Genomic DNA, 144,179 nt, shown 5'->3' with positions numbered 1-144,179 from the left:
AGGGATGGAGCCCAGATCACTCGGCAGCATAGGTTCCGAGCTAGGACCTAAACAAACACCAAGAGTTACTCAAGAATTATGGTCATATAGAGTATGACCTCTGTGTGCCCATGTGGAATGAAAGTAGAAACAAGTAACAGCAAGATCTGAAGAAATCTCAGGTCACTTGAAATTAAAACTATATGAGCTCTAAATATCTTATACATCACAGAGGAAATAACAAGGAAGACTGATGCTGCAAGCATAACATATTAAAGTTGTTGGTTGCAGTAAAAGCATTGCTTGAAACGGATTTATTTAGCTACATGTTTGTATTAGAAAAGCAGAAAATGTGAAATAAATTTTCTTAAAATGGTAGAAAACGGGACAGGTGTCGTGGCACACACTTTTAATCCAAGCACTCAGGAAGCAAAGGCAGGGAGGTGTTCTATGTGAATTTAAGATCAGCCTGGTCTACATAGTGTGCTCCAAGCCAGCCAGGGATGCACAGAAAGACCTTATGTTAAATATATATGAAAATATATGTAGAGAGAAAGGAAATATATATATATGTATATATGAAGGAAAAACAAATTGAATATAAAGTAGATAGGATAATTAATTAAGATACTGAAAATAAGAATGAAAACTCGGGGCTGGAGAGATGGCTCAGTGGTTAAGAGCACTGGCTGCTCTTCCAGAGGACCCAGGTTCGATTATCAACACCCACATGGCAGCTCATAACTGTCTGTAACTTCAGTTCCAGGAGATCTGACAACATGCTAATGAGCATAAAATAGAGTTAAATGAATTTTTAAAAAAAAAAGAATGAAAACTCAGAACAACTTAGAAAATTATGAAATTCAAGTGTTGATTCTTTGAAGAGTAATAAAATCAACAGACACAGAGAGATTTCTCAGTGGTTAGTGGCACTCATTGCTCTCCCAGAGGACCCAAGTGTAGTTCCCAGCACCCTCATGGTAACTCACAGCCACCTGTAACTCCAGTTCCTGGGGACCCGATGCTCTTCTGGCCTCCATGGGAACTTGTACATGCATGGCATATACCCACACAGACACACACACATAAAAAAAATCAACTTAAAAAGTCAACGTTACTAACTTGGATACAAGGTCTAGCAAAACTTCAGCCTCTTTGGAAGCAGGAAGTATTTTCTGCTGGGCTAGAAGAGGACATAAGATCCCAGGAAGGTGGAGCTATAGGCTATTGTGCTAGATCTTGGAAACAACCTAGATGTCCCTCAACTGAAGAATGGATAAAGAAAAGGTGGTATATTTACACAATGGATTACTACTCAGCGGTAAAAATCAATGACATCCTAAAATTTGTAGGCAAATGGACAAAAAACAATCCTGAGCAAGGTAATCCAGACCCATAAAGACAAATATAGCATGTACTGACTCATAAGTGGATACCAGACATAAAGCGAAGATACCCAACCTACAGTCCACAACCCCAGAGAAGCTAGAACCCTCTTCCAGAAACAGATGGAAACAGATGCAGAAATCCACACCTAGCCAATGGGCCAAGCTCCTGGAGTACAATTGAAGTGAGGGAGGAGAGATAATATGAACAAAGGAGTCAAGACCATGATGGGGAAACCCACAGAACCAGTTAATTCAAGCTAGTGAGAGATCACTGATTCCAGTCTGACAAATGGGGAACCTGCATAAGACTGAACTAGATTTCCTTAATAGAGGTGACAGCGGTGTGGCTGGGATAATATATGAGGCCACTGGCAGTGGGTACAAGATCTAACTCTAGAGCACAAACTGACTTAATGGAGCCCATTCTATATGGAGAGATGCCTTGCCCAGCCTAGACACAGGGGTGTGGGGGTAGAGAGGTGCCTTGGTCCTGCCTCAACTAGATGATGGTGGGACAGACTTAGTAGACTTCCTAAAGGGCCTTACCCTCTCCAAGGAGCTGATGGGAGGAGGGAGTGGGAAAAACAAGAGGAGAGGAGGGAGGGAGGGGGAACTGGGATTGGAATGTAAAAAAATAAATTAATAAAGGAAAAAAATTACTTTTAGATCTCAAGCCAGGTGACTGCACATGGTTCTAATCACAAGACTCAGTAGGCTGAGGTTGGGGGAAGGGTTACTGAAAGTCCGAAGCAACCTGGTTTCCATAGTGAGTTCCAGGCCAACCCAAGCTACTTAGCAAAATCTTGTCTCAAAAAAATATAAATAAATAATAAACCTTATCTCTCAGACTTAGTTTGGAATAGCTTAGTGGTCAGGTACTTACTTGGCACACGTGAGGCCCTGTATTTAATCCCCACCATGGCCACAACAAAAATATTATCTCTTGGTGCTTTGGAGAGTTGTAAGTAAGCTAACACTGATAGGACATAAGAAACAGATTGGGGCTTAGTCAAAGATTCTGGGTTTTGTTGTTGTTGTTGTTTTAAGACTCTAATAAGAGAATCTGCTTGTGTGTGTGCATACGTAGTGAGACTAAATCAAGGCCTACCTACCTCCTCTAAGATACTGAACCCTTCCAGAGACAGAGCTTTGTGGTTTCTGCAGAAGGACTAAGGGATGTGACAGGTCTAAGTGAAGCTTGGAAATCCATGAGCATGGCAGTCAGTGATTCGGCAAACCAGAGTTCTTCCAGAACCTTCTTGCTGCTTATGTTTCTGATCACATTGCTGAGGGTGGCAAAGGTGGGAGGAAGTCTGTGTCTGTCTCTCTTCCCTGAACAGCGATCTTCCAGCCACGTGGACGTCCCCGCCATGATGGGCCGTGCTCCTGAGCAGTGAGCCGGAGAAATTTTTCTCTCTTGATTTGCTTTGGTTGGGGTATTTTGTCATAGCAATATAAAATAAAGTAACCCACACACACACACACACACACACACTTATTTCCAGGAAAATGGATGGAGACCATCATATTAGATGAAATAAACCAGACTCATACAGACAAATACTGCATATTTTTTCTTATGTGGAATGTGGTTTTTTATTTACTTATTTACTTTATGTACTCATATATTATTAATTGATTCACTATCTCCTCCTCGTTTTTGTTAGGGCTTGACCAGTGACTCCATTTCGATTGCGGCAAGCCTGACAGTTTTGCAGGAGAGCACTGCTGCATGTGCCAGCAGACTGTGGTTCAGGCTTCCCAGGGAGGTCTATCACAGCAGGCAAGGGAAATGCAGCAGGACGCAGCTAAAGGAAGCACACCTTTGCGCTTGGCAGTCCCCCTCAGATCTTGGGGACTCGGCTGCTACGAATGAGAATTGGCGCTGGGCAAGCCCTGGAGAGCTGAGATGTCCATGAGGCACACACCCAGCATAGACGGATTTCCGCCCTCACCACTTGAGAGGGGAAGCAGAAAAGGGACACATTGCAGCAGCCACTACACTTCCTTCATGCCTCACTCTTGGGACATGGCGACCAACAGAAAGCAGCGTGAATGGTGGAAGGGGCGCCTTAGCCGAGGGATACCTGCCTCAGTCCAGACATGCCACAGAGGTAACCCCGGTGCTTGCCCTCCTACCCACGCCAGGGGCTAGTAAGGCTCCTTGATGGGCACTCCCGGGAGTGCTGTGTCCCTTCTCTTGCTCCCCGCCCCCAAGTTTTTCCTAAGTTGTAGACAGTTCTTAGGCCTTCAAGATTAGTGTTTTTTGTCGGGTGGTGGTGGCGCCCGCCTTTAATGCCAGCACTGGGGAGGCGGAGGCAGGCGGATCTCTGTGAGTTCGAGACCCTGGTCTACTGAGAGAGTTCCAGGACAGGCTCCAAAGCCACAGAGAAACCCTGTCTCGAAAAAAAAATAGGATTTCCTAAAAAACCATGTGGGGTGCTCTAGAGGCCTTTGAGATCTGACTCAATTTTGCAGTGGTTGTCAATCGAAAAGGCCAGTGTGCTGGTTGGTCCTGGAAAGAGATCCAAAAAGTTAGCACTTGGCGACCTGGCTTCTCTGCTGAGTCTGGTTTTAAAGGCAGAGGCCACTGACTGTGTTGAACTTTTCTGCGAGCAGGGTCTGCCTGCAGCTGCCTCTCAGCTCGGCTCTAACTGCTGAGGAGGGACAGCCAAGTTGCAGTCCTTCAGCAGCGCCAGAGATAAGGCAGTAGCTGGTGACTCACATTTCCTCACTTCCTGAATCTTTCAAAAGTCTAGCCTGGGTCTGAAACCCTTCCCCGAAATGACTTGTTTCATTCTGGGGTAGACGGTCAGTGTGTCTGCATGGATTTGCATTTCTTCAGAAAAAAAGAATAGCTGATGTGCAGGCCCCCAGCCTTTCTGCAGTTGGATTGACCAGAAGCCACCATGGGCTCTGTGAGCTCCAGAGGTCACAAGGCAGAGGCCCAGGTGGTGATCATGGGCCTGGACTCTGCTGGCAAGACCACGATCCTGTACAAGCTCAAAGGGAATCCGCTAGTGGAGACCTTGCCCACGGTTGGTTTCAATGTAGAGCCTCTTGAAGTTCCTGGACATGTGTCGCTGATTCTCTGGGACATTGGGGGACAGACTCGGCTCAGGGCTACCTGGAAGGACTACCTGGAAGGCACAAACATCCTTGTGTATGTGCTAGACAGCACAGATGAAGCCCGCTTGCCTGAGGCAGTGGCTGAGCTCAACGAAGTCCTGGAAGACCCCAACATGGCCGGCGTCCCTTTCTTGGTACTGGCCAACAAGCAGGAGGCACCCGATGCTCTTCCATTGCTTGAAATCAGAAACAGGCTGGGCCTGGAGAGGTTCCAAGACAATTGCTGGGAGCTCCGGGCCTGCAGTGCCCTCACAGGCCAGGGGCTACAGGAAGCCCTGCAGAGCCTGCTGCACCTGCTGGGATCCTGCTGACACTGACAGGCAGCACCCTGGGACTCCAGGATAGAGCCGGACCAGCATCAGGGCCAGCGGGACCCCTGATCAGGCACAACAGCTTATCCTTGCTCCTATGAACAGGAAGGGTCAGCTGATCCTTCAGGAACTACAGCCCAGTTCACCACACAAGAAATCCTTCTACTCTTGGACAGGATGTTTTCTTCTCAGGACTTCCTCTTGGTGGCACTTATGCTGAAAATCAACTTAAAAAAAAAGTAATAACAGCCAGAGGGAATATATATGCCTCATGTTACAGGTCAGTACCAAGTGTGGATGCAACAGAGTTAGTAACAGTACCTGAGAACCACGTCCGCAAATGAAAGGAAGCTTCAAAACTGTATCTGAGTGTCAGCTGGACACTGAGATCACTGTCATCAGGAGAGATGCTTCCTGCTGGCCTCTGGGTACAAGCATTGTTACTCTCCCTACAGTTGTACAACAGGCTGGGCTGGCAGCCAAGAGGGGCCTTCAGCTCCCACAATGCTGCAGATGTCACAGGGTCCTGGAGCCTTCCAGAATTCACCCTGCTCGCCATCTCTGAATAACTCTGCTCTGCGCTACATCCTATGCTGTAAAAATAATATAAAATAAACTCCACTAGTACTCCCTTTTCTTCTTTTGTAGCACTGAGAAGATGGGGGTGGGGTGGGGGCTGGAAGGTGGCTTAGCACTTGCTGCTGAACCTGGGTTTGATCCCCAGAACCCACAGGAAGGAAACAGAAAACTGATTCCTACAAATTGCCCTTTGACATCCACAAATGTGCTGTGGTACATGCCTACACACACACACACACAACACACACACACACAATGACAGACATGTGTCTCCCACCCTCCAAATAAGTAAAATTTTTTAAAAACTGTCTTCAATCGGATCAAGCTTGGGTTGTAGCTTAGGGCCTTGAATGCATGCACAGAATTTAGGGCTGAATCTCTAGCTCTGGATTTAGGGAGCAGGAAGTGTAAAGATCAATGGTGATTGCCTGTCATCCGGTGTTTGGGAGTCAGAGATGTGAGGAGGACCTTGAGTTGAAGTCCAGCAGGGGCTGCAAAGAAAAACAGCAATAAGAATAGTAAAACAGTGCCAGGCAGTGGTGGCACACGCCTTTAATCCCAGCACTCGGGAGGCAGAGGCAGGCGGATCTCTGTGAGTTCAAGGCCGGGCTGGACCAACAGCCTCCAGAACAATACAGAGAAACCCTGTCTCGTAAAAATCAAAAAAAAGAAAAAGAAAAAGAAAAAGTAAAACAGATCAGATGAGTTGGTTTTTAATGCAGAGAGTGAGAGCGATTCATTTGTGGCAAAAACAGAAACAAATGATCCCCTGGTGTGGTGGCCCCGCAGCACTGGGAAGGGGACAGTCTACATAGTGAGACCCTGAGAAAAGGGGGGGGGGAATAACTCAAGAAGGAAGGAAGAAGCGAAGGAAGGAAGGAAAAGAGAGAAGGGGGGAAAAGAAGGAAGGCTGAGGAAGGGCAGAAAAGCAAGCAAAGCCAAGCGGCAAACCGCTGCCGTCTGCGGGCCCGAGCTGCGGTCTCGGCAAACCGCTGCCGTCTGTGGGCCCGAGCTGCGATCTCAAGCGGCAAACCGCTGCCGTCTGCGGGCCAGGAGCTGCGGTCTCGGCAAACCGCTGCCGTCTGCGGGCCAGGAGCTGCGGTCTCGGCAAACCGCTGCCGTCTGTGGGCCAGGAGCTGCGGTCTCCTCAAACCGCTGCCGTCTGCGGGCCAGGAGCTGCGGTCTCGGCAAACCGCTGCCGTCTGCGGGCCTGAGCTGCGGTCTCCTCAAACCGCTGCCGTCTGCGGGCCCGAGCTGCGGTCTCCTCAAACCGCTGCCGTCTGCGGGCCCGAGCTGCGGTCTCCTCAAACCGCTGCCGTCTGCGGGCCAGGAGCTGCGGTCTCGGCAAACCGCTGCCGTCTGCGGGCCAGGAGCTGCGGTCTCGGCAAACCGCTGCCGTCTGTGGGCCCGAGCTGCGATCTCGGCAAACCGCTGCCGTCTGCGGGCCCGAGCTGCGATCTCAAGCGGCAAACCGCTGCCGTCTGCGGGCCCGAGCTGCGATCTCGGCAAACCACTGCCGTCTGCGGGCCAGGAGCTGCGGTCTCGGCAAACCGCTGCCGTCTGCGGGCCCGAGCTGCGATCTCGGCAAACCGCTGCCGTCTGCGGGCCAGGAGCTGCGGTCTCCTCAAACCGCTGCCGTCTGTGGACCAGGAGCTGCGACAATTCTCTCCAGTTCTCTCACTACAAGGTAGGGACAGGGAGGACAGATGTGCTGCTGTGTTGTGTATTATAAAGACACATCTGTACCCCATATTGTGAAAAGGAATCTGCATGTGTGTTATTAACAGCCGGACAGCCACACCTTAGAAAAGGTTTCTTGTTCTGAGTCGACCCCTCCCAGCCCACATGCTCCTGGAGGAGTGTGAGGTAGATACATGCAGAAAATAACTACACTCCACATTTTAGGAAGTCCCGGGGCCTAGGCATCTACAGAACGAGGGGAGATGTGGAAAGTCTCTGAAATGTGGCTAACCACCAGACCAGAGAGGCAAGACAGAGCTCTGGAGTGATTGATAGCCTTCCTTTATACCCACCTCTGTCCCCACCACCATTTGTGTCCTTCTACAGCCTCACAATTTATGGAGTAAGTCCATAACTGCATCTGTTTCACGCGCTATCGTTTGCCAAGTAGTTCTGATTGCCTTTAGCAGCTGGCTATTGGCAAACACAGATTCTGCTATCCCATCTTAATGATTGACACGAATTCTCCAGCTACACATTATACACAGAGAGAGAGACAGAGACAGAGACAGACAGACAGACAGACAGAGAGGGGGAGAGAAACAAGATGAACATGCCATGCTGAAAAAAGATACCTCCATGTAGTAGAATGTAGAATAGAAATATGGGTTAATTTAAGTTGTAAGAACTAGTTAGTAACAAGCTTAAGCTGTCAGTCGAGCATTTAGAACTAAAGCAAGTCTCTTCATGGTTATTTGGGAGTTGGCTGATGGGACAAAAACTTCTGTCTACGTCACTCCCCTCATTATCCTTGTTTTTCGTATAACATTTATAGGAGGAGGCTTGTCACTTTAGTTCTCTTTTGGTCTCTTTGAATGAATCTTTTTTAAAAGCTATCTAGGTAAGCTTGTGGAGCTTTGGGCTGTAGAGATATAATCAAGGGAGACTAGGACCTGCCTGTTTCCATGGAGGAGAGGGAACCTGACTTAGGTTTCATCGGCAAACCATTCCTGTCCTGAAGAGAGAAGTGTGTTTTCCTTTGAGTATAGCCCATTAGCTCACAGAGGTGATGACCTCATTTTCTAGGTGAGTCTAGGATGAACTCAGAGTGACAAAGGGTTTTCACCAGGCTCTTTTGCTTGGGGACTGACATCATTGCCTTGAGGACAGGAAAGGCTGCGTCTTCCTGTCCATCCTTGCTAACTCTGGGGTGACTGCCTGCAGGGTGCCGGGGCCTAGCTGAATGCTTGCTCAAACTAACGTCTTACTCAGTAGGAGTCTTACTCTCATTACATTCCCCCCCCCCAGGGAATTATGCCAGGACCTGTGAGCTTTTCCTTTAACTCACTGAGAAATAAGGGGCAAGACCACCGTGTCCCAGGGAGCAAAGGGAGGGCTTGAAGGACTCTGAATTCGGAAGACAGAGCATGTGGTGTGACCAGCAAGACTGCATGAACCCTGAATTCGTGACTGCCCATGAGCTCAGCCAAGGAAGGCTCTCTCAGGTTGTGAAGGCTGGCCCTGGAGTCTTTCTATAAGCCTCAGAAATGCAGAAGCACAGAGAAAATCACAACTTTAGGGGGTGGAGAGTGTATTATTTTCATCAAATTGTCTTGATTTTCACTCTTCTAATACGTTAACCATCAAGGAACTTGGGCTCTGCAGCAACAGTGTGTGGTTTAAAATTCTCCCTGAAGGCTGGTGTAGTGACCAGTCCCCCATTTTAGCCGCCATTACAGGCTAACATGTACTTGTATGACCTTGCCGCTCCTGTCCTAGTCACTATGGTCAGATGCCTCCTCTTGGCAAGGAACCAATCAGAAGTTAGCTGGCGGGGCTGTGCTTTATGGCTCTGGGTGTGCTGTAGGGACAGTGTACAACAGTGACGTGCAGAACATAGCAACTGCCCTGGGAGGGCCTATGGGCCATAACAACCAGTTGACCAATCAATACAGGGCAGGTCACCCAAACCTGGAAGCGCACCAATCCTGAAACTGTTTCACACCCCTAGAGACTCCCCTTACGCTGCCCTTTAAGGTCCCTGCCTCGAGGTTGCTCAGGGTCTTTCTCCAGCCATTCGCCATGGTGTCGGGGTGAAGAGCCCGAGCTAATGGGGTTAGCTCGTTAAATATCTACAATAAAAGACTCTTGTTTTTGCATCGAAATGGGCCTCTTGGTGATTTTGGGGTTCAGAATTTGGGCACAACACTGGGAGATGTTCAGCAGTGAAGATGCTCGCTGCTCTTGAAGAGGACCCAAGGTCGCTGCTCTGTATCCTCATTGGCAGGCTCCCAATCACCTGTAACTCCATGTCCATGTGGCACTGTCTTCTGGAGTCTTTGGGAACTAGGCACACATATGATACATACACATACATGCAGATACATACTCATATACATCTAAAAATGCATCTTTCAAAACCCAGAACAAAACAAAAACCTCTTTTAGAGGCTTCATCCAGCAACTGGTAGGAGCAGATGCAGAGACCCACAGTCAAACTTTGACAGAGCTCATGGAATCCTGCCGAAGAGGGTAAGGAAGGACTGTATGAGCCAGAGGGATCAAGGACACCACAAGAAAACAGCTCACAGAATCAATTAACCTGGGCTGATAGGGACTCCCAGAGACATACAATATCATGGAGCCTGTAGTGGTCTGACCTAGGTCCTCTGCATATATGTCACAGTTGTGTAGCTTGGTGACTCCTAACAGTGGGAGTGGGGGTGTCTCTGAGTCTTTTGGCTGCTTTTAGAACCATTTCCTCCTACTGGGTGCTTCACCCAGCCTTCAGACAAGGGAATGTGCCCCATCTTATTGCAACTTGATATGCCATGTTTTGTCGATATCCCTGGGACACCCACTCTTTTCTTAAGGGAAAGGAGAAGGAGTGAACCTGGGGGGACAGGGACGGTGGGGGGAGGGACTGGGAGGAGAGGAGGGAGGAGAAACTGTGGTCAGAATGTACATGAGAGAAGAATGAAAAAATAAAAACCTCTTAAATTCTGCCTCGGATTTCAAGCTAAGTGTAGCGAGCCACCAGTGTGTTTGCGGCTACGGAGCTACCATACTTTACAGCGAGCCAAGGCTAAGGGCTAAGGATGTAAAATGAGGACAAAGACAGTGGCTCATTCTTACAAAGAGAATGGCGTTTATTATTACAAAGATGGAGCCTTAAATACCAAAGGCAGGCATGGTGGAAAATCTCCAAGGTAGAAGCCTACATTCCCAGGGCCCTCCAGCAAAAGGTGGGCCCAAAACAGGAATTAGCATTTAGACAAAGGATGGAAAACAGGAACTTGCAAGCAGGCATTACTGGGAGGAGGAGATGAGAAGTGTTTAGCTAAAAGCTCCTAGTACAAGCTGACAGACCCCCATGGGGGAAGGGTGCAACTGAGAGATGCCAACTCAACATTTTTAGACCCCTAGCAACTAGCCCATCACAGAGTAACTTGTCCTTCTGCCCTCTTCTGAGAAGAGTGACCTCAAGATAAACTTAAAAGATAACACTCCCTGATCCAGGAACTAGCTCACCACATTCCTGCTCAGTGTTTAACTGTACAATGCCCAAAGAATGCTTGCTTGAGATAACCTATAACCTTCCTGTTACAACATGAGCTATCATTTAACTTCCTCATCCTTTATGTTTATGATGTTTACCTAACTCCCCCATCCTTTATGTTTGCCATTCTTTATGGTTCTTCCCTTTTAAAAACCCCCGACTGCAGCTACTCAGGGTCGAACTCCTCTGCCCCTGTGAGGGTTACGAGCTCAGCCCCAGTGCACTGGTTCCCCGAATAAACCTGAATTATTGGGGCATCGGCTTATCCCGAGACTTGAGTGAGGGTATCCCCACTCTGGGGGTCTTTCACAACAGCTAAGTCCTGCTAATGAGCACTCTCCTCTCCCAGTCTGACATTTTTGCAGGCTATTCCAGGCATGAAACCCAGACAGACCAGGTCTCATAGAAGCATTTTCCATTGTTCAAATAAGAAGCGGCTTTGTGGTTATAAATGGTTTCTTGTTTATTAACTTGACACCACGCTTGCTTCAAAAGTTTTACCCATCTTTTCTTGGGATGCCGCAAACTTCAGTTCCAGGTGCTGGGATGTTGACTTAATTGAGAGCAGGAGTGAATAACGTAAAGAAATAAAGCAGCAATGTTTCTGATCCATGAGAAGTCTATGAGAGAATCGCCACCCAAAGGAAGCTACAACCCATTTTCTAGCCACATGATAGCTGTGTAAATGCCGGTAACTATGCTGCTCTGGGCTTGAAGTCCATCAGAACTGACCAACTCCAGCTCCACTCCTACCAGCTAGGTACCTCAGGCAGGTTACTCGACCCTTTTCTCAGTAACTGCCTCATGGGAAAGCTAAGAGAAGGCAACAGAGAGGGTTCTTGTGAGAACTGATACAACACGTCCATCTCACCATCGTGTATTCTTTTTTGGGCATGGGCATATGCTGATGATGGCGCTGGTGATTAATTAATACCTTAATCAAAAGACAGCATGGAGTGCCAATGGCCCAACATTTTTCTTGTGCATCACCTCCCCCTCAGCCTTGGAACTCTCTAGAACCCAACTCGTTTTAGAAGAAAGAGGATGGGCTGGTGAGCAGCAGGTGAGGAGGGAAAGTAGAGTCCAGGACCGTTCTTATGTGGGCTGGAATGTGCAGGACGCTGGCCTCCAGATCCCCCACAGTCAACGCCTCTGGGCCAGTTCTTCTCTCCCTAATCCTAGACCAAAACGCTGACCTGGGAGCCCAGCACCTGCTTCTTCTCTCTGAGCTCTGAATGCACCTCCTATTGTGAAGCCAGTAGGTTGGAAAGAGAGGATTCCAGGAGAGGGGAACTGATCCCCAGCCCCCCTCTGAAATTACACAACTATAGATTATCCTTCACATTTCAAGTTTTGTTTTGTTTTTTAAAGAAAAAACATCCCTAAGGAAGGTGGTGTGGGTGGGCAGCTATATATGCTTCCTCTTTTTTTTATGTTTTTGAAATAGGATCTCATGATACAGCCCAGGGAATCCTCCAAACTGTGTTCCTTGAGTCCCAATCTCCTGATTTCTGGGAGTAGGGCCCTGGGACGCCATGTTTGGAAAGTCATGTATACTTTAATGTCAATGATTTTTGTGGGGAGAGACTGTAGACAGCAAAGATGTAAGCTGAGGAGAAACAATGGAGGCATGAATGCAAAGTACCAGAGGGGGGAGGGGAGCCTCACCAGGTGATAATGCATCTGAGCTATCACCCCAATAACCAGCACCCATGGGGGAGGGGGCTGTCACCTCCCCAGGCATGTAGATGGGCCAGGAACCAGCTGAAGAAACCACACAGAGCTAACGGCCCTGGGTACCCCTTCAGCCTGGCCCCTCTCCAACTCACAGCTCTGTGAGTCTCTCCATCAGTGACTGGCCTCCTGGGATACAAAGCCAGGAAGACAGCTTTGGGGTGGGACTAGTCAACACAAATGTGAAGTTAAGAGGGGTGTGCTGGTGCCCCAGTCAGAAGGAGCTGTGGCCTTCAGCAGGGAAGCCACATTTCCCTGACTACACTTCTAGAGTAGCTCCTCTCAGGGACAAGACCTTTGCCAGCAACAGAGACAGCTCAACACTGCCCCCCAAGCCCAAGGTGTTCTCTTCCCTGATGGAAGACTATACCACAGAAGACTTTCAGGGTGAGACAAAGGAAAGTTTGTTAAGTGAGTTTTTAAGCTCAAAGAGAGACTTCAGTGTGTAGGGAGGGGATGGGAGGGGGAGAGGGAAGGGAAGAGGAGGGGGAGGGGAAGAGGAGAGTAGTGAGATTATAGTACCCATCAAAGCTATGGTTGTGGGCTTCTTGACAAAGACACACATTACAATCACTGTATATGTGACCCTCTGACTAAGTTACATTCTTCAAATGATAGAATACACATCAAATTTTAAAAATTAAGCAAGCCTTAAAATGTAAACAAAGCATCATGAGCACACTATGCCAGCAACATAGAAATGTTTATGTCTTTCTTCAGGGTCTGAATTTATTGACTAACAATAAATGTGAATGAAAATGAAGACATGACCACTCCTAGGTATGGCTGGGGGGCAGGTTTTTATTATGGATAGGAGAGGGAGAACAGCCAGAGGCATCTGGAAATGCCCAGACTGAACATGACCAGCAGAATACACCAAGTCATGAGAGGAGAGGGGAGTGGGAGGGAGAGGAGGAGAGTAAGACGAGAACAGAGAGAGAGAGAAGAGTAGAGAGGGCATCAGTCCTCAGGAGATCAGAAAGACTCAAGAGTGGAACCAAGACAGCCTGTAGCCAAAATGGCTGTTATATAGAAAAGAGACGGTGGGGGGAAGATGTGGGGAGGAAGGGAACTTCAGGGACTAGAGAGGTTTATGGCAGGGCATGGGGTGGTGTAGAAGAAGTGCTGAGAAGAGACAGAACTCTGTAGCAGGTACTTGAGATGTTGGGAGAACCTGGTAGCCAGGGTCCACTCTGATATGTTAAATAGGCACCTCAGATAGCCATTTGTCCTAACAGAATTCACAAGCTACACTGATTTCCTCCGCTACAATTTGCCCCTGTAGTCCAGACTTCCTTCTTAGCTGACTGTTGACAAACAGAGACTTTTCTCTTCTAGTCTTATGGTGTTTGTTTATTTGTTTGGAGTTGGGGAGTGAACCCAGGACTTGCTAGGCTCTACTCCTAAGGTAAACCCCAGGCCTCTTTTATTACGGTTTCCCTCTCAGCTCCCACATCACACACGAATTATGCTCTATATGTTTACAGGATGTAGAGCGGCTGCAAAGGGAGTCAGGGTTTCAAGGAGGCCTACCTGGAGACAGAGGCAGATGAGAGGAACCGAGATGGAGAGTCCCTGAAAGTGCACTGTGGGGCTGCAGGGTCACAGGGTCACAGGATTGAGTGGAGCTGTAGATGTAGGGTGCAGGGCTTTGGGTCCGAGGAGGGAGGTGTGGGTCTGGGTGAACAGGCAGATAGATGGACAGACAGTAAGCAGTGGAGACAAGCTGAGCTGAAGCCCCAGAGACAGTGAGGAATTCTCTGAGCATCAGTCCCTTGATGCACACAGCAAGTGGTCACACCACAGTCCCAAGGAACCGTCACCATCACACCGTAGCATACCCTCTTGGTGGGATGCTACACCCTTGCTGGGTCCCATGTATTCGGTAAGTCCCTGGTTCCGGTATTTCTGATATGTCCACATGCTCCTATGGTCCTAACAGACGTTGGTAAATTACGGTGGTTCTTTTCTTTTAATTCCCAGGAAGAAGTTACTTCTCAGCCTGTGTCTCACAGGTGGTTCCTGTGCACACAGTGTGATACTGAGTCACCCTTCATCCACATCCCACTCTACACAGAGCTGCAAAATAGTCACTCAGGGCAAAGCACAACCTGAAAGCCACTGATCCACACAAAACGCAGTCACTTAATATAGGATGCAGCCTGGTCTTCATATAAGGCTTTTTAAAATTCAGTAAAATAAATAAGCTACTTTGCTTATTCTTCACTTGTTAATGAGTGCTGGTGTGAAAAATTACAGATCTCACTCAAAAAGGATACGAGATGGTTTATTCTGAAGCCCAGGAACACAGATTTAGGACACCCCAAAGTACGTTTCCAGTGTGGTAACAGTTTGGTGAAGTTTTCATAGCAACAGAAAAAAAGAAAGTCATAGATCAAGCACTTTTCAAATATATTGGTTGCAACATCAGGAAGGCAGATCGCAGCAAAGCAGGGAGAACTCGGATGTGGACTTCACATCCTGACAGCATTCCTAGCTCTTTGGCTTAGGGAAACAAAGGGGTCTCTCCTGGTTAGCTTTCTGTTCAGCTGGAATCAACTGAGAAGAGAAACCTCAAATGAGAGGACGTCTCCATCAGATTGCCTGTAGGCGAGCTGTGGGGGCATTTTCTTCATTAATGACTGATGTTCGAGGACCCAGTCCACTGAGGGCAGTTCTACCTGGGAAGGTGACCCTGAGTTGTATAAGAGAGCAAACTGCAGGAAGCAGGCCAGGAAGTGGCCTTCCTTCATGGTCTCTGCTTCAGTTCCGGCCTCAGATTCTTGCCTTGGCTCAAAGGACTTGTGACCCATAATATGTAAGCCGAATAAACTTTCTCCTCCCCAAGCTGCTTTTGGTCATGGTTTTATCACAGTAACAGCAAACTAAGGCAAGGTTTGTTTGTACATTCCAAAGGATTTATCACAGCAGATATTTGATCATATGCAGAAGAGGGCAATAAATAGTTCTTTAGGGGGCTAAAGACACCCCAAGAGCATTAGGCTCTAGAATTGCAACATTCCAAGGTCTCTGCAGTTCTACTCAGCTCAGCCAATTAGTCTTTGTAGACACAGCTTCTTTCAGAGATTCTTGTTGACAGTTGCCCCTGTTGGCATGGCACTATGACCTGATGAGGCCCATGGAAAGATCTGGGGAGGAGAGAGCAGTGCTAGTTCCATAAAACTCACAGTTACAAATACTTTAGCCCTGTGTAAGCAGAGGGTAGTTTGTTTTGTTTTGTTTTAAACAGAATCTCATGTAGCTCAAGCTGGCCTCAAACTTGATGTTCAGCCAGCATTTATCATTTTAAGCATCTTTGTTTGGGATGTCATTAGGGAATGACACATTGTCTCTGAAGGCAATTTTTGCTCTATCAGTTGAGTCCAAGTTTCTAGACTCTGAGTCAGCCTGAAAGGCAAACCAGATCTTTGCCTTCTCAGACCATCTTAATTCCCTATTCTGTCTTCCTCCCCTGACCCAGGAGGCAAAAGAATGGGCACACCACAAACCCTTCCTATTAGGCAAGATGGGGTCAAATTCCTCAGGGCAGTCAGATGATGATCATTGGAGAGAGTCTGTGGGTTGTCTGTTCAGTCACAGCTAGGTCACAAGGCTCTTACACAAGTGTGTGGCCTCAACTTGGGCCTGGTTTCCTTTAAGCCAGGGATGATTAAGCAGCTTTGGGAGGACCTCAGGTTCACTCTCCTGCAGGTCCATCTCTGGCCCTTTGCAATGAGCATGTAGACAACACCAGATCTGATTCTGTGGCTGCCATGCCCCTGCTAAGACCATGGTTATTAACGCCTAACCTACTTTGGGTTAGGGGTGGGGTGTCTTCAGAGAAACCAAAGAGGGAATGTTACTGTGTTATTATCCTAAGTAGTGACATGCACACACACATTTGTCTGTATGATCTCACCAAACCTCATACAGCAGGCAATAAGGGAATTAAAAGAAGGAAAAGAAAAGAAGAATGGAAGAAAAGGAAAAGAAACAAAATTTCATGAAAAGCCAAAAAGCAGAAGAGAGAATCACAGGTTTGAGATGAACCATGACACATGGAAACTGTTCACAGGATAAAACAGATGTCCCAGGTGTGGGCGCTGTGTATATGCAGCTCAGCAGGCTTCCTCTATGCCACTCACCAGTCTAAGGGGAGGCAGCATTAACCCCTCTAATGTGAGAAGTTTCTACCCTGGTTTAGAGCCAGGGCACAGGCATGTTCAGCAACTTGAGTCTCACACATCATTTGAGCTTCACAGGCATGTCTACAGAGACCACACTCTCACATGACATAGAGCTTAGGTTCCAAAATCAGGATGTCTCAGGACTTGTCACAGGAAGGCTGCCTACCTTTCTCAAAAGGCTGCCAGGACCCTTCTCACTTAGCTCTAGCATGTGGCAGAAAGTCCATGTGCCCCACACCAGGACTGGGACGCTGACCAGCAGAAGTCAACTCTGGTGTTTGAAGGTCTCCAGATGATAAGCTCTGGCTATATCTACAGAGTTCACACAGTACTTTCTCCTTTTCCATCTTTCATTTTTCATACAGAAACAAAATATATAAACATAAAAATGACATCAAACTTCTCCATAACAGTAACTCTGAACTCCAGTGTTTTAAGAAGTGATATAAGAAGGTCTTCAAAATTCTAGGGACAATGTAAACAGCAAGCCTGTGTTACAATCCGTAAAATAAAATACAGGTAGACCCTGAGGTCAATGCTGGTATGTAAACTACTGAATGGCTAAGTCCATGAAGGGGAAGGCTCAGATTTACCTTGCAAGGGAATGCCAACTCATACCTGTAAAAGGAAGGGGGAGACAGAAAGTCACCCTAGAATATTCTGGTGATAACTGCTGCAGGAAGCTTTGTCAATAGATGCTTAAGTTATATGATGAATGCTTGCAGATAAACTGGATATTTGTACAGTCTCGAAGTCTGTTTAACAATACCTACTGTTTGCAGAAATCATTTAAGTCAAGTATGGTGGTACACTACTACAGTCTCACCATTTGGGAGGAGGAGGTGTGAGGAAGAGGAGTTTCAAGGCCACCCTGGGCTACATAACAAGTTCAAGGCTAGCTTGGGCTACTTGAGGCCTGTCTCAGAAGCAATTAAACAAACAAAACAAAACAAAAAATGTTATGGGGAACCCACCAGAGATGACTACTCAGACACAGTTTATAACCAATTAAAAGTCTTTATTCCAGCTGACTGGAACTAGACTCAGATATTCAGGACCTAAGTGAAGTGCCAAGTGTTTTGGGTTAAGAGTCTTTAAAGGCAAAAACCATAACCTGGTATCTAGCTCTGCAGCTTCAGGGGAAGGTTTTGCTCAAGCAAGCAGTTTAACAGAAGCTAAGGTAAGCAGTTAGCTAGAAGGAGAAGTCTGGACAAACAACAGTTTAACAAAAGCTAAGGAAAGGTAGCTGGGACATCTTGACCTCAGGTTCCTAGAATAGAGTTGGGTAGTTTTCTATGAACTTCTCCATCAATGAGATAAAACTCTAGAACTTAAAGAGCAAGAATGCAAAATGAAGGAATCTCTGCACTGTCTTGCCCTGTCACAGTGTTTTAGTGACAAAATGCAAAAACCACTTTAAAGGTCAGCATCACAGCTCAGATAAAAAAGCCAGCTCTTGCTTCAAAGGAATGAAAGACATGGTTTATTCTGAAGCCAAATATGAGTGACCCTGGTCCAAAAATACAGATTTCCATCTCCCAAAATACCATACTCAGGCCGGGCGTTGATGGCACACACCTTTAATCCCAGCACTCAGGAGGCAGAGGCAGGCAGATCTCTGTGAGTTCGAGTCCAGCCTGGCCTACAGAGAGAGAGTGCCAGGATAGGCTCCAAAGCTATACAGAGAAACCCTGTCTCGAAAAACAAACAACAACAACAAAAAATACCACGCTCCAGGAAGATAGCAATTTCATGAGCTTTTTATGATAACAGAACAAAGCCATAATCAGGACAGTTTTCAAATGCATTGATGAGTACATCAAGTAGGTGGGGTATGGCAGTCTGGGGAAACTATCATAGCCTTGGATTCTGTGTGACAACACTCTTAGGCCTTCAACTTGTGGGAAACTAAGGTTTTGTTAATATGTTCGAAAGGTCTTTCTTTATCTGTTTGTCAGGTATTAGGTCTGGCTTTATCTGTTAGTCATGGGATGCCAAATCTGATACAGAGCAAGGTAAGGAATGGCTATTTAGTCAGTTACAGATGGCCCAAGAAAAATTGTAGTTAGGTTCCAGACCTGCCACATGCCACCCTCTCTACATCACGGAAGTTTTAATCAGTCACCAGACCGTTGTAGACACAGCTTCTGTCCAGGAATTCTCATTCACTCCAGTAACAAGTCCAATGGGTTCATGGTACCTGATTTGCTGCACAGAAAAAGGCACACTGCTTTGGCAATGTCATTGCCTCAACTCAAACTCACTGTAACCCTGAGGAAAGCCTCAGACAAATCCAACTCAACGACATTCTTTAGAATGTGAGAAACAAAGAAAGATTGAGGACCTGGCCTAGATTAGAGGACTCAACAAGGACATGCAACATAGAATCCTGGAGGAATAGGATGACATTTTTGAAGGTATTGGTGGGACCTAGCTTGTAGATTAGAAAAGCACCTTGCATAAAAGCTAACAACCTATTTTGGCACCTGTACTGCGGCTGTGTGAGATGGCAGCATGAAGGGGAGGGTGGTAGGTAAAGCCATAGGGTAGAACTCTACACTGCTTGGCTGCTTCTCTGTGAGTCTAAAATCACTTTAAAATAAGAACACACACACAGCTTATGGAGAATTATTTTCAACTTACAGTTTTATACCCAATCAAACTATGAATCCACTGTGATGACAAAACAATGACAGTTTTCAGACATGAAAGGTCACATGCTAGCTTACTCCCTCAAAAGAATAAACCAAGGAGAAGACAGTGATTCAGGCAACACTGAAGTCAACACTAGAGAAAGTCAATGTGTTTCCAGAACAAGGCTATGCAAAGGCCCTAGAGCAACCAGTGCAGATGGTACTTCCTAGGAGGCTTCTAACCTACCAAACAACTACCTATTTAATTATATCACTGGATTTTTCAGTTTGATTTTTTAAACTTTATGCAAAAAATGTGTGTTTGCTTACGTGTAAGGATGTCTACAACATGGTTTGTGCCCACAGAGACTAGAAGAGGGCTTCATGACACCAGAACTGGAGTTACATATGGTTGTGAGCTGCCATACAGCTGCTGGGAACCAAACCTGGGTACTGAGCAAGACGAGTAGTCAGTGATCTTAACCACTGAGTCATCGTTCTAGCTCTACTTTGATTTTTGACACAGGGTCTCATTCTATAGACCATCCTGACTCAGTTTCTGAAGATCTGGGATTATATATGTACTTATAAACCTACCAATTTAGGTAACTTTTTTTGCCTATCCTGGGAAAGAACCCAGAACCCTCATCGCTCAGCACAAGTGTTCAGTTTTGATAGAGTTTGGAGCTGAATTATGGATACACATGTAGAAAACTAACACGCGCGCGCGTGCACACACACACACACATACACACACACAGAGAGAGAGAGAGAGATAGACAAAGACAGAGAGACAGAGAGAGACAGAGAGAACGAGAATTACAACCTGAGAGGAGGGAATTGCACTAAACAGAAATATAACCCCACTACCCTAAATAACTCGGCTGTAAACAACATTTGTGTAGTCATAAGAAGGCAAACACTGAGTGCTCATTTAACCAAGTGCCTACTTTGAGAGAAGGGAAGAAAGAACGTTTGCTTTAGAGGACGAATGGGAGTTAATGCTCGTCTTTCCAGGTAAGGGCCCAGGAGTCACTGTCCTTGGGGATCTCAGCTGGAAGATGAGCAGGACTTCAGTGTGTTCTGTTTTCTGTGGAATGACAGTGAGGATGACGGTAAATGTGAACACAATAGCAAACTAGTGGGGGCCGAATGGCAGCCAGTGTGGGGTGGGCACAGGCTGGGTAGATGGGCCAGACTGGGCTGGCTCAGGAGGAGATGGGCTCAAGTTCCATGTCAGCAGGGGTCAGACCAAGTCCATGTCATCTGGGGCAGAGTCCATGTCAAAGCAGCTGACACCGTCATGAGGCACCAGTGGCCTGGTTCCAGAAACCTGTGAGGCAGGAGTGCTGACTGACATGAAGTTACTTGGAAAGTGGGTTCCAGGCTCCAGGAAGCTTGGGATATGCTGGGTTGGCCAACATAAAACAGCTTTTTCCAGGGTGGGACATGTCAGAGTTTTTGATATGAGGATGGTCATAGCCACTGTAAGACAGGGGAAATGATGCAGTGTTGATCAAGACCATGAGACTCCCTAGGGAACAGAACACTGGCCCAGAGAACAGACAACACTTTCTAGACGAAGGATGTGGCACAATGGGCTGGCATTGGTAGGAAAAGGATCTGGATTTTGCTTTGCTCTGTTGCATCGCTAAGCAAGCATTTTCCCAGCCATTGAGCTGCATCCCCACATCTGGCTCTTGTATTTTGATGTCTTCACCACCAATCACCAACGCTCCATCCAACTGGTTGGGTCTAATTCAGGTTTCCAGGTCAACAGATGAATGATCTGAGGTTTGACACAAGATGAGGGAAAGAATAAGGAACTACCAACAGTGGCACTAGTAAAATCTGTAGCCCTCGAGCAGGAAGGTGGGATCCAGGGGCCCACAGGTCTGCACAAAACCAAGATCACAGTCACACTAGCCTTTTGCCAGCCTGGTAATGATGGGGACAGCTGAGAAAGGAACTTGTGAAATGCAGGGGTGAGTGCCTGCCTCACCGTCACTCTCCTCAGGGGCTTCCACTTCAGTTTCCAGATTCTATGGCCTCTAGTGGAGTTTCCTGGACTGGACACTTCTCCACTCAGCTGAGGAAGTCCCACTTGCCTGAATCAAGGACAGACTCCTTAAGTCACTAACACATGAAGCTGGTGAGACGGCTCAGTGGGTAGAACGCCTGTCCCAGAGCACGAGGTTCTAAGCGTGGATCCCCGGCATGCACACAGAAGAGCGCCCATGCTCACCGGAAGCTGCACCTGCTCTTAGCAGCCAAGCATCTCTCCATCCCCGACTCACAGACTTTCCCGTTCACATTTCTGCTCTCTATCGTGCCCTTCTCTGAAGCGCTGGCTCTCCACCAGTGATTCCAGCAACTTCTATCCTAGCCCTGCAAACCCAGCACGCTTTCATTCCATGTTCCAGAAATGCATTGTCCTGCTGACTTTATCCCACGGTAGACATCTGATCCTCGTCCCCTGTGTTTCCCCTCAGTCTCAGCTTCCTAGACCTGCACAAGAGCCCAAGAGCCCTGCATATTGGCCATCTGGGAGTACACCCACTGGATAGAAATGTAGAAGCCACCGCACCAGGTACCTTGTGGAGAACACAAAGTAGGTAAGGGAGTCACCGAAACCTTTCAGGGCCTTCAACACTTGTTCACGGACCAGCTCTGCCTCCCTATTACCTGAAAGGAAAAGGAAACTGTTCCAGCATGAGGCTCCCGTGTTTTGGAAGCACTACCTATACTCTGTGGCATATTGGCAACAGCATGCAGTCAGCCAGGATAAGCTGACTGTCACCCAGAACTCCTTTGAGAGGTACCCCCACCTTCCGTGAGGGCCCCATCTTCTGAGAGAGGGGGTGTCATGTGAGTGTCTGAATCCTTCCAGGTCTTCAGGGGCCTCTCTAGATCATCTTTCCGTGTTGGGGTTCAATTCTTGATAGAGGAACCTAATTTGACAAATCTCTCCAGCCCATCTGTGTTGTACTCTGGGTTCTGAGCTGTCAGCTTTGAGTACCTGGGAGGACACCAGAAACTCAACAGTCTTGCTGCTGTCTGTCTGTACTTCAGGGCTGCACAACAGGATGGGAGCCGCCTGCCTGGCACAGCTTCTGCCTCTTGGTGGCCACGGAAGTGATGATGAAGGTGACTCCCTTGGACCAGAGCACTGTAGTCTCTGGGAGATGGGTCCCCCTCTTGGTCCCATCATTGCCAGCTTTCATGACCAGTGTGGCCTGTGAATCGGAGAAGCGAGGACCAGGGAAAGAGGCTCTCCCACTTAGGGATCCTCTCCTATAGACTTAGCGCTGTGTCCTTTCCTCTGCTGGCTGGGTCAGAGAGCCACTGACGCCTCTCCCTTTACAGCTGTTCTGAGTTTGGCCCCGTCACATGAAGGCAGTGATGATGGGCTACAGGACCTGCTCCTTGGGCTGACTGAAGACCACATAACTGCATGAGCACAAAGGGGAAAGCGCAATGGGTGAGGGTTATGATGAGCCCATCTTCACAGGAGGACAGGCTAAGCACTGTACCCACCATTCTAGAGAAGGCAGAGAGCCAGGGAAGCACACTTCTGCCAGATCTCGCTAGTAGAGCAATTCCAACCCGGAACACTGCACAGATAAAGGTCTGACTCAGTGACGGTGGCTTTTCAGATCCCACCTCTCATGCCTGTGGCATCAGGTGAGCCTCTCAGTTTTCATTTCAAAGGTCTTTGGCAAACAGAATAGAATAATTGTCTTTGGGGTTCATGGGATTAGTGAGGGCTGGACAATACACTGAACACAAGAACTTTGAAGAGGAAAAGATCTGTGCCTGGACATTAACAACAGTCAGGCTTTCCTTGGATGCCTGCCAGCTTGGCATCCCAAAGCCATCACTTTCCCTACCCCTTATTAACTGCCTAAGACATGGCAAATAGAAAGATGAGCGTGCGGCTTTTACAGTGGGCACCCTACACCCAGAACCCAGGAGTCCACAGGGTGTTGAGGAAAGACCCAGTGTCTGGAGATTTCTGAGCTCAGACCTGGGAAGAACCAATGTCCTCAGATCTCACTGTCCTTCTACCCTTCCCTGCCTTGTCCTAAAGACTCTAGATGCTAAAAATACCCTGGCCACCTGCTGCCCAGGGACACAGTAAATCACCGGCCTTCTAAATGGAGAATCCCAGCCAGACCTGGTTCAGTGTGGCCAAGGGCACAAACTCCCCAGGTTAAGTTCACTGCTTCCCAGCCAGGCTGCTACCAGCAGCTTTCCCTAAGCCTAGGAGGAGGCTAGAGGCAGGGAGAGCAGTGCCCAGAGCCAGAGGAACCAGCTTGAACTTTCTGGAGCCAAGGTGCCAACTGGGTGTGGGGCAATCTGGAGAGAGCTACCAGGGAAGAATTATCAGGGGAAGGCACCAGGTGAGGCCACCAGAAGCAACTGCTTCACTGCACCACCACAAACTGCCACTCCGTGCTGTCTTGTTAACCGGCGGCCACCAGATGTCACTATTAACAAGGAACACAGTATCTGTGGCAAGATCCCTGGACAGGAAGTGGATTGATGGAGACAGCACTTGGTGGCCTGGGCACTCAGGGGCACATGGGAGAAAACTGCTAACTGCTTCCATTCTAACTAAATCCGACTCACACATCCCTAAACCAAAACACAACCAACAAATGTCAAAGGTCAATACACTTTCATTCTTAACACAGGATCACAGACAAGAAATGAGACAAAAAGAAAAAAAAAGTCTCTGTGTGTGGGGGGGGAGGGTATCTGTGGTTTTGGAGGCTATCCTGGAACTAGCTCTTGTAGACCAGGATGATCTCAAACTCACAGAGATCTGCCTGCCTCTGCCTCCTGAGTGCTGGAATTAAAGGTATGCGCCGCAACCCACAATTGCCCGGCCAAGAAGAAAATAGATTTTAATAGACCTTTCAGCAAAAGACTTCATCAAAAAAGACACTTGTGGTCCAGGACAGCCTCCAAAGCAACACAGAGAAACCCTGTCTAGGAAACAAACAACAAAAAACAAAGACACTTGTGGAGACATAACACAGAAAGTGCAGATTATATCTGAAAACGTGAGAAGCCCTGAGAATGTTCTGGAAAACCATAGTTTTACAACTAACTGCTGTCTGACCCGGCATTGGGGCACACACCTTTGATCCCAGCACTCCAGAGGTAGAGACAGGCAGATCCCTGAGTTTGAAGGCACCTTGGTCTACAGAGAGAGTTCCAGGACAGCCAGTGCTACACAGAGAAACCCTGCCTCAAACAACAACAAAAGGACAGGTAACTGCTGTCACTCACCTGCATGTTCCAGTCAGTAAGATACAAAAAACAGGACAGTACATGAGCGCCAAGCCGAGTGATGACATTAAAGGCTGTTCACGTGTAGTGAGCAGACACATACGATCAGAAATGACTTAGTGTGGTGGTTTGAATGAGAGCGTCCCCATGGGGTCATATGTTTGAATGCTTGCTCCCATGTTGGTGGAACAATTTGGGAAGGATTAGAAGGTGTGACTTTGTGGGAGATTTGCAACTGGGGCCTGACTTTAAGGTTTCAAAAGTCCAGGCCATTACCAATATGGTCTCTCTTCCCTCTGTCACGAGTGGTTCAAGATACTCAACTATTGCTCCAGCCTGCCTGCCTGGCTGCCACCATGATGGTCATGGGCCATGAGTCCCCAGTTAAATGCTTCCTTTTATGAGTTACCTTGGTCACTGTGTTTTGTTGTGGCAATTGAAAATCAATGAAGACACACGGGTTAATTTTTTAGTGCACTGAGTGACATTGAGACCTTTTATGTTCTTGGGAGCACATCTACTGTTCTGTGTAAGACTCACTGTTAGGTGGAAAGGCCTCGCTGCTGCTGTCCCTGCTGCTGTTTGGAGGTACAGTCCTGCTCTGTAGCCCAGCTGGCTGTGAACCAGAGCTTTTCCTGCCTCAGCCTCCTGACCATCTAATTACATGGAGTTCTGTCACACTGTACCGGAAGAAGCACTTTGAAGTGGACTTTGACCTAGTTCACTGGTGTCCTAACCCTTGTGTGCCTCAGTTTCCTGTAGGTAAATATGATTTTAAAAGACCCCTTTAAGCAACACAAATCTAGGATCCCAGAGTGGCGTTGGAAGGCTCCTGTGTAGTTGGAAAAGCAGGTGAACAAACATTACTACTGAATGCTCCCCAGGGCCACTTAAGTGACAGACAAGGGCTTGAGAAGTGGACAAGGTCAGGCTTCTGGGAGAGAAGGTCGAAACCAGGGCCTAACTTTACAGCACGACGGGCATCCTGGAGCCGTCTTTCAGACTTGGAAAGAGGCCTCTAAATACCTTAGAGTACAGTCTCCTTGCTCCACACCACACAAACATGTGAGGAAACGGGCTTCACAGGTCAAGGGTCACTGCTACCAAATGGCCTCTGCTGTGCGCACACATTCCTCAGAAGCTAAAGTCTCTCCATGGTCCCCACAGTTATATTGCATGTAACATAGAGAGCTGCAGCCTGCAAAGAGGAAAACTGCTCACAAAGGAGAGGGAATGGTAGAGTCCCAAAAGTTACTACAGATCCAGGAACATCGTCAGGAAACTGAGGCCAAGTCTGTCTACTGATCTCTCTGTTGGAGTCATGCTCTCTCTCTCCAGCCCTCCAATTGGTCTAAAATTACTGAGCCCAAAAGTTCCTTCTGCCCCAGCCTCTTGAGTAGCTGCACCCACAGACAGGAGTTCCCAGTACCCAGATTATTTTTCTCATTGCTCTTCCAATGTTCCATTCTCAGCGTGGGACATCTGCACATTTGAGGTGGGGTTTGCATCTCAGGACTGGAACTCAGGGTGTCAGACACACTAGGGCAGTGTTGTACTACCACAGCCAAGCCGTTGTAATAAAGCAGCCTTAAAGGAAAGGAATCCACGAAGCGAAATACATGGGATTTCCGGACTATTCACTTCTTAGGGTAGGCAATGGATGGGATTGCTTCCTGCAGGGGAGAGGAGGTGGGGATGGGTGAAGTCTGGGATCTGCAGAGATGTCTAGGTGTGCTTCACGAAGATGCAGAGTCTGCAAATGAGAGCAGGTGGAGGGCCTGGTGCACACATCTAGGTATGTCTGGCAGGTACTTGTACATTAGGGCACTTAAAGTCGGGGAAATACAGCCAGGCGTTGGTGGCGCACGCCTTTAATCCCAGCACTTGGGAGGCAGAGGCAGGCGGATCTCTGTGAGTTCGAAGCCAGCCTGGTCTACAGAGTGAGTTCCAGGACAGCCTCCAAAGCCAGAGAAACCCTGTCTCGAAAAAAAAAAAGTCGGGGAAATACAGTAGTTTACTCAAGACTTTGCCCAATTATTCTCTCTGTAGATTTTATTAAGTTAACACAATTTCTTTAGTGATTCCCCAGTGAGTCATGCAGCCTAATTCTCACCTCCCAGTCCCTTCAACCTTGCAGCGCCCCCAAAGAAAGATTTTAAAAAATAAAACAAGCAAATGAACCATAACAAGAACAAAAACAAAGATAATACCTCTTCTTCTTTTCCACCTCACCACCTCCTCTTCCTGTGTCCTGGTGGCGTTGGGAGCGGCGTGTCACACGCTGTACCCCTTTGTCCAATCAGCCTTACTTGCAAGTGTTCACACAATGAGTTCAGTCTGGTTCAAGGCCTCCGGTTTCTGGTACACCATCGTCACTGGATCCTCACGGACACTCCTCTGGGATGTCCCAGGGTCACCCACGTCATGGAGAGCCTGTGGGTATTATGCCAGAGGACAAGTCCCCTCAAGAGCTCCAGCAGGTCCTAACTGGGGTAGACGGTAGTGTGGACCAGCCAAGGCCCAGCTGAGGGCCTGGCTGGTAGCTGAGCTGGCCATGCTGGGTCACTGGGACCACCTGCTTCAGGTGAGGGGTGGAGCCAGCTCCCCTAAGCCCATGCCCTCAGGGTCAGGTCACACTCCCCTGTGAAGAGGGGCGGGGCCAGCTCTCCCAAGTGCAGGGCTGGGCTCTCCCATGAGGGTCAGGGCCAGCTCCCTTGCTGCAGTGTCCAGGGAGAGGCAGGGCCAGCTTTCCCAGGTCCAGCTAAGGGCAGGGCTGGCTCTGAGTGGCCCTCTGATGTCCTCTTTATAGATTATTTCTCCTTAGAGCCTTTATAACAAACCTAAAGAAAGCACATAGATTTTAATGATAATGTTGCTGTTTTTGCAACCCTGTTGCACACTGTGGCACAGGCTGACCCAGTCTTCCGGAGATACTCCTGCCTGTGTCCAGAGAGCTGAGATCACAGGTATGCACCACTACATGACAGTTATAATTTATTAATTATGAAGAAAAGCACAGGTTCTTTTCCAAGTCTTGTATCAATATGGGTCAGGGAGGAAAAGAACCAACAGGGTGAATCAGCTAACAAATGTGTTCATCTACCATCCCTATATATTAGATGATTTAGTAAATCAGCAGTGTTAAATAGTAACAATACTTGATCCTTGAGGCTGGGCACCTCAGCAGACCCAATCTGGTACTGCAAACCCAAAAGATTCCTGGACAGCCACTGGCGATGAGTCAGTGACAGAAGCCTGGACCTGCTGGTCCAATAGTGAAGAAAGAATCAGCAATAGTTACAGAGTAAATCAGTCAGCAAGGGCGGAAAGCCAAGGCAAAAGGCCAGTGATGATCCCTCTGCCAGAAGGTGCTGCCCACATTCAGGGGAGAGCCTTCCCACATCAATGAGGCAATCAGGACAGTGCTTCAGGGCAGGCTCCACACAGCAGATTCTAATTTGTGGCAAGTTGACATTCTATCAACTGTAACAAACCTTTTGTTTGCATCTTGGTCTCTCAGCCTCTCTTTGTCAAGGCTTTTTAATTTCCACACCTCAGCATATAGACTGCTCTTTGAACTTAGGTATTAGCATTCGGGATTAGTAGAGTCAAGACAAATCACAAAGACTGTTTCTACCACCTGGCCTCTTCTCAGGCAGATGATTATGAAGACATCACATGCTCTCTGGAATGAAGGCATTTGCAGGAGAAATTTAGGTAGGGATGGACAAGACAAACCTCTGCAACCTCCTTCCTGTCTCATGTATCCCAGGCTGGCCTTGAACTATGTATGCAACCGAGGGTGGCTCTGAACTGGGCTTCTTGCATCAACCTCTTAGGAGCTGAGATTACAGATGAGGACCATCAAGACCCACCATGCAGCAGTGGGGATCAGATCCAGGACTTGGTACATGCTAGGTGAAACACCATGACCAAATGCAAGTCTGGGAGGAAAGGATTTATTTGGCTGACACTTCTGCATGACAGTCTATCACGGAAAGAAGTCAGGACAGGAACTCAGGCAGGGCAGGATCTTGGAGGCAGGATTTGATGCAAAGTCCATGGAGGGTGCTGCTCACTGGCCTGCTCAGCCTGCCTTCTTATACAACCCTGACCACTAGCCCAGGAATTGCCCCACTCACAAAAGGTTGGGCTCATCCCTGTCCATCACTAGTTAAGAAAAAAAATTTTAAAGGAGGTAGCATGAGAATAAAGAAGAAGAAACTACCCTACTATGATCTTACGGAGGCATTCTTCTCAATCGAGGCTCTCTCCTCTGACTTTAGCTTGTCTGAAGTTAACAAAAATCTAGCCAGCAAGCTAGGCAAGCACTTGAACAACTGAGCTACATCTCCAGCCCTGGATTTATTTAGCTTTTTAATAATAAAAACAAGACTATACCAAGCAATGGGTTTCATTTTGACATTCAAACATTCTTTCTTCTTATTAGTCCTCTTCCCCACTGTTCCTCTCTCCTCCTTCAGGAACCCACCTGCCTTGTGTCTCATATTTTCTAATTACCGTCTTCCCTTCCCCACACCTCTAGATTGCCTCTTCTAATCCCGTAGCTCCCAGTGTCCTTGGCACCCTCACAATAGATGTGAGAAGAGGCCAAGTACAGAGCCATTGATTCCTATGGTTCCAAGCAAAATTTAGACTTGAAATATTTTATTTATTCATTTTATGTGTCTGCATGTTTCAAGCCTGCATGCCTATCTGTGTAACGTGTGTGCCTGGTGTCTGAAGAGGGCACTGGGCATTCCTGGAGTTAAGGACAATTATGAGCCACTGTGTGGATGCTAGGAATTAAACCCAGTTCCTCTTCAAGAGCAAGTGCTCTTAACCACTGACAACTCTGCAGTCTTCAGATTTTATTTTCATTTTTGTGTATGTAGACATGTTCATTTCTGTGTGCACATGTGTATGTGCAAGTACACATCACATGTGTGGAGGCCAACAGTGGATGGTTGGTGTCGTCCTCAATTGTGTTCCCGGTATTTTTTGATATAGGGTCTCATGCTAAGCCCAACCCTCACCATTTCTACCTGTCTGGCTGCCAAGCAAGTCCTAGGATTCTCCTGATTCTGCCTCTCCAGGATTAAAACTCCACAAGTGTACTGCCACTCCTGGCTTTTATGTGATTGCTACAGATTGAGAACTCAGGCCCCCAATGTGATGTGACAGACACTCTACCAACTGGGGCATCTTCTCAGCACAGTCTAGACTCTTGCGATGATGGGCCTGTGGGAGAGGAGTACTTTGAAGGCATTGCCTTACATTGATGCTAAGAGGCCAGCAGAGTATGTGATGGACTTTCAAAAGAAAAAAAAAAATATGCACTAACTGAATTACAATGCTTCAGCTGAAAAAAAGCAACCTGAGATTCAATGTCAAAATGTGGGGGCAAAGTCCATCTTGGATTCAGCGACTTAGAGCATGTCTACAATTGGTTTCCTCTCCTCTGTGTGTCAGTGATCTGGCAGGCCAAGACTCCAAGTCATGCTTGTAAAATTTAGTTCTGCCCACACATTTGCAGTGGGATGTGTCTGTCCTCCAATCACTGCTGGAGACTGAGACTACCCTTTCCCTTCCATTCAACATTCCATGAACTCCCACGAGAGAGAAGATGCCCAGCTACCAGAGGGTCTGCAGCTGTCCTGTGTGCTATAGAGCAGCCAGAGCTACACAGTGAGTTCCTGTCTTAATAGACAAATTAGATGATCAAAACGACTTTTCTAACCTTACTGTGGCACATGACCTGAGAGGAACCTACTTCCTAAGTCTACATCCCAACAGACTATGACATTGCAATTACCACTCAAGCAGAATGACTGTTTTCAGCTTCGCAGATGCCCCTCATGACTCTCCCCAAAGGCAGCCTCCATCAGATTCTACCACCACCCATTTGAGGCAGAGTATTCATCGGGACCATATGCTCCCCAACAATGACATGGAAACTTATTAATTATGAAAACTCCGTCAACAGCTTAGAATTGTTTCTTTTTTTTTTTCTTTTTCTTTCTTTTTTTTTTTTGTTTTTTTGTTTTTTTGTTTTTACGAGACAGGGTTTCTCTGTATTGTTTTGGAGGCTGTCGGTCCAGCCTGGCCTCGAACTCACAGAGATCCGCCTGCCTCTGCCTCCCGAGTGCTGGGATTAAAGGCGCCTGGCTTAGACTTGTTTCTAACTAGCTCTTATAACTTAAATCGGCCCATTTCTATGAATTGATTTTCTGCCTGGTGGCTTTATTGCCTCATCTCTGTATTGCCCATCCTGCTTGCTCTATGTCTCCTGGCATCTCTGCCATTCTACTTCCCAGCATCCTCTGTGCCTGGGAACCCTGCCTAGCCATTGGCCGTTCAGTTTTTTTTTTTTTTATTAAACCAATTAGAGTGAAAATCTTCACAGTACACAAAAAGATTATTCCACAACACCCATTCCTTCAGTCTGAGTGTTCTGAATCTAACAGCCCCAAGGTGTTCATCTTAGATATTCAGATTAGGATGTTTCACTGTGTGGCCCCATGCAGTTCTTACACACAAGCCCACAGCTAGGACACAGTTCTGCCCCTAAGCATGTCCGGTCAGGGTAACTGCACTTATGTAATTTGTGAAATTTACAGACATAAAATCCTACACTCTGCATTCTCTTGGTATGGTCTTTCCACCTTCTGTGATGTTATGAGTATCGGATTAATTTTCTTTGATTTTACTACGCTTAGTATGGTGTGTGTGTGCATCATAGTGTGAGCATCTGTTTCCAAACATTGGTGGAGAAAAATTACTATCTGGGTCTGGTGTCCACATCAGACATTCTGTGAGGTCTGTATCTGGGAGTCAAATCTCTCAGTTACAAGGTACAACTTCTAGGGATAACTTCCAACCCACAGAGAGGACTCTTTCAAGGGAGATGTGGCATGACCAACAGGCCACCACTGGGGGTACCCCCTCCTTAGTCTCTCTTCTGGACGCCTCCTCCACAACTGTCCCCCCAAAGCAGGGAAGCCCGTGGAGCACAAAGCCACATTTGAATCAGTGAAATGACTGAGAGGGTAAAGGTGGCTGCCACCAAGCCTGACAAGTTGAAACACATCAGAGCCCTGTCCCATCTTGGTACAGAGCACAGACATCAAGCTTGTGCTCCATTCCCCTCAGTCACCCAGTTGTTAGGGTATATATCCTACTGTGTGACCTTTTGAATTTTATTTTATAGTTACATTGTTAAGATTTACCAGCTGGTCCTGTTGGCATACACCTTTAATCTCAGCAATCAGGAGGCAGAGGCAGGCGGATCTTGTGCGTTCAAAACCATCGTGGTGTACAATGTGAGTTCCAGGACAGCTGCTCCACAGAAAAACCATTTCTCACCCCCCACACTCTTCTTCTTTTTGAGATAGGATATATGCTATGTCACTCAGACTGACCTCAAACCCATGAGCCTCCTCAGCTTGCCACGTGTACATGTACACTACCACTCCACACCACTCCAGGTACTGCTAATGTTTTCTACTGGGTACGCAAATTTGAAAAAACATAAGTGCAACAGAATCATTCCTTTTATGTCTAGGTTATGACACTAACCCAAAGAGACCACTGAGAACAATAAAACCTGAAGCAAATGTGTGTTTTTTTGTTTTGTTTTTGAATAAAAATTTGGGCAACTTTTTACAGTGTTCTGTAATACTCATTTACGAATATGGCATAACAATTATGCAAGACATAAGAGCATCTCATTAACATGATCTTATTACAAGCGAAATCTTACACCAGCCCCTTGTAGTGTTAAGAGTGCAACTCAGGGCCTTGCGAGTGCTGGGCACACACCACACCCACGCCCCTTCTTTTCTTTATATTAGTGTTTAATAAAGGACAAAAGCAAACAACAAAGTTTGCCACCTTCCAGCCCATCTGTATTGGCTGTCTGGAAACAACAGTGTAAAAATGAACTACTGAATGGAATGTTTGGTCAATTCTGGCTCATAAAGCAGAACATCAGAATGCAACATTTTGAGAATTTACAAGTGCTTCTTCTCTAAAGTGGCCTCTTGGCAATATGTCTCCTTCAGTTCCCTCCAGGACTGCCACAGCAGCAGTCCTGGGATCAGAACCCACAAACCATTAAAAAACACCAAATAGACCCAAAAGTAGAGGCGGCTCTTGGTGTTGAGGTTGGGGCTTCCAACGAGCCACTCGGGGAAGAAGGTCATCCAGCCACCGTAGAGTTCACACACGCACAAGGTGATCTGTATGAAATGCCTGTGGGGAGAAGACTCCAAGTGAAGCTGGGACATCTTTACCGGCAGAAGCAACGCTGCCCTTCCCAGCCTTGTTCTAACAGCCTTTAGCATTCTAAACACACCTGAGCACCCTCAGTGAGGCCACCACTGACCCTCAAAGAGACCGGGCTATCAACTCGACACCAGCAGTTTCATCTGGTGTAAGATGACAACATCCTTCCTAAAAGGATACTGTGAGAATAACGAAATATGTAAATAAAGGGTCTTCATTATCTGTGACTGACACACAGTCAATCATGCAAATATTAACAATGTTTGACACGATACCCGTGCAAATTTGTAATGTGTCTGCAAATGTGGTTAAAGGAATCAAGGAAAATCACTGCTAATTTTCTGTAGAAGTTCTAGGGAAAGGGGATTAAGAGCTGGGAGGACTCTTCCATTTCTCAGATTTATGAAAAAGCTTTACACCTTGAAGTCTATGTAAAGCTTTTGTCTTGTGGATAAACATGCTTGCAACTACATCCAAATGCCATGCGGACACTGGGCAGCTACTGTCTCTCCCTTCCCACTGGACAGGAGTGAACTTACCTGTAATATTTCTCCTCGACTATGGCATAAATGAGAACCAATGACAGAAGCCCGTCCAAGACAACAGTCAGAATTTCCACAGACACAATGGTTGAATCAAAATACAGCCATCTTGCATCAGCCTTGCCATATTCTTTCCCTAAAGGCAAAATACGCATGTTATTCTCCCGGCTGGCAAACAGTTGTTCTTGTTAACTTTTTAGGCAGTGTGCAATGAATGGGCTGCAATAAACAATTTCAGTCAAGCATCTCAGTCTACTCCATTCATGCAAAATCATAAAATAATAAAAACTTGAAACACACACCCGCACATACTTGCATATACCATACACACAGACGATGAATAAATAAATGAAGATAAAACAAAAGCTGAGTAAAATAATAAAATAAAGAGCTGAGCGGTGGTGGCACACGCCTTTAATCCCAGCACTCGGGAGGCGAGGCAGGCGGATCTCTGTGAGTTCAAGGCTGGGCTGGACCGACAGCCTCCAAAACAATACAGAGAAACCCTGTCTCGTAAAACCAAAAAAAGAAAAAAGAAAAAAAAAAAAGAAAAAAGAAAAAGAAAAAGAAAGGAAGGAAGAAGAAAGACACCCAGTAAACAATGCACAATTGCAGATGCCAAACCTGAAAGCTAGGAAGAGATGCTGGTGCCTGCCTCCCTGACGTAGCCACCCTGGTACAGAGCACACTGGGAAGTCAGTGTTGGTCAATTTACAATGAGTGTCAGAAGATGGGGAAACTACCTGACAGCTCCACAGGGTAGGAGGAATTTGAAGAATTATTTAGAAGACAGGTATAGATACACAATCAATAGCAAACTGGGGGCTGGAGAGGTGGCTCAGCAGTTGAGACTATGCATACTTTTCCAGAAAACCTGGGTTCAGCTATCAGCATCCATGCAGGGCAGCTCAGGCCTGTAACTCCAGCTCCAGGGAGCTGACACCCTCTGCTGGCCTCTGAGGACACTGCTCACATGCCCATCCCCCCATACACCTATCAAAACTAAAGTTTTAAAAAGTAAATTTACACAAAACATCTACGGGGGAAGCACCCAGTTTAATTCCTGCAGGCCTTTTGGTGTCTTTGTTTAACAGGGTTGTGTAGGGACTCACACATGCCAGGCAAGTGCTCCACCACTGAACCACACCCCAGCTGTACACTCTGCTCACTGTGCAGCCTACTGAGATGTAATTCACATGGCATACAATTCCAAGTTTAGCACATTCACAGACGTGAATAGACACAATCTAACTGAGAACATCCCAAAGGAGAAACCCACACCCATTAGCAGTCACCCGCTTTCCCTTCCACATCCCAACTCTCATCCCCACCTCCAGAATTTGTTATCTGTCTCTACAGAGTCACCTGTTCTGGACAGGACATGTAAATGGAACCGTACAACAGGTGATAGAGACATTCAGTTCATCCACAGCAATTCTTGCAGTTAATCTCCTAGACATTTCATCACATACAAATGTTTTTAATTACTTACATAAAGATGCAATCAAGCCTCGGGAATCTGCAACATTTCCTACTACAGACAAGTAGACAAAAGCGCCTTCCTAGAGGGAAGAAAAGGGAGACAGGCTGTTTAGCCTCATCACCACAGGGCGGCACGGCAGACACATGCACGGCAGCGGCTCCCCCCTTCCCCTCTGTAAGGAGTCCACGTCTTGGCCAGTGGCCTGGAGGACCACACCTTCTAATCTCTGGAGGCAATCAGACTGGGAAATGAATGTGGTCAAACCAAATATAAATGTTACTTGTTAACGCCTGGCATTATAAATCAGAGGTGTGCTCTTATGTAGAAAAAGCAAAGTGAAAATTTCAAGGAGAGTGTTTGACTGTTGTACAAAATAAATAAAAATTAGCTTTAGATTTTTCCAAGGATCTTAAATCTTGGAGAAGACTCTCACAGCAGTTCATTGCTGAACCTTAAAGATAAAATGCATGTGGCCCATCAAATGTCTAAAGAGCTGAGCCCTCTTCCTGTGCTGCATAAGGGCAAATTCAGGAAGACTTTAAACATGAGAGACTTTCTTTGGACTTAGTGATGGATCGTGGGAAAGTTTATTTGCCTACACTTCCAAAAGTCGAGCAGCTAGAATTCACTGGTCTACCTGAGGTGACATTGATTACCTTGACTATATGGTCAGTTTACACTAGCCTGGGATGCATGAGATCTTGTCTCAAACTAAAGAGTAGCAGACTGTATCAACCTACACCAGAGTTGTGGTAGTATAGTGTCATCTCACAAAGCTGCCACCGAGGCCAAGGGAAAACGCATCAACTTTTAGTAACTGTGAGATTCTTCCCAAAGTAATAGTAAGGGCTGAGACGCCCTCTCCCTTCCTCCAAAGCTAATAAACCTTCCCAGCAACCACATTGGCTGCTTTTTGTTACCACAGCAGCGTGACAGAGAAAGGCTAACTTCAGAGGAAAAAGAGTTCTTCAGCTCACCATTGCAGGGGCTTAGAGTTTAGACTGCCGGGCCTGTGGTGGATGGAGAATGGTGGATTGTATGTGGAAAAGAAACCACATCTCAAGCTAGGCTTGGTCCTGTAACAGCAATCCCCTTGTGTGAACTACCAAGGGGTCCCATGAGGGCTACCACATCCCTCAATGACCCAGGACCTTCCCATTAGATGTCACCTCTTTCAGATGGTATCTCTGGAAAGTGAGCATGGCCTGTTCTGCCCCTGAAAGAACTTGGGAGAGACACAAATAAGTAGGCCCAGGCCCGCCACAGCAGCAGCTATACTAATATCCACATACTCTCCCCAACAACAAACTCAGCAAGACACTGGAGGCAGAATCTGATCACAGAATGAGACCAGTGACCCTGACTCTGAAGACTCCTGGGGCTCCTGACCAAGTTTGCTCTAACCACATAGTAACTACAGCAGAAACCATCTGGTGTGATTTCTAAGGGACCAACATCGTTAAAAGAGACCTACATGGTTCCGGACAGGAATTCACTTTGTGTTAATGAACTGTAAAGTTTACTTTTTCCACCGTTAAAGCATGAATTTCGGACCTTTTCATAATCAACACAGGAAGCTATTAGCTTCAGAAGACTTTCACCACAACATACACTCCATATTCAGCCTTTCTGATTAATAGCCAGAGTATATAAAGACCTTAATACTAACCAAAAGATTAACCACAATTTTAACACCAAAAGAACAAGTCAACGAATCAATAAGCGAATGGTCAAGTGAAGTAAACAACATTTCTCAAGTGACATACAAAAGGTCAGGAGCCTGTGAAGAAATCTCCAACACCTTTAGTCATCAGGGACAAGTAAATCCAAACTACATTGAGATTCTATCTTACATAAGTTGGGATAGCTAGCATACAAAAATTAGGGGGTGGAGAAACAGTCAGATTGGTTAAGAAAACTGGCTGCTCTTCCAGAGGTCCTGAGTTCAATTCCCAACAACCATATTGCAGCTCATGACCATCTATAATGGGATCTGATACCCTCCACCAAATGCAGAAAGAGCATCCATGTACAAAAAAATACATTTAAAAGACATTAGCTGGCCGGACGGTGGTGGCGCATGCCTTTAATCCCAGCACTTGGGAGGCAGAGGCAGGCGGATCTCTGTGAGTTCGAGGCCGGGCTGGACCGACAGCCTCCAAAACAATACAGAGAAACCCTGTCTCGTAAAAACCAAAATTATATATATATATATATATATATATATATATATATATATATATATATATAACAAAATTCCCAAAGGGGAAAAACAGAAAGCAACCTAAAAAATATTGCCCATGCCCACCACATCCTGCACAGCTCAGTCATGTTAGCCTGATAGGTGATGAGGGAATGAAGACAGACACGGACACTTCAGCTAGGAGTGTGGTCAATGCTTTCCATATACTCTGTCAACATTCACACGCAGACCACAGGGAGGCTGTGCTAATTCCCTGAGCCTGACCAGGGGAAGACTTTGCCATTTCCATGGGTCTGGAGCATTGGGGTTCTTGACATGGCCTTGTCACTAATAAACATTCACTCAGGGTTTCCTATGCTCCCAACACGTGCCCTTATGGTAAATGACCAGACCCTGAAATGCTCATCCTGCTGTCTCAGGGTCTAGATGGCATATGATGGGCAAGTTTTCTCTTGTTGTCAATGAGGTGAGGTCTGCAGAAGGTTGCCAAGACATTTATTCCAAGTTTGCTATTTCAAAAAATTAAGGTTCTGGACATCAAGATATTTGGCCTTACAAACGGGATATTTCCTATTGCAAGGTTAAAACAGGAATAAGCTAACTCCATCTAACTGAGCAACTAGCAAAGTCACTTGTAAAGACCATGTATCATGGCAGATGAAGTTAACAAAGTCCCGCCTCATTTTTCTCTTCTGTTATTCCAGACCTGTGGCTTGTAACAATGCATTTTATAGATTTGTAGAAACTACAAATGCTCAAAAGAAGCCAGTGTCTTGCCTGGAAGCTACTGTGACCTAGGATTAAATAACAATTTTACAAGAAATGGTGTATACACTCACTTCAGTCCTCAAAGATAGATTTCACAGAAAAAAAAAGTAGCTACTTTGTATGCAAATACATTTTGGAGTGTTTGCTTGAATAGTATTTGAATGAAGACTTGGATACAATGTAGCCCTCAGCATTAGAGCAGAGATAGGTAGAGAGTGGAACCCACGTGACTCCTGCTGACACACATTAGTACTTTCAGATCTGACCAAGTGCCTCAGCCTAATCACACTGGGGTTGTCATGGTAACAGCCTGCACCACCATTCATGGGAGGACCAGCTGCAGCAGCCCCTCCCCCAGGCTTTACTGACTTTAGATATGTTCACTGCCAGCTGCCATTCTCCCACTAAATGACCTCTCTCTTTTGATGCAGTCTTTCCCAGCTCCAGCAGACAGTTGTCACCTGGCATTACCAGTGGCTAGTGATGGCTCCTGTGGAACCTTGGTGTCAATCACACTAGTGCTGCTGCACCCACGCTGTTGGGCTTAGTGTTGGATTTAGGACAGGAGAACATCTGTCCTCTTGAGGGAATCCTCATTTCTGCTGAGACGGCTGTTCTCAGGGTAAGGACCAGATGGGAGTCCTGAGACTCACTGGGACTGGACATGAGGATTAAGACTGTCTGCTACAAGAACAAGATCAAAGGGGCACAGGGGAGCTTCTGAGGGGTGCAGGCAGAGACAACAGAAACCTTTGAGGTTGGGAAAGTGCCAGACACCCTGTGTCCTTGCAACCCTGGTCCAAGAACCCAGATCTCATCTGGGAATTTGGCACCAGTGCAGAATGTCAGCCAATCCTAGGGTGACTGCTATATGGACAGGTTGAGAAGCACTGCTTTCAGTCACAAATGGCATTCAATCTTCATAGCAGGTCTTGTTTTTATCTGTTTGTTTTGAGGCAGGGTCTCAATCTGTGGCTTGAGCTAGCTTTCACCTCAAACCCTCCTGTCTCAGCCAAGTGCTGAGATTTGAAGTGTGAGCCACATCGCTCCTGGGTTTACAGCAACCCTTTGAAGAGAACATTGATTTCCATCTGTTAAGGACATGCCAGTCTGCTGCAGCTGTCAGGGTGACGAAGACCATCAGAAGAGTTTCAATAGAGGAAGTGTCCACACCACACGCCTGTAAGGGATTGTCCGTCCACGCCTGTAAGGGATGTCTTGACTGATACAGGAAGCCCATCGTGCCGCCTGAGGCCAGCTTACTGCAGGAGGCTCCACCAGCCACATAGCTGAGGGATGCACAAGAAATCTAGCTGACCGTGTGCCAGCGTGTGAACAAGCAAGCAGCCTTCCGCCATGGTCCTACCCTGAGCTGCTACAGCCTGACTTCCCTCACTGACGGACCGGGGCCTGGAGGTAGAAGGTGAAGTAATCCCTTTCCTCCCCTCTGCTTTTGGTCAGAGTGTTGCGGCGACAGAAAGCAAACGAGGACAATGGATAAGGTGCATGGCAGCAAGTGGGCATGGCACTGGAGGGGAAGCCGGGAGCTTACATCTGGATCCATAAGCATCAGGCAGATGGAGAGCTAACTGGGGATGATGTGGGCATTTGAAACCTCAAAGCCTCCTGTGACACCCTCCTCCAACAAGACTGTATCGCCTAATCCTCCCCAAATATATGAGTCTATGGAGGGCATTCTCAGTCAAACCACCCCAATCGCTACAGGAGGCCACGCTTTTGGCTACAGGCGACTGGACTGGAACATACCAACTCTAGAGGGGTAACTCCCTGACTGGAAGCAGTCACCTGTAAGGACAGCTGGTCAATGGCATCTTCACCTTCTACAGTACAGACTGATAAACAGACGGAAGAAGTCATGGGAGGCCAGGGAGATGGCTCAGTGGATAAAGGTATTTGCTGCCAAGCCTGACTTGCTTGCTTCCCAGGATTCCACAGTAAAAGAAGAGAACTAAGGCTTGCAAACTGTCCTCTGCCCTCCACATGCACCCCTCCTAATAAATACATGGAATAACAACAAAAAAAGAAGTTATAGGTGGCCAAGATCCAACCAGCATGTATACATGTGTATACACACACACACACACACACACACACACACACACACACCAATAATATAATGAAATGAATAAAATAAATTTGGTCTAATGTTATAAGGAATCACCAGGGACTAGGATATTTCACCCATATCTTCTCCAATATCAAGGATATAAGAAAAACATTTTGTGGCATGAAAAGTTTTTGAAGCTGGATGCTGTGGCACCACCTATGACCTCAGCATGTAGGCCAAGGCAGGAGGAATGTGAGTTTGAAACTAACCTGGGCTACACAGCTGCACTATAGAGCGAGATCCTGTGTCTAAAAACAAAAGCACGGGGATTCAGTTGTGCTTGCTTTGCTGTCGTTTATGTGTTAAAAAAAAAATGCTGTGAGCTGTGTCTCCTGGGAATGTCAGAACCCAAACCTCTAAAGTCTTACCAACATGGCTGCCTAAACATGAGATGAAGAAATACACGGCCATGGTGACATGGACAGGGAAAGCTCAGCCGGTCTCAGCCCTACACGAAGAGCAGGCCACTTAAGGAATGCTGAGAGTGGGGGAAAGTCTTCCCCACAAGAGCACACTCAGCGGGAGACAGCAGTGGAGGGTGAGGGGCAGCTGGTGGCAGAAACTAGAATCAGGCGACACACAAGCACACAGACAAACCAAGAGCCTGAACGCTGCAAATGGAACCCAGGCCACAACTGCCCTCTACCCTGAAGAACAAGCCTACACAGAGCACCGCAGGAACAATATGCTAATACGAAATCCCACGGAGGCTGATGAAAGGACCAGCTGGTCCCACGGCAGTTGGGCACCCAGCACACAGCACACAGCAAGACTGTCCCCACTGTGCACTTGTCCATCCCTCCCCAACCTCCGGCTCACGCCTCTCGGCTTCCGACTCAGCCTCTTTCCGTGGGAGCTTCTTGCTCACCTCCCTCGCTTCCTGCCACAGTCTGCTGCTCTCTTCTCCACCGGCCTGCCTCGGCTGCTTCTCACCCTCCCCCCTCAAAGCCACCTCACAGGTAACCCCTCAAGCCCACCTCACCATCCAATCCCACCCTCAACACTTAGCTCAGGCCACACCCACAGTTAAGACCTGTCCCCCCCCCACATCCCACTAGCTACATCAGTATCTGCAGCCAGAGAGTAATTGGGTATAAAATTTTAGATTCATTAAGATGGATAGATAATGGGGGCTGGAGAGATGGCTCAGTGGTTAAGAGCACTGACTGTTCTACCGGAGGTCCTGAGTTCAATTCCCGGCAACCACATGGTGGCTCACAACCACCTTAAATGAGATCTGCTGCCCTCCGCTGGCATGCAGGCAGAAGACTGCAATAAATAAATAAAATATTAAAAAAACAATAAAATACACAAATGAACTAGAATTTATTACATTGCCAATGTAATCTTTACTTGATAAGTGTTCTTATTGTGCACAGTTAAAGTTATAACCTTTCATTTTTTAGCTTAGACAAAAAGGGGAAATGTTATAGGATATTATTTCAAGGTGTGTTACTTTTGTTTATGCTCTGGAACGTTTGTTTAATGATGCAAAGATGTGTTTCATTAAATAAAATTCCCCCGTAGTCAGGAGGCTGGGTCAGCAACTAGCTGGCAGCAAGTGGCAGGGAGGATCCAGATGGAGAAGGGCTTAGTTTTGATTGTGAGCCTAGCCTTGAAAGCTGAACCATCTCTCCATCCCATGGAGAAGGGTTTATGAGGAGGGCCAAGGAGAAGCTGAGGGCGTCTGCACAGACTCGAGGAGAGGAGGCGAGCTACTTAAACTAGCTATTCGGCATTTCTGAGGAGCAGAATTCTACCACAACTTTGAATCTTGAGTTATTTAGAGGGACAGACTTAGAGACATTCCCTTCATAGCTGGGAAACAGTTGGGGCCAGAGGGAACAGAATCCCCTCAGAGAGCAGTTCCTGAGGCCTAATCCTGCAGATAGCAGCTGAGTTGCAGCTAATAATTCAGACAGCCATAGCATAAAAGGCAGAGATGATAACAAGAGAACTACATACCCTTTGAGCAAACTGCTAACCATAGCCAATCCAGGCAAGGACATTCCTTACAGGCCTCACTGCTAATTCAAGAGTCCTCCCCACTGATCTCAGGGTGGAGTGAAAGACACGAGTGAAAGCACTGTTAGTAACTAACGTGGGCTTACTTGATCTTTAAGGTATGCCTCAGCTTCAGAGAGATTCAATTATCAACCAAGTGGCTTGTGCTTGTCATGGTAACTCCATAGATGGAAAAGGAAACCTTAGGTGGGAAGAATAAATCAGGGCAATCCCAAAGGAGCCCTTCACAGCAGACAACAGCGTGATCCTTGGGGGCAGTCTTCCTATCTGGAGCAGGAGAACAGACCCATTCCAAACATCAGACCAGACCTCCAGGTGCCGTGGACTGAGGCATGTGCCATGATCCCTCAGTCTGTGTTTGAAAAGTCAACTTAAACTGGGTGATGACAGACAAATACATTTTTTGAGAATCTTTATACCTTTTTATATTTCTGGAATGCTATAACTATAACCTGGGTTTTTGGGCTGTTTGTTTTTGAGACAAGATCTCATGTAGCCCAAGTTGGCCTTGAACTTACAATGTAACCAAAGAGGGCTTTGGATTTCTCATCTTCCTGCCTCCCTCCCAATCGCTGTGGTGACAGATACACTGTACCTGTTTTGCTACCCTTGTTCTTTAGGAGACTGTGCAGCTTAAAAGTCAATTCTATAAACAAAGGCTTTGAGGTAAAGAACCTTGATCTTGTCTCTACACATAATACTAGAAAATCATTGGGAAAGAAGGAATTTCATCTTTGCAAACACCTGGCATTGGCAACTTTAACTGGCAATACACACAGACCTAAACCATTGCCCAACACAGTGCTTTCTTTTTATTTCAAGACTATGGACTTTAGCTTCACAAGAGAGCAAGTGTAGATCAGATCTTATTTTTTAAAAAGGTATTTAAAACTATATTTTTACCTGTGGAGGGAGTAGACTTCAGTAGAACTACCTGTGCACAGTCCCATTGGTTACTTATAAAGTGGGGTGAGGGACCAGCGAGATGACTCAGCGGATAAAGGCCCTCCAGTCAAACCTTGGGGCCTGAGTTTGATCCCTAAAACCCAATAGTGGGACGGACAGAACAGACTCTGCAAACTGTCCACTGCTCCCCATATGCAATGTCATGGCAGGTGCACACCCCCCACCCCAAGTAAGTAAAGTAAAACAGTGATTGACTTTATTTTAGGTGAACTTTAAGGCCACATTATGGTTAATCTCGAGGTTAACTGTCAATTGGATGGGATCTGGAATCACCATCAGAACAATTCCCTGTCAGGGATTATCTATACTAGGTTAACTGAGATGAGGAGACCCACTGTGCACCAGGGTGGTACCATTCTGTCAGCAGGGGCCATGGACTGACTTCCTGGCTGAGGACCCGATCACTGCAGCTGCCTCCTGCCCTTGCCACACCCTCCTGCCACAAGGGACCACAGCCCCTCACTGGGAGTCAAAACTAACACTTCTTTTAATTTCTCTCATCAGGATTTCACTGCAGCAATAACACAAGTAACTAATACAGAAACTTGGTAAACCTGACCCTGTGGGACTTGGGCTTTGGAACTGAAGTGTAAGAAGAATGTGAACGGTTTGAAACCTTGGGCTAGAAAAGCCCTAGAATGCTCTAAGCAGAGCTTAACAGGCCATTCTGGCAAAGGTTTGGAAGACCAGAATACTGAGAGATAAGGCAGAGTGACTCATGAGAGTCCAGAGGAGAACAAGGCCTCTTCGGGAAACTGAGCTAGAGGCCACTCAGGTTATATGTGTACACAGAATCTGATTGCTTTCTGGTTGCAGCTTGAGTACATTAGACCAGAAATGCACACACTGAAGATTAAATAACAGATTATTGAATGAGTGAGTAGTTGAATAAATCAAGAAGGAAATTTTAAAAATGATCTCAGAATTAAATGAAAATTAAAACACAAAATACCAAAGCTTGTGGGATGAAATAAAAGCAGTTCTAAGAGGGAAAGTTAAAGTTTTTAGAGCCTACATTAAAAAGAAAAACAGAGCCAGGCGGTGGGGGTGCACACCTTTAATCCCAGCACTCGGAAGCAGAGGCAGCCTGGTGAGTTCAAGACCAGCCAGGTCTACAAAAGTTAGTTCCAGAACAGCCCCCAAAGCCACAGAGAAACCCTGTCTGGAAAAAACGAAAACAAAAACAATAACAACAACAACAACAACAAAAAAGAAAAACAAAGTTAGAATTAATAGCCTCATGATGCATCTTGAGAGTTGGAAAAAGCAGGAATAAACCCAACTCCAAAACAGCAGATCGGAAGGAATAATTAAAACCAAGGCAAAAATTAATAAAACAAGCAAAAAACCAATAAAGCTGATTCTTTGAAAAGATTAATAAGATTGTCAAACTTTTACCCAAACTAACCAAAAGACAGCAAACCTAAATTAATAGAACTAGAGAAGAAAAAGATTAAGAGACATCCGAGAAATTCAGAAATTCATAGGGGCATACTTTAAAAACCTATATTCTACAAAATTAGGAAAGCTACAAGAAATGGATTTCTAGATATATCTCACCCACAGAAGATAAGCCAAGATGAGGGGAGGGGTGTGGGGAGAGGAGGAGGAGAAATTCCTCTAGCAAGTCTCAGTTGGGGGATACCTTTGATAGAAGACCAGGCAGCACATGGGAAGTAGGGCTCAGTCTGTGCAGGGAACCAGCCTATGAGAGAGAGGTGGTGCCCTGAGGCCTCCCGGGACATCCGGCCCTCAGGTTCCCAGCCCTCCTCCACGGGGCGGAACCCGAGGCTGGCAGCCACAGGGCAATGCTTACCAGCACGAAGTGCACCAGGGCATCATAGCAGAGCCAAGCGAGCACCCCACGCTCCACCGCGCTCCGCCCGCGGCCCAGGCGCAGGCCCAGCGCGCACCCCGCGGCCAGCAGAGCCGAGCACAGAAGCAAGGAGGAGCCCACCGCCGGGCACAGCGCCCAGTCCTCATCCATGGGTTCCGGGCTTAATCAAGCACCAGCCCAGCACGCAAACTAGACTCTCGTGGGCGGGTCTTCTTGCAGGCGGACCTTCTCTTGGGCGTGCTTCTGTGGGCGGAGTTACTCAAGGGCATGCCTCCTAGGGGGCTAGCCCATCAACCCGCTGTGCCTGCCACTGCAGGCCAATTCTATCCTGATGGTACCTGGACCCAGGCTCAAGCTTTACATGCTTAAGCGCTTCCACAATATATACGAAGTCTGATGTCTAACAGGTTTAAAAGGTTAAGTCACAAAGTGAAAGTCCAGACGTAGGGGATTTTGCCCAGAGACTCTAAATCTTGAGACCAAAGGTTATGAAAAGGCCAAGCAAGTATTGCGAAAGAGACCTAAGCAAGCACTCGCTTCCGCAGCACATATACTAAAATTGGAACGATAGAGAGACCTAAGCAAAGATCTTTACATTCATTATCCCTCTTTTAACCATTGTTTCGTTTGTGTTTGATACAGTCTAGCTACATCGCTCAGGCTAAAATGGAAATCAGTTTGCAGCCCAGGCTGATTGAACTCTAGGTTATCCTCCTCCCTTGACTTCCTGAGAGCAGCAACCACAGGCTAGCATCACCATGCTACCACCCATACCCAGCACTCCCCAGGACTTTAAAATCCAAAGTGGTTGCCTGATCTATTTCTAATATTTAACTCTCAGAAGCCAAATGCCGTATGCCTCCTCTGGGGACGTGCATGCTGTATGCCTCCTCTGGGGACGTGCATGCCGTATGCCTCCTCTGAGGACATGCCTCAGCAACACAGCACTTGTCTAGCACCTACTAGACTCCCAGGTTTCCGGGGTGGAGGCAGATTCTGGGAAAGAGGGGAGGGCAGTTGTTTAGTAGAGTTCATTCTAACTTTGCAACAGAGGACATTTCTGCAGGTTGGCTTCATGGCAGTGTGAGCAAACTGAGTGCCACTGAGCTAGATGCTTTAAAATGGTTGGCTAGGAGGTGAGTTCTGTTACCTACACCTTGTCAAAAAGATTGCTGGCGCAGGATAAAACAAAACAAAACAAAAAACTCGCCCCAGTCACTCATAGTGGCAGATAACATCTGCAGAAATGATGTCTTTGCTTCTTATTACTACTCCCTTGCTCTGCTCTAGAACATAAACTCCACAAGAGCAGCAGCTGTGACCGGCCTGTCTAGTGTGGGATACTTGACACCTATAGCAGATCTGGCGTATTCCTGCTGTCCAAGAACTGCTGACTGCGGGAGCAGAGCCAATCCTGCCAGCCCAGCAACAGAAAACTGATTGCTCTTTGATATGGTCGGTGTATTTCTCAGCCACACTGACAGACTCTACGATCAACTGAGAGACCAGGCTCTGAGCATGCCTGTGGAGGATTCTCTGGTTAGTGACAGTGGGAAGGTGCTATTCCACAGGGTGGGTTCGGGACTGAAGAAAGAGAAGAAAGGCCCTGGCATGCTCCACTAGCTGCCTCTAGCTCCTGCCGCCACGATTGCCCTTCCGTGATGGACTGCACCCACGAACTGGGGGCCAAAGTAAACCCCTTCTCTCTTAGTTTGCCACTGTCGGTCTATGTCTGTCACATCAGCAAGAAAAGCAATTCACCTGGTAACTAATCTGTCTTCCACTGGATGAAAGGGCTTAGACTAAGGGCCTGGAGAGATGGCCCCTGCCCTTCCAGAGAGTCTGAGTACAGTTTCCACCTCATCAACACCTGTGAGTCCTGCTCCAGGGGATCCAATGACCTATAGTAGCCTCTGCCACACAGCACTCACATACATATGTACACCGTTTTAAGATATATAAAAATTGATCAGCAGTGGAGGGCACGTCTTTAATCCTAGCACTAGGGAGGCAAAGGCAAGTGGATCTCTGAGTTAGAGACCAGCCTAGTCTACAGAGCCAGTTCCAGAACAGACTCCAAAGCTTCAGAGAAACCATCTTGAAAAACAAAGATGGATAGATGGTTTAGCAGCTAGGAGCACTCCCTGCTCATCCAGAGGACCTAAGTTCCATTCAGAGCATCTACATGGCAGCTCACAACTGTCTGTAACTCCAAGATCTGACACCCTCACACACATATACGCACAGGTAAAACACCAATGAACATAAAATAAATTTAAAAAAGAAACATAAAAATTGTGAAGCTTAGATTAAAAGCCATCCTACTCCACCCCTGCTCTTCCGTCTCAGTGGTTGCTGCCTTCACCTCCACACTGCAACAGCTCCTTCTGAGTGGTGACTTCCACATCAGCCCTTCCAATGTCTCAAATCAACTTAGTTCCCTCTGCACATCGAGGTCTGATCCTTTCCTGTGTCTCAAGTTAATTCCATCCCCTCAGATCTGGAACCATCCAGCAACCAAGGATCTTTCTCAATACTTCCTCCAGAGACTGCACACACATCCCAGGCATCACCAACCCAGCGTTTCCAGCAGTCAAGCAAGCTCCTTGTGACGCATGGACTTCATCTTTTACCTGTTTCACCCTCACTAATGTGAGCAATCATCTTGAATCCAAAGACAGCTGTCCTTATTAAACATTCATTTTTTCGCATATGTAAGTGGGTTAGGGTTAGGCATCCGTGTCTGCCACTCACGGAAGCCAGAAGGCAGTCGATCCACAGGACCCAGAGCTATGGAGAGCTGTGACTGCCATGTGAGTGCTGGCAACCAAACTCGGGTCTCTTGCAAGAGCAACAAGTGCTGCTAGCCGCTCAGCCATCTCTGCAGCCCCCAAACCATCTCCTCTTATCCCTCTTGTGCCCATTTCCCACTGCTCACAGTGCTGAAATCCTACAGACGGCCACCAGGCTGTGCTGTCTGCCCCTAGCTAGCATCTCCCCATTGGCCCTATTACTCCTTCCTCCCTGGGTCGCTGATCACAAGCCTTCACTCCCTTGTGGTCCTCACAATGCTCTGTGCACCATTGCCACCATCAGATTTCCCAGCCAACCTGCCCAGTTAACCCCCGCTTTTGAGCACAGTCAGCTTCACAGTTTGGAGAAAACACAGCTGAGCAGAGCTTCTTCCCCAGGGCAAGAGGACTGCAAGGAACAAGAGCACAGCAGACCTGGAGGAGACACTTGGGAGCCTCCACCTTTCTGACCAGGCCATTCCTGACATTTGTTTATCCTATGCTCAGTAATCATTTTAATGTTTCCAGAGGCTCAGTCAAAATCACACACACACACACACACACACAGACACACACACAAAACCAAAAAAACCCAAGACACTGACATAGCATAGAGTTAAAGGCAATTTATAGGGAAAACTGGACTGAAATGGTATGAAATTTATTAAATTTCAGACAGACAGATGTCTATGTAATAGGGCAAAGGAAGTTTAGGTTGTTAATTCAAGTCCAAGTTAGAGGTGGACAATAACTGAAAATCTCTTCCCACACTAGAACTGTCAAGAGGATGGGATGCTGCCATTCCACTATAACCAGAAACTATGGCATTACTCATTGTTGGGTCCATAGACTGTTTAAGTTGACAGGAACCAGGCTCGATAAGGCCCTTAACCCAGGAAGGGGCTAATGCATGAGTGCTCTGGTGTGTGTGTGTGTGTGTGTGTGTGTGTGTGTGTGTGTGTGTGTGTGTGTGTGTGTGTGTAGGGTCTTGTAAGAATAACACAGTCTCTTCTGCTCTCTGAAAAAAAAAAACCAAACATGTAGTTCCAAGCACACTTGTAATGATGGCAATTTAAGGGAGGTGAGTTTGTTCAGGGACAGGAGGGACCTCCATAGCAACAGCAGCCAACAATGTAGACTAAGCTCTTTGGAGTGACTTATTACTTCTCAACCCTACCCCATAAAAGGATTGCCTCAAAAGTCTATTTTTTATCTCTAAAACTATCACATAAATGTAAATGTATGTTCTGTAACACACACCTAGGTTTAGAGTTACATAAAACTGGTAGAAACTGCTATCTCATGAAGACATTCCTTCTTAATATTTCAGCTTTACATACATGGTCTTGTCTTTCGACACCATCATTGGGAAGGGAACCATTCAACAAGTAGATGGTAATTTTTATGGTAAGCAGGGGCACTGCAGAACAAACTCCTTTCAGAGACTTGCCATTTCACTTTTCTCTTTCTCATTTTTTATTTTGAGAAAACGTTACTCTGTTTATCTTTGGCTGTCCTGGAACGCACTCTTTAGACCAGGTTGTCCTTGAACTCAGAGATCCACCTGCCTCTGCCTCCCAAGTGCTGGTACTAAAGGCGTGCACCACCGCTGCCCAGGAATGTGATTTCTTAGTAATGGTACTCTGTTTTACTTATTTAATGGTTTTTCACATTTGTAATCAGGACCTAGAGCATACTACTCAAACTCTCTACTTCTCTTCTGTATTACTTAATAAACTTTAAGATTTCCAAGGGAACTACTTTCTTGTGTGCCTTAGGAAGTAATGAACATGAAACAAAGTTTTCAAACTATGCTGACTTTTGGGGCCATCACTAGCTCACTGAAGTTGCTGAGAAGAAACTACCACTGTCCACACAACACACACATTTGTGCACTGTTTCAGCTGGGCCTTTTCTACAGGAGTTGACGTTGACCAATGCTGTACTAGGATGGAAGTTTGCGCCCTTGGGAGACATTTAGCAATGTCTATGTTCAGTTTGTTCAGTTGTCAGGACTGGAAGATGATGAGGTGCTATGACAACCTGCTGAGTAGAAGTCACAGATGAGCTAACCATCTCACAGTGCACAGCAGGATGCCTTCAGAACAGTCACCCAATACCTGGAAATGTCCTGAAATGAGTTACCTGTTGACCCAAGCAATCACGTGGACAGACTGTATCCCCACACCCATCTTCCCCCAACCCTTGACCCCTTTTTTGTTTTTGTTTATTCAAGACAGGTTTTCTCTGTGTAAAATCCTGACTGTCTGGGAACTTGCTTTGTAGATGAGGCTGGCCTCGAACTCCCAAGCCTGTGCCACCCAAGTGCTGGGATTAAAGGCCTGTGCCACCCTTTTTGATGCCTGGTCTCTATGCTCTGAGTCTTCCTGTCCCAGTCTTCTGCTCTTGCATGAAAATTTTTCTCTGAAGCTTCAAGGTGGGGCCATGAGCACTTTACGTCAGCTGAGTTAAGAATCACCTTAACAAAGAAAAATTACACTCCCCCTAAGAACTAATTAAAAGTTTTCCAGAGGGTTGAAACTCAGGTCAAAAATGTACAGAGATTAACTATGGCAGGAAGCCTATCTGAAAGCCAGGTGCTGTTGGTTTACCTGTAATGAGTGCCCTAAATGGATGCAGCTCTGAAGGAGATGACGGAGAAATGGTAGTATCTTCTTGATTTACTTGCACACTGGCTTCTTCTAAAGCAGTCTGGAGTGGCAGTATACAGAAAACTGTTTCCTACTCAGAAGTCTGGCTGTTCCTTTGTTCTTCTAATTAATCCAAGATTTCATTCAGAGCTACACTTCTACCTCGACAGGAAACGCTTCCAGGGTTGCTTCAATGACTACTTTCTGTTACAATTTCATGCCTTCAAAGGTTAGGCAGACTTAATCTGAATGGCTGGTTTGTTTCATTGAAATCATAACCACATCATCTTTTCAAACAAGTGCCCCCTCACCAACTTATAATGTTCCAATACACATAGGTGGGCAAAGAATGGAGAGATGAACCTAAGAGCCAAGGATTGCTCTCACTGCCAGAAGCCAGTAAGGAAGCCTTTCCAGGCTGAGAGTGGAGGAGTGACCAGCACAGACAACATCTTGACCTGACTTCTCCCTGCCAGAGCTGCACCAGTTTCTGTGGTTTGAAGCCCCTGGTTCACCGGTTCAGTATTTTGACAGCTTAGGAAATTATACACATGTTGGTACTACTGATGTGTCACAAAACATTCTCTAGAGTAGCTATTGATTGGTCATTTTTATGGTAGAAAAAGTGACATCAAAATATAGTGACAGTCACTCATGCTTTACCATCAATGTGGCTGGCACTTGAGATAATTCCAAATTTAAATTTAATCACACAGAAAACAAAGCTAAACACTTATTTTCAGAAATAAATCTTTCAATGTTTTATCATATTTGATAGCAGCTTTTTATTGGTTACAAAACCTAAGCCCATATACAAAATTAGGAACACGTTTAGATGCCTCTTTTGAAAGAACATTTTAGTCGTTTTTAAACTGAGTTAAAAAAAATAAAAACAATGCAATTTTAAAACACTGTTTTGAAAACTTAAAAGTGCAGCAATACACTCAGTTTCCTTTATCTACGAAATGGTGTGATTCCAATTCAAAACTGTAAGGTCACAGCAAACTGAATCAAGCAGATGCACACAAGTCTGCACTACTTGATGCTCATGTTAAAGGTTAGTTTGCACTTAGGACAAGAGAGGAAATAGGAATCATCACAGTAGAGGCCCAATTTAATCTCAATGTGTGCAAATTTGAAAAGGTAACTGTCAGTTAAGTAGGGAGGTCCATAAGAAACTACACTGGAAGGGGACAATCACACTATCCAGAAGATTTGGACTTTAAGGGTTTCACCAAAGTTTGTGACCTTAATTCATTCCGACTTTGTTATTCCTACTTTTAGTGAACACTACACAGTTTCAAAATTTAGACAAGTGTTTGAACAGGATGCAGTTACCATATGAAGCTTTAACTCAAAATTTGGGTAAAGAAAAAAGGCACAATGAACTTCAACTCAATTTTATGTGCACAAGAGTTGAAAAATCTGAGCCACCTTAAAGAGAAATTGATTCTAAAATTTATAAAACCTATAAATAATCAGAGGCCAAACCACTATATTAAAACAGATTCTCTAGCAAGTAAAAATCTTGCAGTTTAAACATACGCTTGTATCCGTTTTAGATACAAGACAAAACTCACTCTTTAAAGTGGCTCCACCTTGGCAGATACATATATTTGTAATGAAGCACACCTGCTCTGTGTTGTTTATCAGTGAAAACACCCCAGCTGATTCACAAAGCTCTGATGGCATCCGTCTCCTCTTCAGCACAGTAAACACACCCCCCATCTGAAAACTAACTTAGATTTCTATCCCTTCACATCAATGCATTGGGAAATTATACCCAGTGAACAAGAGCAACAAAACCATTTCTGTGACAGCACAAATTATTTAGTTTAAAAAATTTCAAATCCATATTCATTCATTAATAACTGGGTCAGACAATTAGCCAAAAGCAATGACTTTACACAGTAATACGAGATTTTGCAGAGTTAAAGATCACTGCAAATCAGGCTAGTTCAATAACTGCAGATCATTCCTCTGTACAGATCCTTGGTTTCTCTTTACCATGTGCAGGTGCTTTGAGTGGGATGGGAATGAGCTCCCCAATACTCAAGAATGAAGTCTTGCAACACTTCTAAATGGTTGCTGGTTTGTTGCCACACATTATCAAAAGTACTGGTTACTAAGTAAAAAATGTTGTAAGACTAAATTACAGTAAGCATGAAAGCTCCACAGTTTAAACCCAATATAAACCAACCATATCCAATTGTCAAATTAAAACAAAACAAAACAAAAAAAATTAACTCCTGGAAGCTGAAAGCAAGACTATCTTAGAACATCAGCATGAGTATTTTAGACCTTTTCCATTCTTGTTTTGACTTATTCATTTATTTACGTATGGTTTGTAGTCAGGGACTCTTGCTTTCAACTTAACAGAAGTTCAAGTCTGTAACAGGTTGCAGCTCATGTAGAGACCATGCACAGCATTTGATTATTCAAAACAGCAGGAACACACAGGCTGAAGTGAGTGGTCAAATAGGGTTTGCTGTTCTCAACAATTAGGTATAATGGCGAAAGCATTAATTACCACTGATATCTAAAGCTCTTGCTCCAACCCTGGCTTCTGAGGCAGATAATAAACACATCAATTCATGGTAGTGAAATACAGTTTTAAAAAACTTATCTTTTTAATCAATAACCAAGTTTCTTGTTTTTAAGTTATTACTTTTTTTGTCAGTTCCACCAATGAAAATCATTTGGCTTGTACTTTAATTCTTCCACATAAGAATATGAAAATATGCTTGTGGAGGACAATAATGGAGGCTCAGATCACACTGCACCTCTGTAGTCTTCCAATATGAGTTAAGTATCATACCAAAGTGTCTTGATCCACAGCGCACCTTTTTCTAAAGCAGTATCAGTGGGCAGCTGATCGCCACCACTATGGAACATTTTAACTGGAGACTGCAGTTGGCACCAGGGAACATGGAAAAATAGGGTAGTTGAGACTGTTAAGGAGAATTCTAAAACAGTTTAGGAAATCATGCATATGCATTTACAGTCCATGTGAGAGTGACTTTTGGCAACTGCAAAGTGACTGAGACATGGCTTGCTTTAGAAGCATCAAAACGAAGAGGCAAGAGAGCCGGGAGCCTTCTGTTGCTTGCTGTCTTATCGCTTGGTGGCCATCTGGTGGTGTTTGTATTGAATGAAAGGTGCTGCACTTAATTGACTTTAGAAATTAAATTCTTTTGTTTGAAGGTTGGCTGTTGGGTCAAAGTTGTAAGTACCTCCTTGTGTTGCTTCAGGAATGAGGCTAGGATCTTCATCAATCTATAAAAATGAAGAGGAAACTCCAAATGAATATTTTAACTGCCTAAAAATACCCAGGTAAATGAGCAATAATTTCACTGAGAAACTAAACAAATACAATTCAATATGACTTTTAAAAAGTGCCTGGCTTAAGTTCCTATATCTTCAGATGTACGTCATCTATCTGAAGGTTATTTCCATAAGTATTTCTTTCCAGAAAGTAGATGAAAAATGTAACAAGAAATGCTTTTAATTTTACCTTATAGTGAAATTTTGGATAAAGTATTTAAGAAAAGTGACTAATGGAGTATCTAAAGAAAACATTACAAATTTCATGCACACTAATAATAAGAGAAAAATTCTAAGTAAATGGCAATTATATTTAAAAGTGTCAATCTACATGCAGACATCTGTATTTTAATATTTACTTACATCATCACCAGAGAAATATTGATCTATGATTTCAAATGCTAATTTATATATGTCTTCATTTTCATGTTGCTGCAAAACTTCAATTTTCTCCAAACCTGACAAAGAATATAAAAATAATTAAGGTGATACTAATCTGCACAATCTAATTATAGAAAAACCCTATGAACTTCAGACTATGCCTTGTCTCCACTTAAAGATGTCAGTCTAAAGGCTGTTAAGAGCTTTTTTAGAGGACTTGGGTTCAATTCCCATCAACAACATGGTGACATACAACCATCTATAGTGGGATCTGATGCCCCTCTTCTGGAATAAATATGTGCATGCAAATACATAAAATAAGTCAATCTTTAAAAAAAAGATGGCAGTTTAAAGTAACATATAAAAACCTAACCACCAGTCCATTATTTCCTTTTTCCTTAAAAACATTTGAGATTCCCTGATCTCTGGAGAAACCGTTAAAAAAAAAAAAATCAAGCTGGGCGGTGGTGGCACATGCCTTTAATCCCAGCACTCGGGAGGCAGAGGCAGGAAGATCTCTGTGAGTTCGAGGCTGGACTGGACCGACAGCCTCCAAAACAGAGAAACCCTGTCTCATAAAAACCAAAAAAGAAAGAAAAAAAAAGTTGACTTTTAAAATAATATACAAATCAGAAAAATGGAGAAAGGGGTATCAACACAAATAAATAAAAATGCTTTATGAGATTATAGTATATTATTATTACTCCACTAGGGGAAAAATACAGCTTTAACATTAAAGAGGAAGAATTCTCTAAGTTATTCAAATTTTCTGTGTTATGAACTGGACTGGACTATAAAGCTAATTTTTATCTTAAAAATAGGATATGTTAATACAAGCATGAGCATGAATAGTAGGTTAAGCTCCAAGTCAGCTTTGCTTATATCAATACTATTTGTATGATCTTGGCAAAACTCCCACATACCTTTTATTTTTACTGATCTGTGATGCTACAGCATTTATTTTCTCTAAAGCATAAACTGGGTAAACTATCCATATAGTTAACAAAAATGCAAACAAATCACTAAACTTTTTAATGTCTGGACACTGCATATTGAACAGGCACCTTTTAAGAACAGAATTTTTAAGTACAAGTTTCATTATGTCCTTACTAGAATGACAACACTTAATGACTTCTAGTTCTATTAACATGCTTTTGTAACAAACCCAAAAGCCTCTCAACTCACAGAATTCAAACAAGACACACAACTGAGCAACCACTTCCCAAAGAAGGATCCACCCAGACACATGGTAATGTGTACAACATAAAGAATGTGTTCGCTCTGTCTAGAGATTGAGAAATGGACTAAACAAAGCTTTTCTCTACTCTAGTGGTCCACCAGGCCTTTTCACATGCCCCTGTACACTATGACTTCAAAAGGAATACAGTACTTTGGTCCTCACTATTGAGTTGTTGGGAAGCCTTTGAGAACCATTAAGAAATGGAGCCTACTGAAGGTTCAATGCTGGGGATCCGGCCCTTAGAAAAGTTAGCAAACTTTTGCAGAACTGTCCTTAGTTTCATTTTATAATAGTACGTTATTGCCTCCAAAGCCACAGAGAAACCCTGAATCTGTCCCTGGGTCTCTCCTTTATTCTCTCCCATGTGCTCTATCCTGTTGTCCCCAGGCCAGAAAGACTTCACTAAAGGCATGCACTCCCATAAATTGTACACAAACTGTGGAGATCACAGACCCTGGCCAGAAACCCACTCCTCGATCAGCCTGGGAGCAGGGAGCAGGGAGCTGCAAGACAATGTTTACTGAAAACAATTCAGTGCCATAAATTCCTGATAAGGGCTTGATAAGGGCTTGGTCACTGAAACACCCTGACTTTGTTCTTCCCCATGGCTAGCTACTCCCTGCTGTTCTGGATTCTGGTGCCAGAGATTTAACCACCAGCCAGGAGGAAAGAGGTCTGTGAGAGGTCTGTGAGAGGGCTGTTGGAGATTTGTGCATGTATGGATGGCAGAAGTTTTTCTAAAGGGAAGCGTTTTTCTTGGGAAGTTCTAAGCCGATTTGGGGAACATAAAGTTTTCTTAACGCAACCAACTGGTCTCTGTGTCATCAATCCTCGCCACATTCTCGGATACAAGCTGCGCAGCAGGCGCGGCAACAAACTGGAACAACCATTCTGTCTTACACTTTCACTTTCTAAAATTCTGACCTAAATAAACCTTTTTATAGGCACTCAGCCTCAGATATTTTTGATATGGCAATGGAAAACAAACCAGTGTAATGTTGAGTACTTCCTAAAATCCATCAATATTCAAGAAAACTGACTTCATGACCAGTATTTCGAAAATATCAACTACTGTATATTTTTGTGAAAATCCTTTAGCAATGCTAACTAGTTAAATAAGACCAGTAAAATCCTCTGAACACTTAATAACAACTGTCTAATAAACCACGCTAGAGGAATTAGTACTGTAGAACTCCAGTGTTAACTACTTACCTCCACATTCTTCTATGATTTCGGCTATTGTGCTTGCCTCATCCCCAGCCATTATCAGGATATTCTTCAGACCATCCAGAACCACCTGAACCACCTGAGAGTCTTTTACTGACAGTAAGTTACAGAATGGTGGTATGACATTCTGTTGTACAAGGTACTCAACCTAGACAACACAAAGAAGAAAGCACTTTATGAATGTAATTCTTTATTCCCTCTAAAAACTGCAGTACAGACACGAAAACACTAAGTAACTTGTAAAAATAAGAAAGAAGAGCCATTGCTGGAATTAGTAACAGTGACCAGTTAAATTTTTTCAAACTCACTTGATCTTTTCTGCCACTTATCGTTAAGTTGCTAATTGCCCAAGCAGCTTCCTTTTGTGTTCCAAAGTCCCCCTGAAGAATAAAAAACAAATTCACAAAATAAATTCTCTATCCAAAAGTCTGGGTTGTTATCAATTAAGATAAACAGTGGACCCATGGTGTGACTGACCTTAGCAAGCTGGTGAATGATCATGGGGATTAGCCCAGCGTCTATCACAGCTTGGACTTGCTGCTGGTTGCCTGCTGTTATATTGGAGAGGAACCATACTGCTTCCTGGAATGAACAAAATATGGGCCACTTTTATTGGAAAAACTACCTTTAATGTTTTAAATATTTGATGACAAAATCTCCTGAGTAGTGTGTCTAAACCATGACTGGTTAAGACCTCCCATTTTACTTTACCTACTGCCATTTTCTGTGAGTCTGCTGTTTGTATACAAGTAAACGGATGTGCAAGTCAGAAGATTTCTGACCTTTTAGATTTGGTTCTCTCCCTCCATCGTGTGATTCCAGAGATCCTACTCAGGCTGTCAGATTTACATGGCTAGCATTTTTACCAGTAATTTAGCCAGTGCAGACCTCCCATTTAATTAAGTGTGTCCACTTAACCCAGTATTTAATAATCTATAAGCCTATTATAAGCAAGGCACTATTCTAGCAGTGGTGATACAGCAGCAAATAAACCAGACCCAAATCTTTACCCCTGGGGTACATTACATTAGCTTCTTGTGAAAGGTAGGCCTGAAGAATAGGATTTCCAAATACTTGTCAGTGCTACTTCTGGTAAAAAGCTTTAGTTTACGTGAAAGCATGAGGTGGGAGATAAGGACCAGTGGGTAAGGTGCCGTCTACTTGAGCACGAGGACCTAGGCTCTGGTGCTCACCAACTATGCTGAGATGCATGGTGATAAGCATGTACACACAGCTACAGAGAAAACAAAACCCCAATTTGAAGGCTCCTCAAAAAACTACACGCAAATACCATGACCCAGCAACTTCTAGCTATGTCAGAAAGGAAATTAAATCAAGGACCGAAACACTCAGTGATATGTCAGTGTTTTCTGCAACATTATTACAACAACCATGAGGTGAAGACTACCCTAGTGTCAATCAACAGGTACATGAAAAAAATGGTATATACATACAACAAAATGACTTATTTAGCCATAAAAGCAAATCAAGTCAGGGCTATGGGAGGTGGCTTAGTTGGTAAAAATGCTTGGCCCTGCAAACACGAGTACCTGACTAACTCCAGCATCCAGGTACAAGTTAGCCTCAGTGGCATGCTCTGTACCTGAAGCACTGTTGAGGCAGAGACAAAAGGATCTGTAATGCTTAGGTCAAATGAAAGACCTTTCTTCAAAATACAAAGTAGGGGAGTTGGAGAGAGAGCTCCATAGTAAAGAACATGGACTGTTCTTTTCCAGGACCAGAGCTCAGCTCTTAGTACCCATACCAGGTGGCTCTGGTCTCACTAGCCCCTGAACTCATGCACATGCTCACCCATCTAAACACAGAGAAAGACACAGAATTAAAAATCATAAAAGTAATTTTGCCCCCCCACATGCACGCACGCACATGCACACACACAACTCTAAAACAGCCTATTAAATGAACTTTAAAAACATGCTATGTGAAACAAACCATAAAACTACTTAACTGCTTAATTATTTACTATACAATTAATAATAAATTTTTAAATAAATTTCAAAATCTTTAAAAGAATAAATTTTTATGACCTGTAAAAGAAGTATGACAATCTAAGGTCTATTCTAATTTTGTAGGGGAGTAAATGATCAGTTTTTTCTTTTTCTTTTTTTTTAAATACCACTTATTTTAGTGAGAGATTACTATTATTTTTTTTGTAGACTGATTACTAATTTAGTGATACTGCTCAACCTATAAACATACAAATATTTTTATTCTGTGATGATAGTAGGAATAAAGGAAACCAAAACTAAAACAATCATAAAAGATTCACTTAAAATTTTGAGTGTCATGACTCTGAATGAGAAAACACATTGTAACAGCAATAAGGAAACAGCCATGGACAAAAGGACGCCTTTACCTTATTTATTTTCTCTTTCGGGTGTGATAAGAGGTTTGGGAAGTGGGACAGCACATCGCAGTTAAGAACCACCTGGGTCTGCTCATCAGTGCCAGTCACTATGTTCCCAACTGCTCTGAGTGCTGCAGTCTAGAGTAGGGAGAAACGTTTTAAGTTTGTTTATGATGAAATTATCATTTCTATATTTTTCATAACTCTGAGAGAATGTGAGACACAATCTAACATTCACTTCATCCCTATAGCAACGCCATAACCAAACTAAGCAATGACTTTTAAACAATAATTTCATGTGGAAAATTATGGAACCCCACAGAAAAATTATGTGAAAATTTGTTAGAAAAAAGTTTTTTAGCCGGGCGGTGGTGGCGCAAGCCTTTAATCCCAGCACTCAGAGGCAGAGGTAGGCGGATCTCTGTGGAGTTCGAGGCCAGGCTGGACCGATAGCCTCCAAAACAATACAGAGAAACCCTGTCTCGTAAAAACCAAAAAAAAAAAAAAAAAAAAAAAGGTTTCTAGGCATGGCAATGGTAGCACATGCCTTCAATCCCAGCATTTGGGAGGCAGAGACAGGCAGATCTCTATGAGTTCAAGGCCAGCATGATCTACAGAGTGAGTTCCAGGACAGACAAGGACTTAAACCTGTCTCGAAAATACAATTCAAAATCAGCTTCCCCAAACACAATACAAAAATAAAGTAAGTTAAATAAGTTTTTGAGACATGGAAACTAAAAAATCATATTAAAGTCCTATCTTTAAAAACAGAATTGTTCCTTTTTATGACCAAACTGGCACCCCAGATTTTAATATGGGCCTGAATCAGCACATATTTGTGTTTATCACCTAATAAAGTCCTATATTTAATGTTATCCTTGGTCAGCATGTATTTGTATTTAGAAAAACACTTTGGCAGAGAAGCATGGGGAGCAGAGTCAGAGGGTATGCAGCTGGAAGGTTACTAAGACTCTCCCAGAGACAGGGAGCTAAGGAGAGGCAGACTGAAAAATTAAGTGACAAGAAAGGGACCTGTGACAGAAGAAGATGAAGGAAGAGCCTAAGCATCCAACAGAAGGCATGAAGGGGAATGTAGGCAATAGACAAGCACCATGCTGTCTCCTAACAGGATACTACAAGAAAAACAATATGAGAAGACCAGCAGTTTCGTTTCTATCTAGTTGAAATGACAATGGAAATCATGCAGGTCTATGTTTAATGGCATATATAACTGAAATGCTGAAAAATTAAGCAAATGGAGATGAGCTAGAACAATCCTGAGATACATGCTGTTGGACTTAACTGAAGGTTGGTTGTAGAAAGGTTGGTCATAAAAAGAAAAGGTTTATATGATTAAAAAAATGAAAATACTTACTTGAACTTTCACTTCCTGGTGGCTCAGAAGGGGCACAAGAAATGGTACAACCCCTGAATCAATAACCATCTGTATCTGCTCATTTCCTCCATCGGTCAAGTATGACAGAGCCCAAACAGTATCTACAAGAATCTGTAAGAAGTACAAACAGGAAAAAGGTATTCCAGGAGTTGTAACAGAAAAATAAGAGTTTTCTGTTTTAACTTAATGACAAAGGTATCCTTGTACATATAAATTCAACTTTTCTCTCAGGGCTTACCTGTGATCATCCTTCATAGACACTAGACAGAAGTCTAGGATATTTGTTTTCCAGTATCTGATTTTATATACCAGATAGATAAAAATAGAAATAATGGGTTGGCAAGACAGCTAAGCAAGCAAAGAGGTTGCAAGCTAGCCTGGTGCCCCGTTTGATCCCTGAAAGCCCCATAAAGGTGGACAGAAAACCAACTAGACATCTTCTGACCTTCACACAGGTGCAGTGCTCACACTATATACAGACATACAGTAAATAAAATTGTTCAACAAGCAGAAAATTCTCCCTGAGCCCAAAAATTAGGCACTAAAATAATTGTCATCTATTTCATATACAAGTATGAAGTCAAAGCACTGTGCTACTTCAAGTCTATAAGAGCCCAAAATAATCATATATCCACTTTTACTGGTTTTTAGGTATGCTCAGCAATACAATTTTTCAGACTACTAAAGTGAAAAGGTTAAGGAATGATTCAGCACGTGAACCTTGGCGCAGGCCCTCAAAGGGACAGCATGAAATACAATCACACTGGGCTAACTGTAAATGGTGCAATACTTGAAAATGGAACCAGCAGGAAAAGCCACCGTCAGCTATATGGTGAGTGAGCAGCCTAGGCTGCATATGAACCCCAAACCCAAATTAAGCCACATTCCCATCCACCTGAAGTTTTCCACTATGAGAACAAAACCAAACAGGGTAACAGCCTCTGGGATCTGGTTAAGTGATTCCGGTTAGAGAGCTCATGTGTGGTTCTCCTTGGTTTCTTCAAACCTGCATAAGCACCACTCCTAACACATTTGGAAACCAGAGGCCTTTCTACTGAGGACCCAAACTAAAGACATCTTGTTGCCTGAGTTTTAAAAGCAGCTACCTGAATTCACATATGCTTCAAGAAGGCTGTATACAGGTCAGAGAAGCAGACAATCACACATAATCTATACCATTAGTATTGCTAAGAATCATGAGAACACAATTTCAAATTACCTATAAGAAGAAACCACTTAAACATTAGTGTGGATCTGAACTTATTCTTAGCCTGTATGAGATGAAGAGTAAAGAATGAGAGGGAAGCGGAGAGGAGCGTAAGTTTGAAACAGAAACTGTTTGTTACAGGGAGCATTATAGAGGGGAAAATCAGAAGGAACTCAAGAGCTCCATCAAAAGAAACCATACAATCTAAATGTGGTGGTTTGAAAAGAACAGCCCCCAGAGGCTCATATAGTTGAATGCTTGGTTATCAAGGAGTGGCACTGCTTTCAAAGGATAAGGAGGTGTGGCTTTGTTGAAGTAGGTGTGGCCTTGCTAGATGCTAGAAGAAGTATTATCATTGGAGGCGGGCTTTGAAGTTTCAAAGCCCAAGACAGGCCCAGTCTCTCTCTTCTCTATGTTTCATATATGTGAGTCAAGGTGCAAGTTCTCAGCTACTCCTTCAGCAACATGCCTGCCTGTATTTAACCACGCTCCTCACCATGGGGACAATGGACTAAACCTTAAAACTGTAAGTAAGCCCCCAATAAAATGCTTTCTTTTTATAAGAGTTGCTGTGACAGGCCTGACTATGTAGCTTGTTAATAGAATGTGGACTTTTGATTAGGAAAGCAGTTGAATGCTTTAAGCAGATGTTAATAGGCCAAACTAGTAAGAGCACGAAAGACAGTGTTCTTGAGAGCAATGTAGATTATGACAGCTTGGCTCAAGGTTTTAGAAGAGAAGAATATTAGTAAGTGGCCTTGAGACCATTCTTGTATTATTTTGGCAAAGAATGTGGCTGTTTTCTACCCTAACCCTGCCCTGCCCCCCAATCTGCCTGACAGTAAACAGAAGAGTTTTCAATTAATGGCATTAACAGAGGCCATTTCAAGTAAGCTTAGTACTAACTGTGTTGTATGGTTATTAGTGGTCACTCTTAAGCAGACCTACGACGAACAGGCAAGCTGAACAAGAAGAAATACAAAGTGTACAGTTTGAAAGGGGACACCAGGAAATATTATGGGGCTAAGTTCAGTGCTCAAGGACATAAGAAATTTAAAGTTTGATGCTAAATGAAATAAAGGAAGTGATGACCTAGGGGCAGGACCTACCCAGCTAAGCTTCCAACTTGTGACAAGAAATCTTAAGAAGTAAAGGAAACCACTGAAAACAGAAAGCTGATGCAAATGTAACTGGACAAGAGGGCCAAGCCCCAGCCCCACCAAGCAGCAGAACTTGGCAACTTTTGACCATTTGGTTCTGGCTTTAGTATCAAGAATATAAAAGATGGTTGTGGAATCTTCCTCCTTGGCTAAGGAAAGCTGCTGAACCCAAGAGTGTGTCAGTGGTATTCCTGCATGGAAGCCATTATGTGAAGCTGTGAAGCCTGAATTATTTAGGAGACCCTGTGGTGATACATTATTTATGATTTAATAAAGCTTGCCTGAAGGTTCAGAATGCAAAGCCAGCCACAGCCAGGCAGTAGTGATACATACCTTTAATCCAGCAGTCATACTAGCTAGCCACAGAGGCCAGGCAGATGATTTCCATGAGTCCAAGACCACCCTGGGCTACACAAGTGTGAATCAGTCCAAAAGAGTAACAGAGCTCATGCCTTTAATTCCAGCACTAGGAAGGTGAAGTTAGAAGTAATATGGCAGGAGGAAATAAAAGGCAGGAGGAGACAGGAACTCAAGAGCATTTGCCTCTTAGGATTCATGGAGAGCATTATCTCTGATGATTCATGGAAATAGGATTACTATTTCAGCTTGACAGAGGTAAGAGCTACTAGCTTGGCTGCTTTGCTTTCCTGATCTTCAGCTTGAACCCCAATCTGTCTCCAGGTTTTTATTATTCGTATTACAAGTCCCCAAGATGTTGGAGATGTCAGAGCCATGGGATACATGCTAAGGAAAGCAGACTGGGTGTGGAACCAGCCCAAGAGAGAAAAGTGTTGTAGTCAACAAAGCTGGAAAAAATTTGGAGCTCCGAAGAGCACTTTGACATCAGACACAGAATGCAGAATTTGGAGTTTGCTCTGCTGATTTTCATTCTTGTTTAGGGCACAATATTTCCTCACTATGCTTCTTTTCCTCCCTTTTGGAAAGGTAATGTACATTCTGTGCCATTTTGTGTTGGGAGATCTGGGTGTGAATTTGATGTACAACTATTATGGTTAAAAACATTTTCTAGGCCTATAGAAGATTAATAATGTTTGGTGACCATGTAAGTTGTAACAGTGGATTGTTTTATATGTAGGTATTATTGTTAAATATAGAGACTGTTTCCAGGCACAGAAATTGGATCATAAGTTAGGATAAAATGGACAATAGACATGATTACAATGATGTAGGGAAGGTCTGAAATCTGCATACACATGGTGAGAAATTAGAACTGGAGACAGGCCATCAACACACAGACTCTTCCTAGCTGTGCTGGAAAAATACTTTGACTCCAAGCCTTAAAATATCCTGTGGAATCTGAGCTCACCTCTTTCACAGTCAAGGAGCTCCCTGGACACTGAACATCTATAGGAGAAAGTTCTCCCCTGGAGTGGAACATCAGGGTGTGCTCAGAGCGTAACCAAGGAAAGTGCAGGGCTGGGCCAGGCCTTGCAGCACGGCTACTTGGGAGGAGCCATTTCATCTTCTCATTGGCTTCTACGAAGAATATGGATCCTTTATCCAGGTTCCCCCAAAGCCCCCTAAGGTGTCCGTGTTCAACTGTTAGAGCTTGGTTATGGCACCTCCCAGCCTAAAGTTGCTTATTAGCTGTTCTCTGCCATCTTAGTTTGAATATAGAATAGTCTTATTAATTACAACTTTATTTTGGAAAAGTCCAGAGTTTTAATTCAAATGTTTTCCAAAACCTTCCAAAATAAGGTGATATTTAGAGACAGTTATTGAGACCAGATGGCTTACAGACATTTCTGGCTATTCATATTTGAAGATTCCTTATTAATGAATGTCAGACTTAAATCTAACCAAAAATTGCAACAGTATTCTTTATACATTTTCATTATATAGGGTTAACAAGCTTAGCTGCAAACAAATACTTCAGCTATTTAAAAAAAAAGAGAGTTGAAGAAAAATGTGCATAATGGTGGAAAATGCTCCCAAATGTGCAAACAACTTAAATCTACAGATGCAAAAACAGAGAGATAAAGCAGAAAGAATAAGCTCACTAATCCTGTCACAGATAAATGGAGGAAAGCAAAGGATTTAAAAAGAAGTAAGTATACAGATGATTACTAGAACAAAGCATGTAATAAACTCTTCTGTGTTGTTAGGGGATGAACAAAGGGTTTGCATACGTTTGGCAAACACTTGACCACTATGTAACAACATCCTGAGTGCAGCCCTCAATGAGCTTTTAAATGAAAACTAACTCTACAATCTATAGAAGATAAATCTACAATAAAGTAATATGAGAAGACTGAAAATAAAACCAAGGGCATACCTACACTAAATAAACAAGGAAAAGAAAGGAGAGGTTGCAATTCTGTTAAGAGAACAGTAGACTTTAGCTAAAAACCAATGCAAAAGGCACTTTATTAAAGATGGACATCCTCCATCACTTTATGACATTAAATCAATGAAGATACCACACAGTTATAAACATCTATTCACCAAATAATACTATAATTGCCATTATAAAACAGATAATATACAAGAAAAATGTATCAAAAAACCAATACTAGGAGAGAGGTTATGTTATTGTTTCTTTTCTTTTTTCTTTTTGGTTTTCTGAGACAGGTTCTCTGTGTAACTGCTGTGGCTGTCTTATTCTCTCGGTAGATCAGGCTGGTCAGGGATCTGCCTGCCTCTGCCTCTTGCATGCTGAGATTAAAGGTATGCACCACCATTACCATGTCTCTTTTTCAAATAGGGTGTCTGATTCTCCTCCCTCCACCTCCCAGTGGGGTTACTACAGGCATTCACCAACAACAACCAGAAATTGGGGAATTTTAGCACACTACTTTCAATAACCAGGAAATCAAATCAACAAAAAGAAACAGCAGCATCAACAACTATAGGTTTGTAATGTATACTGAACTTTATATCCTGGTGATTTTTAACCAATATCTTTAGTGGGAGTTATGATAAGCATGAGTGTAAGCAGATTTCTGAGTTATGAGTCATTCTATTAAATCAACAATGTGAGGTAATCTTTGGGACCCCCAAGTCTTGGCACATAAATGATCTGCTAAAATTAACGACTTTCCTTTATATTACTAGTATAAGAGGCTAAGTTGGTGTCGGATGTTATGTGACACTGCACTGTCCATGAACACATTCAAAGCAGGCAAGAAAGCCAGATACTCTAGAATTACAATTGCAAATTAACTTTTAGCAACACAACGGGTAAGACACAAACACACAAACTAGCCCTCTAGGTTCTCCTGTGATCTTCAACAGGAGGTGCAGTTGATTTCTAATGCCTCACAACAGGCTACTAATGGTAAAGACACACCTAATTGTCCATGGCCCCATCCATCCCCCCTCATTCTCATTAGCTGTCACCTCATACAGCTTCAGTCCTGGTATCTTGTGCCTCTTCTTGCTGATGTCTGTGTATTGTCATATCCATTCCAAATCTAAGTCAGAAGCTGTTATTCCTCATTTCTTCTCTTACCATACATATCAAATCCAGCAAACTCTCAATTTAAGCATATCTAAAGTCTTCCAAACTTTCTTATTTCCTAATCCTTTGCTCTAGTATTGGCTAATTTTCTCCTGTGTCTACCAAAAATGCACTATCAATCTGTCTTTCCAACTCTACAATGCCCCTAAAATCTACACTTTCCTTACAAAGTGTGAGTTATGAATCAAGAATATAATTTCAAGCACTTATTTCTAACTTTGTTATCACCAATATAAAATGACTATGTGAGTCTTAATATTTTATACAAGGCCACATATGATCTACAATCTGTTTGATCTCTGCCTTATCCAATTAAAATTTTATGTGCCTATTGCTCTAATTAAAGGAAAAAATGAAAGAGTGGGTTCATGAAAGGAGCCAATATAAGAATTCCTTTCAGAATGAGTTTTACTAATTAGGAAAGAGAACAAGAAAGCCTCACGACCACAAATGGGGGGGGGGGGTTCCTGCATGACTGGGCCTTCAAGTGGGAACACATTAAGAGACAGAGCACAGGCCATCATGATGGGACCTTGAACAATGACAACCTCTCCTTCAATTCCCAAAGGAGTCTCAGTAGGAGAGAGGACATAAAAAGTATGACAGGGGTTCTGAAGCCAAGAGCCTTAAAAATTCCCAGAACAAAGTGAGTTTCTGATTCTTATAGGTTGCCAGAGGGGCGAGCAGACTTCCCACTTTATGACCCAGTTTGAGGGGCCTTGTGCACACAGGCAGGAACTAGGCAGAAGCATAAGTTTCTCTTGCAGCCCCTGGTGAAGGGGTGTGAAGGCCACAACCAAGTGCTTTCTTACCAACTTTCCACTGGAGTGACTGGTTGGGGGCTTGATTACCCCCTACCCCTCCTCCCGAGACACAGCAGGTGTCTGTCAGTCCTTTGTTCTAAGGGGTGGGCAGCAGAGGGATGTGACCTAATTTCTGAGAAAGAGAGAGAGAGGGAGGCAGACACAGGGTCTAGGATCTAACATCCATTACACTTACACTGCTTTGCTGGTTCTTCCTCCCCTGCTTCTAAGCCTCAAACACAAGGAATTCCTCAGGGCTGAATTGCAGCACTTTCTAAAACACAGCCTCACCGAAGGACTCTTATTCAATGTCTGTGTTTTCATCAGTCCCCTATAATCTGCAAATCTTTATCTATGCTGGAAAATACTCTCACAGAAAAAGTTCTATCATTCCTTTCCTTAGTTGTGTCTATTACTACTGTTCATGCTTTCACAACTTCAAGTCTATTCTAAGAAAACAGTTCTGCTGTCTGTTACAAATATCAATTCTCATGTGTTACACATATAAATGTATCACTGATCCATCTGAAAACCATCTACAGGCCTCACTCATTATCAGGCAAAACCCAAACTTTTTAAACACAGAAGCCAAGACTTCAGATGAACAACAAGCTTTTGAGTCACTGTCTACTTGTACTCTCTAAAACCTCAATGTATTCAAGTTCTCAACACCCTTCCTGTTGTTCCTGAAATCATGCTCAACCTGACAAACAGACAAACAAAAAACTACTGGAGTCAACTCTGTGACTTCAGATGGAAATATCATCTCATAGAACTTTTGATAAACTAAACGGTTGATATATGGCAAGAGCATAAAACAGTATTCCATACATTTTAAACCAAAGACAGACGTCATGTTGATCATTCCTGCTACAATTTCCTTGTACTCATAGCACTGTAAAAATTTTGTTTTGTTGTGGGTTTTGTTTTCTTTTAAGACAAAATCTCATGTAACTCAGGCTGGCCTTGAACTCCTCTGCCTCCCAAGTGCTAGGTGCATACCACCACACCTGGCTCTTATACTGTTTGTTTCAAATGTTACGTCCTTAGTATTATCATTAAATTTGCCAAATAAAGTTATATGGACTTCCATAATCAGGATTTTGGCTATTTCTCTACTATACTTTCTTATTTATTTTTAAACCATGTAGGATGTTTTTTAGATCATGGTAGAGGCCATGGATCTGGCTTCAAGTCTGTCAAGGGCAATTATTTATTTTATGATCATAGTGGTTCATAAAATTCTACCATTTTACATATAAATATTTGTACTAAAAAAAAAACTACAGCAGTCCCCGCCCCCCAACAAGTTACAATACCCACATGGATGCCTGAGACAGCACAGTACACACACACACACACACAAAGACACACAGAGAGATGTATGTATACATACATATCAGATAGGTTAATCCATAAGTTAGGCAGATTAAGAAATTAACAATAATTAATGATAAAATAGAGCAATGATAGCCATATACTATAAAATTATAAAAATATATTAATAATACATTCTGAAGTTTTTCATTTAATATTTTAGACTGCAATTGATTACAGATAACTGAAACTTTGGAAAGTAAAACAGAGAGAAACACTGTCCTTAATCACTTCACGGGCTGGGCGGTGGTGGCACACGCCTTTAATCTCAGCACTCGGGAGGCAGAGGCAGGTGGATCTCTGTGAGTTTGAGACCAGTGTGGTCTACAGAGCTAGTTCCAGGATAGTCTCCAAAGCCACAGAAAAACCCTGTCATGAAAAACCAAAAAAAAAAAAAAAAAAATCACTTCACGGATTAACCGTCCAGTATATTTGCTGACAGGAAGAGGAAGAGTAAAGACAAAACTTACATCAATCTGATTCAAACATACTCTCATTCTCCAAAACCATGGGGGGCAGGGGGGACTACTGTAGCATTCATTTAAAAAATCCTTCTGATTCCATCAAGACACAAACCCCACAATGACATACTTTACTCACATTTATGTCCGTATGGTATATGAGAACACATAAAGCTGGCAAAATCTGAGGAAAGAAGAAAAATAATAACACTAGTTGGTGGACATGCCTTAATAAAAACAAACTGTGACACAAAAGGGTAGTAACTACTTAAAACACAATGTGAAATGTTTGAATATCTATTTAGTAAATTCAATCTGAAAAATGAAATAGTGAATTTCAAATATCTAATTAAAAGATCCAAATAAATCTGACAAAGATTAATGTTCCTTAAAAGAAAGAAACCTTATTTATGACACAAAATGTTAGGTGAGAAGAATGGAGATGTTAGCATACAGTGACAGTTAAGAGAAATTACTTTTCACAGTTATCATCATCTAAACTGTTATTCAATAAGCTGTTTGAGTAAAACAATAGCTTTAGTCAAGAAAATTACAACCAGTAAAAGGTATAAGCTTTGTTTTTGTTGACCCTAAGACTAACAGATATTTTATAATCTAGAGCAACTGAAAATGGCCACTAGGGACTCGCACTCAGTACAGTGTCTATCAAAAGGACAGACATTGGATAAAGACACAAATTATAAAGATGCAGTCACTAACTCTCTATACAGTCCAGTGAATGAATAAAGGTTATGTAGGATTTTAAAACTTAAAGTAGACCACATTTCTAAGAACATCAATTTTGCCAGACATCTATGGACTGAATGAAAATTCACTCAAATTATTTGCATATTTCTTAGCATTAAATCCATTAGGCAGTACAGCAAAACTGCCCCCTCCCCCCCCATTTGAATTCATGTTTTCGCTTCATGGAAACAATCGTGAAAATATGCATTTAAATGGACTGACATCCTTTTTGCTACTGTACAACACTCACCACTTTGACATATGGTATGTTATACTTAAAAACAGAAGAAACTTCACACTTTCAATGAAAGCAGTATATGCTCATTATATTCCCTGTGCCTTAATACCTAAAGCATAAACAGGGATATAAACCATCCCGCCTTTACAATTCTGCATTTACCTCCTGAACTGTCTCCATAGGCGGTGGGGGGTCCTTATTCCTGCAGAGATTGACAATGACCCATGTGACGTTCCGAAGGAAGGTGATGGGAATGGAGGGATTGATGAAGGACAGAAGAGGTTTGACAACTCCCAGTGATATGACATAATCTCTACATTGAGGACCATCACCTACAGAAATGAAAATTATATTTAAAAAAAATTACAGTCAGGATGAGAAAGTCTGAAATGTGTGCAATGGCTCATGTTGGGACACTGATGTCCTATGTTTCCTCACCATTACTTAGACACCAAGAGTTGCTTTCTGTGACTTTGATTTGGGGAACACAAATTTACCGAATACAACACAAATTATATATTCCCTTTATACTTAAGAACCACCTTACAAATGTTTATGAATACAATCAACTCACATGAAATTCAGAGGAAACATAGTATGTAATGGCCATGCCAATGTAGGAAAAAAGTTAATTTAAGATTCTCAACTAAAGCTTTTTCAAACCTAAATTCAGCTTACCTATAATGTTTCCCAAAGCCCACACTGCTTGTTCACAAACATTCTGATGTGTGGAATGGAGGAGTCGGAGAAAAAGTGGCACTGCATCTGTATGTAAGAAAAATCGGGTTATCTGATATGTTCACAGATTTCAGCCCAAGTAACTTAATATTCACAAGTCAGATACATACCACAGTTCACCACACAAATGTGGCATGCGTCCATAAAATAACTAATTTCACCATTAACCTGATAATACTTGACTAATAAAGCACCAAACAGAGCCCAAAACATGCTGCTATGCCATTAAGAAAAAGAAAACAGAAAAAATAAAAGCATGAAATCTTCCCTTAATCAATTTTTCAAAAGTTCCCACCATAATCAGGCCATAGTGGCCTTTAATTCCAGTACTTGGGAGGCAGAGGTAGACAGATCTCTGTGAGTTCAAGGCCAGTCTGGTCTACACAGCTAGTTCTGGGACAGTCAGAACTATTTTACAGAGAAACCCTGTCTTGAAAAACTAAAAATAAACAAAAAGTTCCCATTTCAAACATGCAACATGTAGAAAACACGCAACATGTGGGCAGCTGATCATTTTGTTGCCTATTAGCACTTCTGTATCGTGTGTGTGTGTGTGTGTGTGTGTGATTGACATACTATTCCTTATCACTTCCATATGAAATCAAATGATGAAATCTAATAAAATCAGAGAGAAGAGGGAAGGAAGGAGGGAGGATGGGCCAATAATTTTAAAAAATCAAATCCCTTACTCTTTCTATTTTTACTTTTTATGTGCATGGGTGTTTGGTCTACATGTACATCTGTGCACAAGTGTCTGTGGATGCCAGAAAAGGGTATCTGATGGCCTAGAACTGGAATCAGAGATGGCTATGAGCTGCTATGTGTGTGTGCTGGGAATGGAGCCTGCATCCCCAGGGGAAAGTAGGCAGTGCTCTTAACTGTGGAGTCATCTCGCTAGTCCCTAAATTTCTTACTTTATCATACCCTACACCCTAAATTTTCTACTCTTGTGCTAGCTCTAGGATATTTAGCTCTACCTGTACACATAATTTACTTGGTTTTTTTAAATTTATTTATTATGTATACAGTATTCTGTCTGCATGTATGTCCACAGGCCAGAAGAGGGCACCAGAGCTCATTACAGATGGTTGTGAATCACCATGTGGTTCCTGGGAATTGAACTCAGGACCTCTGGAAGAGCAGTCAGTGCTCTTAACCTCTGAGCCATCTCTCCAGCCCTTTACTTGGTCTTTTTATTAAAAATAATTCATACTTTAAAATAAAAGAATGTATCACTGTCAGTACATATTACATTTTAGGACTTTGGCAGAACTATATATTCATCACCCCTCAAAGAGCTCTCCTATATCAAGCAATCACTAACTAGTTACTCTCCTATTATCCAGCACCCCAGAACCAGCCAATCATTAAATAGCTGCCTTTTTTATTTATTCATTTGTCTATTCTGGACATACTTCATGACTCTGAAGTTGACCCATGAAGTCACAGATACAATGCACTATTAAGTAATATTCTGCTGCACACATTTTACTGATCCATTAACAATGGTCTCCTGTAACTATGACCGACATTGCTGAGAATATCTGGGTACCAGTCACTGTATGCATTTCATTGAGGTGTAGAACCAGGTACACATGGCAAATTCCTGAAGTAGCTTTAAAAAAACTAATAATCAAAGTATTTTATATTCCCACCACTGTTAAATTCAACTGATAATTTAAATAAAATGCCATAGTTAACCTCATAGTTTCTATTAAAAACTTGTTTACTACTACAACCAGCACCAGATCGGGAAAGCTATGTTAATTTCAGCCACAAAATCATAGTGGTTTATCTTGAAATAAGCAAGTTTACCAATGTGCCAGATGCAGTAGCACGCACCTCTAATCCCAGCAGTCATAAAGCAGAGGCAGGCTGCTTTCTATGAGTTCAAGGCCAGCCTGGTGTATACAACAAGTTTCAGGTCAGCCAAGGCTACACATTGAGCACCTGTCTCATAATAAAAAAAATAATAAAAATTTAACCAGTATATGTGAGTCAGGTGTAACACCTGTAATTCCAGCTTAGCTAAGAATGTTGAAGCCCGACTATCCTGAGTTTAAGGCCAGGCGGGACTACTCAAAGACAGACTTGGCTATACACCAAGAGCCTGAACCACTCCACCCCACCCCGAAAACAAGTATATCCTGTAACACGAAAGGCCTAAGCTCCTCATCGTACTTAGAAAGTATTAAAAACAAGACATTCCAGTCCTGTTATCAGGGGATGGTCTCTACACTGAAAGATAGAAGTCTATTCTCTTTTTGGGTCCAAAATAACAATTATTTTATGACAGTTTAATAATACTTATAGAAAAGATAAAATCATTAACATAAAAACTTATACTGTAACTTCAAAATATTCTTTTGTTTTGTTTTGTTTTTACGAGACAGGGTTTCTCTGTATTGTTTTGGAGGCTATCGGTCCAGCCTGGCCTCGAACTCACAGAGATCCACCTGCCTCTGCCTCCCGAGTGCTGGGATTAAAGGCGTGCACCACCACCGCTCGGCAACTTCAAAATATTCTAAGATGAAATTCAGTCTTTAGTACAAAACCCACTGTCATTATTAAAAAGAAAGATTTGACTTACTGGACTGTACAACAGCTTGAGTCTGTGCAGAGGTTCCTGATGCAATATTAGTTAGTGCCCAAGCAGCTTCAAACTGTAACGAAGGACTGTTAAAAATAAAATAATCCTTTTAGACATGGAACTACCACCTTAACTTATTATCTCAACTCTCTACAAACATCTGACCTGGTCTTTCAAGTTCACTTGTTATACGCATCACTACCTAACCATCTGACTGCTTCTCCAATGCTCCACAAAACTGCCTTCTTTATGGCTACTGACAGTTGCAGCACTTAGCCAACTATGGCTCTTGACTCCTCCTTGCCCAAAAACATCGAATTAGTAAGTCGTGACAATTTTACCTTCTGAATATTCCTTGCATTTACAAAGTAACCCACAATCACTGTACTAGCCAAAGTTTTCACATCACTTTAATACCGGCCAAGGCCTCCAGAGTAGTCTTAAAACTGGGAACCCAACCTGAGTATACTACACCATGTGGGTTACATTACCAACTGTAGCTGTTACAAGCCTGCATAATTCTGCAGTTAGAGCATGGTAATTTGAGACAGTCAAGGAAGATCTAACAAAGAAAGTAAACATTGAATTTACTCTTCTAAGTGTGATCTTAAATGGCAGGCACTGACAACCTGCTAAAAGGCTATCCAAGGTGGGGTGATAATTTGTACAGGCAATAAGAAACAGGTCAAGAAAGCGTAAGTTGAAGACATATGGTCTGTATCTCAGATTCTAGGCTTCAGAAGCACAGTGACACACACACCTTTAATCCCAGCATTTGGGAGGCAAGTACATCTTTGTCAACTGGAGGCTAGCATGGTCCATAGTGAGCTCCAGGATAGCCAGGGCTACACTGCGAGGACCTTGTCTCAAAAAAAAAAAAAAAAAAAAAAGGAAGGAAGGGAAAAAGAGAGACAGACAGACAGACAGAAGAAAGAAAAGGGTAATGGAAGGGAGTTAAGCAGGTGCGGGTCTGCAATTTTAAATAACAAAGCAAGTGGGTGGTGGAGGCGGGGGTGGGGGTGGTGGAGATGCTAAGTTCAAGGACTGCCTGGGCCAAGGAGCAAATTCAAAGTGGCCCATCCAGGTCAACAAAACCTCAACTCAAAAGCAAAACTAGAAGCAATAGCTAGAGACATAGTCGAGTGGCAGACTTGCCTGCCCTGAATGAAGATGAGGGGTGCGCCCCCAGATAGGGTGAGGGGAGGGTGTCAGAGTCAACAGTGTGTAAAATGGATAAAAGAGGTTAAAGGCTGGTATAGGACAGATCTACTATAAAGAAGTAACACGGATAGATAGATAGATAGATAGATAGATAGATAGATAGATAGATAGATAGATAGATAGATGAATACAATGTTAGAAAGAACACTGGAGTAGGAAGGCATAAAGCCAACAAAAAACAAAATGAGTCAAAAACTAAGGAATATCAAGAAAGATCTCTATACAAACATTGAAGAATGAAAACAAATGATGTTATAGCAGCAGTGTAAATGGAAAATGATTATTACATGCCAGAGAGCAAACAGAAAGGGAAGTACATAAGAGATGACAGGTCAATTCTGGCAGAAGGTATGAAAGACAGACTGGGTTAGGGCATGTTAACAGGGTGATGAGACAGGAAACACATAATGTATACTACACCAAACTGGAAGTGGGAAGAGTTAGCAAACTGTTAAAGGAGTCCTAAGACAATACTGAAAGCAGGGGCCATGAGTGGGAAAATGGGAAGATCCAAAAAATAAAATTGCAAGACCAAGGAAAATCTTCTAAGCATCATGTGGGAAAAAAGAGATAAAGATATAAATACAGCTGAATGCAGCAAATAAACAATGAAGACTATTTTATATAAAATATATACACTTTCTCACAACCACCTAATTGTTACAGATGGTATGCCTGAGGCAGAAGTGGGAGGTCCAGAGCTGGGAACCAAGAACAAAAAGGAGTCTTAGTGGTAGATGTAGTATGGAATTTAATCTTTCAACCAGCAGAATAAAATCTATCTTTACTCAAATAAACTCTGCTATGGAAAATATACAGCATTTTTAAAGGTGTTAAGTATAGTCAGTCATACATTTTAATCTAAGTATCTCTTGCTCCCAAAGAGACTGAGACTTTCCAGACCTCACAGCTCAATGGATAATCTCCCTTGAGATCACTTAAGACGGTGTACTTAGCCTGCTAACCTACTAGGAATTCTGCCTCTTTAAACATAATTTGCCTTTCAGAGAACAATGTTGAATTCCTCATCCCTTTTTCAATGCCATGTTTTCTGTGTTGACAGACAAGGACAGGGGCAGATTCAAACACATATAGAGCAGATAGGCAACAGGGGCAAATCAGATATATATAGCAGACAGAATATAGATAGGCCAGTAACCACATTGTACATACAGATGGAAGACACAGGGAGAATAATGAAAATTCAAATTTAGGCTTACTCTTTTTCAAATTAATCAAAAAGGAAATGGCCTTGTTTTCATTTCTTACTGCACATCAATGCATTTTAGTGTTTGCTGAGGTTATCTTAAATGCATTAACAGACACAGTTATACCTAAAGGTAGAGGGAGGATTGCAGCTACTGTGGAAGCATAAGGTGTTCTTAAACACAAAAAGCCCTGATTATTTTTATTTCATCAAGTGAAAATTTCTTGGACATTTAGCAAAATATCTTATTTCAGGTTGTATGTTCTAGATGTAAAAATACTATTCATTTTAAAGAATCCTGGAGTTCAAATCAAGTTAATTCAAACTGATGGAATTTAATGCACAGTCCTAAGAAATGTCTATATACAAATGAAAATGGGGACAGACGTTTCCAAGATGCCAAGGACTAGTCCCTCCCTTCTCTGCTGGGTAATCAGAGTGCCGTCACATGATATGGAACAACTAACCATGGCTGGAGTGCTATTAGAGACTAACCAGAGGATCAGGGATCAGTGGGACTGTTCCCAGGGCAAGGAAAAGTCACATGGTTCTGGAAACCATTCATGCTGAGTAGTCATGAGGCTAATCTATATATAGACTCATAAGCAAACGGTGACTCAAACACTATTTGGGATGTTTAAATCCCATCAGAGTAAGTAAGAAAATTACAAGGAAATGCATGACAATTTAAAAGCATACGCTGGGGATACAGCTCAGTGACAGAGCACTGGCTTTAAATGCTTACTGTCTATACTACCTCAAAACAAAAGTAAATCTAAGCCTAATAAAAGCTAATCACCACTGAACTCTGTGGTAAAATGTCGGTTTTAAATTTTAAGTAAGTAGACAAATTAAGTAGATAAATTAAGACTTACTTATCATCCCTTTCTAGACATTTGACTAGAATTGGTAAAATCCCAGATTTTATTAGGTCATCAATTGGTGGATTTCTGTCACTGGATAATAGTTTCCTATAAAAAGAAATATAAGAAATTAATTTCTGTCACTCTCAAACTATGAACATATTTACATTACACCACCCCACTTCTACATGGTCAGTTCCAATGCCTGAGAGAGGTACGTTCAGCTCTTACCTTGCTGCCTGGACAGCACTCAACTGAACTACAGGGTTATCACTTGTGGCATTCTGCAACAAGAAGTGTATATTTCAGACATTAAAAAAAAAAAGATTTTAAACCATTTCAGGATGGTAATATTAAATTAATAACATACCTGCAATATAGCTTCTAGTGTTACATTTTGCTTAAAAAAGAAAGAAAGATAGTTCAGCAGAGAATATTAACAAAAACATTTACTAGTCTATCTGGTTATGAATTAATATGCCTTGTAATTATCATTATCTAATTTCTCTTAAATTTAAAATAATATCCTCTAATTATGACAAAATATTTACAGGCACATTACAAAAAATGAGGGTAACTTACTGCTTTAAAATCAGCATCAACATCTGAGTCTTCTAAGCTTTCTTCTTGGGGAACATTTCTCTTTTTCAGTAAGTGTTCATCTCTTTTGTTCTGAAAGGTAATCAATAAATGTTTAAGAGTTCATGAAGGCTGTTGTTAATGAAACTGTCTTTGGTGCCAGAATTAACAATGAACTAGCTGGTTTAATTCCACCGCAGCCCCAGTTCATCAAGCACAAGTGTTCAGATCAACACGGCAAGGGTACTTGGAGTACAGTCCTACGCATCAAGCAGTCTCCATCTACCTACTGCTAAAAGCTGCCAAGGCAGTTTATTAAAAAGGCAAGATCTTAAGGATAAATACTAATGCCTAATGAAAATATCTGAAGAATGGGAATGTATTAAATGTCACATAAATTAGCACCAGTTCAGACTAAGCTTTTACTATCTCTTAGCACTTCTGCTATCATTAGAACCATTATTCCTAAGGGGCATGAGCCACAGTCTCTTATGGCTTCCAGGAATGGAATGAAGGCGGTCAGGCTTGTGCTGCCAGTACTTTGACTGACTGACCATTTTGTCAGCCCAGCTTATACTTTTGCTACCTACCTGAATTTTACAAACAAGAATTCTTCCCATCCTATTTTACAGCACCTGAATTGTTCGGAATGCTATGCCATTTTAAGTATTATTTAACAGCAACAAATTTTTCAACTTAAATTTTGAATATACTTCTGGTGCCCAATATTTGTGGATGTGTGATTCCAACTGAAAGTGATTTCAAGTCTTAATATACATGGCAAAATTCAGATCAAACAGAAAATAAAAATGACATACACATGTGCTTAACACCCTCTTTTGTTCTATGTACAAGCTAGCACATTTAAACACAATTATGTCTAAATAGTCATTAGTTCATTCCCACTTTTGTAAACTACACAAATAACCAATACTAGTTATCTTTTAAACTACAGTACCTCATAGATGGCAAAGCCACTGATGACCATATATCTCAAGTGGCTTCTCACAGAATACATATTAACATACAGTGAAAAAATGGTAGATGGCCCTCTCTGATTTTGGTTTTGTTTTTTGTTTACTTGGTGTGAGGTGGTTACTAGGGACAGAACCCAGGGCTTTGCACATGCTAGGCAAGCGCTCTACCACTAATCCATACATGCAGCGCTCAGATGGCATTCTTGGCCCAGTGACAAAATGTGCTTCCAGCAATAAAGGACAAATTAACTCTGTGTGCTCCCTGCTCCAGTGCAGAGAAAAAAAAAAAAAAGCAATATCCCCTCAGCATTATTCCTGATCAAACTAAGTTACCTTGAGAAGAACCAGACAAACCCTAATCTAGTACTGAACAAAAAAATAAAAGTCGTATTCTTATAGGTGAGCACCAGCAGACATTCAAAGAAGCAGATAATTCCAATTTGTTAAATGATTTCAGATTAAAAAAGAGGACTACCAACTCCTTTTATGAAACAAGAAAAACTATCACCTGAGCACCAGGGGAAAAAATACAGTAGATTTTAGCTTATTATTTTGTTTTTAGACCTTACTAGGTTTTTCTTATCTTCCTGAATCAAAAGGGATAATCCACATCTAAACTACCCATTTCACTTAAATATGAACAGTTAGTTACTAAACTACAAAATCTCCCCATTTCCACGCCTATAGTAATAGTCTCTGCTGATCAGAGGTCAAGCTGTGCAACTTGCCTTGGCAATGGAACATTAAACAAGAAAGCTTGAAAATACTCAAATGTTGCAGACCATCCTCTCCTGCTATTCTCTCTGAACCTACCATGTGAGCACAGTGGAGGACTAGCCTATGTCCAGACACCAACATCCAGACACTTAAACAGATGGCCCTAGATCATTAATTACTAACCCAAGATAAAGGGAGTCTAGAAGCAAGCAACCACTCTCAAGACAGACAATGGATAAAATGACTGCTGTTTTGAAGCACTTGGTTTCAACTGATATACTCATTGTTCTACATCTATGCTGTTTTTAAATTAATAAAATTTAGAATTTGAGAATTAAAATTTTAGAATTCCTACTATTTAGTTTGACTTTCCTTAACTTTTTAAAATAGAGCACCACTAACATTTTATAGAATTTGAGAATTAAAATTTTAGAATTCCTACTATTTAGTTTGACTTTCCTTAACTTTTTAAAATAGAGCACCACTAACAACATTCTATAGGTTCTACCATGAGATGAGATCTTGTTGATACCCAAACGTATTTAAGAGTTTTAAAAAACTTTCACAATTACCAAGTTTTTTCTCTTATTCACTCATTTTTTTTCTTTTAGTGGTTTTGTTGTTACTACTGTTTTTCAGACAGTCTCACTATGTCACCCCAGCTAGTGTAGAACTCACTGTGTACAACAGGCTGGGCTCACATCTGTGGTGCTCTTCCTGCTCCATAAAAGTAGGATTACAAGAATATATTACCAAGTTTGGATCATTCATTAATTTTCTAGGCCTATGTGTAAAAGGAGGAGGCAGAAGCACCTGGGCCTGAGTACTGCCATTTTTGACTTGAGACTCCATTTTACCTGCAGAGTAAAATCAGGTCCCAAGGGAGGTGATAACTTTATAATGGCTGACCAACCTCCTCCCTAAACTAGAAATATTCATTATGCATCTTTGGTTCTTTGGAAACATTATGACTGTTCCTAACAACAGAGAAAACAAATGAATCTGATTGGTTGGACTGAAAGGCTTGCATCGTATATCAGTTCACACAAGCAAGTCCCTAATCTTTGAAATTGTGAAAATTGTAACTGTACCTTGGGAACAAATGTTTCTAATTTTGTGCTTATAAACCCCATTTCTGCCCCTGCTCAGGCTGTCAGGAGAAACAAGGCTCCTGAATCCTTGTCCTGTAGCCCTGATCAATCAGTAGCCCGATTATGTGGTGAATTCTTAAAATCTTTGGAGCCCTTAAGTGTTGTCTTTCTCCTTTCTCATGGCACATAGCAGACTGGGTGTAACTTCTGTACTTCACCTTGCCAACCACAAATGAGCATTTCTCCAAGGAATCATGTGATCCTTTTAAATATCAGTAACCAAGAGGTAGTAACTGGTCACTCCAGGCAAGCAGACCTGAGTTAGAGGGCAGCCTGATTTGCACATGAGTTCCAGGAAACCCAGAAATATACACAAACCCTGCAAACCCTGTCTCAACACACACAGGGGGAGAAAAGAAAACAAACAGGCATCTAACAATAGTAATATTTTAAAAAGTCAGAATACAACAATACAAACAAAAAATAAAGCTAAAGAAAAAGCACAAGAAACACAACAGCAGGGACATACACATTTGCACATACAGACATTCCATTAAACCACAAAATAGGAAACCCCAACATATAAGCAAAAGATTGGGGGGGAGCACCCTAGGCATTGTGGTAAAATACCACCAATAATACCACTGTTGGCCACCTACTGCTGGACATGGGGCCTGCACTTAAGCTTGATTTGTATACCCAGTAGTACTCCATTAAAGAAAATGAATTTTTCCTTTGCAAGTAGTTAACAATTGGAGCTGGCTTTCTGGGTTAGGAATGGGGACTTCTGACCACTTTCACTCTCAGCACTGAGAACGGCATCTAACTTAACCTATCAGGCCCTGTGCATGCCACCATGGTCTCTTTTGAGTCCTGTATGACTAGAAGTCCTTGTTTCCTTGGTGTTTTCCATCCCCATTGGCTCTTAAATCTTTCTGCCTATTCTTCCAAAGTTCCATGAGCCCTGAAGGGAAGCATTTGACGTAGACATCCCATTTATGACATGTTCCAAAGTCTCTCACTCTATGCACACTGTCCATTGTGGGTCTCTAAATTTGTTCCCATCAACTGCAAGAGCAAGCTTCTCTAATAATGGCTGAGGAAGACATGGAACTAAGGGTATAGCAGAATGTCGTTAGGACTCATTTTATTGCTACATTCCTTTAGCAAAACAGTGATATTTGGTATTCCCCTGGGTTCACAGCCTATCTAATCTTTGATTCTTGGGCACCAGAGTAGTGTCAGGCATGGGCTTCATCTCATGGAACTGGCCTTAAATCCACTGGGATAGTGGTTGGCTACCCCCACAACTGCGCCAGTGCAGCTTTCAAGTAGGTCACCATTATAGATTGAAGGTTTGCAGTTGCGTTGTGTATACCATTCTCCTCTGGAAATATACAGAGTAACTTCCAAAGCCCTGAATACTAGTCTATAGGGGTGAAAGTTCTAGGTAGGCAACAGCTCAACTTCTCTGTATTCAATGAGCTATGTAGGTGTTGCCTTCAGCAATAGGGCTTCATCATCGCTTTGTGAGAGCAATCAATAGCCTTAGAAATCACATTGGTTGTTTGGGGATTTCTATGGGCTCCCTTTGCCCATCAACTCAATTAGATGCAACCCATTCCCAGCAAAGGAGGTTTCATTTGGTTTTAGGAAATGTCTCGTTGGGGTTTTGTCTCCAGTTACTTGGTGATACTACCCAGGCTTCAGTCACAAACATATGTTAAAAGGCTTCTACTATAGTAGTTTTTCCATATGGTCCTTAGTTTAGCTGTCCCTCCCCCATCTCCTTTCTTTTCCCTCTTTCCTTCCTCACATTGGATCTTCCCATTCCAGCATTCCCACAATAGAGTCTTCAAATTTTTAGTATACAAATCTTCCACTTGCGTGGTTAGTTACCACCACCTCCTGCTAAAAATTTTGAGGCTATTGTTAATTATATTGTCTCTGATTTATTTATCAGTCCACCTGTCATTCGTATATCGGAAAGCTGTTAAGAGTGTTAGTTTTTGTTTGTATTTGCTGAAAGTGTTTATCAGCTATAGAAGTTTATAAGACCATTTATGTATACAATTACATCATCTGAATATAAAGATATTTGGACTTCTTTTTCTATTTGAATCCCCCTGATAACCTTCGGCTGTCTTAAAGTACTATATTGAATAAGCATGGAGAGAGTAGACAACCTTGACTTTTTCTGATTACAGTAGAAAGGCTTTGACTTTTTCTCTATTTAGGTTGATGTTGGTTGTGGGCATCCTATAAATCACCTTTATTATGTTGATGTATGTCCCTTATATCCCTAGTCTCCAGGAATTGTGGTTTTTGTCTTTCAGTTTATATGGTGGATTACATTCATCAACTTATGTACATTAAACTATCCCTGCATCTCTGGAATGAAGCATAGATGATCTCTTAATAACATGTTCTTAGATTTGGTTTACATGTTATCACATGAAAAACTTTTACATCCATGTTAAGAGAAATTGACCTATAATTCTCTTATGTTCTTGACTCTAAATGTGGTTTGGGTATAAAGCTAATGGTGTCCTTGCAAAAAGAATTAGGCAATATCTCTTCTTCTATTTTGTGGAATAATTAGGGATACTGATGTTGGAATAATCTTTTTGTACACTGTCAAGATGTGTCTTTGCCAAGAAACCTTCTTATTAGTTTAATAAAGAGCTACATGGCAGACCAATTGCTAGGCAGTAAGAGATTAGGCTGGACTTTCATGCAGAGAAAATGGGACATGAATCTAAGCGGGAGATGCCACGAGGGAAACAGGAGGTGCAAAATGGGAGAAGTAAAAAGCCAAGAGGCAAAACATAGATTAATATAAGTGAGTTAACTTAAGTTATAAAAGATGGAGGAGGGACAAGCCTAAGCTGTAAGATGAACTTTCACAATTATTAAGTCTCAATATCATTATTTGGGAGTTGGTGGTACAGAGAAAGACATGCAAAATATTGAATATCTGGCAGAATTCTGCACTGAATCCATCTGGCCCTGGGTTTGTTTTGGAGACTTTAATTACTGCTCCTATTTCACTGGGGTTTATTGATCAGTTTAAGTGGATTATCTGATCTTGACTTTAGTAGTGGTATATATCAAACATTTCTTGTAGATTTTCTAACTTAATGGAATACAGGGTTGTTGGTTTTTTGTCATTAAAACTCTGTTAGCATGTCTCCCTTTTGATATCCACCTTTTAGTTAATTTGGCTAAGGGTTTATTTAATATCATTGATTTTCTCAAAGCCAATTCTTCATTTCCTCATTTTACTGATTTTTTTGCAATATCTTTTGTTTCTATTTTATTGATTTCAGCCCTGAGTTTGATTATTTCTTGCCATCTACAAAATTTGGTTTAAGAATATTGTGTTTTCATTTTCACTCAATTCTAAAAGTTTATTTCTTTCTTAAGTTTTCATTCAGTAGTAAGTTATTCTTGTTTCCACTAATTTTATGTTGTTGGTATCCAGCTTTTCCTAGTTTAGAGAAGTTCAAATTCGGTTCTATGTCACTGACTTTTGATGCTTTTCCCTCATATAGATTTAACATTTTCCATGGTGTCCCATATTTCCTGTATGTCCCAACATTTCCTTTGTTCTTTTAAATTTCTTTTCAAACTCCTTGCTTATTTGATATAGATCCTCTACTTTATCTTCCATTCCTGATATTCTACCTTCTGCAGGTCCTGATATTCTTTTTTTTTTTTTTTTTTTTTTTTTTGGTTTGGTTGATTCATTATATTTTTAAGTGTTTCCTTGAATTTTCTAGTTGAATTATTAATGTTGTTCAATTCCATCACCATCTCAACGTGAGTCTCTTTAATATTTCTATTGCCTTATTGAATTCCATTCTCTAGTCCTGGATTGTTTTCGTCATTTCCATCAGCCTTGTATTTGTTCTTTCTCCTTAATTTCACTGAGCTGTTTCCTTGAACATTCTTTAAACTTCTTGAATTCCTTGATAAAGTTTATGATTGTTCTTTTGAAGTCTAGGTTCCAGGGTTAATCTAGGCAATTATCATTGGCAAACATTTTTATATGACAGGTTAAGTTTTGGAGATGATATTGACTTGATCTATTATATGTGGTCTTTTTTTTTTTTTTTTTTTTTTTTTGGTTAGTTCAAGAGCAGGTTAGGGCAGAAAAGAGGATGTGTGGGCAGGTTGGGCCTTGAGGTCAGAAATGGCTTGGGTAGAATGGTAGTTAAATGGGCAGGGGCGACTGGGCTGGTTTATAGATGTGCTTTCTGGCCCATACCTAGAGTGTGGGTGGAAAGGCTTGGTGTGGTATGGAAAGGGCCTATGGTTTGTAGAATAGTTAGGGAGAGTCCTGGAAGAAGCCTATTGATCAGTGTGGCATAGACAGGTGAAGCCAGACTAGACCAGGGCACTATATGTGGAAATCAGGAGACTTACCTGGTTAGACCCAAGAATAGGAAATGGAGTTCAGGGTGGGTAAAGTGGTTGACTTTGGTGCAGAAGGGACCTGAGGATAGTAGTAGGTAGGGCATATTTAGGTGGAAGCCTAGAAGGTCCTTCAGGCATAGTTGCAGTGGCCAGACTAGGCTAAGGTATACTAGATGTAGTAAATGGGACTAGATCTGTTGGATTTGGGAGAAGGTGTGGATGAAAGGCCAGAGACTTACCCACAACTTATCTTTTTATGGATTATGTTTTTGCAGCACATTCTTAAGTCTATGTCTGGCCCTAGATTCTGAACATTTGCTTCACATTTTTATCCAGAAGTTTTAAACTTTTGTGTTTTTTGTTTAAATGTATTGTCTGAATTTTTGCATATAGTATGATATCTGGGTTGAAGTATATTTTTTATTGTTTTTAAAATTGTATTATTATATGTATGTGTGTGTGTGTGTGTGTTTTGCTTGCATGTATGTTTGTGTACCATGTATGTGTTTGATTCCCACTAGGCCAGAACAGAGTATCTGATGCCCTGGAGCTGGAGTTTCAGATGGCTGTAATGTACCATGCAGGTGCTGAGACTCAAGATGTTCTAGAAGAGCAGTCAGTGCTCTTAACCACCAAGCCATCTCATTAACTTCCTCAAGTACTGTATGGATGTTTAGTTGTTTGGTGCCCCTTGATAAGAAGGGTATTCTTCTTCCATTGAAATTGTTTTGTATGTTATCAAAAATCAGCTGTGGGCTAAGGCTATAGCTTGGTGCCACCTAGGTTCAATTCATAAAACTATCAAATACATAAATAAACAAGCAAGCAATCTATTTGGGATCTGCTAATGTATTTGGGTCTATTTCAGAGTTTAACCTCTGTTCCAAGCATCTGTGTTCATGCCTTGATAGCGGTAAAGTATTGGTTACTACTCATTATATACTGTAAGTTTCGACACTAAGCAAACCAATTCCTTATTTCCTTTTCTTTGACAAGACTGTGTTAGGTATCCTAGAGTACATTTTAAAATAAGTTTTTCTATGTCTATAAAAATTCTTGCTAATAACTGTTTACATAACTCTTCCTTTCATTAGCATGCCAGTTTTCAGTATACAGGTGTGTGTGTGTGTGTGTGTGTGTGTGTGTGTGTGTGTGTGTGTGTGTGTGTGTGTGTAGACCAATACAGGTATGGAGGTCAGAGAACAATTCACAGGAATTGGTGTGGTGATATCTTGTTATACTCTTAACAAATAAAGCTTGCCTAAAGAGCAGAGGGCAGAGCTAGCCACTAGTTAACCATGTCGTCTGTATAGACAGACAGGAAAAGATATGGCTGGGGAGAGAGAGGAAGTGATTAAGGTGGGAGGAGACAGGAGCTCAGTCTCTTTTTGGCTGGGAAGTCAGTGAAATAAAGGTGGCTGTGGCTTGCTCCTTTGTCTCTCTGATCTTTCAGCATTTTCTGACACCGGGCTTTTATTATCAAGACCTACTAGAACTTGTGCTTACAAGTTGGTTCTCTTCCACCATGTGGCCTGAAAATCAATCTTTAGTCACCAGACTTACTAACAAATGCCTTTACACGCTAAGCATCTTGCCATCTCCCATATTTTAAATAGTTTCTTTTTTTTGGGATAACTATAAATAGCATTGTTTTTAATCCTGTTTCTGCACATTGTTTATGATTGATTTTGATTTTTATGAACTAAACTTTATGCTTATCAAATTCATTTACAGTCTAATATTCTAATCTTTTTTTGAGACAGGCATTGAGATAATCTTTTTGTACACTGTGTGAAGATGTGTCTGTTTAAACTCACCTGCATACGGCACTTCTGACTGGTTTAACAAAGAGCTGAATGGCAAACAGCCATGCAGAAGAGGATAGGCAGGGCATCCCGCAAAGACAGGAACTTAGGGAGGAATCTGAGAGGTGGGGATTCACGAGCGAGATGCAGAGGAAGTGGGATGCACAATACTGAGGAAAGTATCTAGCCATGTAACAAGATGCAGATTAATATAAATGGCTAATTTAAGTTTTTAGAGATAGTTGGGAACAAGCCTAAGCTAAGGCCTAGTTTTCATACTTAACAAAATTCTGTGTTGTTATTTGGGAGCTGGCAGAACAAGGAAAGACCAGTTATAGATAGGGTATCATATATTCCCAGGCTGACCCTTAAACTTGCTATGTAGCTGACGATGGCTTTGAATTCCTGATCTTCCTATCTACAAGTGCTAGGATTACTGGTATGCACCAACATAACTGGTTTATGTAGTACTGGGACAGAGCATGGAGCTTCTTACATGGTAGTAAGCACTCTACCTACCAACTCATTTACATTCCTAGTCCCAGAAGCCTTCTTCTTATTCCTTCCTTCTCTTCTAGCATTGATTAGAATAATAATTATTATATAACATATATAAATATAATAATTCCAACAGTATAATAATTAACAACTGAAATAGAACACTAAGACAGTCATTTTATTCTGTTTGCAGGTTTTCTGAGAAAGGTGTCCCCACAAACTCAGGCTAGCAATGCTGTCAAGCTTTCAAGTACTGGGATTACAGGTGTGAGGTACCATATCCAGTTCAATTTGTAATATTTTGTGTGTAGAGGGTGTGTGCATGCCATGGCACTCAGGTGGAGGTCAAAGGCCAGGCTGAGAGACCTACTTCTGCCCTTTCACATGTGGGTTCTGGGGATCAAACTCAGGTTAAGTTTGGTGGCAAGCGCCCTTACCTGCTGAGCCACCTTACTGACTTCTACAACTAACTGAAATAATATTGAACTGATCAGCCAAGTGAAACTTCTCTCAATTTTAGCTTACCTGACTGATCAATCATCAACAACAGATTATAAGTTTAATATAATGTGCCAAAGTGGGAAATACTAGTAACAAGCTTTAAGTTGATTTTCAACTTGCAAAGTATTGTTCCTTGAACACGCACACTCAGACATATTACATTATGATGGTTATAAGCTTTGTCATTTGCCAGTTAGTGACAATATTTTATTCCTATGTAACTCTGTCCACAATATGATAGAAACCAGACGTACAGATGTCTGAAGATCATTAGTACAATGTCTACATACAGACTTAATAGAGAAGGAAGACAGTAATGAGATAAGTTGGAAACAAGGGTTCATATAACAGGAGCCAGAAGTCAGGTAAACTGTATATATAGACACATTTTTCTCTTTCAGACTGAAAAGGTTCACCATGGCAAGTCAATAGAGAAAGGAGTTTTAGTAATGAGTTAAACTAGAAAAAGGATCTAATTCAACATACTAAGATTTGAAAGTAAGTTCCAAATCTAATCTTAGGAAACACAGGCATATAGAGAAGCAAATGTATTTTCTTGATAGGCAATTTAAATTATTTGTTTCCTATAAAATAGGTTCACATGAAAATAGAATTTGATGAAGATGTCTCAGTCAAAGTTCTATTGTTGTGAAGAGACACCATGACCATAGTTAACTCTTCTAAAGAAAAAGCATTTGATTGGGGTAACCTACAGTTTTAGAGGTTTATCCAGTATCTCCATGGCAGGAAGCATGGAGGTACACAGGCAGACACGGTGCTGGTGCTGGAGAAGGAACTGAGAGTTCTATATCTGGATCAGCAGGCAGCAGAAAAGAGAGCAATGGGGCCTGGCTTGGGCATTTGAAACCCCAAAGCCCTCTTCCAATTTAGGCTACATCTCCTAATGCCATACTCTAAGCATTAAAGGAGTCTGTGCAGGCCACTCTTATTCAAACCAAAGTGACTCTCTAAACTTTTCCAAATAAAAGAAAAGAAAAGAATCTTGACACCACTTGCAATCAATTATTAATTAATATTTCTCCTATTGCAGGACGTGGGAATAGAGAGGGTACCTAGCATACACAGACCAAAGAGGATCAAGAAAAGAGTATCTTCCCTAAATGTTATGGAATTTTAATATGGCAAAATACTTCTCAAAATACCTAGTATCCTTAGTAAAATGGATGCTGCTATAATTGTGACTGTATACAATTATGAACTATTTAATCATATGGATTTGTACTTATTATTATTGTGTGTTTGTATATGTATGTATTATATGTGAGAATGTGTACTATGGAGCATGTGTTAAGATCAGAGGACAATTTATGGAATGGGTTCTTTCCTTCTACCTTACATGAGTTCTCAGGTTCAAACACAAGTTGCAAGGCTTGTAGAAAAAGTGCCTCTACATGCCAAACCATCTTGGTAGCCCCCCATGTGGCTGTATGTTGGGTGGTTTTCAGGATAACTAGTTGGCCACAGTATTTTCGTAATTCAAGTTATACACAAGTTTAACATAGAAAAAATAAAATTACTCCTTGCTCTGAGCACCAGTTTTTTTAGACAGGGTCTCATGTAGCCTAGCCTAGCCTTAAATTTGCTATGTAGTAGGTGGTCCTTGTCCTCAGTCTTCCTGCTTCTACCTCCCAAGTGTTGAGATCACAGGAGTGAGGTGTCACATCCCCACTAGAAGAGTCTCTCAACTGGTTTTCTTTAGATGTATACTCCCCTTACCTTCCGGAGTTCAACTGTCACTTCATTTCTGTGTCTTCGCATTGTCTAAAGAGAAAAACAAAGATTACATTAGTATCAAAATATCAGTACTGCTAATATGCGAATTGGTGTCTCTTTTTAGAACCAACTTAATCTTCTTTAAACAATTTTTTGAGGATTTATTTATTTTATATATGTTACCTGAATGCATGTCTGTGATACATGCAGCCCTTAGAGATGAGAAGAGGGTACTGATCTCCTAGGACTACAGAAGGGTATGAGCTAACCTGTAGGTGCCAGGAATTGAACCTAGATGCTCTTAGCTACTGAGCAATCTCTTCAAATGCCCCCAAATTTACTTTTAAAAATTAAAAACTGACCCATGTATTTATTTAATGTTTTTTGAGACAGATCTCACTACATTGTAGTAATAAATTATTTATGATTTATTAAAGCTTGCCTGAGGATTCAGAAAGCAAAGTCAGTCACAAGCTATAGAAGCCAGGCAGACAACTTGAATCCCAGCAGTAAGAAGCTAGAGATGTTGGTATGCCCCTTTAATCCTAGGACTCAGGATTAAGAGGTAGAGAGATCTCAAGTCCAAGATTACCTAGATCTACACAGACAAGATTGAATCAGTAGTAAGAGTCAATAGGAGAGGCAGCAGTTTGAGGCTTGGTCAAGAGTTCATTCGTGACCAGCCCTTTCAGCCTGCGTTTGAGGTAAGATGCATTCCTGATCTTCAAGTTGAACCCCCATTTCTGACTCTGGGTCTTTTATTTTTCGTACTACAATTCAGCTGGGTCATTTATTTACGGTGATACACTACATAGCTTAGGCTGGTCTTAAATTCAAACTCCTACTTTAGCTTCCTTCCAAGATCATTAGCATGTGCCACTGCACCTGATCAATGCTGTATGGTATTATCTAAGAAGTGCTACATTTGTTTATGCTGCATTTGTTTAACTCCATAAAGCTGTGATTCTCTGCCTATCTAAAACAACTTGATGGTCTAATAAAGAGCTTAACGGCTAACAGTGAGGCAGGAGAAAGGACAGGTGGGGCCAGCAGGCAGAGAGAATAAATAGGAGAAATCTGGAAGAAAAAAAAAAAAAAAGGAAACAAGATAAGAAGGAAAGGAGGACGCTAGGGGCCAGCCATCCAGCCACATAGCCAGTCACAGAGTAAGAGTGAAAGATTAAGAAGAAGCCCAGAGACAAAAAGCTGGCTAGAAACAAGTCAAGCATAGTCAGGACATTTATAAGAAATAATAAGTCTCTGTGTCATGATTTGGGAGCTGAGTGGCAGGCCCCCAAAAGAAAAAGAGTAAAGAATAAAGACAACAAACAACAACAGAATTCCTTTTTAAATAATTTATTGTAATTAGCTAAAAAGCTGACATTGTGCCAGGCAGTAGTGGCACATGCCTTTAACCCCAGTAGGGAAGTAGAGGCAGGTGTTATCTGTGAGTTCAAGGACAATCGGGTCTACAAAGTGAGTTCCAGGACAGCCAGGGCTACACAGAGAAATCCTGTCAGGGGGAGGGTTGACATTGGTTTTATCAGACATTTGTTGGTTGATTCGTATAAACTGCAAGGTAGCTTAGCTATCAGTAACCTATTCTTCTATACAAATTGCACCCAGGATTTTGTATGTGTTTTGTTGTCGTTATTGGTGGTGGCGATGTGTGTGTGTGTGTGCACGAAAGTGTGAGCATACAGAGTTATATCCTCTCTTTTGTATATTTTCTGTCGGAAATCTAAATTACCTCACTTTCTTCTGTTTTGTGTCTTGGCAAATACCACAGAAAGCAGAACAATCACCTGTAATAACTTTGAGTTCTAAGCAAGGAGTTGTCATTAAATTCTCTAGGAAGAAATTGTAACACAGAATCAAGAATGCCTACACCCTCAACCATAAGCTACCTCATTCTTCCAGTAAATTATAGTTTAGCTTAAGCCCATCAGATGAGGCTTATACCCAATGAATTTATCTCTTAACTACTCATATTTTCAAGTAACACACTGCTTTCTTGTTACAGCCTTGTCCCGTATGAGTGACTGTCACATGCTTCTCTACCATGCCTTCCCTAACATGATAGACTATATCCCCTCAATCCGTGAATCAAAATAAACTCTGCCTCCTTAAGCTACTTCTTTCAGGTTCTTGGTCATAGTTACTGTAACAACCCATGTGATGCTGATAGGTTGTTGGAATTGGTATGCAAGAGAAATGTAGAATTTAGAAACAGGTGCTAGCGAGCAACTGGCCACTCTGTTAGGAGCTTGGGAAATTAGAAATTAGGATGTCAGCAGAAATACAGACAGTAAACACTATGTTCATAAAGTGCCATTAGGGTACAAAGATTCTACAAGAACTGGACAAAAAGCTATCTGTGTTACATTTTGGCAAAAATAAATGGATGGATGGATGGATGGATGAATAGATAGAGGAAGGAAGGAGGGAGGGAGGGAGGGGAGGGAGAGAAGAAAAGGAGGGAGGGAGAAAAGAAAGGAAGGGAGGGGGGAGGGAGGGAGGGAAGGGGGAGGGAAGCGGGGAGGGAGGGAAGGAAGGAGGGAGGGAAGAACGGAGGGAGGGGGAGGGAGGGAAGGAAGGAAGGAAGCTGGCTACATTCTGGCTATGGCCTGGAAATTTTCATAAGGCTGACTTCAAAAGTAACTAATTTGTTTGAAGAAGGAAACTTTAAGACACCTTAGCATCAGGCTATTGCATAGATGGTAATCATTGCCTTTAACATGGTTTACAGCAAAAATTCTGATCAGAAAACACAGCAGAAGTATGTAAAAATGTGCAATGAGATAAGGAAAGGGGTGTTAAAAGTGGCAGACAGAAATATGACAACGCTGCTATAAATGTTAAGGAGGTTAGGGCAGTAAAGAAAAACTGCACGTTGTACTCACACACTAAAAGTGGTTTTTGTCAGGCTTAAGACTTGGCCCACGGGTTAAGAGTATTTGCTGACCTTCAAGAGGATGAGAATTTCGTTCCTAGCATGCATACTGGGCAGCTCATAACCACCTGTAACTCTAGCTCCAAGAAATGCAACACCCTCTTCTGGTTTTTGAAGACACCTACACATCCATGGTGCCCTAAAGGCAATATCCCATCCACTAAAGCTCAGACTTGTAAAACTGAGAATCTTTTAGAAAAACTAATACCTCCACAAAAGTTCTCTGCTCAAAAACATGACTGCCAAGAGAAGTATACTGCCTGGGTTAAGCTATGAAGACATGTGGCCACTACAGCCACAGCAGAACTCAGTGTCCAATTTTGCATGCATGAAAAGAAATACAAGGGTTCAAGGGTCATGAAGACTTACACCAATGTTTCAGAAGAGGTCAGGCAATGTGTACCAGGGTCAGATAGATTCACTGCACAGACAACCTATGAGGCCTCTTCCTAAAGCTAAGGTAACACCTAAATTGCAATGATGACCCCAGCATGCTGGAAATGTCAGGAACACAGAGGAAATGTCAGAGGGAAGATATAAAGGCTGAGTGAAGCTGGTCCAAAAAAGGCCATGCCATGTGTCCTGCAAGGAGTAGAGCTGTAGAGTGAGGCCACCCAGTGGCATCCACTTAAGGGCTCAGGTGCCAGACACGGGCTACTGGGGTTGGCATTCACCCTCAAGGATTCAGTTTTTTGGTCTTTGGTCTTTTACATGCTAGGTCTCCATTCCTCCCTTCGGAATAGGAGTGTTTATTCTGTGCCACTGTAGACTGAAAGTTCATTTCCTTTTAATTCTATAGGGACACACAGTTAAGAGACTATCTTGAGTCTCAGAGAAGGCTGGATTTTTGAACAAAGCTGAAACTGTAATATAGGGGCTTTCGAAGTTTGCTGAATGTATCTGACCTTAAGTCTATGAGAAGCCAGTAACAGAATGTTATGGTTTGAGTATGAAATGCCCCTACAATCTCATGTGACTGTTAAATTCAGCTTGTCACTATTTAACTTTCTAAACAAGTCAGAAATTGGCAGAATGAACTTTAAAAATGGTCCAACTATATATACCTCAAATGACTCCTTTGGATTTAAAGACAAAGATGACTTTTAAAATACTTTATTTTATTTTAAAAGAGCTGCTAGAGTAAGGGGTGGGAACCGAACAAAACAAGGAGGAAGCAACAAAGCAAAGACACTGATAAGGGCTGAAGAGACGGCTCAGTGGTTACCCAGATTTGATTCCCACACCCGTGAGGGTGCTTCACAACTGTCTGGAACTCCAGTCCCAGAGGATCTGTCATCGTGTTGACACTGTACATATGTGGAACACAGACACGGAGGCAAAACACTCATACAGGAAATGAAAAACAATTTCAAAATAAAGGAAATAAAAGAAAAAGCAGAAGAAACAATATTCTATTCTCTCTGAAAGCAAAATCAGCATAACTAACAAAATACAGAAAGGAAAAACTAAACACAGAAAGTAAAGAGAAAGCAGTACACAACTGACTTATACTGGAAATCAAAACAGCAGTGACACACAGAGTCTGTAGCATCACAAGAATAAAGAATAACTAGAAGCACAAATTTGTTAACTGGATGAGCTTCCGAAAAACAAACTACTATGTCTTAAGCAACAGAAAAGTTTACAATACCACAATTAATAGTGAAATTTGTAATTTAAATTTTTTTCCTATCAAGGCTCCGAAGATTTAAATGGAGAAATTTTCTAATGTCTGGGGGGTGGGATCATAACATCACCCCCTCCCAAAAGTAGGACAAGATAGTAACAAGAATACTGCAAGCCAATATTCCCTATGAGTACAGATGTGAAAACTCTTAAGCAAAAGATTAACAAATATATAGTAGTGAGACAGGAGGTCAATGCAATATGGAATATGTTTATTTACCACACAAGCTGGGGAATCAGAAGCGTAGCAGGCTTTCAAAGAGGGCTTCCTTTTTCTTTTGCTTCCTTTTATCTTTACCTGTGCTAATTTCCATATCTCCGCCCTTATGGGCATGAAGAGTTTTGTGGGCTCACCCCTACATAGTAGCTCTACCATACCAGGAGTTTTACTTTCCAAGTTTTTACCCACTGTCAACTGCATCTAAAAATATTAAAAGGGGGCTGGGGTGATTGGTCAGTGGGTAATAATGTTGGTTATACAAGCATAAGGACTTGAAATTAAAACTCCAGACCTCACTCCTGATACACAGACACACACAGACACACACAGACAGACACAGACACAGACACAGACACACACGACACACACACACACACACACACACACACACACACACACACACACACACACACACACACACACGGCATGGCCATGCATGCCTGTAGCCCCAGAATTATTAGGAGGTAGAGACAGACTGGCCCCAGAAACTCCATAGCCAGCCAAGCTGAAGTGACCAGCTACAGATTCAGTAAGAGACTGTCCCAAGGGAGTATAAAAGCAGAGAGTAATAGAGCAGAAGATGTTAGGTCCTCTCTGGCTCCTTCTTACAGGCCAATAAGAATGCACATGTGTACACAAATGCACATAATGCACACAAACTCAATGGAGAAAAAAAATCACAAAATAAACTATTCTATGCAGTTTTGAGTAGCATGATAAAATTTCACCCATCATACAAGTCATCCCTTTGTTCTGTCTGGTAATTACTTAACACCGTGTTAGCTATCCCATTAACTGTGTGAGTGGCACAGTCCTGTGTTCAGGTAACCCATACATGGTATTCCAATGCTGACCAACTGCCTTCATTCATCTCGCCTTACTTCATCTAATCTCATCATGTAGGCAGTGAACCACCTCAAATCATCATCACAGGAGTAAGTACAATATGATACAGTATGTGGGGAGAGAGATAAGTCACATAAAAGTTATTACAATATACTGTTACAGCAGTTTTCACTACTGTTAATCTCTGTTCCTAATTTGTTCATTTAAATTCAGATCACCAGTGTCTGTATTTAAGGGAAAAGTAAGTTATATACAAGGTATAATACTATCCATACCATAGTTTCAGGTACCAGTAAAGGTTTTAGAACAGAACATAGTTCCTGAGAATATTCATGGTATTCTATTTTTTTTTTTGAAAGATGCATGCTCGGTGTCTATGGCTCACCTTTGTCACTGCTTGCTGTATAAGCAGGAAAACCTGAGTTCAGATCCTCAGCACCCACATAAAAAGTTAGGAGTGGCTCCCTGCATCTGTAACCACTGCATTGGGGTATTGGGTGGGAGAGACAAGAGGATCACTGGCACCTGCAGGACAGCAGCTTAGCTAAAACTCAGCATACATTAGGTTCAGTACCAGACCATCTCAAAGGATATAGCAAATAACTAACTATAGAAGAGAAACATTCTTTCTCCATTAGAACAGTTACACACATGCACACAAACATAAACCCTGAATGTACACCAAATGAGTCACCTCCCAAGCACCTCAGATTGTTAACTTTGCTCCATTCAGTGGGGCACAAGATCACAAGGTGGGGAAAAGGGCAGTTGGCAAGACAGCTGTAGTCAAATCAAACTGGATTTCTATAATCTAACAGTACATAAATAAGACTTGTATGGAGAAATTACACAAAGCCAGGTGGTGGTGGCGCACAACTTTAATCCCAGCACTTGAGAGGCAGAGGCAAGCAGATTTCTTAGAGTTCCAGGCCAGCCTGGTCTACAAAGCTACACAGAGAAACCCTGTCTCGAAAAACAGAGAGAGACAGGAGAGGGGAGGAGAGGGCAGAGGGAAGGGAAGGGGAGGAGAGAGAGGGAGGGAGAGAAAGAGATCACACAACACACAATGAGAGACAGAGAGACAGACAGACAGACAGACAGACAGACAGACAGACAGACAGAGAGATTGATTACACAACACAGGTAAGGTATAAATCTGTAATCCTAGCACTGCTATGCAAAACAGAAGGCAGAGACAGGAGAATCCCCAGAAGCATCTGCAGAAGAAGAAAAAGGGACTGCCTCAAACAAGGTACAAAGTTAGGATCAATATCCAAGGTTGTTCTCTGATCTCCAAACCTGTGCACACATTTCCCCCCACCACTCCTGTCACACTCGTGTCACACACACACACCACTTCTTTTAAGTTTAAAATGAATCCAATGGTTATATAACTAAATGGAGAAGCATCAGGTAGTAGACTCAACCTGATGAAGAAGTCAGTTCTTCCCATACTCATACAGGTTTATAGAACAATTCATATCAAAATCCCTGGGATTCTCCCATGGCTTGACAGACAGATAAACAGAAAAGCTTGTGATGACACCAGATGTTGGCAAGATGAAGTTGCATACATTGTTGAGGAATATACAACAGAACAATAATTCAAAAACAATTTGACATTCTTAAACTAAAGATGCAACTACCATAGGACCCAGAGAGTGAACTTATAAGCATTTATCCCAGTAGAAAGAAACTTATTTTCATAAGAAACCTGTATCCCTATGTTCACAACAGCTTTACTCCTAGTAGTCAAACCACCAAAACAGCAAACCAAGCATTCCCATGGTTAAACTGTGACACATCATGGAACACTGTTCTAAGCCAGTAACAAGTGCATAATAAATTCAGATGGTGAGATTAAAGAGCTCCAAGCTAATGGTATGATTTGGATAAGTATCCCCCAAAGTTCCCTAGCCTATGGTAATCCTGAGAAGTTAGAAGTCTTTAAGAAGCAGAATCTAGTGGGAGAAAAAAAAGGGTCTTTAGGGATGTGGCCTCTCCCTAACAACTCTTTGCTTATCTGCTGCCAAGAATGAACAGGCCTTCCTCCACCATACACTCCCAACATAATACACTGTGTGGCCACAGGCCCAAAAGACCGTGAATTCCAACTCTGAAACCATAAGCTAAATAATAAATAACCCTTTCATCCTGGAAGTTGATTATCCAAAGTACTTTGTCATGGTATAGGAAAGCTGATTAACAATTTAAAAAGATTTCAAACTCTTATCAATTAATCTAATGTAGAATCCCTGTGATGTTAAATCTGGTTGTAAATTTATGAGATTTAGATATGGCCAAGTAGATGGTAAAACACTAATTATTCTCAGTGCTTCTGTAGGCACTGAGTTCATTCTTCTCCAGGTTGCTTGGCATTTTATACAACAACTAAACTGTCTAGGTATGTCTTTACATAGGGTATTTCAAAGGACAGTACCCTTTATGTTGGTAAGCTAAGTGAAAAGAAGAAAACCTGTCATTAACATAGGTGGGCACCAGCCAATAAGTTGGGTGTCCATGCAGAACATAAAGAATGGGGAAATGATAGTCTAGGTCTGGGGTGTCTTCCTTCTCTGCCTTTGAGCACAATCCCTATCCTCTGGACTCACAGTAGTATGCCTGCCTTCCCTTTGCCTCCCCTCATGAGCCTACAGTTTCAGTATGAGCAACACTACCGGCTTCCCTGCTTCTCTACATTGCAAAAGTCAGTGTGGAACTCAGCTTCCAAAATTAAGCCAATGACCTTACTCCCAGAGGCATCCACCTTATCTCCTGTCAGTTCTGCCACTCTACAGTTACTACAATACACCTCACTTGGAAACTTTCCAAACGCATAAAATACATAATTTCAGAGAACTGAAACCTGAGCACACACAGAATAGATGAGATCTCGTCTACAAGAATTGAAGTTTGGGTGTGTGGAGAAAAGTGTGACAATGCCACTGCAGTGAGTTTTAAGAAATCTTGTACCTTTAGCAAAATCGTCTTCTTGATAATAAAACCAGTAACTTCTCAGAAAAGGCCTGATAGCTGCTTTTCCATAACAACTAAATGGGGGGGGGGGGGCACGGCGCAGCTGTACTATGTTGCTGAACTCCCGGACAGCAACAGCATCAGGTTAAGTTTGAGGAAAAGTTCTAAGACGAAGTGACAAGAAAGTTATGATGATAAATAAAACACCTATCGCATGTAGGGAACAGAAATAAGGCCCACCCCAGATGAAAATTGCAGAGACTAAGAAAATTAGTCAGAACTTCAAAATGGCTGCAACAGGCTGTTTCTAACACAGGTAGATGAGCATGTTTACTACAGAAAAGCAGCCTCTGAAAATTAATCATGTCCCTAGACACTAGGAAATAAACCACAATAAACAGAACCATAATCAGAAATCAGAACAAATGGCAACAACTGAAAGAGAATGCAAATTCACCCTTTTTGGATCTGGAATTAAGTTATAAAATGTAAACTGACTACAGCAAACATTTAAAGTTGAGACACAATTTAAAAAATCAGAGTATAAAAAGTGATCAGAAAGCCGGGTGTTGGTAGCGCACACCTTTAATCCCAGCACTCAGCAGGCAGAGGCAGAAGGATCTCTGCGAGTTTGAGGCCAGCCTGGTCTACAGAGTGAGTCCCAGGACAACCTCCAAAACCATACAGAAGCCCTGTCTCGAACCCCCCCACAAAAAAAAGAAAGAAAAAGTGATCAGAAATAATTTTGAAAAACAGAAAAATTACAAAAAGCTGAAATACAGTAATAAAACACAGAAGTATCAACTTACCTGTTAGTTTTTTACAGATTTGGTCAGATTTAATACAGATTCTGTGAACTTAAGTCAGAAAAGGGGCATATGATAGCTTGGCAGGTAAATGTATTTGCCACCTAAGTTCAATCCCTAGAACCTGTAGAAGCAGGAGGTTCTTCTGCTCACAGAGAGATGGGCATTGGGGAATCCAGGAATGTTAAACAGAGTTGTCTCTTCTGAGAGAACATGTTATTATTTTTCACCCAGAAGGCTGGGAATGGGAGAACACTGCATTATCTGTTTAACAAAGGCCACATCTGGTTCCGAGACTTTTACAAACAGGACCAGAGATGGTGTATAGCCTGATGAGCTCTGCACTATCTGTATGATGGAGGTTACATCTGGTTCCCCCAGACTCTTACAAACAGGACCAGAGATGGTATATAGCCTGATGACTTCTGTCAAGACCTCACCAGATCCTCCCTTGGACCATAAGATGCACAGCACACATAGAGTGAAAGAGGTGACATATACTTTGAAAAAAGTTCAAGGTGATTATGCTTCAAGCTTTATTGTCCACACTGGATTATGTTACACCAAGAAACTTTTTCCCAAACTGAGCTGTACTTAAATATTTAAATATGCCTAAAATAAACTTCAGACTCAAGAAGTCTGAACTAACACCAGCTACCAAGTAATGTTGACTCAGACTTCCTTCTTGCCTCATGCAGATCAACACTGCTGGCTGTGGTGGTTGCTGAGAGCCCTCAAGGACCCACATGGCAGGAGAGAACAAACTCTCACTAATACACACTGTCCTCTAATACACACACACACACACACCAGAGTAAATCAATAAAAGTAAAAAATCAGTAAGTTAGAACAGTTATCAGGAGTTCAGTAAAGAGATGCATGCCTGTAATCCAAGCACTCCGGTGGCTGTATTAGGAGGATCCTAAATGTGAGAAGGGAGATGAGAATGAATAAACAAAAAGAGAAAATGAGAAGGAAAAAGGAGGGAGCAACACTTAGTAAATATAAGACACAATGATAAATACAGAAAAGAAATAGCAGGTTCAGTAAATTATAATATCCTGTTTACTCAGGATCCAAAGAGATAAAGGCAATGAACAAAAGCAACATTTAAAGAGACAACAGCTGAGAATTTACAACTTAAGAAAAGAAAATGCTCAAGAAATCAACATTCTAGCCCTCAAGAGGCAGAAGCAGTGGATCTCTATGAGTTCACGGCCAGCCTGGTCTACAGAGTGAGTTGTCAGATAGCTAGAGCTCCAAAGAGAAAACCTGTCTCAAAAAAACAGGCATTAAAAAAGAAGTCAACAGACTCCAAGTGCAAAACCAAAACCAAATGCACACGGATAGAGCACTGTGTTGTAGTGCACTAAGGGGAAAGGACCCTAACAGGAGGCAGGGTGAAACAACCTATACCCAAAAAAGTAGTCATTTGATTTACTTATAATTGGGCTTTATAAATTGTGTATTTTATTGGTCTAGTTTATTAACAGTTTTACATTTTAAGAAACAATGGCCCTTAACAGAAATTGGTTAAAAAAAAAAAAAAAGAGGCCGGGCGTTGGTGGCGCACGCCTTTAATCCCAGCACTCGGGAGGCAGAGGCAGGCGGATCTCTGTGAGTTCAAGGCCGGGCTGGACCGATAGCCTCCAAAACAATACAGAGAAACCCCTGTCTCGTAAAAACCAAAAACCAAAATAAATAAATAAATAAATAAGAGTATTAACTTAAAATAAAAACATAATGTTATCATATAGGCTCTCAGATGACAAACCCAGCCTAAGTCTACACTGACAAAAAAAATCAACCAGTTCAGAACAGCACAGATCACAGCAGGAGTCACACCCCTGTAAGCAAACCAAAAATTAAAACAATACTACAATCTATGAATTGTATGAATAAAATTTGTACCTTAATGAACATAAACAGCCACAATATACTTGTTCCTTGGCATATCAACTGTTTCCCAAGCACTGTAACTGGAACGTTTAAATTATACTTGAAGAAAGGCAGTTGAAAGACAAAATAATATCCAGATTCAGTTTGGCTTTTTAGACTTTATAAGGACACAAAACTACCCTCTCTAGTAGTGGCAGGTAGAAGACAACTGCTCTGTGTTGGGCTGGTGCCCTTCAAGGACTGCCACCAAGTAAGCTTTCATGCTTCATGGTATTCATGACAAAGCTACTTCTGGAAAGCAATAAAAGCCATAGGGTAATGAGACATCAATCTCTTAAAAAACATGTTACTTCAAACTCAGAATTAATTCCAATGTCATCACAACTAAGTAAATTCACGGGTCCAGGCGATGATTATCAGTGATTTCTAACATCACAAATGGAATCTGATATAATATACCCCACAACAGAATTACATCCCACACACTAGATTGGGAGGTTTGTATAAATCTAATAGAAGAGACAACAGATCTTTACAGCTAACAGTAATAAAAGACAAGTAACACTATTAAAGCACAGCAGATATGCCAGTCATTTCTCCAAAGAAGAGAGACAATGACCAGTAAACTCATCAGAGAAACGCACATGAAACCAGAGATGTTGTCTAAGGGACAGCTAAATTTTTGTTTTGTTTTGTTTTTTGTTTTTCCAGACAGGGTTTCTCTGTATTGTTTTGGAGGCTGTCCTGGAACTCGCTTGGTAGAGCACGCTGGTCTCGAACTCACAGAGATCCGCCTGCCTCTGCCTCCCGAGTGCTGGGATTAAAGGCATGCACCACCAACGCCCGGCTCGGGACAGCTAAATTTTTAAAAGGAGGTCTAGTGTTGCAGGTCAATGGTAGGGTAGAAAACTTGTCTCACGTGTGCAAAGTCCTGTATTTGCTATCTAGTACAAAAAGAAAAAAAAGCAGGTATGTATTAGAAGGACTAGGAGAAACTAAAACTCATTAACCCATATAATGTACTATATTCAGTAACGATGTAGCAACAAAATAGGAACAAAAATACGTACTAGTAACATCCACGAACTTTGAGCTACATACTGTACTCACAGTCCTATAAATACCCAGAGCTGGCAATCTACAGGCAGGAAGATTAATGCTTCTTAGATATGGGGAGTGGGAGATGTGGGAAGGAGGGGAGAAAACAGCATGTGATGGTGAAAACACTGTAATACCAGTTGTGCATTTTCACAACTCATGGAACACATCAAAAACCACTGAGTAGCAGACAATAAATGAGTGACCTGAACAGTATGTGAATAAAAGCTCCATAAACTAATACAGTGTGAATTATATCTCAACCAGTATAATATCTCCAAGCATTCACAAAAATGTGGAACAATTGATAATTTCCAGCAACAATCTAGTAAAATTTGCTAACACTAAGAAATCACCCTAAGACATTGTAGAATTAGAGATCCACTGACACTTTTGCCCAGTCACAAAAACAAGCTACAGCCATCAAATACAAAGTAGTAGTACTAGGTACCCATTATAATTCAATTCAGAGTATAGCCCTAAACAAACAAACAACAAACCCCTACTAACACTTCTCTGGCATCATCTCCCTACAGATTAGAAATTCTCAAACTTTAGCCTATCCCAGAATCCTATGGCTTACTAACTACAGACTACTGGCTCCAATCCAAAGTGTTTCTCAAGCACCAAGTCTGGGGCAGTATAAAAGCATTGTTTTTTAAAACATTCCAGTATGGGGGGGGGGGGAGAGGACACACAAACCAAAGCAAGTAGGTAAGTACATAATGCATATTCAATACTGAAAGTATAAAATTTAATATGAAGCTCCACAGTTTCCACTGCAAATACCTTTTCTAACTGTTCACTGAGTTGTATAGACTTTGGTCTGGTTAATTTCCATGTGTGATGATGTTTTTATATATTTGCAAGGTTATTTATTTTTTATTTTAAAAAAGTTCATGAAATTTAAAGATAACAAAAATTAAAAACAAAACAAAATTATCTCAATTACAGATGCTGATATTGCTAATTAAAGAGCCACACATTTACCTGTGGCTCTAGGTTAACACATAAAATACATTACACAATCATCACCAAATTACAGCAAATCATAATCCTACTGTTTTCCTCTAAGGTAATTATAAACCAAATGAATTATTCAACACAGACTACGTGTGTATGTACAAGACAAATACATTAGTGTACTCCCTATAATGCCACATCTGCTCTGGAGTCAGTCTGGATCTGTATCACTGATCCCACATGTACAAGCTTTGATAGTTGGGGAATACTACTGAGGTGTGTGTGTGTGTGTGTCCATCTGTCTGTCTCTCTCTCCCCTTCTTCTCTCCTCCTGTTTCTTTACTTTAAGAAAGTACCTCATAAGGTTCCTAAGACCAATCAGTCAAGTTACAGCAAATATTTCTAACAGAAGCAGTACCTGTGGCATGCTGAAAGATCCCAATAAATATTATAGTTAATCATCACTGTAGTGGCCACAACACAAGCTCCCAACATTACACCTATGATGGTCAATGTATCATCTATCTCCACACCCTCCAACACTATCTGCCAACATCTACTTGTGTTCATTCTCATTTCTGACATCTCCCTTATATTCACTAAAGACTGTCAAGTGGCTTAGCTTAGTTTTCCTTTCCAATCAAAACCCTGATTATATTACTGGTATCTTCAACTGGTATCTTCAAACAGCCTGTTCAAGAGGCTTAGTAGGCACAACATACTTCCACTCTTCCCCTTGAAGTTTTCATTTCACCATGACTCAAGATTCTGTGGCAACTTTTTCCCACAAGAACCAGCTACAGGCTGGGCATGGTGGTGCATGCTTTTAATCCCAGTGGGAAGCAGAGGCAGGAAGATTTCTGAGAGTTCAAAGCCAGCCAGGGCTACATAGAGAGATCCTGTCTCAAACCACCCTCATCTGGGAAAAAAAAAAAAAAAAGAACCAACTACAGCACAGCAATGGTGGCTCATACCTGGAACCTAGCACTTGGGAGGTCAAGGCAGGAGGACCAAAAGCTCAAAGCCAGCCTGGACTATGGAGTGAAATCTTGTCTCAAAACCCAAACAACCACCTGTAATCCCAGGCAAAGCCAAGACAGGAGACTGCTGCAAGTTTGAGGCCACAATAAGATACTGTTTAAAACCACAAGAACAAAAAAAAAAAAAAAATCTAGATGCTTCATTCCAACGATGATGATTTCTTTACATGCTTTGTATTTCATTGACCAACTGTGATGTGTGCAATAGTTGACATGAAATGAGCAATTTTCTTTCTTTTTTTTTTTTCTTTTGTTTTTACGAGGCAGGGTTTCTCTGTATTATTTTGGAGGCTGTCGGTCCAGCCCGGTCTCGAACTCATAGAGATCCCCCTGCCTCTGCCTCCCGAGTGCTGGGATTAAAGGCGTGCGCCACCAACGCCCGGCTGAAATGGGCAATTTTCTAATAAACACCACTGATACTATTCTTTACTTTGGCAAGTCCCTGTCCTCAGAAGCAACACTGAACTTCTCTAAACACAATTTAAGGTGGTTGGACAATTTCCTGCTAATTAGTCATTTGGCAAATTGGCCTACAAGGGTAAAGGCTACTTGACACCCTTATCTCCTTGAGTTCCTCCCATTATGCCCTGGCTGCCTCTTTTACAGTTTCCATACATCAATACTTCTGCTTCTCTACTTCTATCTTGCTGCTATGACAAAGAAGTCCATAGCTTCCATTCTCATTCCAAAAGCTGGGCTGCTAAGTATGTCAACAGAAAAGAAATTATTCAATTTCCAATGACAAATTCTAGGTCTGTAGCCTCAGTTAAACTCTTAAAGTTCACTGTTGGACAATCTTCAGTCTTTGATCTGATTTTGCACAAATGTCACTTTTCTCAAGTTCCCATTACTATGTCCTCCTCCTTCATAACAGACAACTAGGCCCCCATGACTCTTTTTAAGATTTATTTTTAATTGTGTGTATATGTGCTATGTCTTTGGGAGGTATAGTCATGATGAGTGCAGGTGCCTAGAAGACAAAGGCATCTCATCTCCCCAAAACTAAAGTTACAACCAGCTGTGAGCCACCCAATGTGGGTGCCAGGCACTAAACTAGGGTCTTCTGCAAGAGCAGCAAGTGCTCTTAACCACTGACTGGGCCATTTCTTCAGCCTCAAAACCTCCTTCTGAGAAAACAGAAAGTGTCATATAGTAACAATTATTCAACTTCCTATCAGGGACCCCAAACATACTGTTTCTTTTCCTCCTACAAAAAACACAGAGCAAGGAAAGTTAACTGTACTCCAACTCTAATACCCTCTTGTCCCTTTATGAATTATCCCTTCTCCTTTGTCATCCTTATCCCCCATCATCATAAGTACACCAAGTTTCTTTCATTAAAAACATGTGTTCTCCAATTTTTTACTGATTACTGTCCTCATTAGTCAAATTTCATTATAAAGCCATCCATGCTTACTTCATTTCATTCTATCCACAATTCCACTAACATTAATCTTGCCAATATCATCAGCCTTGCAATTGAGGGTCTCAATCCTTATTTGGTTGCATATCATTTACTTACTAACTTTCATTTCCCTAACTTCCATAATACCATACACCTGACTTTCTTTCCTTTTGGTCTTCCTCTTCCATCCATCCACATTGCTCTTCCCTAAATTGTATCAAAAACCCATAGGCCCTAAAAATCCATTTCAGGTTATCATATATGCCTTCAATGACAATAACCACAAGACATTTTGGATGTTTCCTCATGAATTCTGAATTGCACAGTTTTATATATACACTTTCTAGGCAGCTTATGAACAGAACACACTTATTAGGAAATATTTAGCTAGTTTTCTAATAAATAGAAATATCTGTCTCCAGAGTTTAACCCATATCAAAATATGAAAACACTTTAATTCCTTTGAAATCTAATTCACATACCATATAATTCATCCACCTTAAGTACCTAAATTTAGTACTTGTTAGTACTTTATCTACATAAAGACACTTTGTGTTCTTTAACAGTCAATCCCAATGTCATAAAAACCAATAATCTACTTTTGGACTCTACAGATTTGTAAATATGTACAGAAGATTTCAGATCTGAAATCAACACATGAATCATCCTTTCAAGTGCAGCTTCTTTAAATAAACTACTCTATTCATGAAGATTTGGGAGTTTTCCACAAGCCCAACAACCTTAAGGAATAGTTCTCACCTGAGCTAAGGTATCTCCTGGATCACCACCCAGATATGGCCACAAATCCCATAATATTCCAAACTGAACTCATCACTTTCCTCTCATCTCATCCATTTGCCTTATCTTTAACAAAAGAGAGATGTTAAACTACCTAAAGAGTGTTTCTGAGAAGTGATAAACATTAATAAGAGCACCTGTCACTTTTACAAAGTAGGCAATTATCAATGCTTATTACCCCCTTTTTGTTCTCCACAGGAGGCAACTTAGATTTCCAATTTTAGACCTCATTTCGTATGTTCATTAAGCTTTTCATCTTCGTGGGTTTATTTTTAATTTTTAGCAAACCTGCCTGGTCTATTTTAGTTTCAGTGTCTGCATATTAATATTTATTTCCTTTTGTGTTTCATATCTTGAATTATGAGCTGGAATGGTCTGTGTTCTCTGCTTGTACTAGTAAGACTACGCAAAATTTTAAACATTTAGCCTCTAATAGTAACTAGAACAAAAGACAAGTGATGTAGACCCTAAACACCAAAATATGTAATAATCTGAATATATACTCATACACCATACAACAACACACCACATATCTGGTTCTCACTCCATAACATAAAGGAAACAAAAAAATTCCTATCATCTACTGCCAAAGTCACTACTGTGATGTTGATGTCACAATGTGTGCTGGGTAGTGTCACCTTCACACAAGCTAATCATTTGAGAGGAGGAAATCTCAATTGAGAAAATGTCTCCATTAAGATCAGGCTGTAGGCAACCCTATTGGGTGTATTTGTAATTAGTGGTTAATGAATGGGGAGGGCCTAGACCATTGTGGCCGATGTCACCCCCTGGGCTGGTGGTCCTGGGTTGCATAAGAAAGCAGGCTGAGCAAGCCATGAGGAGCAAGCTAGTAGGCAGCACTCTTCCATGGCCTCTTCATCAGCCCCTGCCTCCAGGTTCCTGCCCTGGTTGAGTTCCTACCCTGACTTCAATGATCAACTGTGATATGGAAGCTTTTCCTCCCCAGGTTGCTTTTGGTTAATGCAAGAGTAAACCTAACTAAAACAGAATATCATACTCACTTGGTTGTGGTGATGCCAACTAAAGTAAATAAACCTAACACCTTGCCAGGTGGATATAGTATATACAGCTGTGTGTGTGTGTGCGCGCGCACACATTGACAAACAAGTACATTACTGATCTACAGATTTATTTTACTATAATTTCTCAGTGTAATCTTTTTTTTTTTTTTTTTTTTTTTTTTTGGTTTTACGAGACAGGGTTTCTCTGTATTGTTTTGGAGGCTGTCGGTCCAGCCCGGCCTCGAACTCACAGAGATCCCTCTGCCTCCCGAGTGCTGGGATTAAAGGCATGAGCCACCACCACCTGGCCCTCAGTGTACTCCTTTTATTTATACTTTCATTACTCATCTGAGAACTCTCCAGAAGACCCTGATTGACATGGGAAGGGCCACCATGACCACCCTTACCATGGACAGGGTCCTCTGGTAGCAGCAGATAAAAAGGGTCTGACAGGAAGATCGTCTGCCTTCTCCTCTTCTGGCTGTCCCTCTTGCTCTGAGCTATTCCTCAAGAAAGCTTTAATAAATCATAAGCATCTCACCACACACCCCCGTCCAGTGAGAGATGGCCTCTGTGGAACTAATTGACTGCTGAGGCACCAACCTCAAGAACAGAGAAGCTACCAGGTTCTCAGCCTCTCAGGTGTATGTTCTGTTTTCACTGTTTTAAAGTTGACTTCGTAACCCAATCCCCTGGGTTCTGTTCCTGTAGTGAACCCTGACTAAAACAACTGTAACATACCAACATCAGTCTCATACACATGTTTACCAGCTCTTGACCTGATCAAGAAGCCATGCTGCATCACTGGCGACACCATCTAGTTCACAGAACAACAATATTAGCTACCAACACGTGTCTCAGAACATGTTCCTGCAGTTAAGCAGCACAACTGGATATTCAGTATATATTACATTAAACTTAATTATGCTAAATTGTCTTGTTTTGTTATTAAAATTTTTATTGTAAAGAACCTGTAACTAAATAGACATCATGAAATGACAAGCCACACCCACAGCCTACACATCTCGGTGAACTTCTTCCATACAGTTAAAACTGACACCCTCTTATAAACTACTCTGGCAGCAGGTAGTCTCACACAGGACTGTGTCTCAAGAATTTAAAATCTTAGGGCAGCATCGTGGAATAATTTAATTCAAGAAGAATGCTAACCAAATTAGAAATAGAACAAGTACAAAGTGTGATTGATTATTAGAGGTGTCAAGATGACTCACTGTTTTGTAAAAACAAACAAACAAACAAACACCTGCTGCTCTTACACAGGACCTGAGTTCAATTCTCAGCACCCACATCAGGCAGTTCACAATTGCCTATACCTCAAACGAGGGGTGGACTCTGTGAATTCTAATTTCTGGCCTCCCTTTCCCTCTTCTCCCTCACACCCACAAATAAAAATTAAAGAATTATGAGTGTTCCTGTCATCTTGATTTGATGACAGCTTCATGATGTACACATGTGACAAAACATAAGTTTATCCTTACATGCAGTTTATCATTATGTTAATTATCTTTCAATACAGCTACTTGAAAATAAAGCTTAGTGAATGATTCCTGATGCAAAATGAAAAAAAAAAAAACACAAATACTGTGCAGGCTAATTGACGTCAACTTGACACAACCTAGAGTCATCTGAAAGGAGGGAATCCCAAATGAGAAAATGCCTCCCTCCACAAGATCCTCTATTTTCTTAATTAATGATTGACGCCAGTGGGCCCAGCCCACTGTGGGTGGTGCCATCTCTGGATAGTATCCTGGGTTCTAAAAGAAAGCAGACTCAGCCAAGCATAAGAAGCAAGCAAGCAAGTAGCATCCCTCCATGGTCTCTGAATCAACTTCTGCCTCCAGGTTTCTGCACGGCTTGAGTCCCTGTCTTGGCTTCCTTCAACGATGGACTGTGCTGTGGAAATGTGAGCCACACCAACTCTTCCTCCCCAACTTTGCTTTTGGTCATGGTGTTTCATCACAGCAACAGAAACCCTAACTAGGATATATACCTACATACTTTCTTAGACATTAAAGTCCTGACAGTGGACAGATGCCACAGTTGAACAGCAAGAAGGTGACAGTGGGGGACTAGTATGAGGAACATAAGCAGTGCAAATTCTCACTGAAATAGGCCACAAGGCCTTCTGCAACCCATTAGTATATTTCTGGAGCCTTTCTGACTTAATCAATTCTTTTTGATGTCATTCTTCAGTTGAGTGTTCAAGTAATGAATGAATTTACTAACATGACTCTGTGCCTTTAAAACCCAAAAGCTCTCAGGAATCATGAGAGCTGTCTGCTGAGATGCTTTCTTTGAACCCATAGACTTTTATAGACGCCTGATGATTGTCAAGTTGAGCCTTTTGTAAAAAGACTGAGAATGTATCAAGAAGAAAGCATTGTCTTTTGAGGTCTGGGTAGAGTTTTGAGACAAGGTCCACTAGAATAGCCTGAGCTGGCCTCAAATGCAGTGACCCTCCCTGTCTCAGCCTGTCAAACAAACAGTAATGCCTTTTGCTCCAGTTTGTCTGAAATCTCTTGCTGGCTCCGTATCTGCTCTTTCCAGTACTATAATTTGGTGGTGTTTAGAACTGGATCTAGATTTACAATGCACTCATTTTTTGCGAAGAATTTGAAATATAACAAATGTCTTCATAATCAGACCTAGCTCAACTTCCACTGTGTAACAAGTATTAACATATATTAACTAATGCCAAGGGTGATCAATGCAATGTGAAGACATGAGTAGGTCTACCACTCTTTAGCTATGCGGCCTTGGACCAGAGTACTCATTTAAGAAACAAGGATAATACAAGCATTATCTTTGAGCCAGTAAAGTACTTTTCCTAATAGCTCTTCTTATTAGCATCTATTGTATATGTATGGGTACTACGTGTGTGCAGAAGCCTGCAGAGCCCAGAGACCCAGGGGATTGGATTCCCTGAAACTAGAATTATAGGCAGTTGTGAGCCACATTGTGGGGGTATCAGGAACCAAAACCCTGATCTTCTCCAAGAGCAGTTAAGTACTCTTTGACTGTTGAGCCTTTTCCCCAGCCCCCCAATAGCTCTTTAATAAACATCTTTTTAAAAATTGTTATTTGCTGTACAGTTAGATATATATATATGTGTGTATATATATATATATATGCAGACCACTCAACTTACACCTCATCCTTCTACACAATTACAGTGTGAATACCAACATCAAATATATGTACCATACATACAAAAACTTGAAGGTGTTCAGAATATACATACCACAATGACTTTGTTTCAATTTTCAGACCTCTTTCACTTTATATTAAAAATGCTGAAGGCCGGGGCTGGAGAGATGGCTCAGAGGTTAAGAGCACTGACTGCTCTTCCAGAGGTCCTGAGTTCAATTCCCAGCAACCACATGGTGGCTCACTACCATCTATAATTCAATCTGGTGCCCTCTTCTGGCATGTAGGCAGAACACTGTATATGTAATAAATAAATCTTTAAAAAAAATGCTGAAGGCCTACTGTGGTGGCACATGCCTTTAATACAGGAAGTATAGTCAGGTGAATCTCTAAAAGTTTGCTCGAGACTAGTCTGATCTAATAGTAGCTTCTGAGTCTGCCAGGACTATACAGTGAGACTGTAGCTCAAAACTCAAGAAAGAGAAATCAAAGAAAATTCGGATTTTGGTTGGAGACAGAGCATGAGGTCCTGAGTTCAAGCCCCAGCACTAAGAGTGATGCTCTTACTTGCTCCTTGCAGTCTAACAAGCTGTCTTTGTTTTAGTTATATGAAAAGTAATTACAGTCCAAACATTCTGCTGTGCTGCTTTATGTTCTACTGTTTTGTCTTCTTGTAGTAGTCACTATATGCTTTTCATATTAGGTTTCCTCATTAAAGACTGTCATCTGCAACTGAATCTATTCAGGACATTCTACCACTAAATGCCCTGGCATTCAGCTGTGTACACACGGGCTTACCCAGTACTGCCGCATGCACAGAACTAGAGTTTGACCGATCTGGCGGATTTTATACATAATTGTTTGGGCTTGTTCCCTCTGCAGCACCCTGTTTTCCAGAATTGCCACTGTTCTAACTCTAGAACTCCAGTTTTATAGTTTAAGTAGTAATACTGTGTACTCGGCCCCAAGCAGCAGGATTATAAGAAACCCCTAGACAAAACCCTACCAATTTATAATTTCACCAAATAGCTGTTTGGTTTTTTAAGAATAGGATCCACTCAAGGTTAAACAAGCTTTTTAATACTTCAGCGCTTTAAACTGTTTTGAAATAAATGTATTTTATCCAGGTCTTATACCAAAAATGGAAAATTTAAGCAACTATTAATCAATCACTGACAGTCAGAACTCCATATGCTACTTTGACTACATAAACCAAAATGCCTAAATTATCTGTTGTTTCATTTAGGGTTATTATTGCTATCATACCATTACCACAAAGCAAGTTGGGAAAGAAAGGGTTTGCTTTACATCTCTGCATTGTATTTCATCACTGAAGGAAGTCAGGACAGGAACTCACACAGGGCAGAAACCTAGAGGCAGGAGCTGGTGCAGAGGCCATGGAGGATGCTGCTTACTGTCTTGCTCCTCACGGCTTCCCAACCCACCTTCTTATAGAAGCCCAGGGTTGGCAACACCAGCAATAGGCTGGGCCCTCCCCATCAATCCCTAAGAAAATGCCCTACAGGCTTGCCTATGGCCCCATATGATGGAGGCATTTTCTCAATTGAGGACCCCGCACCTCTGATGATTCTAACTTGTGTCAAGTTGACATAAAACTAGCCAGTATATCTGTGTTGCTCAGGCTGGTCTTGAATTCCCCACCTTCCTGCTTCCCCCTGAGCAGTGAGATGCCCGGTATGCACAACTAGGCCTAACTATCTTTTTCCTTTTCATAATAATTGCTTTTATTCACATGTAATTCATAACATAAAATAACAAACTCAGTATTTTAAAACATTTGTTATTGTTGTGTGTGCATAATGAGGGGGCACACATGCCACAGCATGTATGTGGAGGTCAGAGAACAACTCTGTGGAGTAGGTTCTCTCCATCCACCTGAACATGGGTTTCAGGCTGCCACACTTATAATGTCAAGTGCCCGTATCCATTGAATCAATTCACTAACCTCAGCATTTGCTTTACGAGACAAGGTCTCTCACTGAAACTGTATTTTAGCAACTTGGTTAGGCTGGCCAATGAGCTTCAGGATCTGCCTGTCCCCGCAATTCCAAACGCAGGCATTCATGCTTGTGCAGCCATCTACACAGCCCTAGGCTGACACCTATGAAATTCCTCTATATTGCAATGTATCAGCACCAGACATGCACTGTTCCACTGCACAGGTCACTATACTCCAGTTACTCATTCTTCAGGTAGGGGACATTTGAAACTGTGATACTGCTACTACTTATGTATCTTTCCTATCTTTTAAATATACACAGGAAAAAAACCATGGGTCAAAACTCTGATTAACACCTTGAAGAAGTACTAAACTGTTTTCCAAAGTGGCTAACAATTCTATACATGTGTATGAAGGTTTTGATTTTTGCATCTTCCTAAGGCTTATTATCTAACTGTAAGCATACCAGTTTACAGTACACTTCACTGTTGCTTTGATTTGCTAATCAATAGTAATGTTCATCATCTTTTCCTGTGCTTGTTGGCCATTTACATACTTTCTTTGGGGAATGTCCTATTCAAGTCAGTCAGTTTTTAACTGACTAGTTTAATGCTGTGTTGTTGCACTGTAGTTTTTATGTACCCTAGACACTTGCCCACAAGTCTGATGACCTGAGTTCAATTCCTAGATCCCACAAGGTGGCCAGAGAGAACAGACTTCCAAAAGTGGGTCTTTATCTCCATACATATGAAGAAATACACATACACACACATACAAAATAACAGCTTGTGGTTCAGAAACACCCAAGGAGATGTGTATGAAGTAGGTACATAGAAGCGCAACTTGTTATTCTCGTTACTTTATATTTCCTTGAAAGTTTCAAAAACACAACTGACTTTTGCTTTTCTGCAACTAGAAACAATGCCGCCAACTAGGACAACCATATCTCTAAGGCCTAAGTTTTCACCTTTGTGACAAATGAAAGAGGTTGCAATCATTAAACTACCAATGTTCCTGCTAATTACATTTTTTAAAAAATCCAACTAAACATGAAGTCTACACTTTGAATTTGGGTTTCCAATTCTAACTATATACTATAAAAAGTATTTTAGCTAAATCTGATATAACTAAGTGAAATAAAATGTAATTCTCATGACTAACAAAACAACTAATAGGGCAGTACAAATGTCCCTCAGACTACCACAGAGTTATCTGGGTGAGCTCATCGTGTGCGACAGCAGCTCAGCACAGGTGTATTAAGTGCAGCTAACCCAGGCAGTACACAGAGCAGGGTAGCGAATCACCAGCTTGGGAAGATTAATTTTAAAACTTGAACTATGTATCATTTTCAAATCATGAGAAAGTTGAAAATCCTTAAAATAAAAACAGAAACATCCCACAGCCAAGGAACATCGTCTGTGTTTCCTTCAGCTAAATCCCTCATTCCTAGAAGGTCCTATGGTGCACTCCACAAAGCACCTTTCCTTCAAACATCACCTTTAAAACATTCTCTACATGTGGCTCGGGTTCCTAAGCTGTGGGTTGGGATCCTGTATGAGGTCTTGTATTTATCTAGGGTAACAAGAAATACAGCAATTATAAAAGGTTTTCAAATGTACAACAATAAAAAATTAACTAAAAATGTTTTTATAAGCCCAAGGTGTTTCTAGGCTTGCTCAGCCATGTCAAATCATGCGTTTACCACAGCCTCAGTTCTGAACACGTGCACTCTGAACTGCACTCCATGAAATATTAAATGCCTAGAACACCTCTAGCTGAGATTCTATAGACTATTACGTTATAAACTTAAAGCTTTATGTATGTCTTCTGCTCTTCTAAAGAAACATAATAGGGGCCAAGGTGATGATCAGGGTTAAAAAGCATTTACTGCCATGTCTTACCACTGAGTCCAATTCCAGGACCCACATGATAGGTGGATAGGACTGACTTCTGTAAGACACACACACACACACACTAAATAAATGTAGATTTTTTTTTAAACTGTTGGTCTGAGTTTCACACAAAAAAATCAAATGATTTTGGGCTTGTGATTAGAACAGAATTTCCAAAGTTTCTTTAACTATACTTCCACCATTTTAATGCGACATATTTATATGAAGTGTCATTCCCAGCATTGATGATCTAACTCATTACTATGTAAAATTGCTTTGTCTTTAACATATGGTAAAATTACATGTATACCAAAGAACTAATTTAAAGTAAGTTTCTTTATAACTATCAGCAATTGTTTTATTTGCATACCTATTTTTTATAATACCTGTACATCAATGCAGGAAAAGTTTACAAGCCCTGTTCCAGAAACAACTTTATCTAAGAAAGAAAATAAAGGCAAGCCATCAGATTCAGTAGCCTGTTAGATCCCTGCTGCAGGGCACATTAGTGTCTTTATGTGTCCAGATCCTTTCCACCTGAGGCCCCTTTAGGATCTGACCCCTTCAAGCCCTGCTGACAATTGCCCTGACCACAGGACTTTTTTCTAGCCAGGTCCTTACTTCTTTCTGTGTTTATTCTATTCAGTTTAGCCTGCAGTAAATCCTACCATTCCAAATAAATGAGAAGAAAAATCCCACTTCTCTCTTGACTGTAGTTGTTCCTTTCCATTACTACCAATTATTTAGATCAAGGACAAACTAAACTAGTTCAGCTTCTTCAACTCCAGCTCATTCTTTACCTAACATCTTATAGCAGCATCCAGCCACCATCACTCTTCAGTTTTCCATTTCTCAATGGTCCCTAAGTGCCAAACAAACGGCTTATATTTCTGATGATCACCAGACCTCTTCTCCAAGACAGCAGCCTTCCAACTACTCCCTTCCAGGATACCAGGATACTCTTTTCCCCTAATATTCTGAATCTCCTAAGTTTCCAACAGACCCACATTCTTCAACTTCATTTTCCCTAAGTCCTTAAATTGGTATATCCTAGGGGTTCTTTCCCTTCCTGGCTCCTTTTCCTTCATTATTACTAAAAGCTTCATCAACAATATCATGTTTTTTTTAATGACATTCATTTATTTATCATAGAGGTCGTGGTAATTGAATTCAGGTCTTCGGGGTTAGCAATAAGATTTTTACCTGTTAAGCTAGTGGTTCTCAATCTTCCTAAAACAGCTCCCTGTGTTGTGGTGACCCTCCCACAATAAAATTATTTTATTGCTACTTCATAATTGTAATTTTGCTAATTATGTATCATTAATATAAACATCTAATATACAAGATATCTGCTATGTGGCTCCCAAAGAGATCGAAACCCTCAGATTGAGAACCACTGTGCATCTTAATCATTCTCTCATTGCTTTAACTATTTTTGAAGTTTCAATACTGACCACAGAGTCTGTAAGCAAAATCTGGAAACCACCTGATTTTATAAGCATGACTTTATCAGAATACATCCACACATCCATTTATTTACCAACTATCTTCTGTTCCTTTTGTGGACAAGGCAGAGATGAGTAGCCATAGCTACTCTAAAATGTAAATTATTTGGGCTTCAAAGATTATGGCTCTTTATAGAAAAAGCTTGTCAACCTGTTCTACAATATAAAATACACCAAATAAATAGTTCTAATAACTATTCCTGCTTTTAAGTCCCAATGCCAATGCTATTTCAGACTATGAGATTTCTAAGTGTATTACTCCCAACTTGTCTTTTTGCTCTTAGCAACACACCTCTTATGTTGCAAACAAAGAACAGTCCTCTATGCATAAATTACTCCACTAACCACCTGGGTGGAGAGGGTTTCCACAATGTAGCTCCTACCCATCCTACTCAACTTTCTAATCATTCCACATTTAAGGAATACTTCATTATGTTAGTTCCCTAAATACACCATATTGCCTCTTCCAGGCCCATCCAACTGACACACCTACATATTTACCTACCTTGACCTTAAGCGAAACCGTCCTCATGAAGCCTTCCCTGATTCACCCACCCTAAGGGATCCACCAAGAACACATTTCCATTAATGTATTTCTCTGCTTTCCATGGTTCCTGTACCAATTCCATTCTTCAAGTAAGAACCGTGAGGCAGACTGGGTGTATTACTAAAGGAGTAGAGCTGTAAAGTTGGAAACCTGTGTCATGTCCCTTCCTAGTTACATGTTTTCAAGCAATTTGCCTAACTCACTTTCTTTATCCATGGAACAAAACACTTGTGACAATTAAGAGTATTCTTACAAGCCAAATGTTTTGTTCACAGTTAAGTGTTCCACAATTACTGGTTATCGTTATCTTTGATGTTTTATCCCTCAAACAATTCAAATAGCTAACTAAGTGGAAGAACTACAAAAAGCTTCTTCAGCACACATTCTTTTAGGCTGTATACTTGATACTTCTCTATGAACATTTAGATTCCAGAACTCTTCATACTGGAGCTGTTTCAGTTGGAATGACTTATTAATAAGGTTTGCCTAAAACCCCCTGAAACAATCAATCCTTCAAATCCACCACAAACCAAGACAGTTAATCACCTAAGAATTATGTTACAAACATCACAGACTTGAGGAAGGACTGGAGACGGAGACTATATTGAAAGATAAAGAGCAATCCACAGAACTAAGATAATCTGAAGCCAGGAGGCTCAGTGGATAAAGACACTTGCCATCAAGCCTGGCACCCTACGATCAATCCCAGGACCCTATACGGTGAAGAGAACAGACTCCTACAAGCTGTCTTTCCATGTGCCTCACTGTTGCCAATGATACTCATCAGGCCAGGCGCACACAAGGCATCAACACTAGTATTTTCAACACGATGTGCAAACAAACCCAAACACAATACCCCAAATAAAGCTTTTCAATGTTTCTTGAAAAGAAACAAACAACAGGAACAGAAGTTTATGGGTCTAATTTGTGTTAGCCAGAAAAGGGTGAGACACTTTAACTAAGCAAAAGAGATGGGCACACTCATATTGAAAAGCCCCACCAAAAAAACAAAACAAAACAAAAAACGGTCATGGTGGTAAACATGTGTAATCCAGCATGTGGGAGGTGCAGGCAAAAGGATTAGAAGTTCAAGCTTAGCCAAAGCTACCTAAGATCCTCTTCTCAAAACACAAACTGAAAATCCAAGAGCTATCCAATGACAGAAAAGTAGCCTCCAAAGGTCAAATCAAACACTGTTACCGGAAAAGGTACAACAGATGCAACAGCACTGTTTCCAATGTTTGCAAATGCTAGACCTTGAAGGCTGTCCTTCCAGAACTGCTTTAAATACAACCTTCCTGTAACCTCCTCTATTTCCTCAGGTACGGTCAAGCATAGCCTTTGTCTACACTGCACCAGCATGCTACAAATTACATACAGGCGCTTTAGCACATGACATTGAATTATTACACCTAAGCTAGGGAAGAGTTCCCCCTAAAACTCCCTGCACAAGAAAATATTTCATGGAACCTTTTTAAAAACACACTTTTATTTTGTGTACAAGTGTTTTGTCTGTATGTTATGTCTGAGCACCACATGCATGCAGTGCCTGCAGAGACCAGAAGAGGGCACTGAATTCCCTAGAACTGGAGTTACAAATGTAAGTCTGTGAGAAGTCACATGGGTGCAGAGAATCAGGCCCTGGTCCTCTGCAAGAGCAGCCAGTGTGCCTAACCAATGACCATCTCTCTAGTGCCTTGTATTTATAAACCTTATGACCAAACTCTCTGCCTGGAACACAGGAGAACATGAAATGTTATTAAGTCTGGTTTCTAGTCACTAGCGTCTGTAAGTCAAATAAAAAGGGAGGGAAGGCTACTACAGGAAAACACACTGAAAATACCAGAAATAGTAGATCCAGCCCCCCAAACGATGAAGAACAACTTCACAGGTGTAAGAATAAAAGCATCCAATTTTAACTTATCTAAGAAGCTGAAGGCTTTATTTATAAAAAGGAAACTAATATCATCCATACACATAATGGATATTCTCAAGAACCAAGAAAACTAAGAAGACAAAAAACAGTGTAAGACATTTTTTGAAACATGGCATTCCAAAGAAAAGAAAAATTGGCAGGTAAAGAATTTTATAACCCAAAAAGTCTGACAGTTCAGTTGTTTCCTTTCTCTCCTCTGATACCACTTGCAAAATAACCACTGTCACAGCCTGGCAGGCTGTGCACTAAACACCTGAGCAGCATCAGTATCTCTGACTGAAACTCCCTGGATAGAAAAAACATCAGTTTCCATCTTTTTTATCATTCTTCAAGAATAATTCAGCATCATAGCTAACAGGAAAAGACTATGGCTAAACCATGGAAATGACAGTTGCACCTGCCTTACAATTTCACTGTCCCCTTCCCTTCAAGATAAAAGAGACCTGGAAGTAATGCTACAGCCAAACCTTGTACTAGCAAAATAAAGTCGCTTTAGGAATGGTGCCAGTTACACAAGACAATACCATTGATTCTGAAGCCAAGTTTTCTAGAAATACACTTTGTAACTTCTTTACTTGATAGCAAAAAATCATGTTAATTTTTTTCTCGGTCAAATGTTGTCCAGTATGTCATAATTCATCAAAATACCTAAAATTCATTTATTTCAGCAAATATAGCAACTTTCATATTTGTGACATTAAACTGTTCCTTATTATATAAACCCTCTGATCAAATATCATTATCAGCATATATTCTAAAACATATAGCATCAATTATAATTTTAAAGGAAAAAATGCTAAACTGGGAGTGCTGATAAAATCAGAACAGGCACGAGGGTCAGAAGTTCAAGGTCAACCTTAGCTAGCTACAGAGTGTCACAAACAAACTTCATCTGAAGTTGACCGACCCTTTAACTTCCAGCTTCCAGAAAATTCTGAGGCTGGTGCCGAATATGAGGAACAAATGAAACTACACCTCGAAAAAGAGTAAAACCTGTGAAATGTATGGTATTTGATTATTTTGAACTGCAAAAATAACGATTTCCCATTGTGCAGCACAATGTAAAAACAATGACCTTTATTTTTTTTTCAACAAATTAATGACAGCTTTAAATGGTGGGAAACACAAGGGTGCTCACACCTGTAATACCAGCACTAGTAGGAGGCTGGAGCATCAGTGGAAGTTCTTGGCCAGCCTGGGCTACAAAAAAATAGTAAGGCTGAGGATGTAGCTCAGCCAGCAGAGCACTTGCCCAGCAGCATGCTGGAAGCCCTGGGTTTGATCCCCAGCACTAAATAAACTGCATACAGTGGTACATGCACGAGTATCAGGAGTTCAAGGTCATCCTTGGCTATATAAGCTTAAAACCAACCTGGATACATACATGAGGGTCTTATGTAAAACAAAAATGGCTAAAATAATAAAATGGTGACCAGACAACAGCCAAAATGTAGGAAGTAACCCAAATACTCACTAGACCAATGGTTCTCAACTTTCCTAATGTTGAGAACCTTTTGAACCCCCAACCATAAAATTATTTTCATTGCTACTGTTATAAATTATAATGTAAATATCTACATTTTCTTTTGGCCTTTGATAATGCCTGTGAAAGGGTTGTTCGTCCCCAGGGGTCACGACCCACAAGTTGAGAACCACTAGGCTAGGCAAAAATGCAGTACATACATACAATGGAGTGGTAAAGGAAAGAAAGATTTTTTTTCTCTGTGGCTTTGGAGACTGTCCTGGAACTAGCTCTTGTAGACCAGGCTGGTCTTGAACTCACAGAGATCTGCCTGTCTGCCTCTGGCTCCTGAGTGCTGGGATTAAAGGCATACGCCGCCACCACCCAGTAAGGAAGGAAAATTTTAAACATGCTACAATATGGATGAACCTTGAAAACATTATGCAAAACAAAAATAAGCCAGTATCAAAAGGCTTGCATCTGAATCCTTAATCTAATAAGTACAGGCCTTAATCTTCTATTTACCTGTCATACTAAAACGTTTGGATTTTATTTGGGAAGTAGAAGGGAAAGACTGTATAGGATTAATAGTCTCAGTTCAAAAATGCACTGTGCTTTTTCCCTTATTGGTGGTATAAAGGCAAGATGATCTGGAGTCACCTGCAGGAATTCCGCCAGGGTTCTCACTCTTGCTGTCTCCTTAAACAGCAAAGGAAATATGGGTGGAACATGGGTGAGCAGTGGTTGACTCTATCAGCACACAAAAGACAAGCTTCATTAGGTTTTACTAAGTGACCTTTCTTAAATGGATTATTTAAGACCATTTAAGACCCGGCAAGGGATCATGCTAGGTTTTATACGTAAAACATAAAAACTTAGCCGGGCGGTGGTGGCGCACGCCTTTAATCCCAGCACTCGGGAGGCAGAGGCAGGCAGATCTCTGTGAGTTCGAGGCAGGGCTGGTCCAACAGCCTCCAAAACAATACAGAGAAACCCTATCTCGTAAATCCAAAAATAAATAAATAAATAAAAACTTAAGACCACACACACACACACACACACACACACACACACTTACTTACTTACTTTGCTGGGCTGTTGAGACTGCTCAGTGGTTAAGAGCACTTGCTGCTCTGCACAGGACCTAGGTTTTACTCCCAGCATCCACATGGCAGTCTACAATAGTCTGTAAATTCCAGTCTCTGGGGTTCCAACACCCTCTTCTGCTCCTTAGGCACCAGGCATGCACTTGGTACACAGACATACATGCAAGAAAAACACCTGTATGCATAAAATTAATTAAAAACACACTCCCCCCCCCCTGGGAAAATGACAGCCCGTGGTATCTAGAATAGTTGTATTCATTGGATTGTTTTAGTGCTTGCTTTGTTCCAACCATATGATGTAGTAGACAATGAAGATCTAGAGTGGTACCCTCAAAATCCTCACAGTACAGTTGGGAGAACAGACAAAACACAACTCAATATATTACATCTACTACAACAACAAAGATACATGCAAATTCCCTCAGGAACAAAGAAAAGTACCTTAATCCAGAAAGAGGCAGGAATTAGCAAAACAGCAGAACACAGAGAAGGATATTTCAGTCAGCAAAATAGCCCCTGAGGATAGAAACAGCCCTGGCAAAGAGGGGAGGATGGGGTTTCAGACTGTGTATAAGTGTATAGGAAGTTTGGTGAGTAGAGCTTAAAGGGGTGGGGGAGAGGAGGGGCAGTGGGGAGGAAAACAGGCATCAGGCTTGCTGAAGATCCTCGTGAACTAGAGCAAGGGCACAGCTTTGGGAAATTTTCATACTGCCCGGTGGTAGGCACATGTGCGGGGAAACAGAGGAGACCCCACTGAGACCGAAGCCATGCTGCATGGCATGGGGTGAAGGTGAGGAAGGAGTCCAAGTTAGTCCCAGCTAGGGCACTGAGAACACAAAGGCAGCGCATGGGTTTACACTCACTGAGCATGAGAAGCTGCTGAGAGGTCCCTGAGAACCCTCAGCACACGGCTAACACAGCTTCACTCCTGCTCTTGCCATCCCCCTCCCAACCCCAGAGAAGTGATGGCTAACTCGAAATGCACTGCTGCTGTGAACAAGAAAACTTGTTCATAGAGGAAGACTCACATGTAGATCCCGACACTTGCCCACACTCTATGGATAGGCAGTGGAGCTGGTAAAGCCAAAATGGATCCAAGAGTGAAAGGACTAGGAAAAGCATACTCCCTTCCCATGAGGAGGTTCAAGAAAATTAGTGCCTGACATGACAGAGATTCCTGAAAAACATCACATGCTACAAATTCAGTAAGGCAAAAAGAAGTATCAGGAAGGTTGGAGCAATTAAGTGCCTTCAAGGCATTGAATGTGCTTAAACAGAGCTAAAAACATTGTCCAATTGTTATTATTTAGGAAGGCTAAATATCAATGTGCTAGTAAAAATAAATATGAACTAGTATGAATTGTGTACTAATCTTTCTTCTAGTTCATATTCAAGTATGACATTGTTCACCTTTCAAAAGTAAATTACAACAGTTTGATCCAAAAGAAGTTATTAGGATTTTTTTTTTGTTCTGTTTTTTCTGAGGGTTTCTCCGTGGCTTTGGAGGCTGTCCTGGAACTAGTTCTTGTAGACAAGGCTGGTCTCAAACTCAGAGATCCGCCTGCCTCTGGCTCCCTGCTGGGATTAAAGGCGTGCACCACCACAGCCCGGCTTATTAGGATCTTACAATAAGAGCCTACCTGGAGAGCTGGCTCCCTGGTTAAGAGCACTAACTGTTGTCTGGCAGAGGATGAGTGTTCAGTTCCCAGCACCCACAGGAGGCAGCTACAAGTACCTGTAACTCTTAACTCCAGGGTATCCAATACCCTCTTATGGATTCTGAGAGTATCTGCACTTATATGCACATAGCTATCTATACACACACACACACACACACATGCATATACATCATCTTTTGAAATTTTTCTAAAACTCATAAAAACAGATCTTTCACCTCTACATACCAATTTTTAAAAAGTATATTATCTAGTCCTTTTCTCAAACAGTATGTATGAAACTTTACCCACCAATCAGTAAATGACTAGCAACACTGCAAGGTCTCTATGTCCACTACACATCTCAATAGAGTTTGCACACTTTAAAACTGTATACGCAGGCTGGATTGTTGAACATCATGGTACTCTATCCCAAACAAGTGAAAAGAAGTTCACTTAGGAAAGCACTAGAAAATAGCAAATAGTACAGAACACAGGTCACACAGCAAAGACCTTATTGAGGCCCTTCTGGAGGATCTGCTCAATCTTATTGATTCTAGAGATAGAGTAAGCCCAATTCAAAAGATAGCCAGTGGTATGTAACAGAATTGCATGTATGAAGTCACAGAGAATTACTTACCAATAGAATGTCTGCAGAGAAAGAAACAACATTGGAATTGCTAACTGAATTTGAAAGTATAAATGTCCAAGTGTTTGTTAACCCAAGAATTTGGGTTACACGTTCTTGGTAAAACAAATGCCCTGCTAATGAGAATGAAAACTTGCAAGAGTTGGGGCGGGGAGGGGGGGCAAACAATTTCAATGATAAATTGTATATGATTTATTAGCAAGCTTTGAAAACACCAAAATAGGAATTTTATGACACAGTCAACATTTCTTCACTACTTTCCTGGCTTAATAACCTTCAGGTATGCTTCACTCATGTCAAGCCATAGTTTCCATCAACGGGAGAGAGCAGAGTGAGCAAACTCCTTTCTGCTTTAGCCAAAGTGCTGACACAGCCCAGGCTCAGTCCCTCACCATGCTATGACTTAGAGCTGCTGAAGAGCTCTAGGCCTCAAGTTTCCTCCACAGCAAACAGGGATTGTAATACTGCCTACCTAATATGATGGCCATGACCAAATAAATAACCCATAAGAAGTACTTAACATCATAAACACTCATTAAGTATTAAGGCTTCTGTCTTAGTTACTGTTCTATTGCTGTGAGGAGACATCATGAACAAAGCATTTATTTAAAAAAGCTTTTCACTGGGGGCTTGCTTGCAGTTTCAGAAGGTTAAACCATGATCATCGTGGTCCAGAGTGCAGAGGCAGGCATGCATGGCACTGTAACCGTAGCTGAGAGTTCTATATCTGATTCACAAGTTGCAGGCAGAAAGAAAAAAGCACAACTAGATCTGCCAGGGGCTTTTGAAACCTCCTAATCCTTCCTAAACAGTTCTACCAGCTGGGGACCAACCATTCAAACATAAGAGCCCCATTCAAACCACAAGTTTCTTAACTTATTATTATTAATTAATGACAAAAATGTCACATCCATGCCGTCCAGACAACTCAGTGAGAAAAGATGCTTGCCACCAACTCTGACAATATAATTTGATCCCTGTCCATGGAAGAAAAGAATCAATTTCTTCAAGTTGTCTTGTGACTCCCACAAGTATGTTATGGCACATAAAATAGATGAATAAACAAAAAGTCATATCCTTAAGGTGTGCATAAACAAGACAAGGTTAACATGGGTTCCAGCTGCCTGAACATCTGTTTTAGAAGCATTCACTGGCAGAGTACTTCTGTTTTGCACACTTTTCTATATTTGAAAAGGGAAAACAACTTTCTACTGAGATACAAATTCAAACCTGTTTCCTCTTCTTTGTCTTTCTAGGTTGGCTATAAAAATGTGACTCCCTTACCCAAGCCTCAAGTCACTAAAAATGACAATTAGCCCCTCCCCTGCGCCCCTCCCCCCTCGTGTACTCAGGCTCACTTTCCCTCTACTGTGAACTTGACACAGAAAAGGATGAGGAAAAGAAGATTAAGAGGGAGAAGGAAAGCAGAGGATCATCAAGAACTCATTTCAGGTTATAACCATGTCGTCCAGTCTCCATTTCTGGAAAATCCCTTCCTACAGACAAGATTACAACACTATTCCATCAGACTAACTCTACATATTTCTGTCGATACCTTTTTCCACTGCTCTCATTGAGATGCCATCTCTCTTTGCGCTGAATACATTTCTCATATCTCCCTACTAAGCAAAGCCTTCCAAGGGACAAGCCTGACTTAAGAATTCTCAGACCAACAAGCCCTATATAAGTCTCATGTTCGCCCCCAATATAATCACACCTCTTGTTCACCTGTGACTTTATTCACTAATTTCTCATCTGCCCATCCCGTCTGATACACATCATATTTCCCGTAAGAGCAATCACTTCATTTTGTCCCTCCAAAGCTCTCTTACGAAGTCATTCTTGATGAATGTCTGCAAGATCTCTTTACAACCCTGTCTACTCCCTCACAACCCTCCACACAATGCTGTCTTCTTATTTTCCCTGTTTACCACTTGACTGCATAAACTGGAACTTTTCAATTAGTACTTCTAAAACTCCAAATGCCTCCCATCTTCTCCTGCCCTTACTCTTCCCTAGTTACAACCCTTTACTTCACTCATTCACTTACTCTTTTAAGTAGGGTGTCATGTAGCCCAGGACGACCTTGACCTCCTAACTTCCACCTCCCAGCCCCAAGTGCTGGAATACTGAGTGTTCGCCCAGACTTCTCACTCTTCAGGGTCAGTTCATCCCCATTCATCTATTAGGAATCAACAGGTCCCATTTCTGTCTGAAAGCCAACTCCCCTGAAACCAGTATGGGTTTTTCTCACTCACTGACTCAAGCCAAACTGAATCTTAGGTCTTTTTGTATGAGGATAGGCACCTAATAGTCATTTAGCAAATGAATGCTCAGAATGACCAGCACATTACATGGATGCTGACATTCTGTGTCAAAGTATTTTTTTCTCTGGTAGAGTAAGGACAATGCCACACCTAACTAGTAAAGATTAAATGAGTTAGCAAGCTCTTGGTACAGCATAGTGTCTGACACAAAGAACTATGATTTGAATGTCTGTTATTTCATGTCTTAGTTATACTAACATGTCCTTAGAAATGTAATGTTGTGAACAAAATCAGGCAGAATGGCTTGGCAACTATACTGTCCTTTTCATGCATCCACAGCCACTGGTTACCTTCTGAGGAGCAGCAAGTGCCTGCCATGGATCTATTCCATGCACAAGTCCTTACTAGGCATCATTAAACAAACAGGACACAATACTAAAAGTGAGCTGTGACAAAAACTTACACCAACACCCAGAAGAGCAAAGAATGTACAAGCAATAGGAGCATCCACACAAACTATGCAAGTTTTGCTTAGAGAAACAAAAGACAGCCTCAAGAAAAATTACATGTGGGACTGGGTGTGGTGGCCCACCCCTGTAATCCCAGCACTTGGGAGCCTGAGGCAGGAGGATTATTTTTGTGTGCTTGACCAAACTGCTGTGCAATGAAGTTCTGTCTCAAAAAGGAAACAAACAACAACAACAGCAACAGAAATTACTAGTATAACACACACACTAGCAAACACACACACTCAAGTGTGCACACACAGAAAAATTACCAGTGAAAAAAAGATCAAAACCAAGTCTTATTAAAAAATAGAGACTGATGGCTGTTCCAGTCGCTGGGTTTCACTTTTGTTTGGAAGTAGTTCTCAAAAGGGAAACTTAAATGTGATCAGGACAGAAATAAAGGACCTGCAGTCTCACTCAAATGGGAATTCCACAGATATCTCCCCAGGTTTTCCCCAATTCATACTTAATTTTGTAGCTCTGAGAAATGCCCCCAGCTTCATTTGCTCCTCTACCAAACCAAACCCTGTATTTACTAGCCTCTTACCAAAAATTACAGGACTATACAAACCATTACCTACTATTCGAATAGAGAAGAGGGTATGAGCTTAAAGCTACTTCCCCCAGCAAATCCAGAGGTCGAGTCCCAGTGAAGTTCCCAGTGAAGTTTGCGCTATTACACTTCAACGGTTTTAGTAGGAGCAGAGAGACCTCTAGCGCTACCTCAATAAGCAGAGTTTGCAAATAGTAGCTGCTAATGTCACCTTAATGAGACAATGGCAACATGCTGAGTATCAGCGAACTGAGTGACCACAATGAATGTTTACAGTTTTGCAACCACTTGGAAAATCTACCAGCCTGGTGGCATGTGGTATATACAAGGACGTAGGAATCTATGTGTGACATTTATTTCAGCAAAACAGGCCAAAGAAATTATTTTCCTACTATTCACGCCCCCACTCCAAGATGAGCTTTAAAAAAAAAGGGGAAAAAAACAAAAACAGAACCCAAGATAAGAGGTCTGCATAATCTCCTTCCCAAAGCTTCGACACAATGGATGGTAAACTATTGTCCACCTTTAGCTCGCTCCAAATGCCAGCAGTCACAGGGGTTATGAGCTGAAACAGCTCGGGAAGACTGGTCCAGGGGACAGCACTGGAATATAAGAAAATGGTCTTGGCGCATCCTACCCTCCCCCATCCACCACCCTCAAACAAGTCAGTTACCCGGCTGGTCCCCACCCCCCTCTAAGGGCTGCCACCGCCCGCCTGGGCCCGGCTCGCACAAGGTAGGCGCGAGGACGGAGGCTCCATGTGCAGCAGCGCGGGAGGCTGCACCGGCTGCGGACGCGAGCGGCGGCCGGGCCCCAGCGGTGCGGTCGGCACGCGGGGCGGCAGCATCCCGGTCCGTCCTCCCGCGCGGCCCGCGGACCCCGCCTCGGCTCCACATCCCTTCCCCTCCGACAGCAGGCCGCGCCCGCGCGGCGGGACCGAGCGCCCAGCGGTCCCCGGTGCCCGCGTTGGCCGCTCAAGAGACGGCTGCAGCCCGGGCCGCGGCGCCCCGAGGCGGCGGCCAACTCCGGACTGACCGCCAGCCGGCGAGAGCCAGCGGCCACGGGCCCCCGCCCCTCCTCTCCCCTCCGCTCCCGGCCGCCCGGCCCGGCCGGACTCGGAGCACACTCGCCTCCACATCGCGGCCCTTGTTCTTGAAGCTCTTGATGCGGTGGTTCTCCAAGCCGGGGTTCTCGGCCATGGCTGCGCGCGGCTCCGGCGGCGGCTGCTCCTGCGGCGGCGGCGGCGGCGAGTCGAGCGGGAGGGGACGGAGGGGGAGGAGCGCGCTCTCCGTGACGCCCGGAGCGCGAGGTGGCCGCGGCGCGGGGGCGGCGCTGAGGAGCGGCGCGCGCCGGGAGAGGCCGGGGCGCTGGTCTGCTGGCTGTCGCGGTGACCCTGCCCTCACCCCACCGCAGGGCCTCCCCACCGCCGCTAGTCATGTGCTAGAAATGGAGCCCGACCTAGCAGTTTTTACCACCACCCCTGACGCGGGGCGGCGGGAGGAAACTACAGTTCCCAGCATGCCAGGCGCCGGCCTGAGCCACGCCATGAGAGGACGAGAAGCATGCCGGGAGGGCTGTGCGCGCGCTTTCGGCGCGGCGCCTTCCGAGCGCGGGCTCGAAGCCCCACCTCTGGGCGGGGTGGTGGGCAGGGCATCTCTGAAGATGGCACCTTGCGGCCAATCGGGAGCGAGAGGCGGGGCTCCTGGGGGCGCACCTTGCTCCCTACAGCTTGGAAAATTAGAAAAAGAACGGCCACGCGTGCTCTGCGCTTTTGGTTTCTTTGGGGTCTCTTCAAATAGCAACCACCCTCAAACCCCGTTCTCTTGCTCTGCCTCGGTGTTATAAATAGCATGCTTGTTTCCACTCCACAGATACATGTGAGTGTGATGTGTGTGTTTATGCTTGTGTTGCCTTGCTTCCCGCACCGTTATTAAGCTCAATGAGAGCAGAGACTTGGTCTCAAGAATCTGTCAGATCAAAACAGTACCTACTAAGTTCTCATCGAAAAAAGAAAATAATAGCGTTCCAGCATGCCCTGATTTCTCCCAAGCTTCCTTGTGCAATCTTTACTTTGGCAGCCCTACCTTCCTGTGCCCCCATGGGTCTTAGTTCACCTTAACACAAAATCTAGCCTTCAGGCTGTAATCAGGCCCTGGGGCTGCAGACTCCAGCCTGCCTTCTCCCTTTGTAGCCAAGAAAGAAACAACAGAGACGTTTGGAACAATAACAGCTTTTATTTTTTTCCATCAGGTAGACTTTGTTCATATATGAGAATATTATGATTCTTCATCTTCTGCAGATATAAGCACATATGTAGTTATACTACATATGATCAAAATGAGCCAGGTCAGTTTGGTAGAAATACACCATAAAGAATTCAATTAAGACAATCTTCAGTTGGGCGTTGGTGGCACACGCCTTTAATCCCAGCACTGGGGAGGCAGAGGTAGGAGGATCTCAGTGAGTTCGAGGCCAGCCTGGTCTACAAGAGCTAGTTCCAGGACAGTTTCCAAAGCCACAGAGAAACCCTGTCTCAAAATAACCAAGGGGGGTGGGTGAGACAGTCTTCAAAACAAAAGAAACCTGGAAGAACCTGAGGTCTGAGTTGGGAACTGAAAAGGCCTTTGGTCGCCAAGCTGTCACCTGCAGTTGTTTTGTGAGTGACTGTTTGTGGTCAGTTGATAACTACAAGTCCATGTAAAGGTTTTACACCATCTGTGCCCCATTGGAATATGGTCTACTGATGCCCATAGTGCTTTCTCATGGGAAACAAAAAGCTGCACTTTTTTTTCTCTATTTTATTTATTTATTCATTTAAATTTTTTTTGGTTTTTCGAGACAGGGTTTCCTGTGTTGTTTTGGAGGCTGTCCTGGAACTCGCTCTGTAGACCAGGCTGGCCTCGAACTCAGAGATTCGCCTGCCTCTGCCTCCCGAGTGCTGGGATTAAAGGCTTGCACCACTAACACCCGGCTCTCTATTTTATTTTTTTAACTATCTTAATTGCACCCTGCCCCTTCCCACCACCCCTTTCCTTTCTTTCTTCCTTCCTTCCTTTCTTTTTTTTTTTTTTAATTAATTCACATTTTTCTCTGGACTTCAAGTCCTCAGTGTGTCACCAACAAAGAAAGGGGGAGGAGCCTATCTATCACTCCGCATAAAGATAATGGCTCAGTCTTCAGTAGAACTTTTTTGTTTACCACTCTTCATTGGCTGGAAGAACAACACGTGCCGTTGCTCAATTTCCTTTATAGTTTTCCAAGTGTCCCTTTGTGAGATTGCTTCATCCTCTCTGCCATCCCTCTTTACCTAGCATCACTAGGATGTGTGGCGTGAGTGCTTTCCAAGTGTCAGACATTACACTAATGCTGGAATCCCAGGTAAATAGAACACGTTTGCTGCCTCTATCCCACTTCTTTCTTGCCAGAAAAGACAGATGATAAAACAAGTAATGTGACCAGAGATGGGGTAAGCATTTGGAAAGGAGCTCAAGGCTCAGATGACCTTTCTAGCATGCCAGTTCCTCAGGCTCCTAATGTTTACGTGCTTAAAAGCTATGAAACAAGCTACCAAACTTAAATCAAAAACATAACTCCAGACACTGACAAATGAACCTCCTTATAATGACCTAAAAAATCTGGCTTTAAATGTAAGTTTCCTGACTTCTTAAAATTCTGTTTCAGAATGACACTGTAGTAGGCCTGGATGCTGGCCCAGTCAGCAGCCCAAGAACAGTGTTTCCTGTGGGCATTCTATCTTGTCAACTGGCCCGGACTTAGAATCACCGAGGAAAGTGGTGAGGCACACCTCCGAGTGTGTCTGAGAGGGCTTGGGCAAAGAGACTAAGAACCAAGAATGGGGTTGACTGGTTGAGCATGGAATCCTAGAGCCTAGTAAGCCAAAGATTGTTCTAGCGCCATATAATTCCATATTGCATAGGGAGGGCTGCCACCAAATGTCACAGAAAAGCAGACTCCAAAGCAGGGTTCCTTCTTGCTCAGTTTTAACTTGCTCATTTTCACTCTTTGTCATTATCCTTGGTGACGTCATCATTCATACATTACGAACGCTGGTTCCAGTGCACCATCCTTTTTTTTTTTTTTCTCTCGAGACAGGCTTTCCCTCTATTGCTTTTGAGGCTGTCCTGGAACTCGCTCTGTAGACCAGGCTGGCCTAGAACTCACAGAGATCTGCCTACCTCTGCCTCCTGAGTGCTGGGATTAAAGGTGTGCACCACTAACGCCCAACGCTCAGCAACCCTCACCGTCCTTAATTTTTATCAGACTTTTTCTTTTTTTTAGACAGGGTTTCTCTGTGTAACAGTCCTGGCTTTGTTGGAACTCTCTTTGTAGACTAGGCTGGCCTCAAACTCACAGAGATCCACCTGCTGGGATTAAAGTTGTGTACCACCACACCAGCTAACTTCATCAGGTTTTTACCTCATCTAGCCCCCAACAGGTCTGGAGTCCTTCAATCTTAGAAAATAACCACTTCTAAGTTGTTTATGACCCCTTCTGAGTCCTGCCTCACTGTCCCGAAATTGCTCCTGAAGGTGTTCCTTACACTGTATTTGTTTTCTTAGCTTATTTTGAGTCTGAAAAATCAAAAACAAATGCTTAACTAGCTTCACTATATACGTACTCCTTTCCTTCCTGCTATTTGAGGAAGCTAACAATCCCCGGGGGGAAGGCTACCAAGGAACTCAAAGAACATTGCCAACCGTGCAGTTATGTACACACTTTGCTGTGTTTCTCCAGACACCGTCCACCACAGTCAACATCACCAACACACTGGTAATCTCACAGTGAAATGGATAATGAAGGTTTTCCTGAAGTTTTACCAAGCTAACGTCTAACTTTGAGAACTCTCTCCCTTTAAATTATCCTTTAAATGGATAAATGTTACTCCTTTCTTTTTTCTCCAGCTGCTCTGCTCTACCCTCCCTGTTTGCTAGGAAGATACCCTCAAGTTAGATCAGGTAGTCAGATAATTTATGAACAGGCAGTGGCATATTCTGTGCAGTCCACTATGGCAGTTAGTACCCATCTATGGCTAGTTACATTTAAATTAATAAAGTTAAATTAGCTCCTCAAAGATATGTCAAGTGCTCACTAGCCTCCATATTATGTTCGCCACATTGGGCAGAAGTGGTGTTGAACATTCCCACAGCAGTTGCCCTAGAAAGAACACAGGCATAGGGACTGAAAGAACTTCATCTTTTCAATCCCTCCCCTTCATATTTCTTAGACTTTCAACAATGGATACACTTTCAAAGCTTCAATCAAACTATAAAATAGAAATACAAATACTCGTGGAGTGTTTGGTATAATGCCCAACACATTTTTAATTGCTTAATAAATTATTAATGAACAGCAGTTAGAAATTCAAACTTTTCCAGGGGCCCCCAAAATGGCATAGGCTGTGGCTAGTGCTCAGGGTTGCCCCCAGAGAGAATACATGAAGCAGGATGAGGGACCTGGAGGTGTCTGCAGGGACTGAGGGGAGAGCTGGAAGATGCTACAATAAAGATACATTGTTTATATGTTTGAAATAGTTAAAGAATAAATACAAGGTATTCTATTTGTACTGGCTGGTTTTCTGTCAACACAAGCTATAGAGTCATCAGAGGAAGGAGCCTTAGCTGAGTAAATGCCTCCAGCTGCAAGGCATTTTCTCAATTAGTGATCTATGCATGCCGGAAGGACCAGCCCATGAGGGTGGTGCCACCCTTAGGCTACTGGTCCTGGGTTCTCTAAGAAAGAAGGCGGAACAAGCTATGTGAAGCAAGCCAGTAAGCTGCACCCTCCATGGCCTCTGCATCAGCTCCTGCTTCGGGGATTCTGCCCTGTTTGAGTTCTTGTCCTGACTTCCTTCAGTGAGGAACAGCAATAGTGAAATATAAGCCTAATAAACCCTTTCCTCCCCAACTTGCTCTTTGGTCAAGGTGCTTCATTGCAGCAATAGAAACCCTAAGGAAGACACTATTTAAAATTTTTGAGTTTCAAATTAGACCTGAACTTTATCTTCAGACACTCAGTACTCAGAAAACTCTACTGAACACACACACACACACACACACACACACACACACACACACACACACACACACACAATTACATTTAAAATGTCATACAAATTGGACATGGTGATACATGCCTACAATCCTAGCACTCTGGTGGTTGGAAACAAAAGGATCATGAATTTGGAGCCAGGCTACATTATGTCGCAAGACTGCTTCTAAAACAATTAATGAATTGACTAATTGAATGATAATAGAATATCTGCATGTTTTTGTTTCTTCCTCCTAGCAGAGAAAAATGAATTGTCTCAGAGAAACTAGATCTCAAGCTTAAGCCCATTAATTGACCCAGAAAATTCTTGATTCCCACCCAAATCATTCCTGACATTTAATTCTGGAACATGTTTAGCAAATGTCTGTACTCACACAAGAGGAAATCTGTCAGCTGTCTAGGTTTGATTTTTCAGAGCACTGAGGCAAAACTCATGCCGCTGCCCCCAAGTTTCTCTTGGAAATGAAACCCATATACCTTATACTTCAACCTACCCATTCCTTCCAATCAGCACCAAAAGCTGGGGGGGAGGTGAGAGCTTTGTGACCCAAGTACTCAAAGAGCAGCCCCAGAAGAAGGGCACACTCTTGTTAGGAATGCCAGCAGCCAGCACCAAAAGGAGTCCAGATCCTCTCATCAACCCTCAGTAGAGCCCCCACCCTCCAACAAACAAACAGGGGAAGGGCTGGGTGACCTACAGCTCATTACATGAAGCTCGGAGAACCACTGAAGTCACACTTAGGCTGTCTGCCACACACACGCCCCAAAGTGAAGGCTCTGCTTCTATGTCTGTGTCTTCATATTCAAGATGGCTACAGGAGGATTTCCTCCCCAAACCCAGTACACAAAATCCTTGTGGTAGAAAGGACAGATCAAAAGAGCAGCAGGTAGACACATACCATCCAGGTTAGTTTTTATTGCCAACCTGCCACAACCTAAAGTCACCTGAGAAGAAGATGCCTCAATTGAAGAAACCCCCCCTCCCCCAGTGCTGTAATTAAAGTCCTGTGCTACCATGCTGAGCTTCAAGGGTTTTCCCAGAGCAGCAAAGACTGGAACAAGACATGCACACACAAAGAGTGTCTTAGCTACGGTCACTACTGCAGTGACGAAACACCATGACCAGAGCAAGTTGGGGTGGCCAGGGTTTATTTGGCTCATGCTTCTGCTTCGCAGTCCATCACTGAAGGAAGCAGGACAGAAATTTAAACAGGGCAGGAACCCAGAGGCAGGAGCAGATGCAGAGGCCATGGAGGGGAGCTGCTTACTAGCTTGCTTATGGCTTTCTCAACCTTCTTTTTCTTTTTTTGTTTTTGTTTTTGTTTTGTTTTGTTTTGTTTTTTTGAGACAGGACAGGGTTTCTCTGTATTACTTTGAAGCCTGTCCTGGAGACCAGACTGGCCTCGAACTCACAGAGATGCGCCTGCCTCTGCCTCCCAAGCGCTGGGATTAAAGGCATGTGCCACTAACGCCCGGCTACAACCTTCTTTTTTATTGAACCCAGGACCACCAGCCTGGGGATGGCAACCACCTAAAATGGGCTGGGCCCTTTTTCCCATCAATCTCTAATTGAGAAAATGCCTTACATCCAGGTCTTACGGAGGCATTTTCTCAGTTGAAGTTCCCCCTTTCAGATGACGATAGCTTGTGTCAAATTGACATAAAACTAACCAGCACAGAAAAAAAGTTAGAAACAGTCAGAGAGAGGATTTACTACGTGGCTACACATCACAATCCCGTACAGACGCACCATTTAAGCACAACTCCTTTCTTCTGGTGGAGGTTGATAGTCAACACCAGCCTGGGATCTGGGCCCAGGCCTTTTCTAGTCAGAGTTCAGGCATCCACCCTCCAGTTGTCAGTGTTCTGTTGACTTCTAGTTCTAGACTTACCCTCCATCCTGGCAATGGAGACCCACCCTCATGCCCTGTCTCTGGAGACACTGGCCACTCCTCTGCTGAGGCTGCTGTCATCGTCTGTTTATTCCCATCTCTTCAAGTCTGGATCGCAGCCTTCTCTTCACAGCCAACTCCTGGTCCAGCTCGTCATGTTCAGTCCCACCATGGGCGCTCTGCTTCTGTCCCTGCTATGAATCAGAGACTAAGGTCATAGAGACAAGTCAGTACCATAGTAACTTCACTCCTTTGACTCCTATCCGTGTGTACCTCAAAGTGCAGTCATTCCCAGGTACTCTATGTTCCAATCAGGCACCACACTTGGTTAATGTCAGACATTCCAGTCCCCCAAACAATTTGTGAGCTCCCAAAACTTATTAGGAGTGTTAGTTACCTTCCTCAGCATTGTGGCCAAAATACCTGACTTCACCCATGAAGTGAGAGGAATTATTTGGCTCAGAGTGCCAGAGGGCTCAGTCTGTGATCACTGGATCCTGTGTTCTTGGGCAGAACAGTATGGCATTGGTGTATGTTAGCAAGGGTTCTCACTTAGTGACACAAAATTAAAAAAAGAAAAAGAAAAAGAAACTACAAGAAGATAACAGGGCAAGATACAGCTCCCAGGGACACACTCCTTCTGAACATTCCACTGGGTCAGAACATTCATTCGGTCATTAGGCCAGAACTAATCAGCTCTGAAAACAGACACACACTCACACTCCTATACACATTCACAAAGACACACACACACACACACACACTCTGGCATACACATACATATTCACACATTCACTCATACACACACTCATACATTCACCACTCACACTCATATACATATTCACATGCTCACATGCATACACAGTCACACTCACACATGCACAAAAACTTGGGAGGAAAGGTATTATTTCGTCTTACAACTCTTAGGTCCTAGTCTGTCATCAAAGGAAGTCAGGGCAGGAACTCAAGGTCAGAATCAGTGGGCTAGGTCTACCTACATCAGTCTTAAGGAAATGCATCAGACTTGCCTATGGGCCAATTGATGGAGACAATTACCTCAATCGGGATTCCTTCTTCCCAGATGACTGTAGCTCATGTCAAGTTGACAAAAAAAAAAAAATCCGTAAATTTCCAGCCAGTTGTTTCTTATTCTTAGAGCTGTCCCTCGTAATCACAAGAAGATTGCCACAGCTATGAGAATCATGTCCACATATACCTACATCTAAAGGCAGGAAGAGGAACATGTCTCCTTATCCTCCTCCCAACATCGGAAAGAAAAACTTCCCCTGGAAACATTGTAAAATTTGTACATGTAAATCCATCAGCTGGGGTTGAGTTGCATGTTTATTCCATAGTAATAGTAAAGGATGTTTTGGACAGACGTTGGTGACACACACCTTTAATCCCAGCACTCGGGAAGCAAAGGCAGGTGGATCTTGTGAGTTTGAGACCAGCCTGGTCTACAAGAGCTAGTTCCAGGACAGACTCCAAAGCCATAGAGAAACCCTGTCTCAAAAAAACAAACAAACAAACAAAAGGATGTTTTGGTTCTAGAGTCCTGGGTTCTGGTCACAAGAATGAAAGTTGAAGAGAATGGCAGCCATGAACAAAATACCTGATAGAGGACACAGATTAAGTGATTTTAGTTGATCTTGGCAGAGAAGGCATGGTAGGGCAGCCTAGTTCATAGCAGAGGGAGCCTGTGGCAAAAGTTCTTCACATATCTTTACATCAAGAAACAGAGAGCAAGACAATATCCAGAGGCTAAGTATAACCTTCAAAAGCTTCCCTGTTGTAGAGTATTAGTTAAAGATGTGTCACATTTGTTTATGCTGGGGAACATTGGTTTAATGATGCAATGATGTTGCATTCTTTTATGCTGCATTTGTTTAACTCTGTGAAGCTGTGTGACTTTGCCTGTCTAAAACACCAGATTGGTCTAATAAAGAGCTGACCAGCCAACAGTGAGGCAGGAGAGAGAAATAGGCAGGGCTGGCAGACAGATAATAAATAGAAGAGATCTGGGAAAGATCAAGGATCGAGAACAGCAGGGACTAGTCACGCAGCTACACAGCAAGCCTCGGAGTGAGAAATAAAGGTTTATAGAAAGGTAAAATTCCAGAGGCAAAGGATAGGCAGGATAATTTAAGTTAAGAAAAGCTGGCTTAGAAACAAGCCAAGCTAAGGCTGGGCATTCATAAGAAAGAGTAAGACTCCACGTGGTTATTTAGGAACTGGGTAGTGGGCCCTGCAAAGACCGAAGTGTAGCTAGAATACTTTTCTATGTCTTGTCCAGTCCCCTGGACCCATATCTCTCCCACCTGCCAGTCCCCGCTGCCACTTTCAAAAATAACCATTCTGAGGCTTAATATGTTTGGCCAATGACTCAGGTACATTACTGACTAACTCACAATTAAATTAATTCATTTTTACTAATCACCAGGTGTATCACCAGGTGGCTATGGCTTACCTGTAATGTTCTGACATCTCTCTGACTCTGCCTTCTTTCTTTCGTGTCTTTGTTTGGATTTCCTGCCTGGCTCTATTCTGCCTGGCCATTCGTTGAAACAGCTTTATTCATCAACCAATAAAAGCAACACATATTCACAGTATACAGAAGGACATCTCACATCACCAAAGAGTAAAACAGAACCAACTACACTTTACCTTCTGGTAAATATCTGTCAGCTAGGACCACATCCTAGTTTTCATAACTTCCCCAAAATAGTACCTCCATCCTGGTGCCCACATTCAAAACATAAATATGAACTGCCAATCTCTCCTATATGGAACAGCTACACACTTATATACTCTGCAAAGCAAAAAAAAATTACATATGTCACTGAGGCATGCTCTTTGAGGTTAGGTCAATAGCAAAAGTATTCTTCAGGAAGGCTATATAGAGTCCATCTCTCCCTGAAATCCCCATGGACCAAAGCAGAGGATGCCAGCATTCCTTCCTACGAGTCCCAGAGATACCCTTACTGCCATTTCCACACTCATACAGGCTGTGTATTGGTGAGTTTTAACTGTCAACTTATCACAACCTAGAGTCGCCTGGGAAGAGTCTTAATGAGGAATTGTTGAGATCACTCAGGAAGAAAAGGCAGGTGGATCTCTGTGAGTTGCCAGCCTGATATACATAGAGTGTTCCAGGCCAACCAAGGCTACATCGATCCTCTTTAAACAAACAAGCAAATAAACAAAAGAAAAAAACCTCTGGGCAGCTGGACCCAAATTTTATTCCCACATATCCACATAAAGAAAAGAAAAGAAAGGAAAAGAAAAGAAAAGAAAAAGAGCCTGGCACAGTGATGTACCTGCAGTCCCAGAGCTGGGGAGGTGACAGGAGGGGCTTGATGGCCAGCTGGTCTAGTAGAATGGACAAGCCCCAAGTTCAGTACGAGAGTGATTTAGGAAGGCACATGTCAACATCTGGCCCTCACATGTTCATGCACACACATCTGCAAACACACATACACACAGAACTACTAAGTTGTATGTAAATACTTGAATACAAGCCTGGCTTCAACAACCCTGCTATAACAGCAAACTGAACAACCCTATCAATGGCCAAAAGAAAAGAAAATGGGCTGAAACTACACCAGAAAGGGGATACTTTCCTGACCTTGTGGTAACTAAAACTCATTCTCAGTCTAAGGAGGAATGCAGTTTCTGTCCTTGGCTGTCTTGGAAAGCTAAAATAGATCAGCACTTTTAGCACTCAGCTGCAGACACATGCCCATGTCTGTCTGAATGAATAAGCAGAAAATGCCAAGTGCTGGTTACACAGCCATCATGTAGGACCCAGACTGTGTCACCCTAGAGCAGACACCTGGGAACCTGGCCCTGCCACAGAAAAGGGTCTCAGGCCAAGGAGTTGGATAAATATCTTTGCCTCAGTGTGCTAAGTGCTATTAAGGGCATGTGACCAGAGGTTGTGGGCATGCTAGTGGGCAGAGGAACAAGAGGCTAGATATCAGGAAAGCCCCGCATTAGGTCATCCTAGGTTCATGGGCAGTGTGGTCACTCAGGTTCCAAACAAGAACCTGAGTCATGAGGAAAAAGATAGGAGGAATTCAGAAGCTCCATAAAATGAGGCAGGCTAAAGGGAAAGGGAAGGGGAAGGGGGTAGGAAGACCTCTCAAGATGCCATGAAGGAAAAAAATTGATAGTTTTAAGTGTCAGTTTCAGTATGTTTTTATTTTGAAGCAATGGTTGTACATGGCTTTAGGTATGTTATCTTAGATAATATAGTAGTTTGCATATATTATCCAGTTTAAAACTTACATTAAGCTACAAGGTTCATTTTTTATATTTTAATTTTCCTATTCCTCCTTCTTCTTCTCATTATTATTAAATTATGTGTGAGTGTACTGCCTACCACTTAGGAGAACACATACAAAGGCCAGTTTGTATCAAGCATCTTTTTTTTTGTTTGTTTTACGAGACAGGGTTTCTCTGTATTGTTTTGGAGGCTGTCAGTCCAGCCCAGCCTCGAACTCACAGAGATCCGCCTGCCTCTGCCTCCCGAGTGCTGGGATTAAAGGCATGCGCCACCACCACTCAGATCTATCAAGCATCTTCTTCCATTGATCTCCACTTATTTTGTTGTCGTTTTCTAGACAGGGTCTTCTACATAGCCCTGGGTAGTCTGGAACTCACTGGAAAGACCAGGCTGGCCTTGAACTCACAGAGATCTGTCTGCCTCTGTCTCCAGAGTACATGGTACCACTATGTTCAGCCACCACCTTATTTTTTGAAACAGGGGATCTGACTGAACCTGCAGTTTATCATTTGGGCTAGGCTGCTTGATGAGCAAGCCTCGGGGACTCTCCTGACTCTGTTCCCCAAGGCTGGGTATACAAGTTTTATGGCCATAGCCTGTATTATGTGGGTGTTGGGGATTTGAACTCAGGCTTTCACAAGGAGTGCTCTTGTCCACCAAGCCATCTCTCCACCCTAATTTTACACATGTGTGCCACAGCGCCAGTGCTCACCTGGAGTTGGAAGACAGCTTTTCAGAGTCAGTTCTTTCCTTCTATCATGTAATTCTGGGGATCAAACCCAGGCTATAGGACATGGAAGCAAGTGCCTTTACCCACTCAACCATCTTCCCAGCCCTTGTGATTTTTTAGATAAGATCTCATGGAGCCCAGGCTGTCCCCAAGAACACTGTGTAGCAGAGGATGGCTCTGAGCTGCTGGTCCTCCTGCCACTGCCTCTCAAGTACTGAGATCACAGGTATACACCACCACACCCAATGTATGCAATACTGGGGATGGAATCTAGGGATTGGTACAGGATAAGCCAACACCCTCGCAACTACGATACATTCTCAGCATCTTCTTTTTTATTTTTAAGTCTACACACACACACACACACACACACACACGTGTGTGCATATGTGTGTGGCACATGTATCTCTTTGTGTGGTGCATGAACATACGTAGGTGCCAGAAGTTGACATCAAGTAACTTCTTTGATTTCTCTCCACTTCATTACAATTGCTATTTTTTTTTTTTTTTGGTTTTACGAGGCAGGGTTTCTCCGTATTGTTTTGGAGGCTGTCGGTCCAGCCTGGCCTCGAACTCACAGAGATCCGCCTGCCTCTGCCTCCCGAGTGCTGGGATTAAAGGCGTGCGCCACCACCGCCCGGCTAGGATTGCTATTTTTACTTTGACATGTTGGAGTCCCTCTTTAAGAATTTCATGTGTATACAATGTGTTTGATCACATTCACCTCCAGTTCCTCCTCGACCTTTCCTTAACCCCCCCCCTCCAAATTTATGCGTGTGCCCCTTCCAACTTTATGTCCTCTTTCTCTTTTTGTAACCCAGTGCTCAATTTGCACAGTTCATGTGCACTTGGGTGCGGGCCATCCACGAGAGCATGGACAACCTACTAATGGGCACAGTCCAAAAGAAAAGTGAGTCTTCTTCCCACGGTGGCAGTCAACTGCCAATAGCTCCTCGGCTAGGAGAGGAGCCCTACGAGACCCTCCCCAGCCAATAGCTCCTCGGCTAGGAGAGGAGCCCCACGAGACCCTCCCCAGCCAATAGCTCCTCGGCTAGGAGAGGAGCCCCACGAGATCCTCCCCAGCCATGGCTGGGTTTTCACCGGCTGATCTTGTGCAGATAATCACAGCTGTGGAGAGCTCATGAGTGCAACTGCCATGCCGCATCCAGTAGACGGCACTTCAGGACTCCTCTCCACTTGAGAGCGCACATGTTCTTTCCGCCCCCTCTTCTTTGATGTCCCCTGAACCTTTGGAGGAAGGAAGGTTGATATAAATATCCTGTTTAGGGATGAGGGCTCATAGTCAGTTATTTTTAGCACTTTGACCAGTTATGAGTCTCTGGATTAACTTGCTACTACAAAAAGAAGCTTCTCTGACATAAATTGAGAGCAGCACTAGTCTATGCATATAAACACCAACACTTAGAAAACAGCTTAGTGATGTGACCATGATTGACACAACAACAACAGTAGATACTGTTATAATTTTTAAAAGCAGTGCACGAGAGAAAGACACTGTGTGACAGAGCTTGGGTGGAGGGGTTTTTTATTTGGGGAAAGTGAATGGGAAAAGGAAGGAGAGGAGAAGGGAGACCAGCCTCTGGGGACAAGAGCGGCAGAAGAGGAGAGAGAGAGAGAGAGAGAGAGAGAGAGAGAGAGAGAGAGAGAGAGAGAGAGAGAGAGAGAGAGAGGAGGTGGGCAGGGCCCTTTTAAAAGGGAATTAGTGAATGTGCACAGGTGGTGCTCTTAGTGGCTGCAACTGAGGGCATATCCCGTCAGAACCACAAGGACGGGCCAGTACAGATGCCTGAATACTAACAGATTCCCCCATCTTTGGGGCTATGACCACCCCAGCCACGGACTTTTTACTAAGTTCAAGGCATGAATTTCATCCTGTAGAGCAGGCCTCAAATCCAAGCAGAAAGTACTTGGTTACTCCTAGAACAGTAATGTCACTATTTCCCCAATAGCATATCTTGCCTGGTAGGTTAGTATTGTGGCATGCAGAGTCCACTCTGGGTAACATATTGATGGTTTTTCTCCCCCAGAAGACTGCATAACCTTCTGGCACCAGGAAAGCTGGCCAGCAGAAAAAAAGTTTTCAGGGCAGTTACATATTGTGTTCTTGACATCCAGGAACCAAAATGTGTCTTTAGCAATGGGGTCTTTCTATCCAGTCATGTCCACCTTATTATTTTTGAGACAGAATCTCTCAATGAACTTTGAACTCATTGATTCATCTAGGCCTATATGCAAATGTGTGCCACCATACCTTGCTTTTTTTAATTATTTATTTATTATGCATAGTTTTTTTTAATCTGTGTACATGCATGTACCCCAGGAGAAGGCATCAGACCTCATTATAGATGGTTGTGAGCCACCATGTGGTTGCTGGGAATTGAACTCAGGACCTCTGGAAGAACATGCAGTGCTCTTAACCTCTGAGCCATCTCTCCAGCCCCATAACTTGCTTTTAAGTGGGTGCTGGAGATCAAACGCAGGCTCACATACTTGAGCAGCAAGCAGTGTAATGATTGGACTGTCTCGCCAGCCCCAATATGTAAGTTCTTTCGGTGTATACTATAAAGATGTGAAAGGTTAAATAACTTGTCTGGGGTTTCTCACCTCCTAACTGGCAAAGTCAGAATACAATTTTCCCTACCACAAGACCAAGGTAATTTTTGGGACATTCACTCTTGAGAAACATTTTTCTAGGAAAGGTACTTGAAGATTATATCCAGGATCCAAATGCAAACTGGTGTTTGTAGAAAACAACAGCAACAACCACAGCTGGGGGGATAGCTGCAGCACTTACCTAGCATGTATGAGCCTTGCATTAGATGTCCAGCAAAATCGTAAAGAAACAAAAACTAATTAATTTTAAAATCAATGAAAGCTAGCAGTAGAAAGAAAAAAGCTTTCCTAAAACTTCAGACCCAGCTAAAGGGATGTCTCGGTGGTTTAGAAGCTTTGTGGCTCTTGCAAAGGAGGTTCAATCCCCAGCGCCCAGGCAGCATTGCCAGATAGAAACACCAGATCTTCTAGTCCTGCTCACAGTTCCACGACAGAAATGTTCTTGGCACAGGATTCCCTGGGAAACTGATACATAGTGATCTTGGGCTCTTGCTGCTCAATTCGACCCTTTCCCTAGCGTCTTCCCTCCCTCCACAGAGAAAGTTCCAGGGTGCCCAAAAACCAAGCACACCAGAAGGACACTGTGGACAGTAAAAGAGTAATTTTAGATTGAAGCAATCTGTCTGTATTTTAACAGGCCTTTAATTTAATCTACTAATTTCTTTACTTAAATTAACTTTATTCATTTTTTATTGTTTCCTTTACTTTTTGAAGTTATGATTTAATTACATCATTTCCCCCTTCTTTTTCATCCCTGCAAACCTTCCCATACACTCCTTTTTTCTCTCATTCCAATTCATTGTCTCTTTTTCATTACTTGCTGTTATATGCATATGTGCATATATACAGATATATATACATATATACATATATATATTCCTACAAACAGAAAAACAGCCTGCTCACTCTGTGTAAAGTTACTTGTATGTATGTTTGCAGGGCTGGCCAGTTGGTATTAGGTAACCACCTGGTGTGTTCTTTCCTAGGGAAGACCGTTTCTCCCTCCCTCAGCATTCTTTAGTTGCCTGAAGTTCTTTGTGCAGGGTTGAAGCCTCATGGGCTTTCACCCATCTTGTCTATTTCTGTTGTCCTTGTTCAGCCCATGTCTAGGCAGTCACACTGATAAGAATGTATGAGTGACATTACTAGGAGACACAAATTCACAGCCATCTCCCTTATCTTCTGACCCTTTCAATCCTTCTGTCTTCCAAATGTTCCTTGAGCCTTAGGTACAGGGTATTTCATAAATGTATCTACTGAGACTGGGCTCCACAGCTCTGCATTTTGGTTGCTCATGGCTCTTTCGATTTGTCTCATTCTGTTTCAAAGAGACGTTTCCTTGATGAGAGATAAGGATACATTTATCTACTGGTATAAGGACAAACGTTTATAGATTGTTGTTAGGAATTATGCTGGTTTAGTTAAGTGGTGGTTAGAGGTTCTTCTCCAAGATCCATGACCTCACTAGCCCCGGGTAAATTGGCTAGATTTCCAGTACTGCACATAGTTTCCCTCTCGGACCTTAAGTCTAATTTGAGAGCTGGTGGTTACCCCCAAGGTATGCATGCCACTACCCCACCCTTAGGGTTATTTTGCCATGTTGGGCATTGATGTGACTCCTGGGCATCATTGCTGGGTAGGACGGTTGGTGGCTTCTCTCGTGAGGAAGACTGCATGGCTTCTTCTGATACCATAAAAGCTTGTCCTCATGGAGGAGTCTTGAAGTCAGTTGCAGCTCAAGGACCTCTGGGTTGTGCATCTGAAAAACATGGTGTCTTCAGCAATAGGGACTTCACTACATCTCTTGATTCAATCAAGGACAGCAGCAATAGCTTATAATTTGGGGGAGTCTCTTAAATAACCCTGACTAACACCTCAAAAGACAGCTTCTCATGCCTGGTCATGGGGTTTTTGTTAGATGGTATATGGCTCTTAGAGGGATCCCAGATGAGAAAATTTCATTTAAACTATACATGTATAATTATACATAGAATTGTGAGTATTATAGGCTTTTTAACGACATATGATTCCTTATGACATTTTCAGACATCCCTAGTGTTATTTTACCCTCTTCCCTCCTTTCTGAGGCAGGGAGGCAGCAGTGCAGGGGCAAATGGGCAGGGGCACTGGAGGGAAGAGTTTCGGCACCAAACCATCAGCCTTCGTGGATGTGAAGTAAAGGGAACTGGGGACAAAACCAGGAACAAGCTAAGACATAGCAGATGTCAAAGACAAGCAGAGGCAGTCTTCAAAATAGAGGGAAGGAGGAAGCGAACCTCCCAGCCTGCCTCTGACTTTTGCATGTGCAGTGCTCTCTGTGAAAACAAGGGGAACCCGCGTAAGGGGACAGTCCCACCAGGGAAGGCGTGCTGTGCTGACTCCACGCTGAGCTACTGCTTTCGCATTAGTGGATGACAGCAGAGCAGTGTGCTCACACCATTAGCTAATGAGGCCTGCGCCTGTAGCGGTTTCCTCACCACAGAGAGTCGCAAAGCAATGAGGTCAGCAGAGGTCATCTGTTGGGGACGAACACTAGAAACAAACAGGTGTAAGATGAACCCGGGACAATAGCACTTCATGCAGTTACACTATTTGTTCAAGGTGGGTAAAGAGTTTTGAGTAAACTATTAGTAAATTTCTAAAACCCCCCACAGACATACAATGTTTTAACATTAACATTTACTCAAGCTGAGTTGAGAAGTCCTGCCCCAATTCTTACAGTGTGGGATACATGAAAAGTTACAGGAAGACAGTGATTTAATTTAATCTACATGTCACAAGTGTACACGAGCTAGGAGGAGACCTGGCCCAGAGCCCCTGAGACCAGTGAAGGTGGACTGGGAACATGGGAGTGGAGAATTTTTCTTAGAATGATAGTTTCTAACCTCTACCTTTTTGCTTGAGTGATCCTAAGACTTGTTTTTATACCAACTTAGCTGAACTATGCAAATGCATGGTCAGCATTATTCTGCATGTCTCTGGGAAGATGACTGGTTAGTATGAGCATTTAAATTGATGGACTAGAATAAGCACACATCTGGTCATCCCTAATGAGGGTGCCTTGCTCAGTGCACCCAAGACATGGGGAGAACTCAGACCAGCCTTCTTAGGGGTGGAGGGAGTTTTCCAGCCTGGAG

At 42.6% G+C, this 144,179-nt stretch overlaps 3 protein-coding genes across 4 annotated transcripts; 1 reads left to right on the top strand and 2 right to left on the bottom strand.

Annotated features, from left to right (window-relative positions):
- The first annotated feature begins 3,329 nt into the window (after window positions 1-3,329).
- On the top strand, window positions 3,330-5,439 carry Arl11 (ADP ribosylation factor like GTPase 11). Its single transcript, XM_040740637.1, has 2 exons — window positions 3,330-3,481; window positions 4,171-5,439. Exon 2 carries the CDS (start codon window positions 4,277-4,279, stop codon window positions 4,805-4,807), a length of 531 nt encoding a protein of 176 aa, XP_040596571.1. The 5' UTR covers window positions 3,330-3,481; window positions 4,171-4,276; the 3' UTR covers window positions 4,808-5,439.
- Window positions 5,440-31,716: 26,277 nt separating this feature from the next.
- Ebpl (EBP like) lies at window positions 31,717-44,942 on the bottom strand. The gene is made up of 4 exons (XM_040740636.1): window positions 44,695-44,942; window positions 34,798-34,867; window positions 33,303-33,441; window positions 31,717-32,730 (listed from the first exon to the last, which is right to left on the bottom strand). The coding sequence occupies exons 1-4, from the start codon at window positions 44,863-44,865 to the stop codon at window positions 32,490-32,492; spliced, it is 621 nt and encodes a 206-aa protein (XP_040596570.1). The 5' UTR covers window positions 44,866-44,942; the 3' UTR covers window positions 31,717-32,489.
- Window positions 44,943-50,918: 5,976 nt separating this feature from the next.
- Kpna3 (karyopherin subunit alpha 3) lies at window positions 50,919-126,707 on the bottom strand. 2 transcript variants are annotated; one of them, XM_040740498.1, is made up of 17 exons: window positions 126,560-126,707; window positions 88,512-88,556; window positions 76,770-76,859; window positions 76,564-76,587; window positions 76,419-76,477; window positions 76,200-76,295; window positions 72,897-72,982; window positions 70,247-70,333; window positions 69,731-69,900; window positions 68,723-68,767; window positions 60,074-60,205; window positions 58,708-58,836; window positions 56,808-56,912; window positions 56,639-56,710; window positions 56,316-56,478; window positions 53,846-53,940; window positions 50,919-53,434 (listed from the first exon to the last, which is right to left on the bottom strand). In XM_040740498.1, the coding sequence occupies exons 1-17, from the start codon at window positions 126,626-126,628 to the stop codon at window positions 53,336-53,338; spliced, it is 1,566 nt and encodes a 521-aa protein (XP_040596432.1). In that variant the 5' UTR covers window positions 126,629-126,707; the 3' UTR covers window positions 50,919-53,335. The 2 variants fall into 2 exon arrangements, with proteins under 2 accessions (XP_040596432.1, XP_040596431.1); XM_040740497.1 differs by having other exon boundaries at window positions 76,419-76,471; window positions 76,558-76,587; window positions 126,560-126,706.
- Between the last annotated feature and the right edge of the window lie 17,472 nt (window positions 126,708-144,179).

The sequence above is a fragment of the Mesocricetus auratus genome, unplaced genomic scaffold, assembly GCF_017639785.1.
Source record: "Mesocricetus auratus isolate SY011 unplaced genomic scaffold, BCM_Maur_2.0 Super-Scaffold_100707, whole genome shotgun sequence".
Classification (NCBI taxonomy): Eukaryota; Metazoa; Chordata; class Mammalia; order Rodentia; family Cricetidae; genus Mesocricetus; species Mesocricetus auratus.
Note: the sequence above shows the minus strand (reverse complement) of the source record. Positions and strands in the feature narration are given on the sequence as shown.

Coding starts and splice junctions, on each gene's coding strand:
- Arl11 (XM_040740637.1), top strand. CDS start 4,277: ATGGGCTCTGTGAGCTCCAGAGGTCACAAGGCAGAGGCCCAGGTGGTG.
- Ebpl (XM_040740636.1), bottom strand. CDS start 44,865: ATGGATGAGGACTGGGCGCTGTGCCCGGCGGTGGGCTCCTCCTTGCTT. Junction 34,868..44,694: donor CCCTGGTGCACTTCGTGCTG/GTAAGCATTGCC, acceptor TCTTCCCTCTAG/GAAGGCGCTTTTGTCTACTT. Junction 33,442..34,797: donor AGGCTTGATTGCATCTTTAT/GTAAGTAATTAA, acceptor TTTTGCCTTTAG/GGAAAGAATATGGCAAGGCT.
- Kpna3 (XM_040740498.1), bottom strand. CDS start 126,628: ATGGCCGAGAACCCCGGCTTGGAGAACCACCGCATCAAGAGCTTCAAG. Junction 68,768..69,730: donor CTATGGAGACAGTTCAGGAG/GTAAATGCAGAA, acceptor TTCTTTCCTCAG/ATTTTGCCAGCTTTATGTGT. Junction 60,206..68,722: donor TATACCATACGGACATAAAT/GTGAGTAAAGTA, acceptor TACTTCTTACAG/ATTCTTGTAGATACTGTTTG.